The 138,553-nt window shown below is 37.5% G+C and overlaps 1 protein-coding gene across 1 annotated transcript; it reads left to right on the top strand.

The window, feature by feature from the left end:
* Positions 1-53,039: 53,039 nt before the first annotated feature.
* Positions 53,040-121,695, top strand: epha5 (EPH receptor A5). Its single transcript, XM_008423865.3, has 19 exons — positions 53,040-53,738; positions 65,141-65,205; positions 73,917-74,637; positions 87,357-87,512; positions 88,082-88,420; positions 98,780-98,904; positions 99,941-100,030; positions 100,721-100,790; positions 100,900-101,002; positions 103,913-103,980; positions 105,405-105,530; positions 106,080-106,265; positions 106,685-106,746; positions 111,103-111,170; positions 111,267-111,408; positions 114,211-114,360; positions 116,839-117,032; positions 117,880-118,044; positions 118,179-121,695. Exons 1-19 carry the CDS (start codon positions 53,639-53,641, stop codon positions 118,288-118,290), a joined length of 3,042 nt encoding a protein of 1,013 aa, XP_008422087.1. The 5' UTR covers positions 53,040-53,638; the 3' UTR covers positions 118,291-121,695.
* The last annotated feature ends 16,858 nt before the right edge of the window (positions 121,696-138,553 follow it).

Consider the following 138,553-nt stretch of genomic DNA (forward strand, 5'->3'; position numbering starts at 1 on the left):
TGCAAAGTCTGTCTTGACTCATCCCATCACTTTTGGCGTTGCACTGTCATAGTAAAAAAGCAAAAATGTTGAAAGCACAACTGTGAGTTTGCTTCTAAAGGGGAGATCAGAAAAGACCGCCCCGCCTCCGCACTCAAAGATTTTTTTCTTTACGTTTCAGCAAGCAAAAAAATATGTTACTATATCATTTTGTATTAAAAACACAAGTTGTGACTTAACTGTTTATGTCCGTTGATATAAACATACATGTTCAGCATCACATCCAGACCCAGAGATGTGTCAATGGGACAGAAGCCAGGGGAGACGGATCTGTCTCTCACTGCTGGTCCTTTCTTTTTCCCAAGGACAGACTGTTCCCACTGGATCAATGTTTTCAATCTGGTGATTTCCATTTCATCACTCGAGGCATTATAATCAATAACTGTGATTACGGCTTTAAGGCATTTACATGCATACAGGGTCAAGGATTCTAAAACACGGCATCAGATTCTTCCTGTTTGGTTTCATATAATCCTTTGATAGTCTTGTTATAATCTGCTTACGTTTGATAGAACCATTATGAGTCTTTGTTACAGACTCAAATTTATTGTCAGTCATGTTGGAATATCATCTTAAACTCAGTTGATTGCCATAGATATTAGTCTGTATTGCCACTGACTTCATTAAGCTGTCAAAACATATTCCATGTCTTTGATTGCTGTTATGGTTTAGGAAGTAATGGTAAATAAATAATGGATTTCACAATCCAAAAGATTTGAAGAGTTCCTTTTCCCAGCACTGTGTTAAAAATGTTGCTCAGGTATGAAGATAGATTTACAGTCTGAGGTATTTATTTTTTTCTGCTACCACAACACCTCCTAAATCTTTACTTATTGTGTTAGCATGTACTTCCTGCTCCCAGAGGCACAGCAGGTGCATCTGTTCAATTACTTTAAAGACAAACATCAGGAAACAAAAGAAGCCTATGTTACATCGTGTCATAAGGACTGACCACAGGTGGTCGGAATAACTGTAAGCAATGATGCCTGACAAAGAAGCAAGGTGCAAATTTGCCAATGTTGCTCTTTGAAATTATTCAATTGATTGAGCTCAGAACATGTTTGGACGTTGAACAATGTTTTGCGCTGTAGCTTCAGTTATGCAGGCACAGCTACATCCACTGTTACATTCACTTAGCGTAGTGAATTTCTATAAGAAATGAGTTATTATGCAAAATCCTCCCAAATTAAAAAAATATATATACATTTTACAATTATATGTGTATACAGTGATGTAGAGTTTGCTTTGTACCTTTTAATGCCCAGGCTGCTGAGCTCTGAATTAATTCCTCAGAGCTAAGGAATTGCAAATTGCAAATTCAGGACTAAAGAATGTGGGAATTTATCTGTTGACCGCATAAATTTGATCCAGTTAAATCTCAGTTTTCAATCTTAGTTTAAGTTGTCATACACATAGAACATATACTAAAACACTGCAAGTGGCAAAATACATAAAACAAACCATTAATCAGGCTTTTCTTAAACATAACTTCCTCAGTGAATAGAACAATTTGTGTGTCCCTTATTTTAAAGACTGAGGAATATTATTCAGTACCCTCAAATTTCCATTCTTAACTGAATTTAAATTATTTTGCAACATGAGTGTGCTGAAACAATCTGTTCTACAAAAAATTAATAGATGTCTCAAACACTTATCTTTTTGTATAAACAGTTGGTTTGGTACAGATAACATGTGCATGGATGATCCATTAGACATTAAACACCCAGAGGCCCATTAAGGTTTAATCCTGTCATAGTGTTTGGTCAATAATCCCAAAGTTGGCTCAAAGGAAGGAAGGGGCTAATTAAAGGAAGTAAAAGAGATTATACATAAAATGATCAAATGCAATGATGCTACTGTACAGGAAAACATTTTAAGCAAGACATATTCTGCATAAAGGGCTCTTGTGATCAAGTATGAAGCTCAAATAGGCTTGACACAAGTACAAATTGTGATGAACAATGAATACCAAGTATGTTCTGGTCAAAATCCTAAAACATCAAAATATAAACACAATATAAAGACTTTTTTTAATGTGTATATATATATATATATATATATATATATATATATATATATATATATATATATATATATATATATATATATATATATATATATATATATATATATATATATATATAAGATTATGAAATACGAGTTCATATAATTTTTAACAGATGTCATGCTTAAATCTAATTACAGGAACCGAGTGCTGATAAGACTGAGAAGGCAGAGTCCTATAAGGACCTCAGTCAAAACTCTAATAGATTTTTTTTAACTTTGAAAATTATATCCTTTTAAATAGATTTGAAAATCTGTGCTGAAAAGAAGAGTTTGAGTCTCTTAGGCAAACTAAATTTGCATGTCATCTGTATGAATAAGACAGTTGTTTAAAAGTAGCCTTGCCACCAGAATTCAATTTACTGCGAACAATTTTTTTTTTTTCAGAATTTAGTCCCACGTTTTTCTTGCTGAGATATTAGCAAGAGGTTTTTGCACCATAATCATCAGCAAGCAGAGAAAAAAAAATCAGTTAAAGTTTCATTGCTTTCAGCCAAAAGGCTTCACAGTCAACTACAGAAAAAAATGATTCATGTAACTTTCAGCAGCTGTAGATGGAGCAGAGTTTACAAATTTAGCCTAATGCATAAGAATTTGGCTTTTAAATAATTTTATTCCTTGACCAATTAGAGAAGAGCATGTAGTGAACTAATTATTCAGAATTTTTACCAGCACAGACCTCTTCATCGTGGTCTTCTTCAGTGAGATCCACAACCCCCATCCCACTCTACCTGCTCCTCTCCACTTAGGGAGACAAAGATGAAGCAGCTTTCATTGTGATGTCCAGTCCACATGAACAGAACCATGTCTGAAGCTTTAACTCTGCAGCACAGTTAGCAATCTAAACTCTCTGATACATTTTATTGTTATTGTGTTAACCAGTTAGCATGAAACAGTGCTTCAAGGATCTTTTTTCCTCAGTTATCTCCTATTTGTGGATTCATTTTATTCTGACTTTACGTGAGTTGGAAGCTAATCCTCATGAGGACCAGTGTGTGTGTCGGAGTGTAAGTCATGCATTTTAGTTTATGCATGCATAAGTATGTGTGACAGCTTGCGTTTGTTGTGCTATTAGCCTGTAGGGCTGCTTATAATGACTGACAAATAACTATATATTGACAATCCAGAGTCTAGAATAAAAAAATAAAATAAACAAAGCAAAACAAACGGTAAGAAGTTTCAGAGTTGAATTTTATACACGTAAACATTGTTGAGAGAAATGAAAACAGCATGGATGAATTTTTAATCGGGGTCACAGAGGGCACAGTAATCCACTGAATAAATTGCTAATCCAGGCACAGGAATAAGAAGATGTTTATGTATTTCCAGAGTGTGTCAAGTCTGTAGCCTCACCTCTCTGTTGATCTGAAATCCAGATTCCTTCTGGCTAGCTCATGTTGTTTTCACTCCAAAGCCGGATGGAAGAGATGAAAGAGAAGAAAGCAAAAATTGAGAGTAAATTTTTTGGGTGTTTTTTTTTTCTTCAGAAAACTCAAAACCAGGGTATGGAAAGCAAACCAGCAAAAATAACTAATTTAATTGATAAGTAAAATATTTTGCATCTTTCAAATGGCACAGACAGCAGCAGACAGAACACGCTTCCTCTGGACCACCATGCAGAATGCAGCTCATTGTGAGGTATATTGCATGTTTTGCTCCCAATGCAGCATGTCCTCGCTCATCTGACATCTGTTATCTTATTGGTTTTAGCCTTTCAGCATTAAAAATCATAATTTCCTCTGGAAAGGGGTAATATCGTCAGTTTCAATTGTTAAGAACAAGAATACAAAGTAAAGAGGGGATCTGTATTAACTCAGCAGGTTCTTTTTAATGTTTTCAGAATTGCCAGGTGAGTTGTGTAAGGTAATCCAGGGAAGATGATAGATGCTGACATAAATATTTTAATCCACTTGAGCAAATCCAAAAATGTGAAGAGTGGAATTGCCTGGAAAGTCGGTGAGATTTCGATCATGACGTGTTTGTTGGTGGACCCAAAATCCAGACAGCAGCTGGGAGCATGGATCATGTTTAATGTTTTAGCAAGAAAAAAATTACAAAAGACTTACAAAAATCACAGGGAGCCAGAGCCAAACAAAGACAGGACTCTGGAACAAAAAACCGGAAGGATAAAACAAGGAAGTGACACATTATAACAGGGTTTAACAGGAGAAACGAGCAAAGAGTTTGAGCAGGAGAAAGGTTTAAATCCCCTAGGGACTAGGACAATTAATCTAAGAGTAACTTAGACAGACACAATGAATAACTAAATAACCAAGAATAACCAAGAAAGGACAGAACTAAAGTAAAATAGAAACGAGGCTGATGCCATCAAAATGAGAAACAAAGGAACACAATAATAATGGAACTAGAAAATGATCAAAACAATAAAACAACCCAAGATCCTAACAATTTCATTAACATTATATGTGTGTGTTGCAATAAAATGACCATAAGGCCGTGATGCACGGAGACCAAGTTAAACAGAGCTGAGTATACATGCAGTGCCTTTACAAAGGTGTTCCTACTCATTGAATTTCTTTACTTTCTGTTGCATGTACACAAACATCAATTTATATTAACTCAAGTTAAATAAGACAGTCCAACACGAAGAACTATGAAGTGGTATATAAAGCACTTTTCCAGGAAATCTAGAAATATTTTGCAGATAAAAAACTGTTTTCTGGAACTACTGTACTTCGTCAAGTCTTCTGGTGTCTTTGTTCTTTGCAATCAGACCAAGTATGAATTATTTTCAGAGTGTCTGTGAACATCAAGTGTCCAGTCTTGCCAAAAAATTCTGTTTTTGATTATAGACTTTAACAAGGCAATTCAAACATATAAAAAAGGTTTGATCTAAACCAGTGGTAGACGACTATAACAATAAAGAGTCAGTGCCCTGCTTGTTTTAGATGTTCCCCTGATCCAAGACATCTTAATCAAATGAATTGTGGGCTAGCACGCTCCTGCAGAACATGACATGTCGAGCAAATAATTCACTAGTGTGATTCAAATGGCTGGTTATTTGTTTGGGGGTCATTTGCTGCCATGTGAACCTCCAGCCCCAGAATCGAGGCTTTTTACTGCTTCTGACAGGTTTTCTTCCTGGAATTATCTGTATTTTGCTCCATAAATCTTCCCATCAGCTCTGATCATCTTCGCTGTCCTTGCTGTAGCAAAGCATCCCCACAGCATGTTGCTGTCACCACTACTCAGGATGGTGTGCTCAACGTTTACTTAAATAGTTTCCAGCTATTTTTGCCATGCATGAAGGATATTGAAATTCATTTTGATCTGATCTAACCACGTCGCCTTCCTTTACGTTTGCTCTGTCAGTAAAATGGTCTTTGGCAAACTAAAATTTTTCTCTGTCACTCTTTCAGGCCAGATTTGTGAAGTGCATGACAAAAGGTTTTCAAGTGAACAGATTCTCCCACCTGAGCTGCAGTTCTCAGCAGTTTTTCTGGTATTAACATGGGCCTATTTGCTGCATCTCTGATTAATGCTCTCGTTGCCTATAAGTGGACAGCCAAGGCTGGTGATGTTCCAAGGTGTTAACTGTTTCATTTCTCAGATTGAACAGTGCTCCATGAGATTTCCAAAGCTTGAGATTTTGTTAACTGAGCCATCTTTTAAGCTATTCCACAATCTCACCTTGTTCGTTGCGATTTAGTTTGTTCACTAATGTTCTCCATAAATTCTCTGGAAAGCTTCACAGAATAGCTGTATTTCTACTAAGAATGAATTTAAATTTAGGGGTGTTTGTGAAAAGGAGACTGAATATACGTACATGCAATAAGTTAAGATTTCTATTTTAAAATGCTTTAAATAAGACGTCTATTATCTTGCTTTGGCTTGTCACATAAAACCCAAGCAAAGTACACTTAAATTTATTGTTGTAATGTGACAGAATTGTTCAGGAAGTCTGAAATATTTATGGTACAAATTAGAACTGGTTAAAAGTACTGACATTATATACGTAAAAGGGGGAGTCACAAGTGAAGAGAGACATTTGGACCAACTGTACACGATACATGATAAATAGGGAAATGTGTGTTGGTCCATGGGCTCTAAAATAGTTTTCTTTTGAAAATTGATTTTACTAAAAAGTAGTCATACACCTTCATATTATTTTTGATATTAGTGAACATTAATAATCCAATCACCTACTGAAAACTCCTACTAAATATTTACTGTAAAGGTCTTTCCAATATTTTTTGCAGCGTTTTATTCTGATCTTCACTAGAAGAGCGTTGAGTTTGAACATCTTTTTTTCTAGTACCTTCTCGTTCATTTTCATTACATTACTTGCACCAAACACGCTCTTTAAGAACAGATTTTACTGGATCTTCAGGAATGGCTGCAGCCCACAAAAAGAGAGAAGTGCTTTCTGTTGCACTGCATGAGCTACTTAGCTGACCTTGTATTCCTTCATGGAAGGATCCAGAACTAACTGGTCCGATAAATGGCGAAAAGAAAAAAAAAAACTAAATTATAAACCAATATGTCAAAAGAAGCAAAGGTTTTTCTATACAAGTAACATAAAACCTGCCAGAAAAACAAATGGCTGACCTGGAGCCAGTCTAAAAAGCAAACTGGAGCAGATGTCTGCCTGTAGCTACAGAGGTAAATTAAACATATGACATATTTTGTGTTTTTTGTCTTCGGTCTCTCTTGCTGCTTGATTCATACCTGCAATGATTTACAAAAATTTGCTCATTTTCAACAACTTCTGTTATAAGTAAATCCTTATAACAGAAGTTTAACTGGGACACTTTAGTTGATTTAAGAAAAAAAATCTTGATTTCTCAATTGTAATATATGTAAAGTCACATAAAAAAAACAACAACATTGTAATTAATCAAAACAGGCAGGCTAAATTAAACACCGTTGTTATGCTGGGCTGTAATAATTTCTGATGTGTGCTCCAGGCTTTCTCGCTTATTCAGCATGTCTTTTGTACGCGCTTCACTCTGTCATAAACATCTTTAACATCTTTAACATCGGCTTCACTAGTTCAGCATCGTCTGCTCTCAGCTCTCTTTTTTCTTCCCACTTGAATGTAAACGTAGCACACAATCAGGTTTTTATGTATTCAACCACAGCACAACTGATGAGCTATAATCTGTTTTTATCAAATGGAGCAGAGTGCAAAATTTTATTTTATTTTTTTACATAAAACGGCTTAAGTGGCTGAGACAAGAAAATATTGTGTAATATTTGTAAATTCTGTTAGAGATCAGTTTTATTTTTCCTTCTGCTTTCTATCTTTGTGCTTTGGGTAAAGTTCCATGTTGTATGTTGGGTAACCTTGGACCTTGGACTTCAACAGTACAAGTGACTGCATTCAACCTTTTTTTTTTTAAATGTCAGTCATTAGGAAGCAGCAAAGTCCTTTAATAATTTATCAAGTTATTATAAAAAAACAACTTTACTTATAAAAGACATCAGTTTGCATCATATTGCATCAAACACACCAATTCTGTTGACTTCCATCCAAATGAGTGTATCTGCTTCCCATCCACAGAGGCTGCACCTGTCTGAGGTGTGACACAAAATTATGTTCGACATAATAAAAAACAAATAGGTGCAAAAAACCCCCCAAAATATTCTTCTGCTTCTTAATTAAAATATTTATCTTGCATCTATTTTGTGTTTTTCCATACATCCTTCATGTTTTTTGTAATTTCCACATTTTGGATTTGCTGATTGTAACAGCTTTTCAACCCATTGAACCCGCCATTTACTGTAGTACTCTCGGGGAGTGGAGAAAAAACAACAACCCCCTCCTCCCCCCCCAAAAAAAACCCCAAAACTTGTCTGTGATTGGCTAATCATATGATTAATTTGTGTACACTAACTCAAGTGTGATGCATATACCACAAATTATTGTTTGCTCAGATTGCTAGGTGCTTGCACATCCGTCTTTCTGCATGCAAAATAAGGCGGCACAAAGATGAAAAATGACACTTTACTAATCAATCCTGCTTTATAAGCAGGTTAGCAGGAGTCCCTGTCTTTGTCCATCTATGTAAGAGTAGCTGATATGAACTCAAAACTTTATCAGAATACTTTGTATTATGTGAGGATGAGAAAAGTGATAACACTAAATATTTTCTTTGTGGCAATTAATTGTACAGCAGTTAGGTAACAGAACTGCTAAACCCCCCTCCCCAGGATAATCAAATGTCTTTTTTTAAATGTATATATTTTTAAAATTTACAGTAAATCAGAATATGGGTTCTGATGAAAGTTTTTTTTCTTTTCTCAGATTAAAAGTACATTTAAAAATAGCAACCTTTAAGCAGGTGTTAAACATATTTTTCCTTAGACCCATATTTTGGCATTTAGAATGCTGTTTTTGTTGGCTGATGTATTATTATATATGTAGTATTATATACTATATTACTCCTCTTATGTACATGGTTGGAAAAATACTCACCCAAAGTAGGTATGTCTGCCACACCAGTCCCCACATCTTTCTGGACGCAAGTCTGGACTCAGTTAACTGCTCACCAGGTCTCCGCTCAGTCAATAGTTTACTATTAACTATAACAGCCATTACCCATCAAGTAAGAAATACTTTGTCAACCATCCTTGCTTTACAGAGTATAGATGTCTGTGTAAACAAAATGTAGCCTATTTTCTTTAATTTTATTGACATTTCTCAATCAATTCATGTTTTATCAAAGGGCCTTGTTATACTAAAGGAAAAAAAAATACATTACTATGTTATAAGGTCAAATTCAGCTTTATTGATTTAGCACTGAGGAAATGTGAGGAATAGTGCGGAGGAAATGATTTCGTTTCATAAATTCTCCAGCTGAGCCAGACTTGAGGGCGATGACAGTGACTTGGATTTATGGTACAGTAGAGAGAAAAGTTTTAAAACCATAAACAATGAACATTGCACAGCTTGGTGAATTTACTCAACTTTGATAAGAAACTTTTGTGGAGAGATGCCAACACAAAGGTTAAGGGAAGCACAAGACAGGCTATAGGGGAATGAAATAGAACTCTAAACATGTGGGAGAGGCAGCAAGATGTTTTTGACATGCAGCAGTGGTTTAAAAACACTCAGAGGGTCACAAGAGAGCCAGAGACGTGAGGTGAGGCTCATGACTGGTGAGGCACCGACTCCACTGGAGTCAAATGAACAAATACATAGAACCCAAAAGTGAAGCTTATGTTTCAGTTTTGACCCTAAACAGCATTTTTTGTGTAAAATTACTTCCGCTTTAATTTATTCCATACTGTTTAAAAATGTAGCAGTGAGACTATTAAAATATCACAACAGGCTAAATTAGATTTTTTTTAATTTAACTATTTACTTTGTTTAGATTTTTGTCTGTTTTTTTGTTGTTATAAATAAATATTGTTGTCTCACCTGTTTTTGTATTTGACGTCCATACACCCATCTTTCTCCTCAAACATCTCAGACACTGATGTTAAAGTTGCCCTTGTGTGCGTGTGTGTGTGTGTGTGTGTGTGTTTTTTTGCTTAGCTGTCCTATTTAAAACCATTTCTGGTCTGAAGACTGATGAGGACCAAAGCTTGGCCTTAATTTGATGGACTACTTGCTTAGGGTTATGGGTGTGGTTTAGAGGTAAAGGTACAAATTAGGTTTTTTGTTGAGGTTAAGTACATAGCAGTCATGGTTAGGGTTATGAAAAATGTCTGGGTTAAATGTGAGTCCTAATATGAGTAGAAATACAAACTTGGGTGTGTGTTTGTGTGTCGTGTCGTGACAGACTGACGACCTGCCCGTAGTGAGCTCTGATTCTCACCCAAAGACTGCTGGAGAAAGGCAGCAGCCTTTGGCAACCCTGTAAGAATAAGTGGGCAAGGACAATGAATAGGTGAAAAAAGTACCTGTGGCAGTGACAGAGATGTTACTAGTGTGAGCAGGTATGCGAATGATTATAACAATGTCATCCAACTACTGAGGATGGCACACGGCCTCAGTCCCCGCTGCAAAGGTTCACATATCCTGGCTCATCTGCTGTTGTATCAACAAAAATATGAAAAATAAATATAAATTCTGCTATAGTAACCAAGATTACTACAAATGATACAGCCATTCCGGTACTTTGGGTCGTGGCTCATATGCACTGCCACAGCCCGGTGTGTCCAGACAAGAGTATTAGCATCCTTTTAAGTGCTCCTTGTCTCTCTCAGAAGAAAATCCTTGTGGTATGCTGACTATTACTCTCCTTGTTGCTATCTTTTTAGCAAAACCCTGTTATCTTGTTTAAAGCAGGGCAGCAAGTGTTGTAACATTTGTTTCCCTGTTGCGTTTTTTTCCAAAACAAGTGTACTGTTTATTTCTTTTTCTCAAGTCAAAAGTACACAAAATGTTAGAAGGAGGTTCATAGTGGTAACGAAAGACCTTTAAGGTTAAGCCGCCATTTATCCACCCACTGAGTTACAACTTGATGCAGCCAAATTTATTCGCTCTTTTGGCTTCAGAAAGTTAACAATTTTTGTCAGTCTTAATTTTTAGAAATGCGTATAAGAGTTCAATACATTATATTTCTCACAGCTAAGCAATGTGAATATGGGAAACCTTTAGTGCAACTTGTACAAGTGTAAGAAGACAATTGCAGTCTTTCAAAAGATACTTGGCAAATATTGTATGAAAATTGATTAATCTTGTAAATATGTCTACTGATTTGTGCTGTAGTATAGCTGTTCTGTTTTTGAAAACAGAACTCTCACATGACTCTTGAAAAACATAAACATTTCTGTGATGCAAAGGTCTAATGAGGTTTATGTACCACAGAGGATCTTCTTGACCTAAAAGACCCGAAACGGATTAAAAACTCAGAAAAGAAGCAAGAAGAATATGACTGACGAGGAATTTGGTTTTCTTTATTAAGATACATAATGTTTTATGTGTTTGTTTATTTTGATGCTTCTCCAACATTACCACTGTGAATGCTATAAATAACAGGACTAGTGTTCTTGTCTCTGAACTATAATCTTCAGATAACAAAGAATGTTCCATTAGAAATGTGCAACATTGTGTCCAGATTTAGAGCGTTGCTCCGTGCGTTGACTTGTGAAGCGTATGCTCTGGTTGGCTGATTTGCAGTTTTGTGTCTCTCAGGTGTCGTAAAGACAAAAGCATTTTAAAGTAATGGGCAGTATATTTTCTATTAGGCTTAGAAAAGCATCTGGGAAAAGTAATTTAATTTTGCAGGCAACAATACTATAGTAGTGGACATGATAAACTCAATCTGGTAAAAAAAAAAACAAAAAAAAACCATCCTGATTAGTTCTGTCTTTCTTTCCAAACAGTGATCAAGAACCTGTTGAAACACACCTGTTAAAAAAAACATTTATTTTACCTGATTTTCACAAAAGTTCAAAATACCATTTTGCTTCTACAAAAATAATTTTTTTCTATTTGCTTATCACATGCTCTTCTTTCACGTTTTGTTCCTACCCTATCCTGCGTTGTCCTGCCGGTGACTCTGTTCAGCTTTGACATTCTCTCCTCACTGCTATATGACTGATCAGCATAATCCCTTACATGCGTTCTCACCCAGATTTAATCCCAGCAGGACCTCACTCTTCATTGCATGCAAATTTCCTGTTTGCTTTTGATGGGTTGTGTTGTGATAAGCCAAATTGTGTACTTTATGCCAGCCGAGCTTACTTACTCTGAGAAATTAACATAAACAGATTCCCAAAATGGAAGTCGTGAAATGATTTCTTAAAGGCAACTTGGTGTCATAAATAAATATGTGAACTAGAGGATGGAGTCCCCTCCAGGAAATGGGGCCAGTGTTTGTTCACCCATCTACTGTATGTATAGGCTGTATGTTTCTGACACCTAGTGGTCAAAATTTGGAAATGCATTCAAGGTGATTAGGAAAGCAGGTGGAAATCTCCTGGATCCCAGGGAAATTAAAAAATAAAATAAAATCAGTTTGGAAAATAAAGATGGATGCAAACCTGACAGGATAGAGAATTTTTCTGCATAGGTCATAAATCAAAGCTTTGTTTGTGTGTATATATAAATAAATAAAGCCAATTCATTTTTAACTTTGGAGTAGCCTTTCATGTTTTGTATCTTGGGTTGTCTTTACAGTGAATTATTTAAGCCTTTATGGCCTTTATTGAACTGTAATTGGACAGGAAAGAAGGAGGAGACAAAAGGGGAGACATGCTGAAAATTACCTGAGGCCAAAACTAACACAAATCAAGAGGAACTACAGTCTCTGCACATGTTACATGCACTCTATCAACTGAGCCACCCAAAGCCTCTTTTACTGAAGGAATATAGTTGTAATAGTGGTAAAAAAAATACTGTTAACTAATCAAAGATTGCCTGGTTTGTGCGAATCCCAAATATTTTTTTTCCTCTTTATTTGTTTGTACAAATGCTTTTACACACATCAAATATACCAGTACTTGATTCGGTTGATGGAAATAGACGATGTTTACTAAAAGGATGTGCAACTGCGACACACATAAACTGAGCAGTCACATTTGTTTATTTTGTATTGACAATAGTTTATTATTAGGAGTATTTCAGTCATAAGAGAACAATCATTCTAACAAGAACTTAACTATTTGATTGATCCTGAGGTGAATGCAGTTGTGGAGTGTGCCACACGAGGGCAGTGTAGTGTCGAGGCAGTAGGTCCGCCCAGCGGAGGGAACCTTCGAGATGTGTTTCAGCTTCCGCTCACACTGCGAAGCGAGGTTGCGTTAAACCAGAACACGGTGCTTCCGTCTCAACATTTCTCCTGTTTGATCAGGTAATCTTTCATAAAATGCATGCACAATTATATCAGGACTGTATATGATTTACTTTATAGCAAACTTATGTGTGGTTTTATTAAAGTTAAATCATGTTAACAGTACGCCTAGGCTGTGCTTATTCCTAAACAGAGTCAACGCTGCGTAATGAACTTTAACTCTGATATCAGCAGATTATAATCAGGACGCTGTTATAAAGTTATTAATAGGAAAATGGTTTTAGTAGCGTCCTCCGAATGCCGAGCGCTGGTGGACATTTTTACAAAGATGCCTTTGGGGGGCGTTTGGTCGAAGGTAAGCTTTACACCTTAAATACCCAACAATGCCAGTTTAGTCTTTGAGCAACTTGGTAAAACTGTATTGTGTAACATTAAAACATGCTTGGCTGCAACTGTATCGATGGCAGCTCTTCTTCTATTCAGTGTTTGTTAGCTTCTGTTAGCTTCTTGACGCAGCTCCGTTCTCCTGCTACTGGTAACTAAAATCACGACACCCTCACTGTGTATCCCTCTGAAAAATGAACCCATTTAAATAAAGAAATAAAGAAATCCCTCCATGAGTGATGCCAAGATAGAGAGCGTTCATTTTATAGCGTTAACACCGGTGCTGTAAGTGGTCCGGTATGAAACGGGGATGATTGAACAACACAGCACTTTTAAATTTCAATAATCAGAATGCAGAAATTGTTTCCGTTGTTTTATAAAGTTTTTGTCAGTCTGCCTTTTCCCCATCGATACGCTTCCCGACCGACCTGCACCTTAGGGGGTTAAAAAAAAAAGACGCGCACTTTGCGCAAAACTCTGAGAAGCGGGACATAAAACGGAGCGACGAACTAGATGTGAATTATGGCATAAAAACAGAGAATCCGACGCTGAACAGTGAAAAAAAATCAACGCATGATGTGAAACACATGACGATTAGGCGGCGCAGCAGGTGATGAGTGAAGATTACTGATGGTGAGCGTCAATAAACGATAAAATAAATGTAGCAACAGGAAAGAAACTAAAGTGGACATAGCAATAAACCAAGAGAGGATAAAACTAATCAAATGAAACTAAATGAAAATGAATGAAGAACAAAATGCAAGAATAAACTAAGAAACTAAAGTAAATACAGAAGAATAAACTGATATGGCAAGACCTTTCGAGCAATAATTAATACAGAGGACAGTATGGCAAGAATAAACAGACACTATTTCCAGATAAAAGGTAAAATAATACTGAGAATAAATATATCTTACAGACCATAACAGTAAAGAACTGATCACTTTTATGTTTATAATTAGATTTGATATATTTATTTCTTCAATATTATTTTTCATGTCAGTGTTAATATCATGAGGCTGATGACTCCATGACACTTTCAATTTGACTCATTAGGATTTGATTAAGAACCAGATTTGTTCTTTGTAATTTCTGTCCAGTAAAATTATTAATCTATAAATCAATAGACAGGTTGATACAAAGATATAATCCATGTTTCTGTCTCATGGCATTAAAAGGATCTGGAACTTTAGTTTTTCCACTGAAAGCTCTGGTTTGCACAATAAATGCCATGTGGGTGAAATTTTATGGATGATACTCTGATGTCCCATTCTCCTGAAGGCAGCACAGAGATGCACCACCAGAAACTGACAAACACTGAAGAGAAGAAGAGCTATGATTAATGTAGTTACAGTTCTATCCATGTTTTAATGTTGCAGAGCTCAGTCATTTTGCAAATAGTTCAAAGTTTAAACTGGCATGTTGTTCATCTTTTATCTGGTCATTTTGTGGAATATTTAACAACTAGAAAATGGCACAAAATAAGAATATTTTTCCACTCTGATTGGCTGCTGTTAGGCCTACCAATTTTAACTTGAATGTTTTTTGCATTTTTGTCGACACCTGTGAAAATAATTTCTATTCCCACGACGTTTTTGTTCTCTGGGAAATTATTTTTGATGATAAATACAGAAACAAGCATAAAAATCAAAACATCTACAATAGTGATAGTAATATTAATGATAAAATAATGGTCAGTGCAAAGTAGCCTGCAAATTCTTTGGTGGGGGGCGGTGAGGGACCTGGATAAAAGCTGGGGGGGGCACTGGCCCAAAAAATGTTGAGAAACATTGAGTTCGAGAAATCAGTTAACCTAACAGCCATGTTTTTAGACTGTGGGAGGGTGCTGGAGTACCAAGACAGAATGCATGCATGCATAGGGAGAATATGTTGACTGAATTCAGAAATACCCCAGGCCAAAATTATTTAATGCCACATAAAAATACATTTAATTATTTGCTTAATAATGAAACTGGGAAAATGCTATTGCTTAGAAAAAGTAAGTCCTATATCATAATGCAATTTTACAAGGGATCTCTTATCAGTGGGTCCTTGTTGATATGTTTTCTTTAACTTTTCATTACTAAATGAACTCTGTGAAGAAAATGTCTGATTTATTATTTATAAACAATTGACACCAGATTTAGGTTAGCCCATTCAATCTGTAAAATGAGCAGTTTGTGCATGAACTACTAATATTTTTGTTATAGTGAACAAACTTTTATAGTACATAGAACAAGGTAACATGACCAATTTTGCCAGAAGGAGGCGCTAGTTAATCAATTTTCACTCTTTCTGCTGAAGCATTGAAAAAGGTGCTGTGATGAGATGAGATAATGTTGACTGCAAAGATGTATTTCTGTGAAGCACAAATAAATGTTAAAAATGGTTGATTTTTAGTTACAAGTAATGCAATTTTTAAATGATTTTTTTTCTGCTATGTCATGATAATAAATCTTATTCTCAATACCGATTACAGTAATTTTAAGAATAATGTTTTAAGACATTAAGTGTTAATTGTGCAAAATAAATAGAAACATTTAATCTGTGTTACAAGGATGAGATTTGTATTAATTTTGTCCCATTTAACATTCTCACTGATGCTGTTCAGGATGCTGTTGTCTCTTTTATTTGTTGTTTCTCTTAACAACAACAAATATCTATTCCTAACCGTAATTTCAACAAATCAAATTCAATATGTAGTCTTAACGCTGGGCTAAGAAAACTGCTAATGTCACAAGTCCAAATCGAGATGAAATAAAATCTGCCTTCGTGTTAATATTCAGAAGGTCACAAACAAACCTGGAACAACATCTGAAGCACTGCAGGACATTTGTCCCAGTTACGGACAGGATTCAAGATTCAACAACAAAAAAAGCGGCTGAGTCGGAATTACATCTGGTGAAGAGTTCTGAGGCAAAAACACTGCTGCCCCAAAAACGCTTCTAGTAATTTACCTTGCAGACAGAAATGAACCTTTTTTATATATTGGTTGGAATTTAACCTCCTAAGACATATATCCAACACTCTAGATAGATCATTTCGGTGTCATAAATCTCACTGGATAGGACTAATTAATGGATCTAATTAGCAGCAGGCCATTAGCTGATCTTCAGCACCAACGGACACTGATCGGTATTACGTTGATAATCCCAAGAGATTCTTTTCTGAGAATACTTTTTCTCTCGTTAAATGATTTCATAGTAGCTATAAAATGATTTCATTGCTTTTACAGGATATATGACTGACCCAAGACCTCAAAGTTGTGCATAAAACCTAATTAAAAAGTCATTAGGTATCTCTATCCGACTTTAGCTATCAATTTTATTCTCTTACTTGTGCTCCGTCTTAAATAAAGTTCCCCAAAGAGACCCCAAAAAGGAAATGTTTAATTTCTAGAAAAGTAAAACCATTCACTGCTCATTTTAGACATACTTTGCATTTTTCAGACGGTATTAGGTGCTTTTTATTTAACTCGACCAGTTGGATCCTCTTAGGATAGGTTAGTTAGTACTTTATTAACCCAGAGGAAATTGAGGTAGTGTGTTGTTCATATACATACACAACCATCCATAAAAATACTACATTTAAAAACATTAAGGCACAACAAAATAAAAAAAATGGTCACAAGGATAAATTATTAAGACATTAATTTTCCCATTTCCCGCCATCCCCCTCTCCCACCCGTAGCAGCATTATAGAGTCTAATGGCCCGTGGTACAACAGCCTTACTGAGCCTCTCGGTTGAACAGAATCTGTCCCTGAGCGTGCGCTATTCTTCTGGGAGAAAACGGTGCACAAGGGGTGGCTGGTATGGTCCATAGCTGTCCTCTGCTTGGACAGCGTCCTCTTTTCCATCACTGTTTCACCAGACTCCAGGCTCATCCCAACAATCTTTAATCGGTAGAACTTTTAATATGTCATTCATCTGTCTGGGAAGTGTAACAGTTCTTTTTTTTTTTGCATTCTTTGCAATGGTTTAACATGAGTGGAAATTGTTTGATTCCTTGCAAGACCTTTAGTCAGTTTAAGCTTATTTGTAATGTGCTGCAGCGTGCAGATCCTTGTGAAAAGCAGAGGAAACAAATTTATCTTTGTAGGGTAGCAGCTCAATGGTAGAAATCCTTTCTTGGCAACAGTTTCCAGCGTGACAGCTAAGTAAATTAATAACTTTACTCACTTGCATATAGTGGCAAGACAATTTAAAGCAAGTTATAAAGGAATGTGGTTAGCTTGCTTTGACTGCATAAAGTTGATTAATGATGCAGAAAGAAAATATTGTATTATATTTCTCTCTAATGTGGCTGCGTGATTCACGTACTATTACTAGAAATTAAAGGAGCACGTTTATGTATTTGCTTCTTTAATCCACTTATAACCGAAAGAAAAAAAAATGCAATTTATCATAAGCCTGCAGACATGAAAATGTGGGGCTAAGACCTAAGTGAGCTCTTGAGACAATAATGCATGTTGAATGAAGAAAGCCTGTTATAATGTATCTAACTATGAATTCCTACCTGTTCATCTGGCCAACAGTCCTGAGGGGTAGGAAGATAATTATACCTTGCTCATGGACAAAATGAAAGAGAGCTGGAGATCACACTGGGGCAGAAAAAAAAATTAGAGAAAGGCATAGAAGGAGAAATCTAACCCTTTGGGTATCAGGACAATAATGACTACTGTGGTCATCCTGTGCTAGATATCGGTGATACAATGTATTCTACCTGGGCATGAACACACTAATCAGACAGCTGTCTCATTATCAGTTGATGAGCCTGTCAGTCTTAACTCTAGAGCTGACCTAGAAAAGAAAGTTATGTAGGATGCCTTTATGACAGAATAAACGATGTTTAGATTTTGTTCGAATTCATTTGCTGCTGCCCTTTTCCTGCAGCTAATTGCAATTGGCTTTTTCTGCTCAAATTGAAATATTAATGTGAACTGGTTTCCATTATGTTTGAATGTGATTTGTGGTGCACTTAATACTCAGAAGGCTTTTAAAAAGCAACTTGAGGTGATTCTCAAATATCTTTCTTAATGAAGTCATAGATTTACTTATTTTTAAGGCTCCAGAAAGCTGTTCACGTTTTAGATAAAAAAAAATTTCATTTAATTCGATTTGTAATCAAAGGAAAATTTAGAAATCTACTCAGACTTGCAAAATGAATTATTACTTTTTGCAGTTTCTAGAATAATCATTACAAATATTGACAAAACCAACACAAAGTAGCACATAATTCTGAAGTGGGAACAGAGATGCATGAGTTTTAAATTTCTTTATTAATAAAAATCAAACATCAATCAACCCAACTCTAAATCTAAAGGAGCTGCAAACTCTGGAGGGAGAATCTGAGGACAACTGTTCACTCTACAAATCTGGCCTGGATATGGATGAGAGGCAACAAGAAAACCATTATTGAAAGGAACCCCAAAGAAGTCATCAATTAAACAGAAGTTATATGTCGGACACAGCAAACACATGGAAGACGATGCTCTACTCAAATGAGACCAAATTTTAGAATTTAGCCCTATTAGCCAAATGCTTTGAGTTGCAGAAAACATGCATTGCACATCACCCAGAAAGCAATATGGTGGTGGCCACCCAGTGTTGTAGGAATCTTATCAGAAGAGTTGTGTTGTGGTAAATACATGCAAGGGCCTGCAAAAATGTATATTAAAAAATCCCCCAAAATTTGTTGGATATTCACCTGTCAGGATGACTGCAACCCTAAATATAAATTCAAAGTTATAATGGAATGGGAGAAACATATCTATGTATTAGAATTGCCCAGTCAAAGACAACAGTCACAAGGCTGAAAATAGGTGGCACAGTTGCTAGTCTATCATATAAAATCTCAAGAAAACTATGAAATATAATAACTGTGAATGCAACATGAGAAAAAAATGTGAAAAGGTTCAAGAGGTAGGTTCTGTGTTTTTATGCATAGATGGCAGAAACATGAATCAATTGTTTTATCTAAGAGGAAATGGTAACCAAACATTTTTATTTTCCATTGACCATTGAAAATAGTTGATAGATTTTTCATTGTTTAATTTGACAATTCTGTACTTTGTAATAATGACATGAAAAAACTTGATCTCTTAAAAATAATAAAGAGAATAAAACAAACAGCAGATGACAATTAACTACATATGTGACTTAATCAGCCTCCAGACAGTTTCCTCAACAAAAAATACAACAAAAAACATGGATTGCTATACAATGAATGAGCATCTGCCATGTTGGATATGGGCTTGTTTAATGAACACTGATTGGTGTCCAAAAGCAATTAACATGCTCCCTGAGAGAGAAGAGAGTGTTAACAAAGGACAGGAAAGGAAGAGCTCATTGGCTATTGCCAAGTACACTGACAGAGCCAGCTCTCACCTGAGACCCAGCACAACACCAAGAACAGAAAACTCACAGTTCACACACTTCAGAGATACAGACAGAGACAGAGAAGAAAAGGATGAAACAAAGGGAGCCAAACGCATCCCCAGATGGTAGGGCATACGGTGAGATGTGCGCAAGACAACTCTGGCAAGCTGATGTGACTTGGAGAGAAATGAGGAGACGGGGGAATTTATGTGGAGGTCTTTGATCACACCACACTCCTCTGTCTTTAATGAAGACATCCTCTGGAAAACAAAAGGTTATGCAAGACACGAACGAGTGCATATAAACTTGCATGACATGCATCACATTTATCTTGGAAATGAACAGTAAAGGTTACGGCACTGCGTTGTTTACGTTGACCTGCAGGGGGCAACGGAAGCAAACACTTCAAGCTCAGTGATTTTTGCTCATTGATATGCAATTACATTTCTACGCAAGCATACATGTCTTAAAGACATATACTTTTATCTTGTAAACCTTGATAATATGTCTCCCCCTTTGGAAAGTGGCTCAATAAATATTTTTTTCGGCATTTCTTTGAAGCATCACACCTGTTCCCTAATCTCTCTCGGGGGTATTTTTGCCAGTCTGTTTGGCCTGCTGCTGTGTAAATACAGAAAGTGTATCGATCTGGCTCTGATTGAGACACTGTCTAATGAATAATGCATGGGGTATGCTCATCTGCTGTGCTTGTAGTTTGCCCCTGTATGTCTGATTAGGAACAGATCTCAAGACATGAGGAGAGAAGGGTATTTAATCACCTTATCTCTTGTTTTAATCTTACTCTCCTGCCAGATTTTTACAACAGAGGTCAGGTGTGGGAGGACGGCATACATAAGTCATCAATCTAAATTGATCATGTGGGTCAAAAGCAATTTATAATATGCTTAAATACTGCTTGACAAAGACGAGCGCAACATAGGCGCAATCAAAACGTCTTTATAGAGAATAGTGACCGTGTCACCATTGTTTTGCTATTAATTGTGAAGAAGGATGAGTTAACTGAGTGATGCATTTCTAATTTGTCTTAAACTCAAGGCTTTTAACAGTGATGATTTCAAGAATCATTGCAACCTCACTTTTCTCTCTCCGTTTTACATCATTCTTCCCTCATGCCAACAAAACCTATGAATATTAATGTAAAAGTAGGAGGAAGCTCAGACAAAAGGTCAAGTGGTGTCATGGAGGTTGGGAGGTGGTGTAACCTAAGTCAATTATTGATTAGCTTTGGGTAATGATATGAATACAGGCATTCCCAGACTGTCTAATTACTTAACTCATGAATAAAATGTAGGGAAGAACTTGCAATTTTGTTTTCTTTATATATACAGAGAGAGAGAGAGAGAGAGAGAGAGAGAGAGAGAGAGAGAGAGATTAGAAGGACTGTCATTCTTCACAGACAACAACTGGAAAACAACTATCATTATCTGTGGGGTACAAGATGTTACTGGTTTTAGTAATTTGTTGTTATGCACTAATTGACATGACCAAAATATTTCCATATCCACTGCAAACCACACTGCAGAATGCTTAAATTCTTCAGCTATGCAACCCTCATGTCATTTTACAGTTCAAACAGAGTTAACGCAGACAGAACACACTGCAGATTAAAAACCTGTCAAACTCACAACTGCTGTCATACTGACAAAGGATCACTGTGACCTGTCTTTGTGCTGGATACAATCACTTCCAAAACATCCAAAGTCACCAAGTTATGTGTATGCTGCAGCACATCAGACATCAGAGTTGGTCTAACGTTAAACCGGGAAAGAGAGGTGTCAGAAAGATCTTAGTCTTGACAACTGGTCTGGTGAAGAGGAGTTGATGCACTTTTTGCAAACATCCTTGGTGTTGCAGCTACAATTGTAGGTACAAATGATTCTTTAATCATCGAGGTCTCGGCTGCTTCCGAGCAGACAATCAGGCACAAGCGTTAATGGGACTTTTAAAGAGAAAGACTTCCAAAGAGTGCAGCACACACCAGAGCAGGCAGAACAGACGGAATTGGTTGAAAATGTAACACTAAACACATCACCACCTATAGAAGCTGTTGGCTGAATCAGAGTCTCCGATCACATAATCACTCTGGAAGTAAAACCGGTGGTCTGTAACAGTAAGAAAAAATGCAGCAGATACAACTCTGCACCGATCTCGTTGTTGGCTACGGGGTCATCAGTCCTCTTATCAACTCCAGCTGAAATTGAAACGATCCATGAATTGTCTGTTCCGTTTGTGGGCAAAAGCTGTATTCAAAGAAAAGTTGTGCTAAACAGAACAATGCATTGATTGAAGAGGTTGTTGACTCACGTCACTTCACTCTATCAGCCATTATCATTCTGAAAGGATGTGTTGATTTTTCTATTAAGATGCAGAGACGTCTTTGTGTAATGTGGCTATTAGATTCTTATTTCTTAAAATTTTGCTTTGTTCTTGCTAACTTTTCTTTCTAAATCAAATGCTAAAAGATGTGTGTGCCTGAGCCCCGTCTGCCAGAAGAACATCAAGGTGCAAGATGCCAAACTGGGCCGTTGGGAACATCTTGGAAACCACGCAAAAACATTTAGGAGTCGCATAGAAGAACAGTATGTGGACAAACACGTTGGGTAGAGTCCTTGAGGGTGGGCTTGTGTGTTTCTGATGAATTCATAAGACATCTGGCATCCCTGAGCCCACCCTTGTCCTATTTTCCAACACACACCAATGCGCTCACACACATGCACCAAGACCTGAATAATGAGGTGTCATGTCTCTCCCACACCCTGGGACCTCCATTCATGCCTCATCTATTCACGTCAGCATTCAAATCCATCTCTTGTGCTTCGGTTCTCCTGCGTTGCGCACTCTTTCTCTTCCCTTCATACACACGTGCACACACACACACACATGCCGACACACACATCATCAGGAAGGTCAGGTCATAGTGATGAGGGATGTGACTTCTATATTGAGAATAATTACAGTTGAGGATTTGCTGCTTGCCGGTTTCTTTAGTATAACCAATTCTTATTGGTCGGGCTGACTTGTGTCTGGCCTACCAGCTGCCCTGTTTGTCTCAGGTGGTAAAGTGATTATTATGTCTAATGAAGACATTATTTATCATTGGAGATAATTTGACAGCAGAGCCGGCTCTCGCTGCTTTACCACAATGGCTTCCATTATCAAGATGGCAGAATTTCATTTTCCTTTCTCTCTACACTTTCCCACTCTTCTCAAGCTAATTGTTTTCCTCCGATATAGCACTGAGCCCCAGAGCATCATTTAAGCAGTTTTTTTGCAAGAAGAATCAACTAAGCTATTTGAATCATGCTGCCAGAAAATGTTTGTACCTTTAAACAGTTATAAATATGCACCTGTGTGTGCCTCATCAAAATAATAAATTGTCTTGAAAACCAAGCTATGATTCTTTTTTGACGGCTGCTGCTGTTTAAAATTTCAGGCTTTTCCACATCAAAAATTTAAGGAGATCTGAATTGTCTTCTGAAAAAAGACGGATTTTTTATTTTATTTTTTTGCTTTCTTGTGGTACATCAAAGCCACCATGCTTGTTTATAAAACTAGCCAGCGCTGCTGCAATGTGTGTATTATGTATATTTGTAAAATGTTTTGTTTTATTCTATAATTCAGATCAGAAGTTTGTATGCACTTATCAGCCACATGTCATTTATTGCAGTAAATGAAATGAATTACATTTAATGAATTACATTACATCTGGGTGCATTACAACAATAAATACATCTGCACAAACTATACTGGGTGCAAACATTTTTAATTTACTGTGGACTTTGTCAAATGTACACAAAGTGAAAATTCTGTGTGCAATCTTAAGTAGACACACACGTCCCCACAGATATTTGGACAAAGTAAAGTCACATAAGTTAAACCACACACACACATATTTATGTAGCCTTCAACAGGTTTCTAGAATAACTTCATAGTTTTGTTTATGGTAGATTTGCTAAAGTCGCATTTGTATTGTTTGGTTTCACGTTATGAACTCAGCTTTTAAGCAAATCTCAATTCCAAATTTCAATACAAATGATACTCTGCATTAGTCCAGACATTTCATACAATGCTTTTCCGCACTCTCAAATCATAATGCTACCACCACCATGATTTACAGCTGGCACAAGTTTATTAGATTTGAAAGTGTTACACTTTCATGGTAAGTGTCTTACCATGACACTTTGTCATGGTAAGACTTTTGACTTTTCCGTGAGAGCGCCTGGAAATTTTGCTCAAGCTCTAAAGTGTCAGTTTTAAGCAGGGACTTCTTTCTTTTGGTCAGCACACGCTCAGTCCATTGAGATTTGAAACTTACTGCACACTGGACAGTGACACTGATGTTCCCGCAAATTTCATTTCATGGTGGGCTTGATCTTTGCTAACTCCCTTTTCTTCATGTGACAGTGAAAGTGTTGATCAAATAGTTGAAACCTGAATAGAATTTAGTGCGTTTACAAAAAACCCCAATCAAACCTGGGTTTGGATTATGTAGAACTGAGTAACGTCAAGGTATTAAATATACAGAAAATGTATTAACTATAACTGAGTCAATACAGCAAAACCAGCCTCCACAAAGAGTTCTCGAATATCTAGAAAGGATTAAGTGAAAGGCATGCTGATGGTTATTTAAGCATGTAATTGAATATTCAATATTAATCAGGGTGCATTATAATTCTGAGTGTTTATGTGAGTTAAAGAAAATACATAAATAAAAACTCGTACATCTAATTCTTGTTCTTAAAATTATTTGAAGAGGTGATTTAATCATTCCACTCCTAAAACATTAAGTTAATAGGAGCCCAGAATCTATACAAGACTTTTGTCCATTGTATGTAGTGACATTTAGCCTATTTTGCTTGCCAACTCTGAAATACGGCTACACAGTGGTGCAGTTTGTTTTTTTGCAGTGAGAACATCATGGGTTGTAATTCTGGAGTGTGCATGTTCTCCCTGTGCATACATGGGTTTTCTGCAGGTACTCCTAAATTCTCCCAAAAATATGCAAGTTTGGAGTGTTTGTGTGCAATATTACCCGTTTTGTTTGCCACTGTGTTGCCCTGTTGTGGACTTTGGACTTGTGCAGGTTCTAGCCTTGCTCACACCAAATGACCACTGCAGACAGGCACCTTCCAGGTCAGTACAGACAATGGACAGATGGATCATTTAGAACAAGAATTACTTCTGGTCATGCTCTGACTCTTCTTTGTTTGTGACAGTTTTACAGAACTGTAAGCAGAAGCAAATCTATTATGGTTTATTTGTATGTATCCATGCCTCACGGGCAAACAGAAGCATGGCAGCGAACGCAAAACGACTGATTTGATCCACCTCATGTATGTTTTCATCCATATTTTTTGGTTTAGCTGCGGCAATATTAGGGCCCAGGCTAAATGAGAAGCTAGTGATAAAGAAAGAAAGAAAGGAGGCGGGATGTGCAAAAGCAGAGATGAGGTTCAAATAAAGGGAAGCAGTGAGCAATTGCAGCTGTAGGAGGGTTAGTAGATTGGATTGGAGCAGGATAATTTATTCTGCCTACATGTAAATAGTGTGAAGTATAATGCCATTAGCTGTGATTATATTAGGCAGCTATTTCAGAGAGACTCTGCACCCAGCTGCTATCACAGATGTTACAATAGAGGCGAGGAAAGGAGAGGTTTGTGCAACTTCCCAACTGTGAAATCTAGGATTTATCAAAGGCAAATAAACCTCCCTCTGTATGTAAGAGCATGAAAGTTTTTTTTTGTTTGTTTGTTTTTCGTCTCCATGCTCATGCATCTCGATACCAGTATTATTTTCTCCCCAATGGGAACAAGTATGCGTATTCTTGATTGCATTGTTCTATTTCTTTGTGGGAATTTCTTTTATTTCTTCAAACACTGTTTTAGCTCCATATTCATTTCATTTTAGTGATATGTATATAAAAAATGTCAAATATGTAAAAGACTTCCTTAAGGAAAACTTGGAATCATGTTTGAACTTACTGTGGGACTAATCTGTTATCGAAAATAGACATATTTTCGATAGCAATATTGAAAATATGCATAGACATGATTACATGTCTATGTGGAAATAGACATGTAATCAGTTATTAGACATGTAATAACTGATTACATGTCTATTTCCACATTGCACTTTCATCAAACAATTTTTGTATCTCTTGACAAGTCTCTTGATATTTCACTTGATAAGTCTTGATAAGTCTCTTGGCAGCTAGTAAAAAGCTACGAGGTGTGTGGAATCATTCTCCTTTGGAAATCCAAATAATCCTTAATAATCCTTAAGTATTAATTGTTTTACCATTGGCTTGAGGTAAATTTGCAGAATGTTGAGATAGACTGACTTTATCACTCTATCCACTTTGTACAGACCCCAAATAGCACTGGCAGTAAAACAATTTCACTATAGGATGTTGCCACCACTTGCTAAATAATTGGTACAGTGTTTTTCAATATTATGTGAGTTCACCAAAGAGGATTTCAAATGTGGACAGTGGAATTAGACTGTTTAAATTACAACAATTAACATTAAATTTATATGTAGTAATATGTAATCATAACTGTCCAATCACAAAGACTGATTTAAATTCAATCACGCACATAATATATTGTAACCAAATTAGTTTGGTTTTAAGTTGGGTCGCAAAAAAATTCAAACGTCTGCTCCCAAACCATGTTTTCATTAAATCGTTAAAAAAATAAAAATAAGAAAATGGTGTCGAACAAAACATGATTTTAAAACATTACAGGCAAACATAGCCAGCAAGCCTTTCAGAACTCCTCCGTCTGTGTGTTCATCCTTCACCACATGTTCCAAGTTCTTCCACCACCAGCCCCCACCTGACTGGTCCACGTGTTGACGTATCCTTCTTCTCTGTATTGTGATGTTTTTATCTGTGTGTGATTGCTACAGTTCCCCTCAGCCAAAACACGCAGCTCTCTGAAGGCACACACGGCGCCAGCTTCAGCTGCCCTCCGAGGACTTTGCGTCCATAAAACATGAGCCTCGGCATGCACACGGTCTAATAAACGCTCACGCCAGCCTCCGCATCAGCACACACCGAGGCCGGCCTCGGCCTCTGCATTTAAACCGCCGCGAACATCAACACTAAGTGGAAGTTTGCACGCAAACATGGCGGCAAACAGGAGTCGCCTCAGGCCAGCTGCTTTGTCATCCGTCAAAGTGCATACCTGTGTTTCTCTGTACGTCTTCGCTGAATCTGATTCGCCTATAGACGATGTTTAAATCATGGGTGCTGTTTGTCCTTTCATATCTCAGGCTGACATTTCCCGGCATTCCCATTACTTTCAAGTTCCAGCAATGAGAGGTTCAAGCAAGAGTGACGTAAGTAGGGAGGAGAGGGAGCTTTGTCCTTGTGGGAATGTGGATTCAAGTGTAAACTGTTGGTGGAGCTTGCTTGTTTGTCGGGGCTTCCACTGATGGCAACAAACTTCATGTGAAAGCTGTGCAGGCAGATATGTTTCACATGGGAATTTCAGGGAAAGAACCAGAGCACAAGGCGCTCATGCGTATCTGGAGATATTTGACAAAAACGTACAATTCACTATGAGGAGAATTTGCACATAACCGTTCTGAACAACAATTGCAAGTAATTAGTCTGAATTTAGAACTAGTTACAAAATTGTCGGAAATGTTTAAAAAAAAACATGTATAAATTCTTGATTTTTTTGTGTGTGTGGCTTTTTAAGCACTTTGAAAGTGAATTATTCAGTAAGTCATGTTATTAAAAGAGAAAAATTTACATATTGAGTTTTAAATTTGTAATGTAAAAATGTCTGGTATTACAAAAATATGTCACTTGATGAGCAAAATTATTTACACAAAAACTGGTAAGATATGTAGTGCCTTTGTTGACACATTTGATGAGAAAATTTTACATTTATTTTTGTCTTTATTCTAGAGATCTCCTAAAAAAATCTATCACAATTCCAAAGTTTTAACTGAAAACATGACATAAAAATAAAAGCTCCTTTTATTACGTACCCAAAACTAGAAAGAAAAGTGAATGCTTGGAAAAAAAGAAAAGAATATTGGTAAAAAATGTTAAATAAGCACCTTCATTTTTGTCACCTGCTAACTTTTCAGCGCTTTACAGTTTTTAAATCTTTTATAGCTTGTTTAATTGTTGAAAATCTGTCAGTTCTTTATGGAAATACACACTTACTTTCTTAATAATCCTGAGTAAAAAGTCAATGCAGTGACAAGAATTTTGGTACTTTAACAGTTTTACAGACGGATAAAGTAATATCCCAAATATATATATATATATATATATATATATATATATATATATATATATATATATATATATATATATATATGTGTATATATATATATATATATATATATATATATATATATATATATATATATATATAGGTAGGTAGGGAATCTCCTGCCAATTGTCATATATCAGACAGGCTAATCAGAACAAAATAAATCACAATAAGAATATATTTGGTCAGATATAAAGAAAATCTATTTATGTCACCTTAAGTGTGCATTAGATCTGTTAACTGCATGTTATTATGCACAAAGAAACTGACGTTGAATTATTGAAAGCCCAGAAATGTTTTTACTCTTTCAACTTTAACAATCTGGGGACTGCTACCTGTTCTCTCAAACTTTGCCAATTAGTGTTGACAAAGAGAATTGGATTTATAATAATGAAGAGTGCTATCACTTTAGATCCAGACTATTGCAGTATTTCATGGTCTGGCTGCCGGGACACCATGCATGGATTGAGTTTTATAAGCAGTAATAGTGATGTTGTTTTGCGGCCATTTGCTACATTTAGTAACATGGTGATCTTATTATCTCCTATAGTTGAATATAGTTAAAGTCTTCACTCATTGACTATTCTCTGCTGCTTCTCCCCTTTCCTTTCATCCTTTTTTTTTCTTTTTATTGCTCTCTTTCTTTCTTCTTTTACTGGTGCCCCTCTGTGAATGGGCAGGGGTGCTCATTAATGCCATTCTTTATCATTTAATGAAGCCATCGGATTAAAAATGACGCTTTGACCAGCTGGAGGGAAGAAAAAAGGGCTGCAAATACCAACGTGAGGGGGAATAAACTCATCTACCGATGACTGTAATGAGTAAACAAAATAGTTTGACAATACAGCTTATTTTGTGAAATTACATCATGACATCAAATTTGCAATATAGATTTTGTCAAGTTTATGTGACGGGAACAAAACGGTATTTAATATAAAATGTGTAATGCTTCAATTATCTACACTGTTAAACATTTGTTTTTATTACAATCTGTTTTGTTTCCTCTCGGCCTCAATGGGTAAAATAAAGCTTTTGGTAATGATTTTGTAAATGTATTTATTAGGAACTAAACAGGAGTAAGATTCCATTGCAACACATTTCAGTTTAATGATGTAGTTCACAGCAAACAGGTCTTTATATCCATGTATATTGAATGGAGTTTATTTCAAATAACTCTGATTCATTCAGATTAAAATCCAAATAAACTACATTACATTGGAACACATTCAATATGATTTTTTTATTTTATAGTAAAAAGCTTAATCTCTAAGGAAGCCCAGTCAATAACATGGAGTCGTTGACTCTGTCTACCTGTAAGTAATTAATCTATATCATGTGTTTCACTTTGTGAATTACGTTACTGAAGTAAAATAACTTTTTAATAATGTTCTAATGTACTGATTATGACTGTAAGCTGTCATTTTGGAAAGCAGGACTGGGTCAGAGCTATTTTTTTCATGGTCAGAAGACAGATAGCATGAGTAACTCTGTGAATGTCAGTCGTATGGCTTAAACACTGAAACAAAGAGTATTTTCTGCTGTGAAGAAAAATGAGAGAGAACCTGAGTTTGAAAGCAGCTGAATCGCCATCAACAATTTTAACCACAGCTGAACATCAAATCACTGAACCAGGCATACCTTCTAATAACAGAATAAACACAACGCAAATGGTTGCAGTATCTGTAAATAATGCATAAAGACAGTACAGGACACAATGCCACTTTCCACCATTTGGTAGAAAGCGTGTGTTCCTTTTCTACGGACATTGGTGTTGGTTCGAAAAGCAACTCATATTTCAGCAAGTAAAACGTAAGCTTTAAAAAAAATGACACTCGTTCCTTCCCCCTCTGTTTGATCTAACATTAGCATTCAGGCCATGCGAGAAAGAGTTCAAAGAGAAGAGAAATTTCAGGCTTTGTCCTGATGTCGGTTCTCGAGGGGATATAAACATCAGATGAGGAGGTGAAGCTTTTAAGTGTGGATGCAGGCTGTGCTATATCTTCCCGGCTCCTGCCAAGGAGCCTGTACTGTGTGCAGTGTCAACACTGTGATATCTCAGCTCATGGAAAAAAATAAATAAATAAAATAGAGCATCAGCTCTCTCACTGCTCTGCTTCTCTGGGCTCTTGATTGCGTCTGCTGTGGCTTTATTTATTTTTTTTCCTATTTGATTTCATGCTTAGCACTTTCTCTCATTCACTTCTTGCTCTCTTGTTGAACTTTCCATCTATCTCATCTGTTTCTGTCTCTATTATTTAGCTTTTTTCTCTGCAACCCCTTCAAATGTCTTGTCGGTGTCTGACTCATTTGACTTTATCGCGATGGAGGCGCTGCTGGGAGTTTCTTCGTGGCTGGCATTTTTCTTTTTTCTCTCCATTCTGTGTGAGGAGATGCAAAAGTTGAACACTTGTGCAACACAAATGTTTGTCAGCTAGAAAGAGTGTTGTTGAGACCTTTTGAGGATGATAGTCTGAGCAAGGCAGTCAGCTGACAACAGCAGGTGTTGCTACCAAACCAGTGAGTAGCTGAAGGCACTGAAGAAGGGAATGTGTTTCAAAGGAAATTATTATCCCTGATTACAGTCATTTTATAAAAAAAAGAAAACATGCTTTGTGTAAATTATGAAAAAAAATTAAAAAAAAGAAGTTATATGCAGTTATATGCATATATATATTATATATGATTATATATGAGTGTGATTTTATATATATATAAAATTAATTAAAACATAAAATGGGGTAGTAGCCTGAGCTCTGATTAACTTCTCATGTGGCGCTGATGTAATATGCCAGCTACATATCATAACTTTGAAAACAGTGTGATCTAATAGATTTCATCTGTCAGCAACGAGAGCTGAACATGTCAACTTTTTTCTGATCTTTTTGTCCTCCATAGTGTGGCACAGCTACTGAGTCACACATCAAAGGGCCGTGACAGAAAGAAGCCATGAAAGACTTCATCAACTTTTTGTTTTTTAACCTACTGACGAGGATATGATGTTTCTTTTTTGGAAATCCGTGGCTCCCGTGACCTACTGACCTTTAGAATGCAGATCTAAACATTTATGTGGAAGATTAAACATTACAACTGATTTTGCAACCCCATCCATCCATCCATCCATCCATCCATCCATCCATCCATCCATCCATCCATCCATCCATCCATCCATCCATCCATCCATCCATCCATCCATCCATCCATCCATCCATCCCAGCTAACGTTCCAGGCAAGAGGCGGGGTCACCCTGGACAGGTCGCCAGTCTGTCACAGGGCAACACAGGGACACACAGGACAAACAATCATGCACACACACACTCACACCTAGGGACAATTTGGAGAGGCCAATTAACCTGACAGTCTTGTTTTTGGACTGTGGGAGGAAACCGGAGTACGCGGAGAAAACCCACGCATGCACAGGGAGAACATACAAACTCAAAGCAGAAAGACCGGGGCCGGGAATCAAACCCAGAACCTTCTTGCTGCAAGGCAACAGCTCTACCAACTGTTGCTGCAAGGCAACAGTTGCAGCCCCGACTTTGCAACCTTAGACTGAAAAGTATGTTTGATGGGATTCAATGTGATACAACAAACACATGAAAGTACAGATGCATGGTTTTCAGTATTTTGTAGAATATTTATTGTTGCAGCTATCGCTGTATCTCTTCTGTTGTAAGTGATTTTCAGCCATACGTGGCTCTATTTCTATACGTGGGGACATTTCCTGCAGGGAAGTGAAGTTTCACACCAGCGTTTCACGGCTTCTAACATGTTTTCTTTCAGAATTTATCCAGTTCACTACCAAAACATCACTCCAGCATCATACTTCCACTGTGTTTCAAGTTTTCTGATGACACCAAAGCTTTTGGTGCCAATTAACCAAAGCCCATTCTTTTCTCCTTGCCTGCCCTATTAGTTTTGGTGGACAACTATGTCATGGTGGTTCAATAGCCTGAAAAACACTCTCTCTTGCTGTCCTTAATTTCCATTTTAGGACAAGTTATTGAACAGTACTACAATGAGATGTTCAATCGTTGGGATATTGATTTATTATTCAACCTGCTCTAAACTTATGCTTGTCAATGTTCCTGAATTTTCTGGTGTGTTTTTGCTCTTCATGAAGCTGTTTTACTTGCTAATGTTCAACTAGGAACACTTGAGGCCTTTCTCCACATAAAAAGATTATGCCACACTTTTCAAAGTTAAAAGAAATTTTTTCATATCTGCCATGATTAGCATGGCAGATATTTCCATCTACTTTTGTATTTATGTGCTTCATTTTGTCGGTCTGACTCCATCACATAAAATCCAAATGAAAAAATAATAAAGTTTGTAGTTTTACCACAACAAAATGCAAATAAATACAAAAATAATGCAAAAGTCTGCACATTTTTTTGTATTTATTTAGAAATATTAGAACTTTAGCAAACAGATTACAAAGCAATTGTCATTCCTAAGTCTAATTAAGTGATATGGTCTTTTAACAAGCAATTTGGTTAAGTGCCTGAACCTAACCAAAGTACTGAGAGAAAATCAAGTTAAAAACTAGGTAATCTGTTGCTGTGTAATTATTTCTTATTATGAACGGGAAAATATCCTTAAGTCAAATACCAGTAACTCTTGCTTTGCTGTAAAGAAACGGTACTTTCAGACTTGCACTGCCTTCTAGTGGCAACCTAAAACAGTGCTATGATGTCACAAATTATGACCTACCTCAGAATTTGTACCTAAAGCAGTGTAACGCATTGCATACTGACTAGATTTTGTTGTAAGCCTCTCTGCATCACCCTTCTATTACATCTGGTCCATGTTTAAATCTTGCTTTTTATGTTTCTCTCCCCAAATCTGCCATCTCTCACTCGTTTCTGCAGTCTCTTCCCGTTTTACCCCCGCCCCCATCCTATAGGGATAGAAACCCAGTAGAATTACCATCTTCTTGATCTATAATTACCACATAACTCTCTCTACCCTTGGCTCTCTTTTTCCTTGCTTACTTGCCAGTTAGTCTTAGATTGTGTGAAAAATGGATACATCCTTATTTAAACTTCTTTTAAACTAATGCAACCTCGAGTCTGCGCAAATATGTATGAAAATCACAGCAAATTAAACGGTGTTTGGCATGTGGGTTTCAAGCTCTTAATTTGACCTATATATTTGAAGTGCCGTCAAGAAGCCATTAAAATTTGCAGCGTAATTTTTTTTTGTACCTTATTAAATGACTGCAGAAAGAAAAAGAAAAAAAAAAAAAAACGAAAACTGAGCATGAACCTCAAACAAATGGCGCTCATAAACGGAATACTAATTGCAAATGCAAATGTGCAAATTTAGCTGTCTCAAATGCATTTCCAGTCAGTCGTCTCAGTTTTTGGTTATTAAGCTCTTTTATGTATGCTTATTTAATGCTACAGTCATCTAATGCATTTACATAAACTGAAATATTCCTCAGTGAAAGCCATAATGATTTGGAATGAGTATGCTTTTTTTAGCCGTAAGGGTGAGATGCTAATTTTCATCACCAAAATGTGATATTTAAACTGAAGAGTAACTCACACAGCTGTTAGGTCATCGATAATAGGCCTGTGGCATTTAGGCAGTCTGAAATAAAACGACAGATTGAAATGCTTTTAGTGCTAGGCTGCTTTATAATGTGTTAATTAACAAAGATTTTAAACGGGTGAAAAATGAAAAATAACATCCTATTTCTGTCATTAGTGCCTGAATCTGTCTATTTTAATCATGTGTATGTTTACAAATTTGGATCTGTGGTCTTTGAGGTATGAAAATATTAACTCTGGAAAAATAAGTCTTATTTCTTGATATAAAATAATAACTCTCGAGTTATAAAAGACAGTTTCATAAGAAACATAAATAAAAAAACAAATCATGTGTAGGATGTACTTTACACAATAAGTTCAGGTAAAAGATATTTTTATCACCACCTGTAAACATATAAAACTGGAGACTCATAAGTAAATAGATGCTAAAACCAAGACGTTGTTGAGACTTGTGTGTTGTGCTGTTATTTTTGCAATGAATCTTCTTTAATACATTTACTACATCTTTTCTATCAGTGGAAGTTAAAAAGAAGGAGCTGCTCGGGTTGAGTAAGTTTAACCAAACATATCAATTATTACAGGAGAAACCACTAGAGGAAGTGACATTGTTCTTCAACATTTGAAATGTTCTTACTGCCTAATCAAACTTCACTGAAGCTTTTTCTTAAAATGAAATAGTTGGGTGATAAAATTAGCATGTACAATGCTAATCATATTGTACAATTTTCAGCTAGTAAGTGGCAACTCACTCTTCTATTTATCCAATGATTGTCCTCCTGAGATCCAGAAATTGCTTAGGTGTAGCTACTAAACGTCGCATAGCCTGCAATATTGTTTACATTTTCCAACTTTAATCTTGATTATAAATTAGTTAGCAGTTAGACATCTCGGTTATCTTCAAGTTGTTGCCTTTATTGCAATGAGTAATCAAGACTAAAAAAAAATTAAAAAAAAAAGAAAAAGAAAAAAAACAGCATTTTCTATTATTGATAATTCATGTAATTCAAACATCTCAGGTGAGCGGACACAGATTTGTCTGCCACAACATTTGACTTTGCAGCTAAAACAGGAAAGCTGAGCATGGCAGCTTTAATGGGGAACGTAACAAAATCAGACATTTGTGTGATGAAATCAATAGAGCAGTATGAAGCGGTGACCCAGAATCTTTGTTCTTCCCATCCGCAGCAGATTTGTGACCGCAGCGAAAGACCGTCTTTGATAAAAACGACTGGGTCAGACGCTTAACTACGATGAAATTAATAAGACGAGTAGATGAGGCAGCGAGGGTAAACATAGTTTGTAACCTACACTTCTGTTCTCCTCAGCATCCATTATTTATTGGCCAAGATTATTCTTTCATGAGGCAAGCTAGTTGCACATAATTCATAATGCAGTCTGTGGAAACTAGGACAGAGTGAGATACAAGTGGTGAGGGGGGCAGGGAAAGAGAGGAGGGGGATAGGGATGAGAGGGCTGAGTGAGAAAGAGGGTGACGAACAGGATGAAGACGTAGAGGGTGTCTGGATAAGGAGGTGAGAGCAAAAAGAAAAAAAAAGGAGAGGAGAGGGAACAGGATTTGGGTGCACAGAAATAAAACTACACAAAGCTTTGCAGTTAACTGCATAGATGAAACTCAGAAGATAAAATTGTGGATAAAAAAAGAGCAAAACAGTTGGTGAGAAAAGAGAGAGCTTAAGACGAGGCAGGGGGTTGCATCTAGCTGATTTGACAGACATCTTTATCAGGCGCGGGGGGGGGTGGAGCCTGAAGTAAAGTGTGAAGTTTATCGTTGGTGCTTCGTATTTTACCAAGCAAGTAAAACAAAATTAAAAATAATAAAATTAGCCTGGCTGCTTGATGGGGAGAAAATTGATTTTCCTGCTTCTTATTAAAGCAGCAGACGCTTCATCTCTCCAAATTTCACTTGAGATTGCAGTGAACGTTTTACTTATTGCTTAAAAAAAATTCCTTTGACATTTCTGCTTAGCATTTTAAACAATTTCCAACCTTGAACTTGTTTCAATAGCCACTTAAACCAGATAAAAAAACCAAAATTAATTGAACAAGAGATGAGTGCAGCACTCATGTTTTAGCTTAGTTCATCTTTTTTATTTTTTAAGTGGTGATGAGAGCAGCTCTGTGTTTAAAGGAGAGATGGAAGACAGACGGGAAGAAAGAGAAAGAAAGAACGAAAGAGAGAGAGAGAGATCATACAGAGTATGCACTTTCTCCCCTGCTTTCTAGCTCTGGGCCATGTACACAGCAGAAAGTCACGACCCCAAAGTTCACTACATGATCTGAATTCCAATGAATTTTTGACTGAGATGGAGCATTCGCGACTGCGCAAGCATGTATGTGTGTGTGCGTGTGTGTATGTGTGTGTGTATGTGTGTGTGCGTGTGTGTCTTTTGAAGATGGGCAGGATTGCATGTGGTACAGAATTCTTGCGGGAGCTGAGAGCAGAAAAACAGAATGCTGAACGGTGACAATGACACACTGCCCACTCAGACGCACAAACGCATATATGCTGCATGCACATACAGAGGCAAACAAAGGAAGGGGGTGAAGGTGTAGGTCGACACAAGGTGACCACAAACAAAGAACATGACTAACCACCTGGACACCTGCTCTCATATATTCACATCAGAATATTAAAAAAACTAAAGGCATCTGAAGAGGTTTAAAAGCAGAAGACGGTGGACCCCCAGGTGGCTCGGGAACAAAGTCGCAAATGAATAACTAAGATCTGAAAATAACCGAGGCTCCCTCTAAAAATGCTTCTATGTGTGTCTGTCTATAAAAGCCAAACAACAAATTTACCTTGATGTGCATCAACATGGACATTGGGACCCGTCTTGGCGCTACCACGGAAACAAACTTTTACAGTCTTTCTTACCTGTGCTTTCGGGAGTATAGCCAATCAACGCCTTAGAAAATGAATAAATCTAAATAATTTTGGTACTAATAACTGACGTAAAGATGAAAAATCCAATCTATCTAACTTAACCTTGAAAATACAAAATTCTAAACTCGACTTACAAAATGCTTCACTATTTTAGGATATTGTGTTTCGCTGTGTTTAGATTTCTGTTGTAGTGTTTATACTGATTCATTAGTTATTATTTTCTATGTTCCTTAATGGTTCCTTCCCTCTATGTCCCAGTTCCCTGCACTCCCTCAGCTTTTCCTCATCTCCTCATTAACTCACCCAGGTAACGTTCCAGTTAAGATGCAAAGTGTAAATAGTTTTTAGCGTTCTCAGTCGGTGACAGATTCTGTGTTGTTGTCTCCAGCGTGTTGCCTTTGTTCCTGAGTTGCGTCTGTCGTTAAATCCACGTCATCCACGCACCTCCCATCCTGATCATTTGGTTTTTGCCCATTACCACCAGAAATCATGACTGTACATAAATATCTGGCATTCCCAGCTTTGTTCTTTACTCCATTCATATACAGTGTTCATTAGCCACAAATCTGCTCGTACGGGGAAAAATGGAGTGTGGATTTGCACTGCTACCTCACCTTATAGGATAGAGGGAATTCTTCCAGAAAATCATTTATTCAAGCACTTTACCAAAACCCAGCACAGACACAACACTGAAATGAAAAATAATTCTAATCAGCAAGTCTACTTGACAACTGAATAATTTTAAAAAAGAGTCGTCTAAGCACATTTTTCATATTGTTAAAACCATTACATAAGAAACGACAATATTTGGCTTAATATTATAAATATTTGGTGTGATGGCTACATCACTTTGAATCATTTTGAGTGTAATGATACTGATTATTCTTAAAATTCCAACAAAGATGTATTTTCCACCAAAAGCTTAAAAGAATCTTGTTCAGGCAAGTAAAAACTCACAGATAATGTATGCTGTGAGATGTACACAATCATTGTCTAGTTGACAGAACTAGAATGCTGAACATGTAACCTCTAAATTTATATCTGATCTTCAGCTGAAAAACCTGACAAGGTGACTCATATAGTTAGTGTATTGTATTAAGTAAATCAAAAAACAAGAACTTTCCCTTAGATTTTGGATAATTTGCAGACAATGTAACCCAAGGTCATGAGAAAAACTCTGTGTCAGTCTATTCATCTAGTGAAACTTTAGAACAGTGTTTCCTTCCATCCTTTACTTAAAACCCTCAGATTAGCACTTAGCTGAAACTTTAGTAGACCCTTTTGCTACCAACCCCATTTAGAATCAATACCAGTGCACCCTGTCCCCTTAAGAGATCAATAGTGGCATTCAATGGGCACTAAGACATTGGAAAATACATTTTTATTCATTTTGTTTTTAATTGAATCAAAAACTACATAGTAATATAAAAAAAACTTGACTTACTATCCAAAAAGATCCAAACAAACAGAAAACCACATTTATAATTTTCTTATACTTTATCACAAGTTTGACTTGCATGATGATTCTGAATATGACAGTTCATGTCATCCAGCTAGTTCATCAGATTTCAGTCAGTGTTTTTTTGCTCACCTCTTGGGACCAGTGGGGCCGTCCAAAGTACCGTATTTTCCGCAATATAAGGCGCACCTAAAAACCTACAATTTCCTCAAAAGCCGACAGTGCGCCTTATAATCCGGTGCGCCTTATACATATATGGACCAATATTGAGCCACAACAGGTCTAGCAATTACGGTAAGCAGCCGCCGACTTCATTTTCGCCCGTAGAAGAAGAAGCGTGCGGTGCATGCTGGGATAGTTGTCAGAACGCTGGTTTGTTAATAAAGTTTGACTGACCTACCTACCTACCAATCAGGTCGTCTGCAGGTACTTTAGCACCACATTTTCCACAAACATGCTGTGCGCGAACGGAGAAGGGTGACCATCGTCCGATCACGCCCCGACCCAGTCATGGAAGGCTCTCCTCTCCGACCGGAGTCGGACTGTTTTGTTGATATTCCCTGTAGTGCAGCTCCATCTAGTGGAGGCATAATGTAACTTCAGCCTCTACTGTAGCATCTATTCTATGCGCCTTATAATGCGGTGTGCCTTATATATGAAAAACGTTTTAAAATAGGCCATTCATTGAAGGTGCGCCTTATAATCCAGTGCGCCTTATAGTGCGGAACATACGGTTTTTGTAATGCGAGAGAGGCACATTGGCTAGAGCAGGAGTGGATAAGAAAGAAGCTAAGCTAACTAACTATCACCTGGTCATAAGTTGCCTTGAGCAACCAGGGGTAAAAGCTGGGCATGGGGTTCTGAAGAGCACAAAAAGTACATGCATGGAACATATTGCTTAGATCCCATCCCAGGAGATTTTTTAACTGTTAGACCTAAACAAAAGTTTTTCAAGCACCTGTAAGGTGCTGATGTAAAAGAAATTGTCTGAGAGTTGCAATGAGATACAGTTGACGCAAGTTATATATTGCATTCTTAATGCAGAATCTGAAAGGGGCCTGTGTCGCCGTCATTATATCCCTTGAATTGTGGTCCATTATTAGCTGTATGTCACTTATTTCCGGTGGGTGCCTGATCGTGTTGTGACTGACATCACTGCAGGTATTTTCTAGGTGCAGCCTGCTTTGATTTGCTCTGGTGGATAATGTGGTCCTCTGAGCCTCAGCAAGCAGACACCCCACAAGTCAATGTCAGTTTTCAAGTGTCAACCTACGGTCATTAGTTAAATAAGGATGGTTTGTAAACACCATTATGGCAGTGACCTCAATGGAGCAAGTGAAACTTTTTAGGTCTTTAAAACTACAAAATATGAAAAAAGAGGAGAGGAGTTCCTGTTCCACATCATTGTTTTGTTTGGACATGATAAAGGGAAATCATCTGGACAGACGTCTAAGAAATGACTCACTGAGAGGAAGACTTAGGATTGGAAACAACTTATTTACTAGTGAGTAAAGAACAGCTTTAAATAAAACTTTCAATGTAATATTTTTGATGCTAAATTTTCACACAATTTGCACCCAACAGATCAAGCGGTTGACAAGCTTGAGTTTTTTTTTTTTTTTGATTCCTGTGCAGAAGTAGGTTGACTCCCTCTCTCAGGACACTTTATTTAAGATCTCGAAAGATGTCTTCAGGAATGCCTCTCTGTGTGTGTGTGTTTGAAGTCATGTACACCGGGGCTTCACATGTGTACTGAGCATGTGTTAACTTAATGAATGTATGTGTCAAGGCAAAGTAATCACTAAGCGTAATTAGCTGTTTCCTGTCAAGCTGTTTACAATTTGAATCATTGACTCTGGAGTGGCCTTAGGGTTTTTGTATAGACACGTTTATTTGTGTATGGCTTTGCAGCTCCTGGGGGTAAAGTGATATTACACATTTTTGTCTGCCTAAGCCCCCTATCGTGCAGGGCGAATCTGCATAAATATTTATGCCTGTAAATATTCTTTTGTTCACATTACCACTGTCAGAGTCTCACAAGAGTTTGATAAAAGTTGTCACCTGTCTACTGGCTGCAAGATTCTTGGTGTATTTCATTCCCTTGACCCGCATCACAAAAACGGCACGTATTCCTTCCACTCTTAAGCTTTTGTGCTCACCCATGTTGTTAAACACGTTTTTTCTAAATTGACATTTTCTTCCTTTTTTCCTTTTCCTCCCTGTCAGGATAGAGGGATTACGCAGATGAGAGTTGTTGGAGATATACGGGTCTGTGATCCTCTAGTAATAAGTCAATGAACTCAGCTGGATAGAGCTGCGTCACTGGGATAAACAGCAGGCGGCTATCAAATACATGTAAACAAACATTACTGCTGTTGCTCTGTGAATCGTATGCATATACGATTTAAGTGCAGCAATACCCGCACGTGTTAGAATAAACATCGTGCAATCGATGATGATCCTAATAAACGTGGAGAAACATAATCAACATGCATGCTGTGAAAAAAAAACACTGAAATCGTTTAAAAAAAGTACCTACAAAAAACCAACAAAGCTGTCATAGCAGCAAAACTAACTCACTGAGACAACCACCGGGGGGGTTGACTCTGCAGATGGGGGTCTGTGCTCTAAATCTTTTCTTCTTTATCTCGACCAGTTCTTTTTCCTTTGAAGTATTAATTTCTGTCTCTGCATGTTTCCCACTTGGGCACGTCGTATGTTGAAAGAGAGGGATGCATTCACACCATGAGGGCTGCACAACTCATGCTGTTTCGTATAAAAGCACGGCAATGTTTCCAAATCCAGTTAAAGCTGATTAAGGGTATGGGCTACATTTTACAGGTTAATTAACATTAAATGACACATGTGGTTCTTATGTGATTACAAAGTGAGCAGTCCTCAAAAATGTATCTTTTGTGTTGTTTATCTGTTTATTTGCCAACCTATAAGTATTATTATATTTTAAAAAATCCAACCAAGACTGAATTTATTGTTTTCAGTCAAATAGCAATAAGTTTATTGCAATTGGACAGAAATAAAATCTGATCTTGAGAAGAATGGCATGGTAACTCTCCACAGGTTCAGGCTTCCTTTCATGTCCTGCTATCTCTTTGGAGATATTTTGAATATTGTTTTAAAAACTCATGCTTATGGTGTATCTTCCACGTTCTTGTGCATTAGTGCCAATAAAAGCTAACTTTTCTTCCTTGTTTTTTTTTTTTTCAACATTTCACACTGAAGAGAAAAACTATCTTGCTGCTTGTTGTCCTTGATCTATTTCTTGTCCTCTCTCTCCCATCCATTTTAATTGTCAAGTTATGCTGCCGATTCCCTTACAAAAGACCTCAGATGTAGGTGAATGAGGGTTTCTAAATGTGCGTCTCTGAATGAAATTATCAGTTTCAGCATTTTTGGCTGCAGCTTCTCCCAGCGCCATGAACCGTAAAAGCCATCAAGTCTTTTTAATGTCTCTTTTTACTGCTGTCCTATGTGTCTGGCAGCAAGCTGCTCTCCCTGTACGGCTGCAGTGCCACCAGCTGTGCCACTGCTCCCCTGGCACGAAAATGATGAGGCTTGATGAAGTGAGATGGCGTTGCAATGTCAATTTTTTTGAGTAAAAAATTACTTTGCATCCCAAGTAGCTGCATTTAACATAAAATACGAGTAATTTAATATATTATGGCATATGGCACATAGACAACATCTGAAACATGAAGATAACAGCCATGCTGACTTTTAGAAATCCTTGGCCTGGAGAGTGACACTATTTATGGTTGTGGGCGACACTGAATGTGGATTAATTATGCCTTTATAAAAAGAAGGACAAAATTTTGTTGCTACTTTTTAATCAGTTAGACATTTTTATTCCCTCTAAAAAAATAAAAAATAAACTCTTGAGTACCCGGGTGTTAAATGATGCGTAATGAACAATCCATTGGGCACAACAAGGATATTTCTTCCAGTGATCAATTTTCAGCGAGCCCATCTACAAGCTGTTTTTAGAACGCCTCTACAGTGTCGACCAGCTGGGCCGGCTCCCTGTCCTGGCAGTCGGTATTGTCCTAAACCATCTGTGTCTGAAAGCATCAGGAACTACGGCAGTACTTTATCTCGCTCTAGTTAAGCTTTATTTTTTTCCCTCAAAAGTAAAGAATTTATAGATGAAAAAATAGAGGATGGAATCTGTAAGGTTTCTCACTATTTTTCCAAAACTGATGATCAATTTAATATTTTCAGCATTATTTTGTGCAAATTAAAAAAAAAAACTGCAATACTTACCTGTGAATGGGGGGGCGGAGAGGGAGACTTAATGTGTTATGATAGGCACAGGAAAATATCTCAACAGCAAGGGAAGAGGAGAATGCTGCTGAGCCAGATGACCCCTGACCCTTTAATTATTGGCTACTATTTTGCTGAACAGTACAACAATTCAGTTTTACAAAGCATGGAAAAATGAAAGACCCTTTTAAAATTAAACAAATTCCCAGAATTAGCAGCACAATGAATTCCAAGACTGTTTTAAAAATGTCGACAAGATGCTTTTTTTTCTGTAACCTCGCTGCAAAGATTGCAGTTTCTATGAATAAACTTATAAACGTGTATCTTCTTTTTTTAAATATATTTATTGTGTGTGTTTATCTTTAAGGAGACAATCTTTTCACCTGGTTTATGGGCTTAAAATTTTGATAAACCCATGGTAAACATGATTTGTTTGACCTATGTTATAATTTGAGAGGAATTAAATGCAGATTAGATAAAATTAATGAATATTGGACTTTGGTAAATTGATCAGAGAAGTGGTTTGGCCTAAAATCTTCATCAAGACATTTCCGTTAAAATAATGAGCAGAACTGTACAATTGGTCCCCTAAAGGCTGTCATTAAAAGCCCAAATAAGTTCAGTTTCCCACTGAAAACAAAATCCAGCTTCCAACTACATTTATTTAGAAAGTAACTAGCAGCATTTTGTAATCATTTTAATTCAGATCACCTGTGCACCATTTTGACCGTTGCACTCTGCACAATCTCTCAAGATTTGTCTAGATATTCCTCTCTTAGAAATGAGATTCTATCCTTGATATTCATCCTCTAAATTATTAAAGAAAAGCAAAGGATGTTTGTTGCAAAAAAAGCTCAATCGGATTCACATTTAACAAAGTGTTGGTTTTTTTTAATTTTTTTAGATAATTTCCTATTAGTTTCAGAAGCTTTGAAATTTGATATTTTTCCAAGAATGAAGTAAAATAAACACAAAATATGTTTTACTTGTGCTTTATTAAAAATAATAATATTGGAGTTGCCAACAAAAGTGACTTTTGTGACTTTCTTACAAAAATGTTATTTTCAAGGTGGGAGGCGCTTCCTTACTAAATAATAAATATGGAATGTTTTTGTTTGTTTGTTTTCTTTAGTATGAGGTCATGCTGCAGCCGCAAAATATGAATTTATTTGAAGACTTTTTACACATCTGTGTGAGGGGGGCTAATTAGTTTGGATGGCTATGTAAGAGCGTTACAGCAAGGGACTCTTGGCATCCAATTATTTCAGAAGATTTCATCAGATTCTTACATCTTTTCATGATTTTCTTTTTGTTTCAAGACATATCTTAATGACACGTCACTTTGTATTGTTTGTAAAATATCATTTCACATATACACCTCTGGCATGTTTGTAATATTACTTTCTTCAGTGTAATGTGAACCATCCAAATATATGAACAGAAAGACCTACCTGGAAAACTCCACAATCTAAATGTCAAGACATTTCCAACATGTGTGAGTTAAAACAGGGGGACATGGCAGCTCCAGAGTCTTAAAATTCACTACTTAAGATATAAAAAAAAGTACATTTTTATTTTAATCTTTTTAGTGCTTTTAATGTAGGTTTACATTTTTTTCTATTTTGCATTAGTATCACTATATATGATCAATTTTATACCCATCCATATGCCACTTATTTTAAAATTGCTCTACTGGGACTCATTCATTTCTATGTGCCCTTTTCAATTATATGGGAGAAGAGTTGCCCGTTTTAGAGAGATGCAGAGAAGCTATAAGTAGGTTAAAGCTGTCTAGGTAACACATTTTACATGTAAGGACACTAGCCACAAACCAAATTGAACTTTCCAACATTTGGGATTCTGTTTCGTTTTTTTTAACAGGAAATCAAATACTTACATTCACAATTTAAGATTCCACTACGAGGCAGGTTTCCAGACCAACTTCACAGCTTTTCTAAGAAGGGCTAATGCATTTTTCTACATCTGCTTTTCTCTCATCACCTTTAAAATAAAAATTGCTATTTGTGTTTGTGTAATCTGTACTAGATTATTCACAAAAACTTTAAAGACTGAACATGTCTTTTCATTTTAAAACAATACGTCACGAATTCCACTACAATATTTCATATTAAACAAAGATGAAAAATGTAATTTGAAAGAAAAAATCCATCCATCCATCCATCCATCCATCCATCCATCCATCCATCCATCCATCCATCCATCCATCCATCCATCCATCCATTTTCTGACAACCTTGCCCCTCAGTGGGGTCGGGAGGGGTGCTGGTGCCTGTCTCCAGCTAGCGTACCGGGCGAGAGGCGGGGTCACCCTGGACAGGTCGCCAGTCTGTCACAGGGCAATTTGAAAAAATAATTTAATAATTCAAATCAATCTCAGATACAGAAAACGTCTCGAACTGAATATTTACCAGTTTAAAAATATTTTTTCTTCCCTCCTAAACCTTCTCTAGATACTTTTTTTTATTAATTTGTTTTTTTAAACTGTTTGGATTTTGTTATTTTTTACCCACCCGTGTTCATGCTACACAGATGAGCGACATGTATGTACTAAAGGTCTCACGTTTTGAAAATTATGATCTTTATTATTTCCATTATGATCTGATAACTATGCTTGCTGTGACCATTAGGACAGATGATTGGGGCTGTTTTGTCTGCTGTCTTTTCATTGGGTCACACAGTTCACTGGTTCAATCAATGCTATTGATAACGTAATGGTGTCATGTAAATCATCCCTCCTGCAGTGGTGTCGGCACACGGAATTGCAGCTAGTTATTACAGGGCTCTGTAATTTATTTCCCCTCATGCTTTGAGATCCCTAGAGTTGGTTGTCCTTTATGAAAATATAAAGAGCGAAGATGGGAGACAACAAAATCAGCATCTTCTTTGTTATCTCTGAATGTGTCAATCACAATGTTCCATGCATTCAGACCAACGAGCGTTTTCTATCCTCCGTTTCTTTTTTCTGCGAGGAGATGGTGCTCACCATCCGGTGGGGGAGACGGAAAAATTTTTTTCTATAATTAACTAAAAAAAAATTGGTAGTGCCAGAAGCACAGTGTAGAAGGCCCCAGAGAGAGCAGTTAACAAAAATAAACTCACTCAACGAGCAAAGCATTATTTATTTAAGCTTGCGTTTATTAATCAAAGCATTCAAAATAATCACTGAAAAATTGCAGAGACTGATTGCAGAGAAAACAATTTAGTGCTCAGACTATTTTAGGCTATTGTGACTTAGTCACCGAAACTACACTCTTCCATGAACCAAGACCTGCTGATATACATTCAGCCTGGAGATGAAATAATTGTGTTAGCAGCAAAGCAAAAACCAAAAGGTGTTGGCCTTGTTGTAGTTGTCTGTTGCGCATGTAATTTGCACAAATTACCTAAAACATGCAAACAAATTAAGTTAAGATGTAAAAACAACTTAATTAAAAAAAGGAGCACAAACTCGGAATGCATTGCATTTATTATGGGTGTAATCAGGTTATGTCCATGATGTGGAAAAACACGGCCTTCAATTGTTTTCTGCCCCTGGACACTTCTGGGCTCTGTGATACATCAAGGAAAAAACACACAGTTTATTTCAGGACTCAGTCCAAAAGAGAGAAAATAAAGCTGAGTGAAACACAAAGAAGCTGATGAAAAAGTGCAGGATCTAGTGTGGAAGACTGGCAGAGAGAAAAAGAAAGAAAAACAGGGCAGATTGGAACAACAAAAAGGGATGAGGCTGATTAAAAGGATAGGGGAGTGGGTCATGTTTGGGGAAAAAATGGAGCCCATCAATGGGGGAAAAAAATGCCAATTTGTTGCAAAAGACCGTTATTTAACTCCAAGACAGCAGCCTTGGTTTTTCAGAATAATCAGAATTCTGGAGTGTTCCTCTTCTCCCAGCCTCCCGGGAAGATTTCTGTGTAATCAAATCACAAACACTGTTGCCTGTGAATGTGCATGAATCTCAAAATAAGCTGAGGCATTGTCTGTGCATCCCTAAAATGCCAAAAGTCTGTAAGTTAAAATTTTAACACTGAGGGGAATTCTTCATTGTTCAAACAGTAACGAGTCTGAAACATCTCTAATAGGATATAGCATGAAAGCATTTGTCCATCCGTTAGTCCAGGGGATTGAATGAGAAGTTCTTGTTCTTGTTGGGTTTTAATGCTGGAGAATCGTATCAGTGTTGTGCAATTTCACCAATTAAAAGAACTTGTTCAAAGTTTTGCTCACAGAGATTTATGGCTACAGCACATTTTTATGAGTTCTCTATTTTTTTTTTCATTTGATTGACTATTTTTGTTTAGTTTTTTGTTTAAAATTGTTTAAAATACAATAAAGAGAACTGTAATGTATTAATTGCTTTTGTTTACATTGCAACCTTTGTAAGTCTGTGGCACCAGCCACCCGAACATGGATGATGATAATGTACAGTGTTTTATTTATTTATTTATTTGTTTTTTATTTATTTATTTATTTATTTTTTTGCAATGTTGGCAAAGTTGTCAAATTTTAGTCTAAGCTGATCAGATCACACGTTGTTGACCTGTCCAGGATGCACCTCACCTCTTGCCCAATTACTACAACAGATAGTCAGTTTCCCACACTTAACCTGTTGACCTCATCAGTTTCTCCAGCTGTACCAAAGACTTGTTTGCTGTTTTGACCCATGCCACCCTTGTCCAGCCCGTCAGTTTTGGTAAAAATCCACGTTTTAAAGGTTTGAAGTTGTATCGTACTTTTTTGTTTTTCAAATGGTGGAATTAAACATGTAAAGGAAGATTTCTAAAGCTCTCGTATTATTTAACATTTATGAATATTAAAAGTTCTCCACAGCTTTTATCCTGAACTTGCTTGGTTTTCATGATGATTATTGTTCTCTAATAAGCCTCAATACCAACAAAGGTATAAATACATTGTGTTGGACCCAGATGTGGTTTACTAAAGTAACTTCTAATCTCAGACTGGGTTTTATGCAGAGGAGTTAGAGTAAATGGGGAATATTTCAAATTTTTCAAATTGTCTTTTTTTTTCCAACTGTGTGCTTCTCTCTCAGTTGCTTTTAATTTAAATAAAAATGGGATATGAATACGTCTCCTAGGTATTTTGAGGACACTCAAATTTCAAAAATTTCCCTTCCCAGATATTTGCTCTTTTCTAAGCAAATGCATTACATTGTGAAGAACACATAAAAGCTATGCTTGCACATTTTGTATCTGTGATCTTCTACTTTTCTTCCCCGCAGTTAGCACTTAGAATCTATCTTTTACCCCTTACATTTATTTTTTTTTTGTTTTGTGTGGAGTATTTTTTTATATATCCTGGGTTAGGAGATAAAATGTGTGAATCGAGAGCAGCAGGATTTGGAGCAGTATGCAGAGAGGAGCAGCCAAAATAAAGAGAGAATATAAGCGCCACTGCCTGCCAGGCTCACTGAGCTGCTAAGCAGGGCTTAACGATGCCCAAGGGGTTGTGTGTGTGTGTGTGCGCGCGCCTGCGTGTGTGTGTGTGTGTGTGCGTGCATATCAGTGCCACAACGGGTGCTTGTGTGGTTTTTGTGCTTTCTTGCTTGATAAGCCCAAAACAAGGGCTCCATGTTTTAGGGGTCAAAGAGAGGCCAGCGAATTTGAAAAGCAGAACTTTTTTTGGGAGCTGGTAACTTGCAAAGAGGTTAGTAAGCTGTCGAAGTGAACACAACTTGGTTTCAATTAAGCAGGAAAAAGTAAGGAGGCATTGAATTGTTAACTCTTGCCTTTGTATCAAAATCCCTGTTTTTTTTGGAACTTGAGAATTGTATTGAAATGAAATTTAAAAGCAACCAGCTCTTGAGTTTTTCGCTCCTGACTGGAACCGTTTCACCATGCGACTTTGAGCAGTCATTCAGATTCGTTGTCATCCACACCACACGCATTCATCTGGTAAGAGGTGCCTTTGCATGAGCCTGGACCAGTTTCTCACCCACTGTGAGTGCTGCAGTAGGCCAGCAGTAGACCTGTCAACGAAAGCAGAGGCGTAGCTGATAAAATTGATGATGGCTTTTCTATATTTAAGTGCTCCAGTAAGCTATGACAGGGAGCCAGCAGGCACAAAAGCTGGGTCCTGGAACTGGAACATCTAAAAAGAACGCTGTCATGATTCATGTCGGCAATTAGAAACACTTTTTCTGGTGTCAAAAGCAACAAGTCTAAGTGTCCATTACTGTCTTTGTTCCAACAATGCTAATAAAGACACAAAAAGCATAATGAGATGTCTGGGAAAATCCTCCAGTTCTTACATTAGAAATGTAGTCCAGCTATTCTGCTGAATATTTGTGAGTTTGGCTGCTGGTTGTTTTTATCCTTTTTGTATGGCAAAGTGTTGAAGTTTGTTGTTTTGTTCCATTTGCTCTGTGTCATGGGAATGAAACGGAGCTGTGGGCAAGGGGACATTTTGAACTTGCCATGCATCAATTTGTACTTCCCTTTGAGGCATTACATGCCCTGATCTGCTGAAAGGGCAAAGTGGGTTTTGCCATGGGAAACTGCTCAAATGACACTTTCAATGTTCGACAGTCCGTCTGTACAATTCTTCATTCTATATCCACTTATCCATCCAGGGTGTGGGTGAGCCGGTGCCTGTCTCTACCTGTCAAAGGTCAAAAGGTCCCCAGTCTTGACAACCATGGTAAAACAAGAAACAGTACAGCCTATTAAGTTTTAACCTGCACAATACTGGCAAAACATATTTGCTTGTTTACCCATACAGACATATAAACTTGTAAGATAAGTAAGATTTTATGAATCGATTATTTGGTTTTTGATTATGTATATGTCGCTGACCATCTTCTGGTAAACCTTAAGCTTAGTGGTTTGCCATGGTATGTGCATGTTGCTAGAATTCGCCACCTGATTGTCAGTACATTAGCTTGGATACCCAGGACCGCCTGAGGGGGTTAATCCTCCTCTGTTTATATTGACTTTGACAGCTCATGACTAAAAGTCATTTTCTAAAATCTGTTGATGGTCCACCACAAGGAAACAGCAAATAATATGAAGAGCAGGAGCTCCGTCAGTTAATTTCCCTTGGTTAGGGATCAGATTCTTTTAATCAACTGACCCAAATCAAAACTTATTCTCATTTAAGGTCAGGATTATTCATATTCTTGACAGATTTAGGTTTAGTTTAATTAATTTTTTTTTTTTTTACCAACATGTGTCTTCTGACTGAAAGTAATATTAAAATTAAAAACAAATCTTTAAAAAATCTAAATTATTTGTTTTACATTGTTTTATATATATTTTTAGAGATGCCTGCTTTGTTTTCTACTAGAAACAATCTTCTTTGTTGAATTAAACTGCTTTTAAAATTAAATCTGCTGGAGGATTAAAAAATGTTTAACTGTAAGTGGAAATTGGGTGCTATATAAACTGTTCAGGAAATATAGCACAATTAAATCACGTTATATGTGAGATTTGAGCCTTTGACTAGTTTTTATCTTCATAATTCATAAAAAATACTTTAACTACAAAGAAAAATAATACAGGTACAAAATACATTGTGCATTGTGATAAAATGGTTTGTAGAATTCACTGTAGAGATGGACTAGCAGTGCATTATGTATGGAATAAAAGTAGAAATTGGCGAAAGGGTGAACAGATCCAAAATCCTTTCAATTGTGCGTGCGTGCGTGCGTGTGTACGTGCGTGTTTGAATGTGTGTGTGTGGGTGGGACAGCATATTTTCCATAAAACTGACAAGCATAGCAAAACATTTTTGCAATAAATCCATCAAAAGATTCTTCAAATCTCTTCAACTATATTGTAGATTTTGTGTTTAAAGCTTTGTTCTTGATTCAAATTATTTAAACCATTAAGTCATATTTGAATACACATGTTTTTTAAATAAAATACATTGTAATGAAACAGGCCTTTGTTTTGTGAGAGTCTCTGCATATGTGAAACAAGATCTCTTTCAGTTCAAAGACTGACTCAGCCTTGACTTTATACTCCTACAACAGATGAAGAAATCCTTCCTGTGCCAACAAGGTTCACCCTGAAAACCGTTCTAGATTTTTGGCATGTGTGAAAGATAAGAGGCAGTGGGAGAGAAATGCAAACATGTATGTGTGTGGTGTGCGCTAAACTGACCCCAAACAACCTTGCTTTTCCATTTCCCTCCCCTACTGGTATGAGTGGGCAGACAGAAAATCACAGCTGACTGTTACGCCCCCAAGGAAGCGCCACATCAGATTTCATCAAAATGTTGGTTTTTGTAAAATACTTTAAATGGGCTGGAACGAAAGAGGGAAAAAATGGCAAAAGACATTTTGTCTGATTGCTACCCCGCATTTATGTTTTATTGCCATTTAATGTATATAAACAAATAATTAATGAAGTGAAAGAAAAGCAATTTAACAAAAAAAGGTCTGAAAACTGGGGTGTACATTTGTGTGCATTCTCCTTTACTTCAATATTAATAAATAAAATTCAGTACAGCATCAGCATGTTCTCAAGCTTACCAAGGCATCATTGGCATGATTAGCGAACCACGTGGGTTATAAAGTTGTGCATACAACTAAAGGGCGGCAAGGATCAGACACGTTTGAGTCATCGAAGAGCACTGCTCAATCCATCAGGTAAAAATAGAGTATATGGCACAACTGAAAGAGTACATGGCCATCTATCTAAACCAGCAGGCGAAGCAAGCAAAGAAGCACATTAATCGGAGAAGTAGCTAAGAAATCCACGATAACAATGGCAGAGCTGCAGAGATCCATAAGAGGACCTGTCAGAAGGACAGATATTACTCCACCACAGATCTGCCTTAATGGAAGAAAGGCAAGACAGAAGCCATTCTTAAAATACAGCTATGAAAAGTCCCACAGCTTGCTACAAATCATGTAGCGGACACAACAAACATGTCAAAAAGGTCACTTTGTTCAGATGAGACCAGAGTAATCTGCAAAAAAGGAGGCAAAAGAAAATATAATGTGAACACACATGATCTGAACGCACCTGAACATGGTGGTGGCAGGATCATGCTGTGGTGGAGTAACACAATCCCTTGTGTTTTAGTGTTCATTAACCACTTCAGTCAAATGTTTTTCGTTAAAACTGGATATGATTACAGTGATGCTCTTTTTACTGGGAAATTTTGACGTGTCACAAAAAGTCGGTTTACATTTAATCTGCATCAACTTTTGGAATCATTTCATAGTGGAACCTCAGTGACTCCTGGTGTAAATAAGAATGCGCTGTCATTTACAGCTGTGATTAAAGGATTCTGATTTCATATTTTTTTTCAGTACATGTACTTACTACACTAACAAATGATAACATGTAATATTCCATCCAATATCCTTTATGTCTGAAAAGAACAGATAGTAGAAGAGACATTATGTGTTGTCCTGAAAAAAAAGTTAACTACTTAACTGTTCATATTCAGATGACAATATTTTTGTAGATGACTTCAAACAAATAAAGTAGTTTGAGAATTGTGAACGCTCCCAAAATGTTTTTGCAAAACTAACTTCTACTTTTCTGGTCATAATTCTGCTTGGCGACATCAGTTTGTGTGACTCTACAAGGCCCAGTCAGGATATTAATGTTTTGATATAATATTATGTGTTTCTAATTAGTTTCCCAATTTTCTATTTTGACATTCAACATGTTTTTTGGTGTTTCCAATTTCCTGCCTTCTCTTGCACATAATGACAACCTAATACAATCAAATCTCATAATTACTCATCAGATAATATTTCAAATAAATCTCACCTCATTTTATCATTTACCAACACCTCCAAGGACAAGAAGAATTAATTCCCCACACAACAAAAGGAGAAAATGTATCACTGCAATCTGATGGTAACAGTGATTTGGAGGCGTGTTTTTTTCTTGCGCTTTTTTCTTTTATAGAATTAAACTCACACCTCACGAAGACAACCTTTCCTGGCATATCAGAACCACCTCCACACCTGCTGTCTACGCTGATCAGACCCCTACTCATCTACAATATACCACTGCCCTGGTATGACATGTAAGGTTATGCAGGGGCGCTGCTACTTTGAGGCAAAATACAAAAGGGGGAGTTGTACTTCTGTTGAGGACTCACAAGGGCGACAAAAAAGGGGATATCAGGGATACAGATATATTCCTCTTACATTTTAAGCGTGGTACAAATCAATACATGTAAGGCTGCGCCTGTGGGAATACACAAGGAGTGTGAGAGGGATTGATGGGGTAAGCTTAGGAGGATAGCCAAAACATATTCAGAAATATTATCTATGCTGTGAAAACTGAAGCAAAACAACAGCAGACAATAGGGAGATGAGGAAACATGACAAAAATGTTACATTTTGAAGTTTTGCGTCCGTCACATAAAGTTACACTAAAATGAGATTTGTGATTGAAATGTGAAAAACACAAGTTCAATTCTATGAATAGTTTTGCAAGGCAGTTTAACTTAGTTTCTGTATTTATAAAAAATTCCCTTCTCACCCTCCGCGGGTGGTCTGTTTCATCCTCTGAGCTCGGGTCCTCTACCAGAGGCCTGGGAGCTTGAGGGTTCTGCGCAGTATCTTGGCTGTGCCTAGAACTGCACATTTCTGGACTGAGATGTCTGATGTTGTTCCTGGGATCTGTTTGAGCCACTGCTCCAGTTTGGGGGTGACTGCCCCGAGGGCCCCGATGACCACAGGCACCACTGTGGTCTTCACCTTCCAGGTCTTTTCCAGTTCCTCCCTGAGGCCCTGGTATTTCTCCAATTTCTCATGCTCCTTTTTCCTGATGTTGTAGTCACTTGGTATTGCTACATCCACCACAACGGCTTTGGGAGGAATGGTTTTATATATATATATATATATATATATATTTTTTTTTTTTTTGTACACATTTAGTTTGAGTTATTACAAGAATATAGTTCACATATTTCCACTCAGAATAATTCCTCACAGGAGGTCAGAAACATAAGCAAGGTTGTTTCGTAACTGCTTCACGTGGACTAATAAACAAAACCATAAATAGTTTATGAGACAATGTGATAACTGATTAATCAGTTTCAAACTGGTAATGCCCTTTATTCAATTCACCATGTCAGCTTTTACCGTAAGACTCAGCGAATTGTAAAGCTTTTCACCGCTGCTCTTATACACCCAGTCAGAGAGATGGAGTAACCTGAATGGAACAAGAAAGTAATGGGCTGAGAACTAAAGTGGAAAGGACTGAGAATCGATGATCATTTGGACAGCCGTCCAGCAGCGGCGGGTTTCACCTGTGGGTGGTCTGTGATTGGAGAGACCTTGCGCTTTTTCTCCGCCCCCCGGCGCGTTGCCCGCCTTCCCCAAACCAGAGCTCACTCCGCTCCTCATTACCGTCCTCTGGTCGCGGCGGAACATGAGCTCCAATCTGCGCGAGCGGACGTTGAACAATACAAATGGTTTTCTCACGGTTTCCCGTCTGATCCTGACTGAAGCTGCTCTTGTTTAGGGACCTCCTGCCACGGTTGCCGGCTTTGAATTTTTATTTTTGTTCTAATATTTTGTTGTTGTTGTTGTTGTTTTTGGACGCGCCATGCAATCTCGTTGGAGGAGTTGTGGCATTCGGCCGGTGGCATGGACGTGGACTTGGAGTCTGGCAGTTATCGGAGCGTGGTGCATCCCCGCAAATGAAGGTAAAGCGGGGCAGACACGCTCTGGGGTGACTGACACCCATCCTGAGCGCGGTGCTTAAATCAGGCTTTAATTGGCTCTGAAAAGTCGGATCGGTTAAAGGTTTGCAGTCTCTCTCAAGTGCGGTTAACCGCCATGCTCATGTGTTGATATGGCTGCTTGACAAAAGAAGGTGGCGGGGGCGCTGGAGGGGGGCGGGGGGTTATTAAAGCAGGTAAATTTATGACAGCTGTTCTTTTAGCCTCTAATGACTGTGTGTTCCGACTCGATAAAAGCAGAAATAAAAAAGGACCTTTGAACAGAACATGTCCCTGTCAGATAACCAGCGTACTTGGACGTGGTAGCAAAGAGACATAAAGCAGCGGCAGAGATGTCTGGATCAGTCCTTAACAATTTCCCAGAACATATAAACTGCTCAGTTTAATCCGTTGCAACTCTGCCAGTTCGCACATTGTCTTTCCAGACTTTACATCATCATGATATCATAAAAAAAGTTTTAAAATGACATTAATTTCCCCGTTCTTTCTCACTTCTTACGCTAATTGGGTTACGCTGTGTTACAATAACAGCTCTTGCACTGCTAAAGCAAACTGTTAGAATTTAAACCATACATTTCTCATAATAATTTGCGTGTTTTTAATTGAATTATGTTTAAGTCATTATTTGTCCACAGAAATTGTGTACAATTATCAGCTACAACAGATTTACATATTTTTAATTTCCTTATCTGCCAAATTAGTTAATTAAAAAAAAAAATTGCTAAAGCATGAAACATCTGATCAGATATATCAGATCCCCTCGAACAAAATGATGAAACTGCACAATATCATCACAATCACCAGTGCAATTTCTTTGTGCCGTAATCAAACTCAACTGCTAGACTGTCCTGATTTAGGTTGCATGCTTTCTAAATCTTCTTGCCAATATTATTTCTGGCCAGTTGGACGATTTCGCCTGCCTTTTATGCCCATTTCAGATCCAGATTCTGAACAAAGATGGTCAAGAAGAGTGGTGGGATCTTCATGATGATTTAAAAAAAAAAAAAAAAGAAATCCAATATGTCACAACAATATTCAAAAATAATGTCACCATTTCAAGTTTTCCACCTGACTAGATGGTATCTAAATTGGAGATTTACAGATCAGAATCTGCACATTTTTATGCTATCGACAAGTCTGACATTGAAGTTGAGTTTTTTTTGTCTGTTCATTAAATTCTTCAAACCAAAAACTCTCAGTGATTTTACTTATGCTCTGCATATATGCAGTTTAGTATTAATCATATTATGATTAGGAACATATGCTTCAGGGCAAAAAATAAGGATGATCTCATGCTGTCTTCATTTTTGACTGGTTTCAGAACATATCTTTTTTTTATGTCTTAAAGTCTTTTGAGAAAATAATCAAAATCAGCAGGTGACGCCTCAAAGAAAACTAGAAATCATATTGGTCAGCAGAAGCCTGATCTGCAGATCTTTAACGGAAAGCTCCTTTTCCTGACAGTGACAGTTAAAATGTGGCTTTTATTGGCAGCAGCTGCCTCAGCTTTCAGAACGTGCTGAAAGCATGTAGGTTTGGCATTAGCATTGAGCTAAAGCTGTATATAAACTTACCCCTGCTACAGAAACGCCTAAACTTTATATTAAGTTGATATATTCAGTTGTTATACCACCAATATACACAAAGGACATCTTCAGTTAATTCGTGATGGTTAGGTGGGAATTATTGTCAAAATAAATGAGTTATTATGATTTAACTGATATTCAATATTGCTTACATTTAAAAACTATTATGTCTTACAAATTTTATGCATTGTTGAATATCTTCTGAAAATACTTTTTTTTAAGTTTAGAAGTTCATCACCCTTAAAAAAATATTTTGATATTCTCTAACTGCTCCTTCCTACATAAACTGGCCTTGACATTATTTGCATTTGGTGTTACCGTCTCAGATATTAACAGACTTATGACTTATGTTTTGTATCCTTTTTAACTGTCCAAACCACAAAACGACAACTTCTTTTGATATTTTTGAAGCTTTCTTGTTATAAGGAAACTAAGCATTTTTAGTGCCTTATTGTCAAGTTTTACGTTATGCTATATATTATGAGCAGACAACATTGAAAACAAAACATAAATTCGGTCCATTTTTGAGTAAGCAGACCTACATTAACTTTTTAATAGTTATTGTTTTTTCTTTGATCAGAGCTGTTTTCATCAACCTTGTGACAAGGTAAATGCTGCTAAGCAACTACTTAACTTGCAGACTTATGAAAAGCTGATGACAAAGCTGATGTTGTGATCTGATATGGGGTGTGTCATTTTGTAGCTCAGGAAGTGACGCAGTGATTCAGCTGTTGAATTGGAAGCTACCAATCACATGCCTACTTCAGCGTCAAAGAACAACAACAGTGGTTTGCCAATTAGGGAGACACAAAATTATTCCCAAATCATGCAATGGAAACGTCGTCAGTAAATTCAATACCATTTTGTGACAACATCTTGAAACTGTGGCACTTTTTTGTCAATGTTATCGTCACCCGATAATCTCATAGCAGTACATATAGAAATATTTAGCAAAGTAGGGAAAACGGGGCTATGGTATTGTTTGGAGTCTTTTGTCTGCACAGAGAGCAGCATTTTAATGGCACCATTGTTCGGAGCTGTTGAACAGCGTTACGCTATCCGGGAAATGAGAAACATTTATCAGCCTGCGTATTCTTCCCATGATGGATTTATTTGGTCAAAAGTTTAGCTTGACAAAGGTGACTCCCAATGTGTGGTCTTTCAAACAGCTTGGATGGGGGGGTCTGCGCGGCACCTTTCAGGAGTCCTGCGACATTGTGTTGGCTTACGTCTTTGTTTCTGGATTCCAAGGGTTGAAATTATTCCACCAGGGGTTCAGGAATTACCTTTTAGTAGTTAATAGGATGAGTTTGTCTCCGTTCTGAATGGTGTAGGAATAGTCTCAAAAAAAAAAAAAAAATACATGCAGTTTATCCCGTGAGGGGTTTGTTGTTCTCAACAACTCAGAGTTATAGATTAAGCAGCATGCAACAGCATAAGGAGACAGAGAGATGCTCTGTAGCAAACTGACATTTGATCTTTTCATCTAGGAATTAGTCAGTCCCCATTTATAAACTCTTAATCAGTGTTTCTGTCATTATTTTTAAAATTGGACTCTTTTAAGTACTTTTATCCACTAAATATTCACTACATGAGTACGAATCAGATATTCAACACAAGTTAAAGATTGATTTGACTGATATTTTTACTGTGATGGATAATCATAGAATAGCATGCATAATTGAAGGGAAGAGCACAGCCCATAATTAAATCAGCCTGTTTTCTCTTTTGACTAATTCTTTGTAATTGAAGAGGGGGAAAAAACATTTGGGTAACATACAATCACAAAGTTTATCTTTGTAGAAATCTTAATTTTGGCAACTCTCAGGACTTCCTCTTTTGTCTTAATATTACCAAAATTTTATCCTGTTATGTGCTACTACTACTAAGTGAATATCCTGTGAAAGGGAGTGTGTCTCATACACAGATGTTTTTCATCGAGTTAGAATATCATTTAGAAGTTTATTTGTTTTATTAACATATAGATTCCATCAGCGTATACATCAAATCATTATTGATGATTAGGAGTTGCTTCTAAACTTTTTCCTACCACAATTTTTCCTTCCACTCAGCTTCCCATTAATATGTTTGCGAGATACTGACCTTTTGTGGTCAGGCTTCTGCATAATACCATTGACCATGATCATTAAAACCACCTGAGATGAGCACTTCAGATACCCTTCTGTGGATAATGAGTCTGTGTAACGTGTTTCACTTTTTAGTTTAGATTACCGAAATAAATTAACTTTTCAATTATATTCTGCTTTGCTGAGATGCGCCCGTGGTCTTTTTTGTGTTTGTTGGAAGCCAAAAGAACATCAAATGAGAAGAATAATCTTGATGCTTCTTTTAATGGGACCAGTTTCCTGCAGTGATGAATCCCCCGACGAATCATTACGAGGAAAACTGTACACACTTCTGTGATTAATTTCGTCTCCCGAAGCTAAACCATTCTTATTGAAATTGATTAATTTTAGAGGATGTTTGAAAATGCAGCCCATTTCCTTTCTAGTTCAGCCTGTTAATATTAGAAGCATTAAAAAATATCACTTAGTGTTGCATTAGTGAGTCAACACAATTAAGGGGGAAGGGAAAAATTCATGGCAACAGGTTTGAGGGACTTTTATATCTGCCTGTCTGCATACAGCACAGCAGATGGAGAGTAGACCATTCAGCCAAGAACAATAAAAGATAGCATGTAATTGCTACAATCAAATAGAAAGGGGTAAAGATAGGAAGAAATAGGCTTTGGAAAAAAAATATGTTGGAAACAAAACAAACACATTGTGTGCAAGAACTTGTTAAAAATCACTTGGGTAAAGTTGCAACTAATCAGAGTATCAAAATTGCTCATATGTTTTACTGTATTCTAAGTGAGAATTGTAAACATTCAGAGCAGAAAATCTCCTCACTCTTTGGCATAATTCAAATCTCAGTCTTTGAAATAATGTGGCTGACGACTTTATGTCGCTCCATTCATTCAGTACTGATGACTTTTAATAACACGTTCTGTACATGCTTGTCATTTCTGAGCTCCGACTTGTCTGGTTTTATCCTTAGAGAGCGAGAGAGTGGCAGAATGAAAGAGGTAACGCATCCCTTATGATCTAGTTCAGTATCACTTATCTGTTCTTTATGGCCTAATTAGGTGTCTAATCGCCTCCTAAGGACATTTTTTATTATTCTCAGCAGAGCTGTGGAGACAGTAAGACGCGGTGAGTGTGTGAGGGGGAAGTGTGCTTTTGTTACAGTGCTAGCTTTGTCCTTGTTTTGTTCTGCTCTCCTGTCTGCAGGTGTTTTATGTGTAGCTTTCCTTTTGTTTACTTTTGAGGGTTGGCTGTTCTTTTTGCACAGTGCTTATCACAGCATCTACAGCTAAAACAAAACTGCTGTCCAGTTATATACAGGTCCTTCTCAAAAAATTAGCATATTGTGATAAAGTTCATTATTTTCCATAATGTAATGATAAAAATTAAACGGTCATATATTTTAGATTCATTGCACACCAACTGAAATATTTCAAGTCTTTTATTGTTTTAATACTGATGATTTTGGCATACAGCTGATGAAAACCCAAATTCCTGTCTCAAAAAATTAGCATATAATGAAAAAGTTCTCTGAACGAGCAGTTAACCTGATCATCTGAATCAACGAAGTAACTCTAAACACCCGCAAAAGATTCCTGAGGCTTTTAAAAACTCCCAGCCTGGTTCATTACTCAAAACTGCAATCGTGGGTAAGACTGCTGACCTGACTGCTGTCCAGAAGGCCATCTTTGACACCCTCAAGCAAGAGGGTAAAACACAGAAAGAAATTTCTGAACGAATAGGCTGTTCCCAGAGTGCTGTATCAAGGCACCTCAGTGGGAAGGAAAAAGTGTGGCAGAAAACGCTGCACAACGAGAAGAGGTGACCGGACCCTGAGGAAGATTGTGGAGAAGGGCCGATTCCAGACCTTGGGGGAAGCAGTGGACTGAGTCTGGAGTAGAAACATCCAGAGCCACCGTGCACAGGCGTCTGCAGGAAATGGGCTACAGGTGCCGCATTCCCCAGGTCAAAGGTCAAGCCACTTTTGAACCAGAAACAGCAGCAGAAGCTCCTGACCTGGGCTACAGAGAAGCAGCACTGGACTGTTGCTCAGTGGTCAAAAGTACTTTTTTCGGATGGAAGCAAATTTTGCATGTCATTCGGAAATCAAGGTGCCAGAATCTGGAGGAAGACTGGGGAGAACGAAATGCCAAAAGGCCAGAAGTCCAGTGTCAAGTACCCACAGTCAGTGATGGTCTGGGGAGCCATTCAGCTGCTGGTGTTGGTCCACTGTGTTTTATCAAGGGCAGGGTCAATGCAGCAGCTATCAGGAGATTGGAGCACTTCATGCTTCCATCTGCTGAAAAGCTTTATGGAGATGAAGATTTAATTTTTCAGCACAACCTGGCACCTGCTCACAGTGAGAAAACCACTGGTATTACTGACCATGGTGTTACTGTGCTCAACTGGCCTGCCAACTCTCCTGACCTGAACCCCATAGAGAATCTGTGGGATATCGTGAAGAGAAAGTTGAGAGACGCAAGACCCAACACTGGATGAGCTTAAAGTCGCTATCAAAGCATCCTGGGCTCCATAACACCTCAGCAGAGCGACAGGCTGATTGCCTCCATGCCGCACCGCCTTGAAGGCTGCAAAAGGATTCCTGACCAAGTATTGAGTGCATAACTGAACATAATTATTTGAAGGTTGACTTTTTTGCTATTAAAACACATTTCTTTTATTGGTCGGATGAAATATGCTAATATTTTGAGACAGGGATTTTGAGTTTTCATGAGCTGTATGTCAAAATCATCAGTATTAAAACGAAGACGTGAAATATTTCATTTGGTGTGCAATGAATCTAAAATATGTGACAGTTTAATTTTTATCATTAAAATAATTAACTTTATCACAATATGCTAATTTTTTGAGAAGGACCTGTACACCTGATATTCGTAGGCTTTGCAAATGCGGAATTAATGTTATGAAGGTTATGCATTACTTCTACTCTTGGGGAGTTTTAATTTTGGGTTTACCTCAAATTCTAGACAAAGTTTTTTTTCTTTTCCTAGCAGGTTGGTTGCCTTTGATTTTTAATCGAGTATCTTTGGCTTATAGTTAAATGTTTCAGGCTTCAGGGCACCAGTTACTAAATACAGATTTTTACCACTAAACTGACCAAATTCACAGTGGCAGCATGATGCATTTTTATGTCAACTCATGTAAGGAAGTGGCTGTAGCTAACCATTACTTTGAACTTTGAACTAGTACATGTTCTACTGCATCATGTGAATTCACCTGTGAACTTCACCTCTATGCCTACACTTTACAATTTCCACTGTGAATTGTTTATACATTTAAAAATATGTTTTTTGTTGTTTTTTTCATTATTAGCTCAAATTCTCCATCCGGAATAATTTCCGTACTTTAGTAAACCTGAACCGTGTTACTCTAAATTTACAGATTCTTTAAAACAGTTTTGTGATTAGCCTTTACTTTAATTTCTCTGGGGGAAAAACTGAATCCATTTAATTTGGCATGTAGACCAACAAGAGGGCCAAGTAGCTTGGAGCCCATAAGAGATTCTCATGGCATCACAACCTTGAGTAAAACACCACTGTTTCTTAGCATCATTTAGAGCTGAGCAAAATATTAATCGCAAAGGTCTTCTTGAATGCAAAATTAGGAAGACTATAATATTTCATAACTTCAACTTGCGTCATTCTATTTGGATAAACTTTCACTGAGTTTTGAGACGTCTTTGAGACCAAGGTGAATTAACTACCAAAGTGTAGACTATACAGAAAAATGCAGGTTAATCATTATCAATATTGTCTATACGATATCCACAAACTTATCACAATGTCATATTTCTAATGTTATGCAGGGTTCACCTTTTGGTTTAAAAAAAAAAGTAATGCATACATGATCTAAACACTTTATATTTCTTTATGACAGTTATTAAAATGCTGCTGCTTGAGTTTTATGCTGATTATCACATATACAGGAATGTTTATAACATTTATTAGTTGAGAAAAGCTGAAAGTCGGACTGTATCTATGAAAGTTCCTTTTAAATATTTTTTTTTACTTGACATTCATATAAGTAAAACATAACATTTTATTGCAATCACAAATGTCAACTAAAACAATAGATTGTTTTAGTTGACGCTTAGCTTATGCTTTTATTCTAAAAGCACAGCTTTTAGAATAAAAGCTTTTAGAATTAAAAACGTATGCTTTTTTTATTATTATGGGCCCCAGATAGGACTTATGCTTTTAGAATAAAAAGCATAAGTTTAGAATAAAAGCATAAGTCCTAAAAGCATAAGTTAGAAATCAAACTGGCTGTTTGCACAGAGTATCATCACATTTGGCTGTTTTGTTGTTCATGGAGTTAGTCAATAGCTGGCTAATTATCTGAGCTATTGGCTCGGCATGCTTTACTTTTGGAAAAGCTAAACACTCCAACAACAATAATGGGTGGCGCTGCCTTAATTGTCACAGCATGCTTTTCCAAGCTGGAAAAGTAATCTTTTGCAGTTCAGTGACATAGTCTTGAATTCGGCTGCTGAATTGAAAACTATAAGTGTGCACTCTTTCTTACAAACAAGAAAAATAAGAGTGACGTTTAAACAGGTAATGGGAGCAATGGGAGTGTGGAGCAACTTGGTTCCAGACTGAGACCACTTTTAAATAAAAAAGGACTTTAAATTGTAGGAGCAGTAGGAGGGAAAATGTCAAGAGTTTTGAAATTTTAACATTTTTAAGACCGTGGTGTTTGTTGAGACTGATGAAACGCGAGTGCCTGGGGTCAAGCATGGAAGCTGCGGAACAAATAGCAAAATGTGTTTGCTCTATTTTTTCATTAACAAGCTTTATTTTAGCTTATATGTCTATATAGCCCATTGCTATGCTTAACTCTAAGATTGTCATATTGCCAAATATGCATTTTATTTGTGTTTTTACAAATACAATATATTCAAATGTCATTCCAATTTCTTTTTTTAGTTTATTAGTCTACATCAAGGTAATTGAAAACCTTTTTTTTTTTTTTTTACATCAAAATAGTGTCCAACTTCCCTATCATATAGTCTGAAACTTGGATATCTAAATCCCAGCTTAAAGCATATGGTGTCCTATCTGGGGCCCATAATAATAATGATTGCATTTTCTTCACCAAAAATAGTTACACATTGACAATGAATAGAAAGCGTGCTCCTTTAACGAAAAAAAAAAAAATCCTGGCAATTCATACCATGGAAACTTGTGTGGTGAGATCTCATTACATCCCTTTAGTTTATTTTAGAAAAATTCAGTCAAGGTTTAACCAGTCTGAGTATTTCAGATTTTAAACAAGAGCAGAGCAGAGATAAACCAGATTCCTTAGAAGAAGTTAAAGGAACAAAAACCCTCAAGCAGATTGAGTGGCAACTTCCATGTTATTTGTTTACTTGCCACTGCTGCTAACATTGTAACAAGCATAAGATGGTATTTGTTGCCTTTGTTGTATAAAAATGACAAATTTAGGGTGTTTAAACACCTCAACCTCTTGCTCTGTGGAAGGACCATTGTGCTTTGCACACAGTTTGTATACAACCTGCTGGCAGACAATAGTAATTCCTGACCCCACCACTTCCTGTTTATTGCATTTGAATATATTTATTGCCACCATGTCAACAATAAAGTTTCATGTAGTTATTCATTTTTTGCAATAAGTGCTGCTTTTTACATTAATAGTTGCAGCCCCACTCTTTAAAGTTTTACAATCACACTAATGCATATTTAAGTTTCAAACATGACAAAGGGATTTAGGGGGGAAAAAAGTCTTTAAACCACTTAAGAGAGAGAACCTGGTACATTTCAGCACATGTCGGTTTTAAGCTGCTTCAATTCATCACATATCTGAGTGTAGATGACAGAACTTTTATGGCTGGATAGCACAAACATTATCATAGAACAGATAAAGCACAGCAAACTTCAGAACATGGGTTGGTTTTATGACCCTACAATCTGCGGTGAACAGAGACAAAGTCTGGAGCCGCCAGAAAAGCCATTCATCATCTGTCTGTAATTTATGAGGGACTCGTTAAACTGCTGCTGAGAGTTTGTCCTGACCCAGTCATCTGGAAAAAAAGGCTCCAGCTCTTGTCAAAGTCACTTAAGGCTTTACACCTGCCTGTTTCTCCCACAGCCAGTGTGTTTACAGCGAGACCTGTCTGTTCGTTAATGTGCGCTGAGCCATACCCACCAGCCAGCAAAGACAAGTTACAGCTGGATGACATACTCACTTTGACTTTCGAAGTCTAGCAAAGTGCATTTAAAACCTCCCACTATGAGGTCATGGTCACCACAGTCAGATGCTATTTTTGCCAAGACCTTGAGTAAGTTTGCTGCAGAAGATGCATTCAGGCTGTGCAGGTAGTGGAGATAAGAGGCTGTACAGCTGCTACCGGTCAAGTAGTCGCACTCGACAACTCTCATCTGAGTGACTGAGCTAAGAAGGTTTGATGATAGACATGTTTGAATAACTGTATTTGAATTAAAATTTGGAGTTTTGAATCAAAACTGTTGGTCTGCTTGAAAGAATAGCTGCATATTTCTTTTTATTTGCATGTTTTTGCTAAAGCATTGCTTTTCAATCAAAGTTTAATCTATTAGAAAACTTGCATGTTAAACTACCAATGCTTAATAATATTAGAAAAACATGCGGTTACAATACTGTTGATGACAGAATAAGTTGCAGAAATCTATAAGGTCTCAATACTTATTTCTATTTCTGCGTATGATTTCTCAACCTCTCTCTGAGAGATTACGTTTTGAAAAAACTTGTTGCCTTCAGATAGACAAGGATAAGACAAGACAAGGATAAGGATAAGGATCCCCCTTTTCATTTAAAAAAGGCCAAAGCAAACTCTTAAAAGGAATTTATAGAAGCTAGAAAACAATTCTGCCTATGTTTGACCACTCTGGATATTGCAGATTGTATGCCTGTGCAATTGTGAGGTGGTCACAATGCCAAAAAAAAAAAAGAAAAGAAAAAAAACCTTATTTTATGTGTGCTTTAACAAATAGAATCACAGTTTGATTAATCTAAACTTGTTGCCTTCAGATAGACTGAACTTAAAGAGCATGTTCCCAGTCATCCTGTCCACTTAATTTTTTTTACATTAAGCGTATTCATCTAATTACACTCACACAAACTCATAGATGAAGATACAACTTGGGGTTAAGAGTCAAAGGGACATTGGCATGTGAAAGGAGGATACTGGGATTGAACTACAACCAGCTAAATATATGATCAACATCCAGAAAATTAATGCAGAACTCAAATATGACAGTCTAACAAGTATGTAAATTATTTGCAGTTGGAGCATCACAAACACTGATATTGTGAATATAGTTTGATATGGTGTGTAGCTTTCAAATCTGCCCAGTACTCGGCATCTGATTCAGCAGCAGCAGACCTCAACCTTCATCAACTGAGTTTTTGAAACAAGTTTCCTCCTTGTGGAAAATGTATGTATTTTTTTTAAAAGACATGCCAACAAAACATTTTATCCTATTAGAACTGATTATAAGTGCATGTCTGCATTGGATAACATGCGAGTGTCTCATTTAATGCCAGAATGTTTAAATATAATAACAAAAAATATATATATTTGCAGTTCTTGAAGTTTTTGTTGTTTTTTCCCCCCCACATACATTTAAGACTTATGTTTGGGTTATTTTTTTCTCTCTCTTCTTGAACAAAGTGAACCTGCTGGATTCTCGCTCCGTGATGGGAGACCTTGGTTGGGTGGCTTATCCAAAGAATGGGGTGAGTAAAATTATTCCAGAGGCATAAAATACATTTTTCATAAGTCCAATTTTACTCAACTTAATATTTACTGTTCTATCTTGAAATGAAGTGCAGAAGACATAATTATTTCTGGTTTTCACAAAGCATGCTATTATTTCTAAAGAAGCTCATGGGTCTGCATGAAGCCAAAATTTTGTTATGTATTATTTCGGGATATTTATTTGGTAGGTCACTGCTGATTTTCTTCAGCAGTGACCTTCAAGTCATGAGCTAAAAGTAGTTTCTCAGTTTCATGGTATTCCAAAGCATACCTAGAACTACTTCCCATTTCATTATAAATTTTAAGTGCTTCATTTGCTTTGTCGAGGTTAAAGGTCATTAAATTTCTGGAAACCCTTACTTCATTATTAGGCTAAATTGAATTCATGAATAAGATATTGAAAGTCACCGTGGAATAGATTATTCTCAAGCCAGAAGTTGAATATCCATCTCCAAGTATTCCCAAAGTGAAGACCAATTAGAGAATGAGTTACTAGAGTGGTAAAAAAAATGTGATTTCACATTACATTATAATATAGTGTTTTTAAATGAAGAAGTGGTGCTTGGAGAAATATTACCTTCAAAATTGACAGGTTGCTTGGAACAGAATTACCCAACCAGAAAAAGAAAATTGTATTTGGTTTAGAGCGATTATGTAGCATTTCCATTTGAAACATGTGAAAAATTAGCCACAGTCGTAGCTTTTGCTTGTTTAAAGCAGGAGCGGACCAATAGTGCTGACCGAGCTGTTTTATCTCCCCTCTTGATATTCAAATCACGGCTCACTTTGAGGCTGTACACTATGTAGATGGGAAAGATAATGCTGAAAAAGCAGACATAGGTGCAATCATAATAAGGAAGTGATTATGTTAAGTGTGTGCGTGCGTGCGTGTGTGTGTGTGTGTGTTTCTAACATTGAAAGCTACATAAATAACTTGAGGGCAGACGGAGAGGAAATGAGACCTAAGACGTATTGAAATCTCCTAATGAAATTCACATTATCTCGTCGCGTTTATCTATGTCTTAAGATGTATATTAGGTTGTCGTCTATTTAATTTGTGTTATAAAAAGGGGGTGCAAACAAAGTAAAAAAAAAAAAGTTCTTTCTGTAAATGTATAAACAATGTGACTTTTATCACCTTCTAAAAATATAAAACATGTTTAAATATGCCTCAAATAACCCAAGACAAATACAAAACATGTAAACCCTAACAATTTCAAGGGGTTATATTTTCCAACACGTCTCGCCAACAGAGTAATAATCCCTCTTTGGTGTGTTACGGCACATAGTTGGAGTTGGCCATTGCAGTTTATCTTTCGTGTTCGTATCCCATCTGTAGCCCACTCCCCCTCCACAAACAAATGTCCGTGTTCACACTTCCAGTCTTGGCTGAAATAGTTGTCAAAGTGGCACCAAAACTTTTTTATCACTTCAATTCTACTTTACAGAGTCTGGCAGCTTTAAACTCATCCCCTGCTTTGGTATGATCTTATCACCAATGTTATAAAAATACATCTCCATCTGAGCTCTGCACATAGATTGTCATGCAAGGGAATTGCTTGGTTGTCTAACAGATGAGGCTTGCCAAGACCAAAGCAACAACAATAAAAAAATGAATAGACAAAAGGAATTATAATTAGAGTGGACAAACAAGATTATGAAAGCACCTTTTATTGAAGAGTCACATTGGTGATGATAATAGATTAGATTTTTAGCTATGTACTGCTTTAACTGATGAACTTTCTCTGATTTATAACCCAGTTGGACTATAGGATCAAGTTTGTCATCAATTGCCCGAATGTTAATAATAAAAAAAAAATGGAAATGATCTTTTCATGATTGCGTTCCTTCAGATACCTGTCTACTAAGGTTAAATTAAAACCAGAAAGGTTTTAATTCTTTGTTTGAGGCAGCATACAAATTTTTATCTCGCAATATAGATTATATTTGTGGTCAGTTTGATTCCCATGTAACCCATCAGTCCAGTGAATCCCCAAACCATTTCACTCTATATCTAAACATCAATAGGTGATGGCTGATGGGTTTGTAAAAGGCCCTGCAACAAGGCAGACTCTGAATGTAGCTGTGACAAAAGGAGGCTGATGAAATGTGCTTTGTAGGCTTAGTTCACATCAGGTTTGACATTAAACCTTCACCAGAAGAATGGAAAAACATGACGGTTGGCTGACAGATGATGGGAGAGGCATAGATTGTCTTTTAATACAAGCTTCAAAAACTAAAGCTGACCACTAATATTGAGATTAATGCTTGGAAAAACAAATCTCTAAAAATGTTCTCTTATGCCACAATGTCACCTAATGAGGCAATCTTTGCACAGATTTGCTTCAGCTAATGTTTAATCTTACTATCACAGAATGAAGAGGCAGTGTTTCACAACTCTGACTGCTGGAAGGCAAGGTTCACAGCCTTTTACTTAACAAGCTTGACAAATGGTTAGTCACATTTAATGCACACATTCCACACTATTCATGAAGTATCTAAGCAAGCTAGTCTATTTCCTTCTGTGTATTCCTTTAGAGTGTCTCCATGTTCCTTAAGCAGCATCTATGCTATCCATCTGATGTCATTGTGAGATAATCGGTGAATCATTTCGCCCTCCTTTGCCCGTCAGTTTAGCCGTGCAAGACAGGCAAAAGAGGCAAAATTCACTCTAAATTGATGTAATCTGTGCTTTCCTTGACTGAACATCTAGTCATAAAGGTCTGTTTCATCCAGCGCCTCCACTGATTCAGTGTGCTTAATTGAGCAGAGATGAGGACAGGCAAGCATAAAATATGCTGAGCACACGGTACAAACCAGGCAGACGCCGGGAACATGTGCAAAACGTTGGCGAATGTCACAACCACCAGCTGTGTGTCACTGTTGAGAAAGCGACCATCTTTTCGACCATCTTAAAAAGGGTGAATATTTTTTATTTTATTTTTTATTTTTTTTCCAGATTTATCTTCCCGGTTATTGTTTTCACTTTCAAGAGATGCTCGCAAAAGATGGAAAAACACCATATGCAGTATTTTAAGCTAAGGATTCCCCTTTTTGTTTAAAAAACGACAAAGCAAACTCTTAGAAGGAATCTATAGAAGCTAGAAAACAATTGTGCCTATGTTTGATGACTCTGGATATTGCAGATTGTATGCACAGGCATACAATCTGCACAGGAATTGAGGTGGTCACAATGCCAAAAAAAACCCAACAAAAATACTTATGTGTGCTTTAACAAATAGAATCACAGTTTGATTAATCTAAACTGTTTTAAAAATCTCTGGGTCTGATCAAGCTATGTGTTTGGAACAGCACTGTGATGCAGGTTACCACCAACATGGCAATTAGCCTGCATTTTATACAGTTTTGGTGTAGCCATTTAAAATTTGTGGGTTTTTATTTTGAAGCCATTTTTTCACAGCAGCCATTCCTTATTGTATATTTGAATGAAATAGCCTCTTACAGTCAATATAAAGCTCCACAGTAGTGCTTGTTGTGTTGGCAGACAGTTTGTTGTAATATTTACAAATTCCTGTAAAAAGTTTCTGTCTCATCTGGAACAATTAATTTTTTTCCCCTAGTACCAAAAATGGTCTTTAAATTCTTCGGCAGCAGCTTGTTGTCATCCTTATCAGCTGTATCATCTATAAATATAAAAAATAAACAGTACTGGTCACCCTTGACCTATATGAGAGAGGCTGCATTTTAGTGAGAAATGTCATTCTGTTTTTAATTTAAGTTGATCTCCCGCCATGAGATCTCATTAGGTTCTTGTATGTTTTTGTCTTGGGGTATTTCAGTAGGTCTGAGGATACGGTTTAGAGCTACAGGAAATAAAAAAACAACACACAATGATGTAGAAATGGCAGAGATTGGCATGGTATATAACACAAAGTATTTAAGGGAAATGTAAAAAAAAAAAAAAAAAAATGTAAGGACTGAAAAAAATGTTGGACGACAAGTCTTAAAAGGGTGGAGGTGAAGAAAACCTTTTGAATAGTGTTTCTAGGTTAGACTTAAGATCTGATAATTAAAACAGAGAATGCAGGGGGGCACAAAAGGGAACTGATGACAGACATGACTCAAATTAAAAAAGCAGTGAAATGACACGAGACGAGGGATGAATGGAACGCGGACGGAAATAGAAAAAGGCGAGGTGAGGTGTTGTTTGCGTAAGGAGCCAAAGGAACAGTTCTATTACAGTGTCACGATGGTCAACGGTAATGGGTGGTAATAATAAGTTGCAGGCGGCTTTATAGAATTAAAGCTGGGAGAGCACTCAGCGCAGCCACAGGGGGTCTTCTGATGGAAGTGTTGCACAGCCACACATCTTAAAGTAAGAAAAACTCAACACACACACTAATGAGGCTCTGCAGGGATGCCTATAGGGACTGTTGTGTTCGCAGTGTGGAGGGATCGTGGTGGGGGGGGAATAAGTACGAAGTACAAAAGGAGGCAATACGGAAGGTTATTGTTATATATTTAGACCCTTTATCACCACTGGCAGTTATACTATTGGCTTTTAGAACTTGGTTAAATTAAAGCATAATTTTACCTTTATGACATACTATAGCAATACTGTGCTATTCCTTCAGATGTAATTAGGTGTAATTAGGAATGAAAAAAAAGACAAATGCCCACATCAAATCCCATAGTTTCTGAGTAACCAAGCTTTTATTGACAGCTGCAAATGAAAAACTTTTTGCCAAGCAAGCCTTCAAAATGTGATGGACTTTTATCAAATGAACTGCTTTGTAAAGGCTTTTTCTTCATCAGCACAAAGTTAACTCCATTGGTGGTCCTGACATGCTATATTAGCTGGTCGTGTCGTGCTGTGTGCAAGTCTTTGTGTGTGTGACATCTGATGACCCTAGCCCCCATGCAGACTGCTTCTAATGGAGAGCAAGAAAGAGGTGCATTGTTGTGTTTGGCTACAAGAAAATGAAGTCGGTTTGACCATATTTAATACATTTTGTCTTGAATTTAATAAGAATCTAAATGTTATGGCTTCCAGTTTTTGCAAAGCACGTATGTTGCTCATTAGGTTTTGTTTCATTGTTTCATGCAGAGTTTTTAGTTATTAAATACGCCCATTGATTGCGTAATCAAATATACGTCTGCCACAGCAGGCTTTCCCAAAATGTTTTTTTTTTTAATCAAAACCTTCTTCCTACAAGTCTACATGTGGATCATGGCCTCAGCTTTCAAACCTTTAGAATCCCATTTATGCAAAAAGTAGCAAAATTAATGGGATTATTGCAGTGATAACAAACTGCAAATTAACCTTAACATGGTCTTTAATCAGAGACTGAGTTTCTCTTGTAAAACTAGAAATGATAATATATTTTGATCTGTTTTCTATAAACATTATTTATATTTACTATGCTTATCTGAATTTGAATAGTCACTATCATGCCTGTTGAACTGACCAATGATAGGCATTTTACTTAGTCTCATTCTGCTTTGACAAAAAAGCAACTTTTTTATTTTAAAAGTTAGTTGTGGAAAAGTTTTTGAATAAGATATATCACACATATTTAATCACATGTTCTTGTGTGGGATATTTAAAATTATTTGATTTAATTTTTTATTTATTTGTTTTATAGCACTATCTTACGTAAGCTGCACTGTCCTTTGAACCATGTCCCCGTGATAAAAGGATTGTTGCTGATGCAGCATAGAATCCAAGCTGCTATTACTACCATTGCTGCTTAAATTTACAATAAGGACTGTGCCTTCCCTTTCCCCCTCAGAACTGTAAACTCTTACACGGATGCATGTAGTCAGTTCAGTAATTTATTATTCCCATAAATAATAACCATGTAAAAATATTCCCAGGACATTTCCTTTAATAAATGAGCAACAAGACCCTTTCTCTGCAAGGCACCCCCCCCCCTTTTCTTTTTTTTTTTACAATGTTTTCCTGGTGTCTCCAACTAGTATGGGAGGGGAAAAAAAGAGACTTATCTAAAAATCTTTTTGTCATTTCTGAGTTCAACTGCATCTTTTCCTTCTGTTCATTCAACTTTTCCCTTCAGGGGTTTCCACAGCGAATCATCTGTCTCCATTTAATCCTACCCTCTGTATCCTCTACCCTCACACTAACTAACTTCATGTTCTCTTTCACCACATCCATAAATCTGCTTTTTGATCTTTCTTTCGGACTGAGTTCAACTTTTTTTTTTTTCTGTGTTCATTTAGTATATATATATATATATATATATATATATATATATATATCTGCCCTCAGTTTGATTTGAAGGCAGACAAGCTCCTCATAAACATTCTAAGCTGAAAATCTTAAAGTCCATCAAGTCAAATTCCCATCATAAAAACTCTGTCAGGATAACTAAAAAAGGGATTTAAGTTAATCTCAGAGACAGGTGGAAATGTGTGTAATGCTCAGAGCTCTTGCATTATTAACTGTGAGATGCAATATTGCATCCACATATTTACGTAGGACTCTGGATCTGCTTGTTTCTCCATTAGCCATTTCTTGATGATCAGAAATTCATCCATCCACAAAATTGTGCTAACCTAATTTTGTTTACTGTATTTTTAAGCTTTTTTGTGTAACACCATGTTTTTGTTTCTTTCTTTTCAATCTTTTCTTCCTCTACTAAATTAAGCATAAAGTTGTGAGGCCACAATAATTCTCCTCATACTTTACAATTATCTCTGAAACATGTGCAGTCATAGGAATACATTCAAAGTCAAACTTTTTAGAGTATTAAAATATAGTCATTTAAGTGACTCAATAAATTTTGTCTATTTTAAAGCAAATATTTGCACTTTAGTTTATACTTAGTTTTATAACCAGAATCTACACTGAAGATTCTGAAGACTTTCTGTAATGACATTCATGGATATTCATAGATACTGAACCCCTTTGGCTATAGGCAAAAAAATGATAGAAGGTCATCTGTTCAATACCCTGCTGAGATGCCAATAATAACGGGTAGCCCGCTAACTGTGTGTAAGTGTGTGTGGATTGTGTTTTAAGCTGTGCAAAGCTCAAGGCTGGCTGGTGGATCTGTGTGATCTAACCAGTAAGAGGCTTATGTCTGCAGTGGGACTAACTGGGCTAAAGTCAGGAAGAAACGGGGGGTCTCACACCCGTGCATACAATTTTCTTTTTGCCATCATACTTAAGTAGACCCCCCCACCAATGTAATAAATTAATGCTCGTCCAGTCTTGTATTCTAAAGTGGTCCAGATTTGTCTGCTAAACTGTCAAATTTATCGGCCTCTCAATGATGGAAAAAGTTATTTTTCAAGACAGAAATGCTTATGCAGACATTATGAATGCCTTCTTGAAAGCGTGTGAATTTAGCAACACAGAAATGCCTAAGTGAATCAATTACCCGGAGAAATGCTTGAGCAGCTGATTAATGGTAGCCAGAAAACAAAAGACTCAACCGGTGCAGTGCGAGCTGGAAATCAGACAGATGGCGAACAAGACGGAGAGGAAAGATACAGACAGAAGGTTTCAGATCGGCTACAGCAAGGATTGATTAATATAGGCTATTAAACTATAACACCAGATCATAGTTTCGTCCCTCTGGCCATATTACAGAGACATGATGAAGCGCCTGTATTAGCCATGGGAGAGTGCTAGTGACGCAGATAATAGCCACATCCCGGGAGACCCTCAGAGGAAATTAATGCTGCTGTCTGAGGCACGCTAGTAGTGATGCAGATATACAAGCACACATGAATACTTGCAGAATAATTTGCATATATGCACACACAGGCAGGAATTGACTCACACTCACTTTTGGAGCAATAATAAATTAAATTACAAGGGCACCTTTTTATATGTTAAAGTGCCTTTTCTCCCTCACTGTAAATTCATATATATCTTTGAACACAATCCTCTTTTTATTTGAACAGTAAGTGATGGACGGAAAGATATAAAAGGAAAATTGCTGTTGCTGCTTCATATGGAGTACCATCAAATACCATGTTTCCATTATAGTACATCATCGGGATTGATATTAAAACTATTTTACCATTAAGGCTCTATGTAGGAATATAGGCAAATATACTCTGAAATGGAGTTATATACACTTCTAGTGCTTATAACTGTACATATAGATTAGATGTGAAGTTCCAACAATCATCAATTATAGTTTATTTAAAAAGTGTAAAATGTCCACATTATACAAGCAAATACCTCACAATACTTTGAAATAATGTATTTGATGTATAAGTGGGCACAGTATCAATATAACACTCATCAATATAGCACTTGTTTGACTGCAACATATGGTAGCTCCTTTTTACCCTGAAGTATTCCAAAACTATTAGCTGAAAAATAAATCCAGCTTATGTCAGCGTCTTCAAGCATTTGCCATCCTGAGGTGAGGGAATCTTGATCCGTGCAGGTGAAGGGTCTGCATTGCATGAGATTATGTAACATTTATTGTTACAAATGTATTCACAGACAATTGAAACAAAACATGTTACATCTATGACTGTGTAATGTTTTTATTTGTTCTTTGTGCTGACAGTACTAGGACTGGGTGTATTTAAAAGTCACAAGTGTACATTTACTTTCAAAATACCTATAAATTCTGACCATGAAATGTCAGGAAATCTTGGGGCGGCTTGGCAAAATTTGGTTGACTTCAAGGAGTTTTCATTTGTTTCCTTAATATTCTGCTTTGTTTTGCTTTTTATACTTCAGTGGGAAGAGATCGGGGAAGTAGACGAAGACTATGCCCCCATCCACACCTACCAAGTCTGCCGAGTGATGGAGCAGAACCAGAACAACTGGCTCCACACCAACTGGATCCTGACTGAGGGTGCCCAGCGAGTGTACATCGAACTCAAGTTTACGCTTAGAGACTGCAACAGCCTGCCTGGTGGGGTCGGGACCTGCAAGGAGACTTTTAACATGTACTACTATGAAACGGATGGCGATGAGGATGACATGGAGGATGGCAGGATGAGGGACGGTGTTGGCATAACTGAAGAGGAAGACAGGGTGTTGAAGGAGAGCAGATACATCAAAATTGACACCATAGCAGCCGACGAGAGCTTTACCGAACTGGACCTGGGGGACCGCGTCATGAAGCTCAACACTGAAGTCCGGGATTTAGGTCCTTTGTCCCGGAAAGGTTTCTATTTGGCCTTTCAGGATTTGGGGGCCTGCATTGCATTGGTATCTGTGCGGGTTTTCTACAAACGCTGCCCGTTCTTGGTGAAAAGCCTGGCAGAATTTTCGGACACCATCCCGGCATCGGAGGCGTCGCAGTTGGTTGAGGTGGTGGGCCGCTGCGTCAATAACTCGGTGCCCTTATATGAGCCGCCACGGATGCACTGCAGCACAGAAGGCGAATGGCTGGTGCCCATTGGGAAGTGTGTCTGCAAACCAGGGTTTGAGGAAAACAGCGGTTCTTGTCAAGGTAAAATGCGTCAGTTAATTGCTAAAATTGTCATTTTGCTCATTAAGGGAATCCTAAAAAAAATAAAAAATTTTTGAGTCATTTTTGAAGATTTTCATAAAATTTTAGTCCCACCCCCCCCCATCACTGTTCTACCTTCCAGTGTTTGTTTTCATGGCTGTCTCCATCCTGTTTTATTTTCATATCCACTGTCATGTTTATTTTTAGTGCTATGTGCTCAAGCGTGTGCACAGATCAGCTTGTTCTTTTAGTAAGTGTGTTCTTACTTTATGTATGCGGGGGTGTGTGTGTGTGTGTGTGTGCGCGTGCGTGTGTGTGTGTGAGTGTCAGTGTTTCTCCTTCGCTTAGTGCAGGGCATTCCCTTGAGCCCTGCAGCACTTTGCTGCTCTCTTAAAGCCACTGTTCTGCCTTGACTTGTGCCCAAGCATTCCCTGCTCCATCCTTAACTGCCATTTCCATGGGTTTCCCTGGCTGCTGTTATTTGTTTTCTCTATCTGTAGTTGTCTTCTTCTCTTTCTTTGAATTACTCAGTGTTATGATTTGCAGTCACTATTCTCATGCAACCCGTGGAAGGTCTGAATGCCATGGAGAAATTTATATTCCAGAGAAATCTTTTTGCACCAACTAAAAACTGTGTGAAACATAAATTGCAGTGAGCTTTTGAAGAATCAGTTTTATGTGATGGCCTAAATTATTGCTTTTGGATCCCTAGCTGCAAAATGCAACTTTTAAAAAAGAGGAATATTTTGATTAATACCTCATCAATTGCCCCCTTAGCCCTCCCAAGTTATCTGATCTCTACTTTCATTTAGAAATTGCCATGAAAGTGGTGTTTGCCATTATGGGTAGCAGAATTTTCTTCATATTCCATCAGGCAACATTTTCCATGTTGCTTTTCATGGGAAATGAAGATCAGGATGATTTTATATTTCATTGGTGTTTAACATATGTTTCTTTGAGGAGAAATCTGAACTAACCCAAGCATTGACTGTCATGCTGTAGGGGTTCTCCAAAGCTGGTCAATCCAAGGTCGAAACTGTGCATAATGTGCATTAAAATAAATCAGAATGAAAAAAGACTGAGACGTGTACAAATAAATACACTTATTCTGGCCAGCTGACAGACTTGCCTAGACACACAATTCTAAGTCATCACATTCTCTAACTAGTAGAAAGTGAAGCACCAATTACCATTTTCAAGACATTATTGATGATGTATTCTATCTCCTTTTTTCTTACATGTTCTCCTCCCCTCTTCCTTTATTTTCCTTCCTATCTGGTCTGTAATTTAGTTTATTATTATTTTTTAGTTTTTGTACTTGGAACAGTTTATAGATAATAATAATTGTGTAGGCCAAACTACCACCATTCCACTAGATTAGTTTGTGTGGACTTAAGTCCGCTTGAAGAGATTTAGAATAAGGCTTTACTATACAGTAGTACTTTAGGGCTTTTTATTGAACCCCACAAGCATGCACAACTCTTTTTGCTTTATATTTACTAGAGTTGGTAGTTACTTACATGCTTGTAGTTTAATGAAAATGGGTCACTGCAGCTTTAGGAATGCAAATCTCCCTTTTCTTCCAGGAAGACGTTTTAAGTTTTCTGTAGATTAAGGGGCACAGATGAGTTAAAGAAGAAAATAATAAATCCTAACATTTTTGTTTTCATGTCTCTGTAGAATGTGGGGATCCTGTTAATAAAAAAAAAAAAAAAAGAAGATTGTTGGGTTTGTGTAGAAACACGTTGAATTTGGTGGTACATGTGGTGATGGCAGCAAGAAAGTGGTGTAGACCATTAGGGTAAATGAGATTTCAATTATATTTAAGCTATCACGCTCCATTTAATTAACAAGTTGCTATGGCAACTCAAAGCCTCTATCACATATGGTGTCCTATCTGCAGCATGCCTCAGTAATGTTTATTTTAAACATTTACATTGGATAAAACTGACTGTGTGCAACACCTGTCATTCTTGCTAGCGGCAACATATCCAATATGTTGTATGTTGTCACTCCACGCAACTTTCAGACAGCTTCAGCATTATGCCATTGTGCAGAAAGTGGCATTAATATTCAAAGCTGCAGTATAAAATTCCTTCATACTGATTTTACCACGATAACTTCTAAATTTTATAAAGTGGCACAAGAAACTATTAAACATCAGTGTGTGTCACACCACCCTTATTAAATGAATGTGAATATTGACAATTTTTTTGAAAACGGGGAAACGTGTTGAACTTTTCAAGAATTCAACAATAAGAAACTGACTGGAAAAAATGGCCTCTGAAGTCTTGACTCAGCTTTTGAGTTACTGAAATGATATATAAACTCCACAGTATGCATACATTTTACTCTGTGTTAACAGGGATATGAGTTAAGTTCTAAAGATCTGTTGCATGTTTAATGGATGTTTTCAAGTATTGAAGAGAGAAAAAGGGGAAGTGTGTTTCCAGATAGTTATTGGAGTCATCTTCATGTTTTCAAGTGAACAATTAGTCCAGTCATTCAAATTCTCTCTAGCAGCACCCATCTGCTGCTGCTCACAGCATGAAAGAGGATACGAATGTTAGATTTAGACAGCTCTATCTGAAACTTTCATCAGAAGAATTGACTTCCAGTAAATATTAAGTGTTGACCATTGACTTTATTTCAAAATTAATTATAGTTGTGCATGTGCCAGATGTGACATTCTTTTGAGCACTTGTGTTATACTCTATTGTGTTGGACAGAATTTTCTGTAAATTTCTGATACTTGGTATTTTTTTTCTTTCTGTCTTGGTGGTTCTTAATGTCCTTTTTTAAAATTCCTTTCACTTTTTGGCCATTTTGTAATTTTTCTAACACTTATCCATTAGTGGTCTTTCTTGCTCTTTTGTTTCATTGCTGCTTTGTATGCTTGTCTTTGTCTCACTTTCTTGGCCACTGACGGTCTATCATCCATTATTTTCTCACTTTCTCTGTTTCTGCCATCTACATGTCTGTCATTCGGTCTTTCACACTTGCCACAGCCTCTCACTTCACTCGTCTTTTCATCCCTCCTTTCAAGATCTGTCTCTTTTTCTCCTTTAACAAAGCCATTATCCTACTCTAATCCAAATGCAGAAATACAGTGGTCTGTAAAAGAATCAGTATATTTTTATGGTGTATATTTTATGCTCTGTAAAAGTGAGTTTTTGCAGTTGGCATTTTAGTTTTCTTTATTAAGCACATTTTAATAACATTATAATAAATAATGTACATTGATTATGCAATCAACTTATGAAAACAATTAATTATTTTGATTATTTCCTAAGTGCTGTATAGATCTATAGATCTTTTGCAATTTTCATGCAAAATTGTCAATTAAAACAATAAGTTTAAAAATAATTTCAACACCACCGGATGGAGGGCGAAAGATTAAAATTCAGAAGACAATTGCAATAGTAGCAAACTGGCTTAAATTATCTATGCAGTCTGCTTACAATGTCACACCTCTGGAGGTTTTTTTCTAATAGGCGGAAACGTCAAAATGGAGGCAAATGTTTTTAAAAATAAAAGCAGTATATTTAACCACGAGCACACAATGAACACTTCATGCACGTTAGAGTATTCAAAAAGTTACATTCTGCTGCGGTTTTTGTCCTGTTGGTTGTAAAATGGCCGTACAATACCACCTTTATTCAAACTGCCACCATGACTGACACAAAGTGCTGCATATAACTGCATACCACTGAGGCTGAAAACGACGAATAAAACACACAGCAAACCCTAAAATAAATGTTTAGAATGAAGTCACATTTCTGTCATAACAAATGCTGAATAAAACCGTCCCCCCAGTTATTCGCTGAATGATGGAATAACGGCACATTAGCTAAGTGAAACGGTGTAAAAAGAGATAAATGACACAATGGATGAATGGAATAGGGCTTTTAAGGAGTGTGCAGGGATGGCAAAACGGCTGGGTTCAGGTTATAAACATTAAATAAAGACTGACCAAATTGTTGGAATGACAGAATATGGGCTGAATGCTTTACTTTGAAGACAAAAAAGTGACAGAAAGGAATCCGGGGATTGGCAGCTTTCTGGTGTTGAAATTCAAGCTGCACTGAATTTCTGCGACAAAAGAGGGGGAAAAAAAGACTTTGACAATGTGGGCAGTAATGTCTGGGCTAGACAGTACATCATGGTGGGGGAGGGTAAGAAAATCTATAGGTTTACTGCTGAAACTGTGGACAACAGTTGGCATCATCAGTAAGCATAATTATTCAGACTAAAATATAAAATATCTCACTAATAAAATAATAGCCATAGGCAGTTTGTTCAGAGGTGGTCATGAAATGCCTCATGGATGGAGCTGGGCGACCCTCAACGACACTTTGTTTCACTGCCGGGGACTCCCATGGTGTTCAGCTGTTTGCCTGCCTGTCAGATGTCACTGCGACATATGTCAAACTCTATCTGGTCACGTCGGTGGGGCTGCCATCAGTAACTGTCTCAGCGAAGTGGTAACCCGAGGAAGCCTTCTTGCTTCTGTCCATGGGGAATCATAGGGGAGCTAAGAAGCAATTCACACCAGCAGTGTGAGTTTTATAGTTGTTGTGGTAACACTGGTGTTACAGTCACTTGCATAACATAAAGACACATTTGTTATATTGACATCTGTCATTTCCAAAAGGACGTTTGATGCTTTAGGAATCATTAGTACTCCCCCACCCACAACACACAATTTATTAAACTCCCAAACAATTTAATGGCATTTCATGAAATTGAAACTGAGTAACTTATTTTGTAAATCAACATTTTTCTGCTTTGCTCCTGCATTCTGGTCGGTCTTTTCTCAACCCCCACTTCATCATCCCATCATCTGAACCCGGTAATGCTGCCATGACAACTAAAGTGCTTCCTGAGTGCTTGTTGGTTAAACTGACTTCTCCCATTTTGCCCCCTACCCCCAACCTTCAGATCTGCAACCCCCCCTGTAGGCTACTACTGATGACCTTATGTGAAGTAACCCTATTAGGCCTTAATAAACATGAGAACATATGTCAAACTATCTGGTCACCTTGGTTACCCTGTTACAAATCTCAAATACGACACCTTCAATAGGAGCTTACAACATTGTCAAACTGCTCAAAAAAACATGAATCTGAAGTTTGTAAATTATTAATAAAATACTTCGGCACAGCCAGTTATTTCTATGAAAGCTTGTTTCTCCCCAGAGTCCCACTCAGTAGCTATGACTGGGTGAACTGGGAAATAGAACTTCATCTTGTGCTTTAAGATCACATATAGGCTTAATAAAATCCAAAAATATCTAATCACATATTTGTTTTGGTCAAATTGCTGATATAAAATGCTCTATAAAACTATCCTTGCATTTTTTAATGGCATGTTATAGATTTGACCAAACAAATGGCATGTAATTTTAAAAGTGTTCATTGAATTATATATATTTTTTCCTTTTGTTTGCTCATTTCAGAACAATGCACCTAGTGTTTTGTATTGAGGTTGATGCCTGCAACAATAATTTGCTGCAAATATAACTCCAAATCTGAGGGTGACTGTCTACCTGTTACATATCTTCAAATTGAAAGTTTTGTCAATTTTTCTCTACTGAATGAAGACATATTGATCAATAGTGTTAATGTCTTGATACAAAAACCTGTAGCAAAAACATAACCCGACTGAAGAAATGCATCACCATCACAAAATGCTGCCACTATTAAGTTTGATTATCGAGATTGTGTGACGGTTGATGTCTGACCTCAGTTTCCTGCTACAACCTATTGCAACGTAGCCTAAAGCTACATTTTATTGAGAACACCTTCTTGTCGCCTATTGTCGCCTACATGACTCTGACTTCAGTTGGAACTACTTATTCCTTTGCCGCTATTCTATAAATTTTAGATGTTTGAAATGTGTATGACTAATAGTTATCCTGCTGACAATCTCTCACTTAAACAGTGGGTCTCTACAGGTGCTCCAGGGTTACCACGGACACCTTTATTTCTTCTCTGATTCATGCGCTCCTTTCCTGACCTGTGTCGTTAGCTGAACAGGCAGTGTAAGAACTGGTGGCAATAATGCTGCAGATAAAATCAAAGAGCTTAGAGGAAGCAGAGTAAGCGTTAGAAACAGTCTTCAGATCTACAACATACTGCTTAGATGATCCGTCTGAGAATTAAAAGATGTCACAGCTGGATTACCAACGACAAATCGAATATTTCTAACTGCCTGGTGTGTGAGACATGGTAGCCTCTGCTGAGGGATTTCAATTAGACTTGCACTGTATTGTGGGAACAAAAAATTGCTATGGTAGCATTAAACATTGTGATGAGAGTTTTGGTAATCTACCACTAGTGCATAGGGTGTTCATTCACCTAATCAAATTTATTAACCCCAGCACTTTAGTGTGATTGCTATTTTCACACTATGAATTCTGCAGAACTAACAGTAGTGAACAGTCCAGATGAAGCTGCAGGAATAACATCAAAACCTGAGTGACCGTTTGATGTTGCATCTTCCTCCTCGGGGCTTACGAGTCTCCCATTCAGCTTCTCATATTCACCAACACAAACTGTGACCAGCTGTTGGTGAAGTTGCCCATCTGCCATTAGAAGCAACTTTAGACTTATTGCTTTTATCAGGGGAGACTTGGGCTGCTGGAGAGGCCAGGCCTTCAGCTGCATTAAGTGTGATCTAAGGGAATGGAGATTCCTGATTTGGCATAATCATTTATTGATGATAATTAATCTTTCAGCCTAGACCTTAATAAAGCTACTAAATTGTTTTAAATTCAAAAACTATTAGGAACTTGACCTCCTTGTTTGTGCGTAATGTCTGATTGTGAGAATAAATGAGTGCTGAACAATGTCCCGCTGTGTTATTCCACGGGCAGGAAATCCCCATTGACTTGATTGTGTATTATTATTGTATTATCATCCGTCTTTGTTAGCGTTCACACAGTGACATGCACAAATATGTGCATGCATTGGCAAAAACATACGGACACATGCAGGGGCCTGCACCTAAACAGAGAATGACAACAATGATACATAAAGGTATGAAACCCTCATGCATGCACAACCTCAAAAAAGCCCAGCACAAACTTTGCTTATGTTTCTTAGACCAGTAGTTTACTGTTGAACAAACACAGGAAGAGGATATTTACCGTTTCTTCTGCTGGTTTATTATTTCACAATCCTATCGGCTAACAATATAAGCATCACAGTGAAACACAGCCGTGCTATTTTTTGTTTCTTTTTTTGAATTTTTACTTTCACATCAATCTTTATGATCATAAATGAGGGTTGTGATTAGTTGTAATGTGCAGTGAATGCAATTTAAGCCATTTCATTTTATCCTCATTTATGTCGATCACTTTTACTTGACTTTAGGACTGGTACATACCCAAAATATAAAGTGCTTTGCAAACGTATTCATGAGCAGTTTTTAGCATTTGTCATGGTATAAACAAACTCTAGATTATTGGGATTTTAGATGAGCACACACAAAGTATTGAAAAATTAAGCAACGCAATATGTTATACCCATAAAATCTTAAAATAAATTGAAGTTTGCATTTGTATGGTGACAAAAAGTGATAACATATTTTGAAATTGCTGCACTTTCACAACTTATGCTTTGGATATTAACGCACTAGATAAATATTGCAAGGTAAAAATGTCTAGATGTCCTCTGAAGTTGAATTATTAACTTGCTATGCTTCGAACTTCTTATGGCTTAATGCCAGAGTCACATCCTTGAGATAAGTTGTATAGAGTTTAAGTGGCTCCACTTACACCAGCTTTGCTGCATTCATATTGCAATGCGCAGAGTACTAAGCCAATATTTGCATCCTCAGCTTGCCAATGCTGAGACAAATAATTTTAAATCCAATGTTGATGCGCGGTAGGTGGTCTTTACATCTACCTTTTAATTTCCACACCCCACTGCTCAGCCTTAATACGTCTTTCTGACTCAGCCCTAATAGCTTCCTTCCTAATCCCTTCAAATGACAGCCGGGCAAATAAATCAACATGTTTAGTGTGAAATGTTTCCAATTAAACAGGACGTTTGTTAAGAAGCATTCACGGACACCGCTGGATCCCTAATTGTCTGGGATGCCAGTGTGTGATGCATATTAATTACGTATTAACCTCTCATTCTCAAATGGTACACATACACACGCATGCATACTCAAATCCATACAGACGCATTAGTGTGTATTGCATATTAATTACCCATTAGCCTTTGCACTGTGCATTAAGAGCTGCGTGGCATTAGAAAGACAGCCTGCCCAAGGGCAACATGCAGACACACACACACACACACACACACACACACACACACACACACACACACACACACACACACGCGTTACTACTATGAACTGTCTTCACAGGTTGCATTCACAATGAGGAGTGAGCCATTTCAGGAATCCATCCATGACCATAACAAACTACACCACAGGAAGTGTGTCTGTGTTTTCAGGTATAAATATAAATCCATTTATGTGATTTTAAAGTAATCAAATGATTTAAGATGCCCATTCTAATCCAACAATCTGTTTAATACAATTTATTTTAACATGAAATAGTCTTAGATAAATAAATTGCATCGCCAAATTAGTAAGTATTCTTAGCGAAAGAGGTGGCGTCGATGCTTGAAGTTATGCCTTTCATGTATCTTTTGTGGTAGCTGCACCCTCTGATGGGCTCAGTGGTTCGAGTCATAAATGTAGTGACTGTAGATGGACTGTGCACAAGACTAAGCTGATCTCAGACGTTATGTTTGGAACTTCAGTGACTTGTAAAGGATTCATTTCTTCTGAGATAAACTTGTGTTTACTCATGTTCCTTATGCTTTTCTGTCATATTAATTGTTCTGACAAATTCAGGGTCTGAAGTCGACTCATCAATATTAATATTGGTCCCAATCTTGAGTTGTTGTGTCCAGTACAACTGAGAAAAAGACGAGCATTAGTAAAAATATAGTTGATTCTGTGTAAAACTGAGGTTTAAAATATGAATTTGACATAAAAACCTGCCTCAAGAACTACAATACTACTGTAAACCTTTCAAAATAAAATAAAAATATATTGCTCACTAAATTACACCTCATATAGCCATTTTTAAAGTACCTATTTTCTGAGTAGACATTAATATTATGGACAATTTTTCAACTGAAAATAAGAATAGACTTTGGACTCTGAGTATTGCACTACACAGTTCAGTTGTTGAATTCAATTAAAGAAAGTGGTTGATAGGTTTCCACCCAGTCATTGATTCAAAGACATTTCTGGTTTTCCAAAAAACAAAAAAAAAAAATTCTTTATATATATGTTTTTTTTGCCGAATTTAATGCTAAATTCAGCAGTATAAAATTAACAGTGGTAAGGTATTTGCACATTTTTCTTTGAACATCACCTTTAAGCTTTATTAATTTAATAAATAATTAAGTCTTGTGTGGTGAATGAGTTTTTTTCTGAAAGAGAAAATTATTTAAATATATTAAGTACAAAACAGATAATTATTGTAATTTATAGCCTACAACAATCCAATCTCATACAGATGGCATGCATTAGATGAGAACATGTTAATTTAAGTTGGACATGAAAAAAAAATGCTTTTAAACTTCTTCACCCACTAGGTTATTTTATGGATTACCCCCAAAATGTTTCAGAGCATAATTAAAAGACAGCCAAATTACTGCATGACACCTTGCAAATGTAGTCATTTCATCTCATGTCAGTATGACATGCCATATCACGTCGTCACAAATGTTGTGTTGTTGAGCATGAAGAGTCTATTTATCCTGCATAAAAATTAACCTCAGTGATGTGAAATACCTTAAAAATTGTGAGATTAGCGGCATGTAATTGATTTTTCTTAACACTATGTTGCACATTGTAATTAGATTTTTTTTTTTTCTTCATTCTTATAATTATATACTGCTTCTAGAAGGAAAGCATTTCAATGCAGTAGTTAAATCAAACTAGAAGTATATTACGTTTTTCTGTTTCTTTCAGTCGATCTTGTTAGAAATATAGATCTTAGTTTTTGGGTAAAGTAGAATGAAGTAAATGTCAACACAATAAAAAAAAATTTTTGCTCTTCTGCTGCTTATAAAGGCGGACACTAGTATGTCGTATATTTCCAATGTGAACAATAATCACCGCTGTTACAAGAGACAGCTGAATGTAATCTTTACCGGTGTGAATAATTATAGCAAGCCAGACGATAGTAGGTGTGCATTAGAAATGAGTGAAAAAAGATTTTTTCATATATATCTTGAAATGACACTGCATTGTATAGAATCTGATTTGTTTGTGTATGTGGAAGGACCTCACAACCCATTTTTATTGACTGGCCTCTGGGGATTTTAAAATGGTCGAAGTGAGTTTTACAATAGTAATAAATGTCCCCATTCTTTGAAGCCATAAATGGCCGTGTTTTTTATTTGCTTCAGACTGTGGATGGTATGAAGCTGGACCTTACTGGCACATACATTTATTTTCATGAATCGAGGCAGCTTTCAATGAGGAATACAATGGGTGTTTGTAGGAGGTCTGGGGGGGTCAATATGCAGATAAGTTATACATAAGTGTGTGTTTATGTGTGTGTATTATACACATTGTGGGATGTATGTAATGTTGGGCGAAAATCAGGTTTTCCAGAATGAACAAAAAATATTTTTCTGTCCTGAAAAAGGCAGAGGTACCAACTTCGTTATGGTAATTGACATTGGAGTCCAACTACTCTAAAATGGACATGAACATCTTAAAGTGCTATTGAAATACATATGACTTTATGAAATACCAAGTTCAAATTGAATTTAACCATCACTATAACATTCATTCAGTTGTTCTAGTTTCATCATCAATGTCCATCAGGGTTTGATGGCTTTGCCAAATATCAAACAATTTTTCTTATGAAAGCCTTGTTCTCCAGTGTGTGTGCGCGCGTGCAGGGGTGTGCGTGCGTGTGTGTGTGTGTGCTGGAGAGAGATTTCGAGGTGAGACTCGGAGTGATCCAGGGCAGAGGGAGAATTTTTCAAGAGTAATGTTCCATGACAACAGACCAAGGTTCCGTCAAGGTGAATCAGAGGCACTGCTGCCTAACGACTTACACACACACATGCACACCCACAATCCCACCAATCCTCCATTGTCTTCTTTTTTTCCCCTTCTTTTGTGTCCCTCATGTCTCATTCTTATAAACCTGGCCTCTATCTCTTCCTGTCCCATTTCACTTTCAACATTGTGTTTTTCCTCTCCTTGTCTTTATTTTGCTGTCTTCAAACCAGACATTATATTATGTAGGTGCTGACTGCTTCATAACAGCTACACAAAAACAACACTGGTCAAACAAGTCTTTAATTCTGTGGACAAAGAAAGAAAACGCATAGCTCACCACTTACTTCACCTCTGTGATAATTACTACAATGCTATGTGAAAAATATGTCCCCTGGTACAGATTTCTTCAACTTTTAGCTTTTGTGTCTAACTCAAATGTCTCTAAGTAATGGTGAATTTCAGACAAAAATAAGCAGACTAAATGCCAAATGTATATATTTTTAATAACTTCAATTGCTAAGGGTAAAAAAAGCTGCCCAAGCCAGCCTCAACAATGACTCAATAATGGTTAACACCACTAGCCAAATCAATTTCACTTAAATTTAATTTCAGTTAGACCTGTAAAACGATGTGAAAATACGAAAATGTATCAAAAGCAAAATGTTAAGGCCTGATCTGAAGTTTAAGATTAGGATTAGCAGCAAAGTCATTGGCATCGTTCAGCACGGAAACAGTTAGTCATTTAAAACATTTTAGATTCCAGTGAACTACAGTGAGAGCCATTTTAAGTCACAGTTTATGAATGGTTAAAAAAAAAGATTTTGAAGTTAATAATCTATTGCCCTCTAATATGAATAAATTCAATTAGCATATTATGCAACACTTTGTCTTGCAAAATATCTGTGGACAACCTTTTCCTGTCTAGTTGTTTTTGTTTTTTGTACGTCTGTCTGGGTAAGCCTCCAATATCAGGAAGAAGCTAAAAAGTCAGTGATTGATGGACCTGAGGTTGAAGCCATGGCAACAGATTGTTGATGTATTCCTGGGTGTTGTAATTCTAACTGCATAGTCCCCCTGTCTATCTGCCCCACTTAGATCAACCATTGGGTGTGTGATTTTTTTTTTAAGGCGAGCAGTATGCTGTTTCTTTGCTTGGTGTTTGTTTGTTCTGTGTGTGCTTCACACAGGGACCCATAATTGTGCAGCAGATGTAAGTGCAAACAATTTGACAGGTGCAACTTGTATATCGCTGAACTGAAGCCTTTGAAATAGGGTGGGGAAAAAAACAACTGTAAGGGAAATGCCTTACTTTTTTGATGAAGACAATATAACAGGAATAGTGTGACAAGGCTGTGTGGGTTCACTAAAACAATAATCCCAAGAGTAACATGAGAAGAAATCTGACTTCAAAAGAAACAGAGGTAGAAGTGAGACAAATCCTTGTTTCCTTTTCATACTCTACCCTTTTTATCTCTAATGAAAGAAAACCTTAAAATTCCAACTAAAAAACTTAAGGGGTAAAAACAGACTGTTTTACATTTATACTCTTCTTTTAATCTGGCGTCTCTACCTGGGTCTGCCTACTCTTTACTGTTTTGAAGTCTCCTCCTCGTCTCATTTTTCCTTCACCGAACTTCCCATGCTAAACCTTTTCTGTCTTTCAGTGTGCAAAATGGGGTTTTACCGCTCACAGCTGGAGTCTTCAGCCTGCAGTAAATGTCCACCCCACAGTGTGGCCAGACAGATGGGGGCCACGGCCTGTAGCTGTGAAGATGGATATTATAAGATCGACTCTGACCCTCCTAGTATGGCCTGCACACGTAAGGATTTAACACCTATTTTGTTTCCACAAATTTACTTGTAATGTGGGACACCATGTGTGGACTGATATCTGATGTTCTACTACGGTTCCACACTATTTAACTTAGACAAACAGTTTTTGACAAATACTCCATCTGATGGTGTATTTTGAAATTTTGACACTTATGAGACGTGTCAAAATTTTGACAAGTTTTGACACAATTTTGAGAATGTTATCTACACCAGCTGACCAGCAGTGATCTGCACCGGGTTAGAGTAACTTCAGATGGAGAAAACATTGATCATTCAATGTTTTAAAATATCTGTATAAAATGCAATCGTGCATCTTGCTTTTGGTGCACCTGACAGATTCAAATAGACTATATGTATTGGGAGTTCGGTTTCATTTGTAAAAGTCTCGTCAGTTTTAAATAACTATCCTCTTTAATCCTTAGCATATTGATACTCTATATTTGATACTCTTTCCTGCAGTTTTTAATTAATCAGATGGCTAACTCATGATAGCCATCTGATAGATAACCAATTGTTTTTTTGTGATGTATTTAAATTGTTTTTTTGTTTTTTTTAGGCCCTCCCTCTGCACCACGGAATGCAATTTCCAACGTCAATGAAACCAGTGTCTTTTTGGAGTGGTCCATTCCAGTGGAGACAGGTGGCAGGAAGGACATCCGCTACAACATCCTGTGCAGACGTGTTTTACCAGACGGCAGAGGACTGGAGGAGTGTGGCCCCAACGTGCGGTTTCTGCCACGCAGGCTTGGTCTCTCGAACACCTCGGTGATGGTGGCTGACCTCCAGTCGCACACCAACTACAGCTTCCTGTTGGAGGCCATCAATGGGGTGTCTGAGCTTGCCAAAGACCATGCAAAGCAGTATGTGACACTTAATGTGACAACCAATCAGGCAGGTATGTTGCACCTCATTTCTGTCGTGATTACTGAGCATTGTCAGACTGTACATGTGCAGTTTACGTTCCAGTTCGTCTGGTACAATCGGCTTTTTCATACAAGTACAGTTATTGAAAGAACATTAGCCGTGATGATACTTTTTCCTGTAGAACAGAACATTATTACTTGTTGCCAAGCATTTTTTTAATCTTCTGTCTAATCAGCCAACGCAGATCAGCATGTCTGCTTCCAGGAACAAATAGCCGAGTGTGAAAACAAAGACTCCAGATGATCAAATTATCACAGTATTTGTCCAACAGATCTGTCGCTGTATTAATTTTCGCTTATGTACTGTCCCTGTTATCAACAGCAACAACAACAAAAAAATCCCTTGCTGTCCGATATGTCATCAAAAAAACAGCTTGGTCCCTTCATTTGGGGGAGAAACATTCCATAAACAAGATTCACAGAAGTCTGTGGCATAATGAATGTTCCTGATTTGCAAGCTGTCGTGTGTATGGGTTCTGTGTGCGGTAGCAGGTGTTATGCTGCTTTCATGCCAGCAGTGATAAATCATTGTGATAAAGCAGTTTGTTAACCGTAGGAAGCTAAATACTTTATGTACACACTCCTGACCAAATGTCTAGTAAAGTGGCTAAACCCAATAGACCACCCTGATGTCGGACAATGGAAAGAAGCATTGCATTGATGTGACATTTGCTTACCCACTTACCCAGGCTGCACTTTTTTTGCTTGGTGTCAGCATTGCCAAAAGGATTTATGTTTAAGTGCAAGAATAATGAGACAGAATTTTATTTTATTTTTTAATTTTTGCTATTTTTTATGCCTTTGAACAATCTAGATAATCTTAGAAAATGATTTCATGGATTTTGTATGCTTCTAATTTAAAGTTAATTCAAAACTTTACACTTTTAGGTGTATTTAGGTGAAAACCATAGACATGTTTCCTTGTGACACCAAGACATCAGGAGAATGAATGGCTAAGAGGGTCAAATAGTGTAAAAGCAATTTCTCCAAAAACAAATAATAAAAAAAAAGTCTGAATATAGTTTTCAGTGGTCTGATAAAAGTCTAGTCAGACTTGGTTAGGACCAAATATTTGTTTGGCCACAATCACTGTTTTTGTATTTAAATGAGAAAGGAGGAGGCTTCCAACCCTTTCAACACTACCCCACCTTTAAAGTACAGTGGTGGCAGTATCATATACTTCCCAATGGCATTAAGAGGAAAGAACCAAAAGCTTTACCCAAGCCATAACTTTAAATAAAATAAAAATAAATAAATGAGGAAATGTTATTAACGACTGAAAGGTTGCAAAATCTTTATCGCATTGCAGCTCTCATTGCTTTGGCATTTAGCAAATATAAGTTATTTTTGGTAATGCTAGCAGGCCCCAGGAAGTTTAGTGTGATTTAATGTCAGACTCGGCAAAAACAGGTCGAGGTTTTTTCCAGTGCATATAAATGTATGTTTATATTGTGTCATAGCTGCTTTAGGGCTCCTTTCTTTTTAAATGAAAAGCAGAGCTCATATTTGCTTTGGTAACACATTATCATATTTATAGGAGGTATGCACTTGTGTAGCTTTTATTTGCTTATAATGATCTGGTTAGCTCACATCGTAATGAAACGAGAGAGACATGAGATTACAGTTCTCCTCCCCTAGGCTTCCATCTGGAGGAAAAGCGAAAGAAAAAAAAAAAAAACAAACTGCGTTGAAGGATAGGGTCTGCTGCGTTTTGCTGAACAGATGGCATGCTGGGATTCAAAGAACAGTAGGTAGTATTACTAGCAGCCTCAGTAGGAGTCGTAGTGGTTGTAAAAGGGCAGATAACAGATATGGTATGTGTTGAAGGCGGATGCCTACAGATAGAGACGGAGGCAGATGGCTGTCTAACAGTCAAGGCTGCTGACAGTCCTCTAAATGTCTCGTCACTACGGCTGTCAGCGAACTGAGTGGATTACACCGGGCTATAAAACTCAATTTCAGGTTATTGAAGTTGTAGCTGGATTAGCCAATCACACGACCAAATGGAGATTTGGGATTAAGTTAGATTACACTCAGGAGCCGCAGGCAGATAAATTGCGCTGCTCTTTGGCAATGGGTGGGTTAGGCTAGAGCTGCGGTTGGTAACCTGATATGGCGCTGAATTGTTTTAAAATCACGAGCTTTTAAAGTCAGAACAATTGTGTTTAAGACATTCAGATTTCTTAAGTGAACTTGAGATAAACCCTAGATATGCATCAAAGCACATGAATCAAACTTTTTATCTTTTTATCAGTTTTTTCCTCAAAATAGTGCAACATCATTCACAGTTTTATGGTCAGTTTTGATCCAGATAGGAGAATTTAACGGATGGAAGAAAAAAAGCACATGTTTTTGTTTAGGACTTGTTTAGGACTGATCAAAGCTGACTGAGTGAAAATTGCCCAACGCTGATCACTGACTACTTTAAATTAAAAGGTATCTTCCTTGAAGATTAGCCTGTTTAGTCAGTCTTATTTAATGGAAAAATAGTATTCAGTCATTTATGTTTTGTTTTTGTTGGGGGGTTTTTCAGCAATACGACAGTTCAAAGTGCTTTACACCATAAAAACATCACAGAGGCACCAATTGTGAAACAAGCCACAATCATTACATTTCATCAAACGCCACCTTCAAAATCAACAGACCAAATTTGTCGATGCTGCAGGTTTGTTAGTAGTTGTACAGAAAATGAAAAAGGTTACAACGTTGCCAAAATACATACCTTAATTTTCATTGAATACATGTATACTTATTAACCATGTGCATTACTCATGTGTTCAATATTGCAAGTAAGTTTTGAAGTTGCACCAAATATTTTTTGCAACAAATTTGCAAAAAATAAAATATTTTTGTTGCAAAAATATATACATATGAGGGCAGGGCGGCAGTGTGCAAACTACAACAAAGGGAAATGAGAGCAGAGGAAATAAAATATTGAGATGGTATGACTCCTCTTTCTAAACTGGACTTTAATATTTTTGTTGAAGGGCAAAAACCAATCAGGATCAGTAAAGTGAACAGATTCTCACTTTGGGATCAATAACACAAGGTAAGCCCCTCAAGTCAGTTTTAATCAAAACAAACTATGCTGTGTGAGCTGGAAAATAAAATTGTCTGCACAGCCAGCTGTGAGGCAAGTGCTTGTAGAAAAAAAGTGCAACAATCAGCTATATTCACTAATGCTACGACCGCTTCCTGCTATCTTTTTCCCCCCTCATTACATTACTTTATAAGGACTGTATTGGAAGCGTGCATTATTTTCTTTGTGTAAAATGCGTCACCTTGCTGAAGTGTTGACACTACTTGAACTTGACGAGCATTTTGGCATGCTTACAGAGGAAAATAAAACGTAGCACACAACCTTCAACTCATCCTAATTGTACAACATGGTGGGAGTGGCTTTATGCTGTGGGAAGGTTTTTTTATTGGTATAAAAAAATCAATCTGATCAGAATGATGGGAAGATGGACGAATTCAAAGGACTACAAAAAGTGAGAGTTTACTGGAGGTTCACCAAACAGCAGGACAAGAACGATTTATGTTGTCAGCATTTCAATGAAATGTCTTAGTTCGGAATATTTATGAAATTTTTTTTTTTATTTGCAAGTAATAGTTGCCACAAATTTCAGTTCTAAATATCCAAAAGTGGTAGAAACACACTTCTGAAGACTGGGAAGACGGAGGAGGAGAACAGTAATCATTTTTCAGAATTTTATTTGTAAAAAATTATGTAGCAAATATTTGTAATTGTTATTTTCCGTTTCGAAATTCTGCCCTTCTTTAAGTGTGTGATCCGTATAAAAATCCCCCAAAAACGGGGTTCAGTTGGTGATTGTAGTTTGTCTGTATCTCTGCATCTTTGAAACTATAAAAGCATTGCAGCACCATCAGATGGAGAAACATCAATTACTGCTGTCACTTTGATGCCACTAAAACCCGTCCTATTAAATATAACATCACACCTGTAGCGACGTTCGTAATGAGAGGTTTAACTGCCTCTGATCTACCAGCCTTTGACTCGAGAGTAATTACCTTGTGAGCACCTTGATCACTGCACGGAGCACACGGCAACATTTTTGCGTTCAGTCTGTGTGCTTGTTGTGTTTTTGGTGGTGGTAGAAAGCATCGAGACAGAACTCCTGAGGGACATAGGAGCGAGAAACACTCCGACTGCTGGGAAGACTTGGAGGACCTGCTGTTTGATGTGTGCACAGTGTCGCATGTGATAAGAAAACCATGAAATAGCCGATTTCACAGCATCTCTGAAGTCTTGCTGCATAATAAAGTGTTGTCGCGAGGAGGTGATTGAGGAATGTGAAAAGTTGGGGAGGGAAGAGAGAGACATGACGAGGTAGAGGCCAAGGGGACAAATTGGAGAATTGATGTGGAGGACTTTGATAGAAGGAAAGGTCACAAAACAAAGAACAAATGAGAAAAAAGCGTCTTGTTGCTTTTGGAATCTGTTTTAGAAACATCTTGCTCTTTAGTATTGAACTTGGATTTATTTTGTATCCAGTTTTTAATAAATAAAACAAACGTTACTCGGTTGAGGAAGTTCCCACAGTTTTAGTAATTTCACACCTTGTATTTTTTGTTTAAAAAAATGTATGAAAACCTACATATTTTGGTACTATGCTATTTTCCTGTGAGAGTCTCATACCAGCCCATGTGTATTTGGCACTCTGGTAACAATGTGCCAAAGTGACTAGATCCCTGCTGGACATTTTAAAAAAAAATCTCCATGTGAGCAAAACCTGCTTGTTTAATCCAAATGTATGGCCCAAAACTGGCTTTGGAATGCAAGTAAAATTATTTGAAATTGTTATTTATCTCTCACAACCCACAGTTGTAATTATTCTAAATTATGTGAGATAATCACGCAAAAAATCCTTCTAATTTACCATCTTTATTTTGGGTTATTTGTGTAATGTTCATAAAATGTAGGGCCATTGTGTAAAAATGTACTGGTACATGAGTTAAGCTGTTGCTGGCTATTCATCACATAAATTGTGATGCATTGCCTCTGCTTGTTGACAGTGCATTTCCTCCTGCTGTAGCTGCGTGTTTGTTGTTGGCTTCCATACAGAATGCGAAGAGGGATTGTATTGGATGGGAGACTGTACAAAATCAAAACATATGTAAGGGAGCAAATTTTTGTTAGTAGATAAAGTTGCTGCTGCCTGTGTGAGTCTTTTTTTTTTTTTTTTTTTTTTTTTACTTGGCGTTTCTGGAAGCAAAGGAAAAGTTGACAACCCAGTTAAGCCTTAAGCCTTTTAGATGAGCAATCATCTTATTTTGGCCTTGGTTGCAGTTTCAGTGCTGCCTCGTTTCTTCAACTTTAGTGAGCTGGCAGAGAAAAATAAACGATTGAAGCCAGATATATGCATACACTGTTTAAAGAGACGAAACCTTTCTTTTGCCACTGACGTTGCAATGCAACTGTACCTTCAAATTCACATTCATTTCACATTACTGTCTTTAAGCAATTTAGAAAGGCAGAATCTGAGTTAAATTTTGGCTGATCTGAAACGTATAAATATGTACAGATCTTAATACATTTCTTTTTAAATGCAAATGGGGCAAGACAGCCAATATTAGGATTTTGTGTAGGATGTCATTAGCAACTGCAAAATGCAGTGCGTGAGCCAGACTGCTGGGAGCCTCTTGCGGTACACTGTGTGCCACATGTGTTGTTTCCTCTGTTTCTCCTGTGTCTGCTACCCAAATCACCTGATGGCAGCAGTGTGTGTAATGTTTTGTGCACTGCTGCAAACCGTCTCACACAGCATTGCTCTGTGCGATAACAATGTTAAGGGGGTTTTCCTATCATTTTGGAACGCAGGTACAGGTGAATGTTGAAGAAATAATTAGATTTTCAGTTGCGAGGCTGAAGTTGGTGACACAATGTCTACCACTGCTTTATTTAGTTTGTATGCAAAGCCAGAGCCAGAGATGCAGGGATTTCAGAATCCCTCTCCAGTTCTGAAGTATGTGGGTGGCGGCAGCATGTTTTTTTTTTTGTTTTTGTTTTTTTTTTTACTTCACAAACTAAGTGGCATCTTGAGAAAAGATGGAAGCCACATCTAAATTGAAGCTTGAGAACAAATGGGTGACTTTAAGAACACTAATTTTAAGAAGGCCAAATTGTTTACAAAATGGTTCAAAAGGGAGATATCTTCTAAGAATGACCAATACAAAGCCCTGATCTTAATCCTTTACACTTGTTTGTGGACTGTAAATGTGTGTGCAAGCATCATTCCTTACCAATCTAACCCTGTTACACACTAATTCTATCTGATGGGACGACCCAAAAATCTACTAATGATTGAGAAGCTTGTGGAAAAATACCCGAAATGTTTGGTCAAAGTTATCAAGTTTAAAATGCATTTCTACTACAAAGACAATTCTACCAAACCAAAGAAAATCTGGGTAAACTTATCAATTTGAAGAATGTTTGAACATATTTTTGTCATTATTTTAGAATAAATTGACAAGACTAACTGGTCTTAAAATGGGAAATGTGGTCATATTTGATCTTACTGCGGTAAAAAAACTCTTTTATAGTTTAAGTATATCATGTTTCATCTGTATATAACTACAGATATAAAAACATGATGTCTTCACTGTTGAGATAGCATTGCAGACAAAACATACAACAGTAGCTGGAGGATATACACGAGTATGTTATTGGTACTTTTTCATGTTTAATTTGAAGAAGAAAAAAAAATTTCTTCCATGTAAACCTTCCCTTAACAACTCCAACACGCATTTAATTGACAAACGCATTAAATGGTGGCCATGTAGCTGCTATACACTCCTAGTTTGAGATTATCACCACGGAGCAGGCAGGGATAAGGTTAAATCATGATTTCTAATAAAGGCTTCCCCCACCCTCCTCTCTGATTTATTGTCCCCCTATCTTTCTGACATTCTCCAAGAATCATTAAAAAATAATAAACCAGTTAGTCTAAGGCCCGCATTGATTTTTGCGATGGTGCAGACAGATACAAGTCTGACAGGGTTACGTTCGGCCATGTAATAATGTGCTTATCCGGAGAAGGGCATGTACTCATCCTCTGAAGTGGTTTCTCACTCGCTTCCAACATCTCTCTTTAAGACAAAAATATTATCGCCACGAGGCTTAGGACAAAGAGAAAACTAGTATTATGGCTGCCATTATGACATCACGGCAGTCGCTGAAGCACATTCGTGCTCTGCGTTACTGTTCTGAAGTTGCTCATTAGCAGGTTGAACGGGGAGTGGAAGTGTTTAAGCAAAGATGCTTCTTCACGCTGTCTTCTCTGCTGCTAAAATAAATGTGTTGCTTGGGCCCTGCCAACACTTTTTTAGCAGGTCTCCTACTCATCTTCTCACTAATATTTCGTTTCTCAGTCATTTTTTTTTTCACTTCCCTCAATATAATTTTCAAACCTGTCCAAATCTTCTCTCGCCTGTTACTCTTCTGCATTTCCCACTAAAAACCCATATTAAAATTACTGCAACGATCAGAGGTTTGGTGAGCGTGATTTCTGACAAGCATATTTGTAAAACTCTGACCTGCCAAGACTGATTTTAGCTGTTTTTAATTTTTAAACTTTATGGATATATTACAAATTAATTTCTCCTAGTAATAAAAAGAGTTGAGTAACGACTTCCACAACCAGTTTTCTTGTCCTGCAGCCTGTAAATAAGAGGTGATGACTCGGTGGAAAAGATTGTATTCAGCTTAAAATCAATTTATTCTGATTTTGGGTCTATTTCTGTATGCATCTCTAATTAAAGTACTTTACAGTTTATGCAAATTAATTTAGCTAATGTTTAAATTATGAAAGTCTGGGCCAATTTTAGATATCAGTTTTGCTGTTTTGGCCAAAAAAACTATATTTACCTGTATTATATATTTTTCCTTCCCCTTGTGACACTATGAAATAATCACTACATTACTTTCCTGCTTACTCACTGCCACATGGCCTAACAAAATACTCGTTGCCCAACCTCCTTTCCACTCTCGCTCTTTCGAAACACACACTGCAACAAGATAGAGGTAAACATCATATTTTTGTTGCTAAAACCAGAGCTGCTAAATCTGAAGTATAAATTGCTGACGCATATAAAGAGGGCACATCAACCTTCAGAACGTGACGGTTGATGTTCACAAAAACAGACTGAATCCACTTTGATGTCTTCTGGTGTCAAACAAACATTTTTTATACAGTTGAAATGTGTGTGTACATGAAAGACTAAGAGAAATAACAAAAGAGGAGTTAAGGAATATACTTAGTCGATAACATTTGATGGTTGAATCCTTTTTAAGTACCAAAGATTGGTGAACAATTAACTCCCTGCTATTATGGATGCAGTGCATCATAAAGATAATTGCTCTAAATGTATGCATGTTTTCTATTTTCCTGTATTTGGCTCTAGAATATCGCCACAGAGTCAGTACACTGCTCACTTGCCACTGCAGACAACAATGGCAGCAGGTTTCCAAAACAAGCTTTAGCCAAATGTATAAACTTGAGTTGATCTGGTAAATTTGATGATTACATCTGTTTATATGCAATTTGAGATTCCCTGGTATAATGTTTTGTCTTGGTGTGAAATATTTCTTTATAAAGCAAACACGAAGTCCCCAGCATAAAAGCAACCAAAAGTATGACTTAAAGTTGCAAACGTCTGGCGTCTGCTTCAAGCATTATGCCATTGTTTGATCAAATACTCCAATATTTGATCTATTCTGCAATAAATGCAGTAATAGATATGCACCTTGGAGCAATTAATGTGGCATTTTTTTAAAAATCTGTCCGTACTGCAGCATGACGTGGCTCACCAGTAGAGGGGCAAACCGTATGCTCAGGCTACACTCCTCGGCGTAGATGTTGCATGTTCAGTTCCCAGCCCCGGGTATCTTACTGCACGTCTTCCCCTTTTCTCTTTGCACTGCTTCCTGTCCAGCTACTCTTGACTAGAGGCTACCACTGCCAAAACCTAAGAAAATACATCTTTAATCCTTTATTCAGTCCTGAATAAAGGATTTTACATTTGATTATTGACTATAATCAACTGTAATCACTTATGACAGCACTGAACACTGCATCCATTTTTGCAGGAGTTAAACTTTTTTGGTGTAGCGTTGATCATGATGCTTCTGGGAAAATAGTCATTACTGAACCCCTGCCTTTATTCCATTTAAGCAGTGAAAGTGTGTGTGTGCGTGTGGGTGTGTGTGGGTGTGTGTGTGTGTGTGTGCGTGTGTGATGTGGTCTCTAGTTTCAGGCTTTTAAGATGTTGCAGATAACACTTCTGTGCAACCATCCACTCAGGATTTAGTTACTGTGTTTGTAGCAATGATTTATTCCCTGTGGAGTTCTGCTGAGGCTATTGAAATCCAAACGCTGTTTAGCATTTGTGCAGGAGACAGGCACTGCACGCGCACGGGAGCATGCACGTATGCTCACACTCGGACGCCACCAAGATGTTGCCTGAGGGAGCATTTTGCCTGGTTAAAAGCTCTTTATGTGTCAGAAACTCTCCAACTGTCCCTCTGAGAGACGGCCGAACAGCTCGGGTTACAACCGGATGGCTCCAAGATTGATGGAAACTCGCACAACTTGGCTGCTGACTTCGCCTCAAAATAGAAACAATACCTGTTCTCAAAAGCAATAATCGAAAGTGAAATCATAAAGGAATCGTTTTTGGGTTTATTTTATTTTTATTTTTTTGTTTAAGTTTCCGTCTTGAAAGTTTGACGGCATCCAATAAATTCTAGGGGTTGCCAGGTTTTGTAGCTTCAGGAGACGGTCTCACCTAGACGTGAGCAGGAGCTGAATTGACTTTCTGGTCTCATCAAAATGCACCTGCTCCATTTCAAGATATAAAGGGAGTATATAATTAGATACAGGTGTACTCAGCTTGTAAACATCCTTAAGCAGTAAATCTGCTTTCAGAACCAATATCTCTGGTTAAATTAGAACTCAGTGGACCGAGGAGGAAAACCTCAAACAATTCTGGATTCCAGGAGGCTTTTTGGTAAGAAACCTGCAGGAACAACATAAAGCAGAATCCTCCTGTTTTAAGAAGTAATGAAATTTAGAATTCTGTAAAATGTTTTAGTTTTTTCTACTTAATGTCTTGGCAACTTTGCTCAGTTCTTGTTTGAAATTTATGGAGGCTTGAATTGTTTTCAGTTATGTCAAAGCCAGGCCACGAAACGATCATTTTTTTGCATTGACTGTCATCAATCTGCTATAGTGGGTTACAAATAATGAAAGGCAATATAATATTTGTGAACTGTTGTAATATAACGTAACAGTATATGTCTGTGTTTGCAGCACCGTCCCCGGTAAGTGTAGTGAGAAAAGGCCACACAGGAAAGAGCAGCATCGCCCTTTCATGGGCAGAACCCGACCGGCCCAACGGCATCATCCTCGAGTACGAGATCAAGTATTTTGAAAAGGTAAGGGTGAACAATTTATTTATTCCTTGGCTTCTCTTTTCTGAGATTGAAAACTTTTTTAGAGTGGAAGACTTTTGGGTTGGTGTTTAGTTTAATGATGTAAGTTGCATGAATGTCAATCATGTCACTGAAATCATTGCAAAGTACAAATTTAAGTTTTCTGGTGTTGTGAAATGTTTTATTCTTGGAAATAGCTGCATTTTTTCTATTTCATGCCTTTCTCTTATGATTTAAAAGCACAAAAGGGGGGCTGCACATTGCTGCGGGCAAATTGAAAACATTTGATTCCCGTTTTGCTTTTGCTTTTTCAGTTGAAGATTTCTGACTGAATGTGAATTCCTTGTTTAAAAAACTGAATTTTTAAGCATGTCCACAAAAATGGACTTCAGAAACTGGCTTTTGGAACGGCAAAACATCTTTGCTAAAATAGCAGTTTATATCAGAATCGCCGTGTGTTAACCAACACAGTAGCTTAGTATATATAAAGGTTTTCTTGACCAGTTTGACTTTTTTGATGATGCATATGTTTTTGTTTTTTTTCCACTGGATTAAGGTCAGCACAGCAATACGATGCTTTCATCCGTATCACTGTTTCTCTTGTGCCCTTCCTCTTTTCCTTCTGCTTGGCTCTAATGTCTTCTTTTATGGAAGGTCAGACTAAAGGTTCACATGAGAACACAGTGCAGTTTGTGGTCAGTGGTCGGCTAATGGCCTCAGGCTTAATGGAAGGAGCATTTAGTTGTGTTTAAACCTGATGTGGTTTCAGCTTGGAAACCGATGCTTGCACACAGGGATTAAAACACATTTACCACACACACACACACACACACACACACACACACACACACACACACACACACACACACACACACACACACACACACACACACACGTCACAGGTGTCCTAAGCACATAAATGATCAAAAATCTGGATGGAAAAACAAATGCTTGTAGATGAATGTCATACTGCCCACCATGCTGAGAGATTAAAAGCTAATGAGGTGGATTTAATTTCTTTTCTCTGCCGCTGCTACAGGAGCAGGACTCCAGTTATACCATAATAAAATCAAAAGAAACAGAAATGGTGGTGGAAGGCCTGAAACCTTCGTCAGTCTACATCTTTCAGGTAATACCTTCAAATGATAATAAAAAAAAGATAATTAGACTTTTTTTTGGGTACTATTACCTCTTGACCTTCTCTGCATTTTGTCATGTTAGAACCACATTGTTAAATGTACTTTATGCACATAAAGAAGTTCAAATTTTATCCCATTTCCTCCTGAGAAAAGTAGCTCAATATCAGTCATATTGGACGTCTTGCTTTGGTTCTCAATTTGATTTAGGTCTGGACTTAAACAGGACCATTCTCTGCTTGGAATTTTGCCTGCAGATTGTAAAATTGTTTTTGGGCTAATTTGATAAGAACTTTTTGCTGTGCATCTTGTCTGAATTACACAATAGAAGTGACTAAATGCACTGTGTTCATTTCTTAAAGGCCAGATTTTTAGATATGCCTATGAAGAGTTAAGTTGTCCATTCAACTGATGTTTGCACCTGAGCTATAAATATCTTAAAATCCAGATAAAATACATAAAAGTTTGTGGTTGTAATTTTAGAGTTTTTAAAGTAAAAGTTATATGAATAGTTTCGCAAAGCAATGCAATGAAAACAAAACAGATGTTGTTATAGGGATAGATTGCAAAAAATAGCACCTGATTTAAATCGCTTACACAGGGTCAAATTCAAAATGAGTAAAGCAAACATGAATATGGAAATGTTTACAATGATGCAAATGATTCTTGATGATGCGTCGCAGGTACGAGCCAGGACCTCAGCAGGCTACGGCGCATTTAGCCGACGTTTTGAATTCCAGACGAGCCCTTACTGTGAGTACATCAGAGATGGGAGCGCGACAATGCAATCAACAATAGGTGCCAGGTGCAGCTTTGTGTGCTTACCGCGTGTGTCTAATCTCACATCTTTTTCTTTTGGCAGTAACTGCCACCAGTGAGCGTGCTCAGGCTTCCATAATAGCGGTGGCCATCACGTTGGCGCTGGTTCTGCTGGCGGTTGTTGCTGGATTCCTTCTCAGTGGACGGTGAGGCATAAATGGATATGAAGGAAAAGAAATGAAGGATTAAAAGTTTGAAGGGTGGGGGTGAGGGGGTTAGACATTAATTAGCATTTGCAAAAGTATATAATAAATGTGCCCAACAATGCTATTTTAACTTGCAGCATTACTGGCATTGTTTGATTACAGTTTTATTTTGTGTGTTCCTAGCTGTTTAGAAAAACCTCTCTATGTTGGTTCATGTTGTGTGGTCTTTATAGCATTTGTCTAGGGACAACAGTTCAACAATGTCTTTATAACTGGGTGTTTTTTTTTACTTTCCTGAGGCAGTCAGGTGGGCAAAGGCCAGCCACTGGTCTTTTTTTGCAGATGCAATGTCGCTGTTTGCTTTATTTTGACGGTGCAACTCCTTCACCGAAATATGTGCAGACACAAACAGCTTCGCTGAGTGCTTCAGTATCAAACGGAAAGATTCTTTGGTAGAGTTTTACTTTTAATGGTTAAATTGATTACTGCTGGCAGTTATGAGGACAGAGCTTATAGAGGACTGTAAATCTAACTTTTGGGACTGGAGTTGATTGAAGGAGTCTTCTAAAAAAAGGGCTACTTAAAAAAAATGGAGATGAGAGATGAATCAATGTTGCCTGATTCTATAAATATGTAAAGTCTATGAAAATCTGGGGAAACTACAATTTTAAAGCTGTTCAGCATTTTCAGCAATAATCTAAAGCTATGATGTTTTTAAAAGTTAAAAAAAAAGACCAGATTGCACAATGATTGGTACCTTTGTGCGTAAAACTCCCTTTTTAACTTAAAAACACCTTTAATTGAGCATTTGTCTGTTTGCACAATCTCATCCTGTGTGAATCCTGTGTCCTTTCTTGCATTTCATTTTCTTTAGCTCAACAGCCCAACAGCTTATCTGTGGACCACGATGGTCAAAGTTTGATTTTGTGCCTCCTGGACTATTTGTTTTAATTTGGTCATGTATTTTGGTTACTTGTTCTACATACATTTTTTTAATAGAAATAAGTTCACCATATTTTTGTTTAAAATGTCTTTGTATTTCTAATGGCTCCTTAACCTCCTGTCAAGATTCCCTGAGCATTTGTAAGAAAGTTAAGCTCACAGCATCAACGACCCTAAACCACACAGAGAAGTGGGAGTGAGTTTCTTTTACACATGTTATTTCTATGTTTTATGCCAAATGCCCCTGGAGCATTTGCTGCAATTTAGTCTCATCTAACCAAAGCTCACAGTTCTAGTTTAAGTCCCAGTAGAGATTCACAAACTGAACACATTTGCCTCGGTGATGGTTGGACAGAAAAAAGCCGTTTTCTCGCATCAGCATATAGATAACATCAAATGAGGTTTGTGAAGAAATTAGCTTTAGAGATGTTTTTTTTTTTTTTTAACCCGCCTTGCTATCCTGCTCATTGTCTGTGATGGGAACATAAATATGGATCCCCATTTACTCTGATTGCTTTTGGCTAAGAGAAATCGGCATTTTTGTCGGATCATTTTTGTTTACCCAAATGAAACAGAATCCATTAGTAAAAAAATATCCCTAGAAACTCTGATCAACTAAAAATCATCAAATGTAAATTAAAGAAATGCTTTAGTTGTATTTATCTTAAATAATGATTTAAGATGCAAATAATTATTCCACCTGATTTAATCAAGACAATTTTTTTTCCTGCACTAAATAAAGGTACACAAATTACCAGATGTATCTTTCAGCATTGTTTGCTGCTAGAATATGGTTCTGTCATAAAATATGAACTTAATGTAGAGGGTTTATTTTTTTTACATCTTCTTTTTACAAATCTTAATAAAAGAGTGGAGAGCACTATATGTATGTACTTGGAAGGCTGCCCAGGCACTAAAGGTGCTCACACCTCTTTACTCAACCACCTAACAGAGCACTCTCCACCAGACACCGCAGACAGCCCTTCTTCACTAAACCCAGCTGTCTTTTCTTGCCTGGCTGACCAACACATTTGGACATTATTCCAATGTGTGTGTGTGCTTGTGTGTCATTGTGCTCCATTGTATTTAAGTACCAAAAAAATAGTTAATCACCTTCATCCAAAACAGTTGGTTGACTTTTTTTTTAACGCATATATGAGGCTGTTATTCAATCAACTCTGCAAATACACAAGAGACATGCCTGTTTATTTAACTTATTTATCTCTATTGACACGTGCAGTGTTTGTGTTTGCTTGTAGGATCACATTAAAAACCCATCAACCCGTTTAATCTGGGATATCGGCGATTATCTCTGATGCCATTTGTCTAAATATCAACATACGGTAGTCTTCTGAGCACAAACACGCGCGGATATAAACATGGAGGCAGCATACAAATTAATTCAGGCTTTGACAGTTAAGGTTGCGCAGACGACCCTTCTCACATGAACACTACAGGAGAAGAGTAAGTGGTTACAAAAAATGTACTGCTGGTCCACTTGATCGTTTTTTTTTTTTGTTTGTTTTTTTAACATATGACCTTTTGTTGGAAAGTAATGGGCCTTTTCTAGTGCACAAAAAAGTCAGTGCTGGTTTTGTTGAGGGAAGCTTTTTTTGGACAGCTGTATTATAGGAAAACTGCACGTTTGTGTTCAAAGCGTTGTGCTTTTCAGCATTTTCAGCAATAATCTTGAGCAGCTTGAAATGTGGGTTAGATTTGTAACTGAAAATATAGAAAGGATTTTCTGCTTTTCTGTGTTCACCTGGGATTCAGTCATTGGCTATAATATCTGAGTTCAACTCCTGCATTTTATACTTTATTTCTTTTATATCTCTGTGTACTTTCTGGTTTCTACAATGGGAAAAAGATCAATCAATCAATTAATTACTGCCTTTATAAATAACAAAAGTATTTATTTAAAAAAAATTTCCTGACAAGTTTGTCTCCATGTTGTCTTTCGTTCATTAGGCGATGTGGCTACAGCAAAGCAAAGCAGGATCCTGAAGAGGAAAAGATGCATTTTCACAATGGTCACAGTAAGTCTAAATCAGCCTAAAATGTAGGGTACACCAATAATATCAGTGCATGCACAAATCCAAGTTCATCTGAGGTTTGTGCCGCTAAACATGTTTAGCGGCGGGGTCAGACAGTGGTCATGTCGTCATGTCTCTGTTTATCTCTGTAAGCCCGAATGTCTGCAAGCAGTGCACATGTCACTGCTGTGTGCCAAGAGCTATTTTCTGAATGACATCCATGTTAGTAGAGGACACATAATGCTCTGATGCATTATAGGTTGTGACAGCTTAATATATTTGTCCATATTTTTGGCGTTGCTCCCTGCTATCCATCTGTCAATTCCTGAACCAGCTGTAATGGATATAACAGCTACAACAGAGAACATCAAGGAACCAGTAAAGGATGCAGTCAAACCAGTTCTCAGCATAGCTTGGCTTATATCTGTCTGCAGTTTGACAAATGCTTATAATAGGATTAGAATTATATATATTTATTTTTGCTTTGATGAGCTTCTCCAATTGGGGAAAGGTAATGAAGAACTGTTGGTGAATATGCATAGGGTACTAAGTTTTTACATTCGAAGAAATAAACATCAAATCTGCAAAAGAGTAAAATTATGAAATTGAGTCGTCTCTTAAGTTATTAATGACTTAATCAGTATGCATTGTCCCTCTTTATAAAATTGGAATTACCAGTCATATTCAAGTGGACTTTTGTTGACATTAGTTGCAAGAAAGTAAAGAGAAATCTAAATACTCAGATTTTTTTAGCTGTAGTCCTTTTCAAAGGTTCAGAGTGATTAATTCCTTAACATATAAAGCTCTAAGTTTGTAAATCATTTCCAATAATAGCAACTGCTTGAGGCAAAATAAAAGTGGTTTTAAAAAGACAGAAGTAATATGGCGAGCACCATTTTTATTGCTTTTTGTTTACACGGCCTTACTTTCGGCTTGCATGTTTTGTTCACAGTACGTGTTTTATACAGAAAGTTCATTGGGGGCGCACCGCTTCAAAGCTCCATTTCCCATTTAAATATTCATCAGCTTCCTGGTACACAACTGCCCAATATAAACATAGCTGTAGTTTCAAGGTTCCTAAAGTAACATTTACATAAAATTCTGTGATGTTTTTGAGACTGGAGTTGTTTCAAGGCGGCCCCTTTTGGTCTTGGCCCCACTCAGGCAAGATTTTAGCTTCAGCACCCAACACTCCAAATTTACTGTATGAGAGATTTCTACTGCTCAAAATCTAGTCAACGATTTTGAGGTTTTAGCAGAACTTTACTATGAAAGCCCTGAGTACTTTGTGAACAGATGTAAATGGTAATTGTCTAAATAACTATTAAAAAAAAGAGAAGGTGGCCTCATTTTGTAAAATGTCAGATGCATTTTCATTGGATGACCCAGAGTGCTAAACAGAAATTGTGCTGTTTTTTTTTCTGCAGTAAAATTCCCTGGTGTCCGTACTTACATTGACCCCCTCACTTATGAGGACCCCAACCAGGCAGTGCATGAGTTTGCACAGGAGATTGACGTCTCATGCATCTCTATTGAAAGGATCATCGGTGCTGGTGAGTGAAATCAGCATGCCTGTCTCAGTCTGTTCATACCTTGCAGATAAATGGATTCTTATTCAGAGAAGGAAGCTGATCTAGGTATAAAAATGAATAGATTGCTTTATTTATATATTCAGAGTCACTAAATTCACTAGAGTGCTTAAAGTTGCAAGGAATGAAAACAGCCAGCCTTATTTCCCTTGATGGATTGACCTAAACTTTTATACACCATGTTTTCCCCTGTCTCGTAAATCTGTACGTTGCATTTGCAGTCAGATTTACCCAACATATTGATGGATCTTTTAACACAAAAAAGCAGCTCCTTTGGATGACTGCAACCTATTTCAGAAACTAAAAGAATTGAATCTGAATTGCTGTTACTTTTAAAATAAGAACAATAGATTGGCACTACTAATTAGCTTTAATATGTTAATATATCAGTTTCAAACATAGGCCAAATATTGCATTTATTTAGGGATTTATTTCACCTTTCTTTTCTTATTTTTCCATTTCCAAACAAGACCATTTTTGAGGCCAACAAGGATGTCTCTTCTTTCGCTGCAGGGGAGTTTGGTGAGGTGTGCAGCGGACCCCTGAGGCTGCCCGGCAAAAGAGAGATCCAGGTTGCCATTAAGACCTTGAAAGCAGGCTACACAGAGCAGCAGAGGCGGGACTTCCTGTGGGAGGCATCGATCATGGGCCAGTTTAACCATCCAAACATCATCCGCCTGGAGGGAGTCGTCACCAAGAGTAAGTCCACCTGAATGATTTCCAAAGCTGATTTTTTTTTTTTCAATCCCACCCTCAACCTGTGTAATTCAGTGCCAAAAAGACAAACAGAAGAAAAGATATTATTGAAGACTAGAAGTTTTGCATTACTCCTGAGACTTTCTTGTTGGTTATGAAGCCTCCACTCTTGTTTGGAGTTTGTCAGCCATCAGAGTGAACTTTTTTTTTTGTAATTGATTAGCTGCTGCGGCTTTATGATGTGTATCATTAACGTTTAGAGTAATTGTGATAAGAGTTGCTTTTATTGAAAGTAATTCCTGTTAAACATGTTTTTTGTCAGTATGTTATTTTATTTTATGTTAGAGCATCTACATTTTGTCCTCACACCTTTATATCTTGCATAATATTTCTTAGTAAAATGTGTTTTTCATACCTCTCAGGCAAGCCTGTGATGATCATCACTGAGTACATGGAGAACGGCTCACTGGATACCTTTCTAAAGGTAGGTGTGGGAAAAGATCAGAATTAACAAAAGGTAGGTTCATGGGGAACTGATGATGGATAAAAAAAAAGTGTGAAGAGAGCTGATTCGGATAATAATTGGAGTCATAAGTACCTTGTCATTTGTGTTGCTCACCGTAGGACAATGTGTACACACACTAGTCTTTCGTGTGTTAAGAAACCTATTTTTATGGTTCAGTGATTCATAGGTGAGAGTAAAGTGGTTCAACAAAAAAGCAATATTTTTTCAAAACTACTTTAGAGATTGGACTGAGAATGAGTGGGGAATAACAGTTAAATTGAACAAAAGAAAACAAAAGAAAAATGAACTACCTCCAGTAAGCCTAACAAAAAACTGATCAAGAACATGACATGACAAACTCGTTATTTGTGTAGGTGTCTATATGTTTTTTAAGAATCTGGCAGTGGAATGACAGTCAAGCTCTAAAATAGTGTTTCTCAACCCTGGTCCTCAGCGCCCCCCTGCTCTGCATGTTTTAGATGTGCCTCTATTCCAGAACAGCTGATTCAAATGATTGTATGACCATCAAGTACTGCAAAAGCCTGTTAATCACCCAGAGATACAAGTCAGGTGTGTGGCGGAAGGGAAATACCTAAAACAGGCAGGACAGGGGGGTGGTGAGGACCAGGGTTGAGAAACACTGCTCTAAAACATAATGAACTGTAATTTTGAACAGCATGTCGTTTTGAAAAAGAATTGAAGCATCAGATTTAGATCATGGATTAATAGGGAAAACATTTGTGGGAGATCTGCTACTCTTGCTATTTTTTCAGCTTGTAGTGTTTAGAGTTTGGATTTGTAAAATCAGCCTTCCACAACAATCGTAATCAAACTTGTGAACTGACAATAAAAAAAACAATCACAGAAGATCATCTAATTTTGATATACCAAGCCAGTTTGTCACCAACTGAAGCTAAATCCATTATGCTTCACATTTTAACAGAAGTGAATAGGTGGTTCATAGAATTGTTTATATAGATTGTTTTTGCATAAAACAAGTCATTCAAATGTACAGCAATAATGGACTTCATAAAGAAAATGCATTCACATCGTGTTTGTTTAAGAGATTAACTCTCTGCCAAGCAGTTATTTACCAGTTATTGAGAAAATGATCCACACACTCTTATTTTGATATATTCTAAGCATAATCGATATTGATGTGTTTGTCTTTGTGCGTTTTTCAATAGCAGTCCCATTTCTCTGCTGGTGGAACAGTTGAGAAATCTTGATATAACATCCAGTTATATTAAATATTCCAAGAAGGTGCGGAGGGAATGTGATTTGAATACATTTTCAACACAGTCTACTTATTTTAGCATCATATCTCACCTTAAATGTGTCACAGATCACTTTACCAGAAAATTTGAAAGTCATCTGAGCACTCAACTCCAGAATAGTATCTGGGCTGTGAAGACTAGACTTTACTGAGAGCAGAAAATGAACTGTAATTAAGAAGGAGGCTGGCAAAGCTCTGAATGCAATGAGCCGTCTCCAGTCTATTCAGTGAGTACAATACAAAAAATTCTCAGGTGGCACAGAGGACTAAATTCTTCCATGAAAAGGGTATATTTCTAAAGTGGGTGGCTAAATAGAGCAGTGTGCAAAATGAGGTCATGTGATTTGGGTGATATTAGTGCCATGAAGTGTAGTTGTGCTGCAACGGCAAAGCAGATCAGAGCCAAACATGATGTTCTTGGTGTGACTGTATGGAAAAGGGGGATGCTGTGAGGCGATATTCAGAGACAGAGCTGTGGTCAGTGGAAACTGCTGACAGGACTGTATGGTGTGCCTTTGGCTATAAACTTTTATGGTAAAAGAAAAGCCTGGGATATTGGGAACCAGCAGTTGAAGGGCCACAGAAAACCCTGTGAAGTAATTACATGGATGGCTGGTGTACTGAAGCTGGTGTAAATGACACAGTCAGGAGAAAACCAGTGACTCGGCCCAGTCCTGGATTAGCTGTCAGAGCTTTGGACAATACATTGTACCCCTGATAACTCACATCTTTGGCTTAACCTCTCATTTCACATGTAAGTGGGATGTTATGCTGTGGATGGATGGGAAAAGTTGTAAAGGAAAACTAAAGTTGGAAACCATCTTGGGGGGGAAAGGAGTGTTGTGGTTCAGCTGCAAGCCTGCTGTGGAAACACGGAGATTGGATGAGAGGAATGTTGGAGAGTTTACATTTGGATTGGAAGGAGCTGAAGCTTAAACTAACAGTGAAAGCTGTCATTGGGTTGAGTAAACCAAAGCTCCTTTTCAGGCACTTGCTGCTTTCCATTAATCTGGCAGGAACTCAAAGTGTCAGCTTTGTCTGAATGAGCGTCCCAGTGCTTTTCCGAAGCAATTGGCAATGACAGTCCTGGGTCAGATCTAGTTTAACACATTATCAACCTCTGAGTACCCACATGACACCTTGCAAACTTCCCAACTTCATAGTTTTCACTATGACAAAAGTAGAGCCACCGCTTTAGTTCCTGACAGCATTCTGCATTATTGATAGTGCAATAAAGCCCTAATGAGTTGGAAACCACGAGGAGTCCCATATCACACCACCTGCTTGAGCGGTATAAACATGTTAAAGGTGCTATTTTTACCCTGCTTCTCTCTCTTTTATTTGTCTAACGCCACAACTGTTTGCTTGTTTGGCTGGCATACAGAGTTTTTGTGATGTGGCTTACTGCTGTGAGAAAACTGTGATGCCCAAAGGGCTTAATAGAGTCGTAGACTCTGCTGCGGCTCAACCTCACACACATTCATGACGGTTTTGACAGTCTTCCCGGGTGAAGTGAAAATAAGTTATTTCTTCTTGGGCTAAATACAAATACAATGCAATAAATCCTTTTTTTACTGAACAACTAAAGTAAGTCATACTTATGGGGGACAACTTGGGTAAAAAGACATTGTGGGATCTCAGTGTTGCACTGATGAGCTAAACTATATTCTTTTGCTTGAATACATAAGTCTCAAACTAGTGTGAAAGATAACTTCGTTACCTCTCGGCTGACTTAACACGGCAGTTAAAAGAAGTTGAGAAAATGACTATTTTCCCAGAATTAATATGTATGTTAGAAAAAGGTTAATCAAAAACAAACCATTTAACTTACGGCTGTAATTAATTATTTAACTTCTAGACGACTCATCAATGCATTGGTTATGATATCTAACATAGTAATTAAGCTTAAACCGTTGAAGCTGATTAGGAAACTAAAAGCTGCCAAAAAGCTGTCAGTTTCACGGCATTGTAAAGGAAAGTTGTTTTCAGGCACATATCTGAGTTTTGGTCCAATTTTTTTAATATCAAATAAGCAAGAGCCAAACTGAGGGCAGGAGGAACGCAATAAAAAAAATAATGAAAGATAATCGGCCAGTTTTTGGTAACAGACTACCAACAATAGTGTCTAGTAAAGGAAATTGTTATTTTGCTCCAAAAAGTGCTGCTGTTCATCTCTGTCTGTGGAAGTTGAATTCATCCTGGAACAGGAAGCTGCTTGGTCTGTTGGTCACATTTAGGACAGACGAGGTCTTCTCAGACCTAGGCTATCATATACTGAGATTCCTTATTTTGGATTTGGAACCAGCATACTGTCCTGTATGATAATGTTAGGAATTAGAAAACCCATGTCAGTAGGGCAGCACATGTAGCACTTAAATCTATTTTTAGTTGGTGTGTCTCTAAAGAAGGGCACATTTTATTTAAGATACCATGATGGATGTGCATTTGTGCATTTCCATTGATTTCGCAATTTTCTGAAGCCTTTATGTTGTACATCTCATAAATTTTATTCTCTTAAGGATGGAAAACGCTGCCACATGCACATGTACAGAGGTCAATGTGCATTTCAGTAGTAGTCCTCAATGCTTCCTTACCAAAGTTGAGTTGTATAGGTTAAAGCTGGGTATGCAGAGAAGTGTTTGTTATTGATTCTACACTATAGGTTAATTAACTTTGTGGTTAGGGCAGCCTGGAAAAAAACGGCGTATCTTTCAGTAACATTGCCATGTCATGTCTGCCAGTCTTTCTTTGTGTTTTTGTTTTACGGATTCACTTCTACAAACTGCTGACCTTTGGACTTACAGAACAAAAGACATGTAATTAGATTCAACCAGATTTCTTTAAGAGTTTCATCATAAAGCCACGAAGATGAGCCAAACTAAGAATTCTTTGATTGAAAAACAAGGACATCACAGAAACCTTTTTATTTCTTCTCCTTTATCCTCTGTATTTCAACATTATATGAAATCAGTTTGATGTATTCAATAGTTTTATTAGTGTGGGATCTGGATTTCATCAAGTTTATACCTTCCTGTGTCCTGAATTTTTGTTCGCTCTAGAAAAACGACGGTCAGTTCACGGTTATCCAGCTGGTTGGTATGCTGCGGGGCATCGCATCTGGCATGAGGTAAACATTGTTTTGACACAAACACATCTTGAGGGAACTTGCTAACCATGGACAATGCTTATTTTTTATTCTAACCATTGTGTCGAATCATTTCAGATACCTGTCAGACATGGGTTATGTCCATCGGGATCTGGCAGCTCGTAACATCCTTGTCAATAGCAACCTTGTGTGCAAAGTGTCTGATTTTGGTCTTTCCCGAGTCCTGGAAGATGATGCAGAGGCAGCATACACTACACGGGTAAGGCTTAACACTCTGTTTTGTGTTTCTAAGTTTTTAATGTTTTATATTATGACTTTATGTAATATGACTTGCAGTAAGTTATCTGCAAATTCCAGTTTTGATTAAATATGTCGGTATTGGAGCAAATGCCTTCTTTGGTCTGCACCTTCTCTCACACTTTTTAAGTTGGTGATAAACTTGGTGGTTCTTGAGTTATTTTTGAATAATTTTACTTCTTTTTTTTATCTGGAAATCAAGAAGGTTGAATCCTTGCATAATGTGGTATCTGAAAAAACTAATGTCCAAAAATCAATAAGCACACTTTGGAGCTAGTTTTGTAGCAAAGCAAGCAGGAATAAACCTTCTACAATCATTTCAACCATGTTTTAAAAATCTGTCCACAATGTTTTAAAGCCAACTGTGTGCCAATAACATGTATGTCTAATTTAGTAAATGTGTGGATTTGTGAAAAATTCACAGTAAACTCAAACTTGTGCAGGCAGTTGTTTCTTGAAATCACTGAAGATTTATGTCATAACTTCCCCCTACCGTGGAAAGAGAAAAGTCCAAATGAATCATACATTTTGTGTGCATCTCTAGGGTGTGAAACTTTGGAATAAATAAAGAAACTCAGACACAACACAGCTAAAATATGCATGTGTATATTCACGCACTCACACAGCTGACAGCAGCCGGCTTTAAATTGAGCCGTACATCCTCGGCTGAATGTCGTCTTGCTAGCCAGAGACAGGCGGCTCCCTGCAAGTGGAGGACCAATTAGTGCTCGACTCGGGCTCCACAACACTCAATTAGCACCAAGTCTTTCTGCCTTGGCGCCAAATATCCTGTCACTCACTTCTCACTGCCAGGCCGCATCCCTTCTCGGTCTCTTTCTCTCTATCGCTATCAAGCTCCTCGTTCCCCGACAAGTGAGAATAACATGATTCATATCCTTGAAATAATCAGACCCCGAGATATCCTGCTGCTGTATTCATCAATACTGCATCAAGTTAATTTCATTACTCATCAGCTGAAAACACATTTTTCCTGTGGAACTCAGCAGTGTTCCTGTGAACCCTTTTTTTATCTTTACTAGGGAAGCATTATAATGAAGATGAGGGAACATGAGTAGAGCAATCTCAGGCCCCCGACAGTTTGGATCGGGATTTTATGCAAGTAGGGGAAAGTTGTCCCTGCAATGGCGTTCCTAGATCTGTATTCATTAGCATAGGAAGTGTCTCAATTACAGTTTGTTCTTGGTTGCCGTCTGAATGCAACAAAAATATTTTCTTTTTCTCAGTCTGCAGCTGTACTTATCAAATGATTATTTGGAACCACGGGGTGTGAAATGGATTTATCTAACATTAAGGAATTATTCAAACAACTATAAAGCAATAGATGATAGAATGAGATTACATGGTCTAATCTGTGCTACTGTCAAGCAGAGCTTGTACTCTGTACCGTGTATTGACAACACCAGCTTCTTCCGCTGTAAATGGTAATCACAGGATTAAAATGTACAATTTATGCAGTGTCTTAAACTGCATAACAATGCACATTCCTGGAAATGTTTGCCTTTTGTTTTTATTAGAGCTAGGAAACTCAAAATAAAAAAGTAAAAATCTGAAAAGTATACTTTTTTATTACAATTAAGAAACAAAAGGCAGTTCAGGTTGGCCATAAAGTTAAAAGTACCAACATGGCTGCACAAGATGAGGAAAACATAGTGATACTATTGCAAAAAAATAAAAATAAAAAATAGTGGTGATGAATGAACGATTGGCTAACATTTTTATGGCTATTTTGTGTTTTTGTAATACCAATGTACAATATGTTCACTACTTGGCATGAGCTGCAGCATTTCAACCAATAAAAATATATCAAGTGTGGTAACTGTGAATCACCGACGTTTGAAATATAATGGCGTATGTTGGGTCCAAGCAGACCTTTGCAAATGTGTTAGAGGTGGGTGGGTCAATCCAAAATATCGATAATATCGATACCAAGTCAGTATCGGTATCGGATTGATGTTAACATGGTGAGATTGATACTTTGTGGGTTTAGAGTCCTGAAATTTTGTTTCATTTTTGTAACGTGGTTTTGTCCCCGCTTCCAAGATAAATTTCTCCTATGGGACACTAATAAAATTATCTCATCTCATCTCAATAAAATGTAAGCCATGTAGGCGACGGAGCATTTTTAACAAGTTGCTTTGGTCAGATGAGATTAAAATTAAACTTTTTATGTATCTTCATACAAAACACAACACCCTGAACACATTTTCCCCAAAGTGATGCCCGGGGTGGTGGTTCACCTGCCAGGAGGAAGGCTACAGAAGCGGAATTCCCGACTGTCTCTCTTCTTACTGCTGTTTACTCCAGTAGCACCCGTGGTGTTAAGTAGGTCAGTGTGCCGCATAGAGCTGCACTTACAGCCACTATTTTCAGCTGAATCTGCTTGCGACATTTCCTACTCAGTTCTTTAGCAGAGTTTTTTTTTTTTTTACATTGGCAGGTGGTATTAATAAATGCTGCACCTAGGATAGTGATGAGAAATCAGCCAGTTGGGACAGTAGGGCATTTACAAACACCTCATGTTTCTTAACTGGCTAATTACTGGGACTGATTTGGTGATGAGCCCTACTTTGCATTCACATTTTTCCTGTTCTGCTCTAGTCTGTTTTTTTCTTTTTTGTCCTTTATTGCATCATGTTCATAAATTCTTGTTAGGGCATATGGTTGCTTCAGTGTAAAACAATTGGGTCTTCAAATAGACAGAGATATCTAAATCATTGCTGAATATCATCTCCTTTTGTTGCAGGGAGGGAAGATTCCTATTCGCTGGACAGCTCCTGAGGCGATTGCATACAGGAAGTTCACCTCTGCTAGCGACGTGTGGAGTTACGGGATTGTCATGTGGGAGGTTATGTCATATGGAGAGAGGCCATACTGGGATATGTCCAATCAAGATGTAAGTTTTGTGAAAAATAATCGTCTTACGGATGCATGTTTTAGGCTTGTAACAACAACAACAAAAACAGAGTATATGCTTGGATACGTAGCGTTTCCTCTAAGACGCCACATATGTTCTCACTACCCAGCCACCCACTCATTTACACGGGCAACATATGTGCACACAGCCCCTTAGTGACCTTTCTAGACTCCTCCCTCCTTTTGGGTATTAGGCTGTCTATCTCAAATACTAGAGAAGGGTAGGAGAGGAGGGAAGATGAGGATGAGTGGGAAGGAGAGGAGAAGACGTTTGATGTTTAATTGAAAGCGTTATGCGGGATTTTCTCTGATCTGCACAAGAAAGTGTAGGCTCGAATGTTCGTTCTCTAAGCTGTCTCCTTCTGTTTCCCATTCTCTCCCTTTCAGTTTCTCGTCCTCTCTTGTCTCTCTAAAATGCAGTTTTTGTCTGTTCTTTTTCTTTTGCCTTTCGTCCACCCTCTACTTCTTCCTCCCTCCTCGGTCTCTGATCTTTGCACCCTGCTAGTGTGAAGTGCAGTCGTTCTCCCTCTCAGCCAGCAGTGATGTCTGATGCTGTGCTTTTCTTTTTTTCCCTTGCACTTTAGCTGAAGTGTATGCATGCACTTCAACGCATCTGTGTGTATTGGAGTGTTATCGTACGAGTCTTTTGTGGGAATTTAACCAAAGTAAAGGCTGTCATGAACTCAACAAATCAATTCCCTGCAGCGTCTTGCACTGGTGGATCTCAGCTGAAAACTCCTGCCTGCTCTCCACTGCAGGCTCCAACGGAAGGAGATGGAGTTTATTTATTATTCATTCAACTCTGTTTCCCTTTATATAAAAATATGATTTAGTACTGCATCTTCTTAGTTGCAAAAATGAGTAACTGGGCTATGCGGCACTTGGAATAAACAAGTAATTCAATGACCTGTTACTCTATGCTCAACGGGGGTCCGGCTGCTGCTTCATGGAGTTTAAAGTAAGGTCAGATAAAGAGCACAGGGACATCCTTGGAGCGAGTATTAAGATATAAGATGTTGCGGAGTGGAAATCTATTTCAAAATAACATTGCCTTGATGAAGTGTGCCACAGTCTTACTGTGGAAAGGTTAGTACTTGTTGAGTGCTACGTCATGCTTTGCTCTTGATATTTATGCCTCAAAATAAAGAGGTGTGGACAATTTTGAATGCAAATCCCTTGCTAGTACAAATGCCCACATGCCAAGATAAGATGCATCTGCCATAATCTCATTAACTGTAATAGATGTATACTGACCTGAGCTGTATATTGTAATTATAAATAAATTCATCAGTAAAAATTCAGGAAAGTCCTTATGATTGTCGTAAGGTACTGCACATCTTCTAAGCATGTAAGATGTTTTAAATGGACCGCTATCAGTGTCTTGGATGAAAGACGCTAAAAAAGAGAAACTGTATTGACCTCTGCAGCTCTCGGTCTGTCTGTTGACCTGCCCTATCCACTCTTCTCAAAGATGCCAAATCATGGACTGCCTGTAGTTAGAATTTTGGTCAGGTGAAATAAAGCATTTTTCTTACTCTTAATGAGGAGCAAATGTGGATATGATCCACTTGTGCTATCTACAGCACTCATAGATAACCCACTCCGTGTAGTAGTTTGTCCCAGATGCAGTTGGTGGAGGAGATGTTCATGCATGTATCTCAGCAGCAAATGAATCATGCAAAACATATAAAACCAGTGTTATTTTCTTTGACTATAACAACTAACAGAAATTATGTAAATCATTCCATTTGACCCCTTCAACCACACTCACTCACCCACTTCAGGTGCAATGTGTGCACTTCTTTGTGGACAAATTTATTGCATTTTAATATTTTACTATCTTGTAATCTTCTAAGTCAATCACAAGTTTAAAAACCACATCAGACAATAAAAAATATAAAAGAACAAATACAACATGCAAACAATGTCAACTTGTCTTTTTTGAAGAAGAATCTTTTGATGTCCCAAAAAGTGCATGAAACCATTTTTGCAAGTTTTGTTTGGCCATCAATACCTGGAGCCAGACGAAACATGATACAGACAGAATCATAGACGAGGATTACCGAAACAGAATCAGCGTGCTAGCATTAGCGAAGCTCTTCAGCTAAATGTGGTGCATGAACAGATCGTCAGCTGGAGGCACGTGTTTGAGATTGTTGCTGTTTATGTAGAGTCCGTTGTAACCCAGCCTGTGTTATAGCTATCACTGTGTTAAAAAAGTAGATGAGGGAAACCGAGGCATTGCAATACTGATGAAATGTAGTGCGATATTTCACTGAACTTCAAAGCAAACATATTTTCAAGCATTTGAATGCCATTGATTGTGTTCATTTTAAGTATGTAACTTAAAATACTTGATGCTAGAACACAACCAATCTTTTGTGGCTTGGATTGATATGAAATCTTCCAATGTAGCAAGTCGCCCTCATGTGTCTCTGTCTCTTTGATTTGCCGGCAGGTTATAAAAGCAGTAGAGGAGAGCTACAGGTTGCCTGGCCCGATGGACTGCCCCGAGGCCCTGTACCACCTGATGATGGACTGCTGGCAGCGGGAGCGCAGCAGTCGGCCTAAGTTTGATGAAATAGTTTGTCTACTTGACAAGTTTATTCGCAACCCATGTTCATTAAAAAAGTTGGTCAATTCCTCACACAGGTATGGGAGGACGATCCACAACCACAAATTATTTACACCAAAACTGCTAATTAAATCAGCTTTTAACATTTTGTACACTTCAGTAAAAAATATTAGAAAAGTCAATTAAAAAGCATTGATTCAGTTTAATGTTTAGAATTCCCCAGTATGCATGTATAATTCATCTCTGTCCAATTGCATAAAGTTGCTTATGAATGTCATACAGACACCAAATGGCCTTATTTTCTTCTTTGTAAAGCTTTAAAGTGAACTTCTACATGCATACAGATTGAAGCATGCTTAATAAATTAAATTAGTGCCGTGTCTAATATACAATGACATGTGACAGCTGTCAAGATTAAAGGCCTGCCTATAAGCCCAGACCTTTTTCCACAGCAGCCTCCCGTTCCTGCTGTAGCATGGAAAATGTTGTTACCTACTGTGAATGTTTCATTTGATAGCATGGGGAGCTCTATTTGTCAGCACCAAGAGTGAGCTGAATGATAAAGACTTTTGAGGGAGGAAAGCATTTGCAGTTTTGTGTGGTGGTGCATAGCTTGCATTATCTGTGAAGCCTCACAGGTAACTCTTGGGACTGATGGGTTGAGCTATGGGCTATAAAATCAGTGTGTGTGTGTGTGTGTAACTCTGCGCACATCTAGGTCTTACGATTTATAATAATGTTATGAAACGCATCCTTTTGTCTACTTGGACCACATGTGCTTAAAATTATTTGAAGAATTCCTCTGTTTGACAGTAATCTGTTTAGAGGAGGCCGTGCACTGATTCTCTGCAGAAATGTCGTTTGTAGTGGATAAATTATGTTTCTGGAATAGTTTTTTTCTCATAATCTTCATCCATGTGCCAGGGTCTCCAACCTGTTAGTGGAGCATGCCAGTGTAGAGGGAGACTGCGGCACTCGAAGCAAGACTATAGGAGAGTGGCTCGACTCCATCAAGATGGGCCGGTACACAGAGCTCTTCATGGAGGGAGGCTACTCTTCGCTCGAAACAGTTGCTCAAATGACATCAGAGTAAGACCACTTTCTTTTGGGATGATATAAATAAGATATATGTTAATTAAAAAATAGATGACTCATGTTTTAAAGTTTTATGTCGTCAGATCGCATTGCAAATACCATTCCAACGTTTGCTCACTGTGTTGCAGAGATCTCCGGAGAGTAGGAGTCAACCTGGCCGGACACCAGAAAAAAATTATCACAAGTATTCAGGAGATGAGAGTCCATATGAACAGCACCAACTCTACCGTAAACATCTGATGCATATGTACAGGCATGCACACAAATCAGACATCCATATGTGCACACGAGTTAAAACCGATATTTTGGACCTAGCATGAAATCAAAGAACTGTTGGACCTAGAACGGCTTAGCACTTTGTGGAGATAAGGAAACTCTATGTTCTATGGATCTACACTTGATGATCTGCGAATCTGGTGAGTTTTGTGTGTGGAGCTCGTGGAGATAATAAGAGCTAAAACCAAACTGAAGTGGACTGAACGGTGCTATGCGAAAAACTAAGGAAGGCAAACAAAGCTGGGTCTATAGGATGTTTTTCTTTTGACTTTTCCCAATTTTCTGGAATTTCCGGATTCTTACGTGATTTGCACTGTTTGGATTCTCTCAGATCAAACTAGAAACAAAGATTTGGCCCCTTTTTGGCTGTATCGCATTGGAGTTTTCATAAAGTGGGCTCAAAATGGAACTTTTCTAATCCGTCTCAGGTGAGACGAGCCCACCTGATCGGAACAGAACTTATCCACTAGCCATAGCTTTGGACGTACACTACCTTTTACAAGTCACCGAGTTGAAAAGAAAATCTCCGGCAGGGCAAAAATGATGGACCAAGAGCATAATTATTACAAGTGTGAGTTACTGGTTTAGCATATTGATCTATTTTTGTTTTTGTTTTTGTTGTTTTTCTGTCTCTGGGAGGTTGTAATGCCACAAAACTGCACCAACAGTCTTGCTGCATAATTCATTTACTTTTAAATGTGATTCTCCAGCATAAAACAAGTCGTGAAAGAAATGTGTCATGGAATAAAGATGATAGACTTTAGGATAAGGTTGATGAAAGGCAACAAATGAGCCGTCTTTGGTTGATTTGGGAATGTCCCTTTGTCTGAATGTGAACATTGGTAGAATATGGCAATAATCTATCTAGTCTTTAAACCCAGCTTCTGAATAATGCCAGAGATTGTAAAACATTTAGTTGACAAGCCTGAAAGTCTTTAAAGACTTAAAATGTCCTTTTAAAATTCTCTATTTATTCGAATCCAGAAAATTACTCTTAACTCCAGTTGGTTTATTTCGAAATTGATAGATGCATGTTTTAATAAAATATTACAGATTTTGCAAGCCCTTGCCGTAACTGCATACAAAATTTGCATATTTTCAACCCATGCTGTGGAACATTTCACACATAAGCAAGAACCTTTGCTTATTCTTTCATTGTTTGCTCAGAAGTACTCAAAATTAACAGACAAATCTCTCCGCCAGTGAAACTTGACTGGAGTGATTTATCAATCCTTTTAGGAGTTTCATGGAAAGTTGAGAAAATCTTCATGGAAATATTGAATATTTTGTGTTGGCCCTGCCTGTCATGATCTTGTGTGACTTTTTTCCCCCCAAGGGAGCCTGATGAATCTAATGGGATCGTTTAACGGTGTTCTGGTTTGAGACCTTTTACGGGATCCCAAAGCAGCTTTCTCTGGTCAGGAGTGCATTCAGCGGTCTTTACCAAGCCTTCACTTAGAAACCGTAACTTTCAGGTACCACAGAAAACCCTCGGTAATCTGTTTAGTTCACCGCGCTGCAGAGTATCTCATCCACGCTTGTGTGCCACACCGCGATAAACCTCACTCTGACAGAAATGCTGTAAAAAAAAAAAAATTTTTAAATGAAGGGAAAAGAAAAAAAATCGACAAAAAGAACGCAATATTGATAAACTTGATAATCATTTATTTATTTGTACTTGTTTAAAAAAAAAAAATTTGTGTGGACAGTTTTATTATTGTGCTTTCTCATGGACTACTGAGCAGCTCCCTACATGTCTTTTCATGTAAATAATGTACTATACATTTAAAGCAGGGAGCATTGTTCCTTTGTTTACCGTCATGTGGACAACTTGACATTGATTATACATCTCAGAGTAGGTCAGTGGTGACTGACGCTATGAAGCTGCATTTCTGCTTGAATGTCCTGGTGGGGGCTAACGGCACATTTATCTCCTACCGACCGTTTTAAAAAGGATGTGCAGAAAGAGCAGATTTATCCTTTTTTGTTTGTTTTGTTTTTGGTGGTTGCATTTTATTTAAAGTTCCAGTGAAAAGCAGAGGAATATATTACAGGAACCATATTTTTGCTTGAACTGATATTCCCCCCGCCCCCTATTTTATGGTTTAAAAGTAAATGATGTCAGTAATTAGTCAAGTCTGTGCTTTACTTAAACTTCAGTATAGAATAATTTCATTGTGAATTATTACTAAATCTTGACCCCTTTGACTGCAGTGTCCACGACAATGAGAAGTATTCACACTAGATCTACGTTTGCAGATGACTTGCTTCTATATGTCTTTGTCCATTTAATGTAAAGCTTTGGCATAAAGTTGGGAATGAATATGTCTTTCTGTTTAGAGATGGTTTTACTTGACCATATGAAAGCACACTACAAGAATGTACGGTTGTAAAGGGTTGTTCCACTTTTTTGAAGAGCATGTTTAGCTTTTGAATGCATAAATTCGTGCTTACAGATCAACAGTTCAAGTGTTGATTGTGGAAAATGGATAACTTCCTGCTGTAAAAGTCTCAGTTCATTGAATGTAAAATTGTTTTTTTTATTTTCCACATTTGAAGTTCTCCAAGGGTTGATAGTGTTTCTAAGAGTTAAAATGGTCCAAGTGAACGTTTTCTTCCAGGAAGCATAGCATCTGCATAGTCTCTTTAGTCTTCTCATTAGTTGTGTAGCTTTGGTCTTGTAGATTCAAAGTCTTTTAATTTTACTATAATTTTTCAAGCTACTATTTTGTAACATTTTTAAACTTTTTTTTTTTTTTTTTTTTTTTTTTTTTAAAGGCAGTTAAAAATTATTTTAAGAGAACACAAGAAATGCAGTAAACACTTGTAGACTACTGTGGCTATGCAGATCTGTTTGTTATAATGCACCAATAGTATATACAGGAGTGTTGAATAACTTAAATCAAAATGTAACGTTTTCAGCTGTTGTACAACCACTTTTTTCTGGCTTAATGTTAAATTCCACGCGTGGTGCATGAACAACTGGTGAATAATGCAGCCATATAAGTGCCTCGCATCTTCAAAGCACTCTTGTTTCCTCTCCTGTCAAAAATATTTTGTCCTAACTGTGCCCCAACTTTGTACAATATTCATTCTTTGCCAACAATGTCTACAGGCAATAAGAAGAATGTCAGACAACGTGTATGTTGGAACTAATTTAATTTGCACTTTATGGGAAATTATTTTTTTCTTTGACTGTAATGTCTATATAGGACTTAACTTTTAGTTCTTAATTATTTACTTTGTAATCCATTTCCTGATGATAATATCACTTCATACTGTCAATGCTTCCCTGGACATAAAAGTTGACAGCTAAGCACAAAGAGTTGGTAATATTTTTCAAAGAAATTAAAGCTATGGAACTGTTGACATGTAGAGCACCGTTTTCTTGTGTATGACACGTCACACCTTCAAGGTACAAGCACAAGGTTTTACAAAAACCTGTTTGGACAGTATGTGGATCATGACTTTTTATAAAAGATCATTACCACAAGTTCTTGATGTCAACAAACTTCTTCCAGACATTGAATCTGACCTTTGTAGAATTATATTAGAATTATATCACCCACGTAAAGTGAAGAAAGTGTGAAATTGGGCATAACTACACTGTTGAGATGATGGTCTGCAAGTTTTTTGTTTGTATTTTTTTCTCTGCAGTATTCTGCTGTAGTTCTACATTTGCTGGGAGCCAAAAAAAAAAATCCACGAATTGCGGAAGAATCAGGCAATAGTCAGTTATTTAACATCAAATTATGAAGCCTAAATTTGGAGCCAAACATAAATTTTAGTCAAAATAACAGATTATTTTTAATCTGGAGTGCTCTTTTTCTTCAAATAAAACCCCTGGGTGCAAATGTAAGGTGTGAAAAAATTGTGGTGGTAGTGCAGACGAAGCAATAATAATGACCAATTTCAGGAAAAATGTTGTGTATACAGAGACACATGGGGAACAACAAGATCGCACTTGCATCTGAAAAGTTTGAATCTGTAAACATCCTGAACAAAACATCTGAAAACCTGTAAAATAAACAAAAAGTTTACTCCAGGGAACAGGGTTGTTATAGTAGTGCACACATTTTTTTGTTTCGGACCTCCAATATATAACATTTCTTTGAACAAGATATTTACATTAAGATAATGAATCATAAAGGCTGAAACCTGCTTCCATTTGCAAGGAAGTTTTTAATAAACTGGAACTTGATTGATCTTTCCAGTGACCAACTTCATCACGCTAAATGCTAATGAGGAGGGTGGCTCTTATAGTAGTTTGTGCCATGTAAAGACATAATATGGATGAACAAAAAAAAAACTTTTGTGGGCTGAAAGGCCAGCAGCTTTTCTTTTTTTTTTTTTTTTGGAAAGATAACATTTACGTTCTAAGTCTGCAAGTAAAAGATTTTGTGCTAGAAGCACTTTGCTTATTGCTCTCAGGAAGTGGAAAGTGGGAATGTTCTGTGTGGTCAATGGGGAGTAACGTGCAGCTTTCTATCAAAGTGTACAAAAAAACAGGTTTGCGCTGATGTTATTGCAGATCATCAGTTATTATCAGTAACTCACGCATTATGGTTTTGAACAACTGAATAACTGTTGTGTTTCATTGAAAGCACAGTAAAAAAAAATCTTGGCTATTGATGTGCTATTGGTTTGTCTTGGAAATTGTATTGTGTATTATGTTTGTGTTGATGTTTTTGTAGTGTCCTATCAAATTCTATATTTTTGCAATAAAACTTGGAAAAAAATAAACCTTATGTAATGTAACCATATGCCTAAACCCGCACTACCTTTGTTTGTCAGTTGGTGTTTTATTGTTTCTTAGGATAAGTGTCTTCATCAATCTCAGTAATTGATGTCATTGTATTTGACAATTTTTCAATTGTCTTTGAAAGCATAATCTCTGTTGACTAACTTAGCCAGGAAAATAACAAAAGCCTTTTTAAGGACAACTCAGTTGAAACCTTTTACTTAAACTTACTGCTCCACTTCCACTGTATTCTATTATTTAGTAAATGAGTTGGTAGGTATTGTAAAATTTCAGTTATCATTGATGTCATTGTTCCCACTAAGGTTAAGGTTATCTCTGGAGGGAAGAGATGCTCCACTGATGAGAAGGGGAAAAAAATGGCAAGAAATTAGACGCCAGGTTCTCTGTAATATCCATAAAGAGACTTCACAGATATAATTTGCAACTAAATCATGCAAATGGTGTGTAGGTTCCTGTACTTCCTGGAAAATTATTCATATTTCACTGATGGAGGTATAATCAATCAACATCACTCCGCATAGAAACAAAGATATTTGCCTAAACAGAATAACAGAAGACGGGAAGCTAATATCTACTAAGATGGTGTTCTGTCTCTGGTTTGACCTTTTTCGATTAGTCATTTTTTTCAGAGTTGTAATCAATTAAAATTAAATAGAAATTATTTACATAGCACCAGTTCACAACAAATGTAATTTTGAGACACTTTACAGAAAAACAAATCTATATACATTTCAGTTGATCCTAACTATCAAATTAAATTGATGACATCAGAATAATTGTTGGCATCCACCATTCCTCCTATTGCTGGTGAAGAAACTATTGTCGATTATTATTTTGTACAACACTTTTAAAATTCTAAGTAAACCCTTTAACTCAGATTATCAAAAGGCTGCCAACATTTCTGAATCCAATAAATGCCAAGACACATGTTGTAAAAAAAAAAAAAAAAGATGGAGCAAATTTAAGGAAATTTCTCTGTGCATTTCTAGTATTTACACGGCTTCATACATAGACCACCAAAAGTTACCCGTTCATTTTCTGAGTTGGCTGAAGATCTTTACCGTCTTTACAATTTTAAATGAATGTAACTAGTTGCAATAGCTCTTAAGTATTTACTGAACATCACTCTTATTGAAATTATCCCACTGTAGTCGAGATTGACACAGAAAAATTGGTGTAAGATAGATTACAGAACCCAAAGTGCTTGGAAAAAAGGCAACTTAAAATGTTTCCAAGCAATGCAATTAGACATGGTTTGTTGATTATTTAGACACCATCTGTCAGGATAACAAGGGAGCCACTTCCAATGTTTCCGCCCCCCTTTTCCGTTTATTGGAAGGTTTGGTAACAAAGGGATGGAGGATGAATAAATGAATCTAAAATTTCTCATTTACAGAGATGAAATAAACACTCCCCGATATATTGTATCATAGTTGATGTTCTTTATCTTTTTTTTGTTTTTGTCTTTAATGTAGCCTGCACATCGGTAGCGGTGCAGGATACAGGGAGCAGGGAATAGATGGTTCATTGTTGAGTCACAGTGATGATGACTTGAGTTCTATGAAATGCAGTATGTTTTCAAATCTGATGATGCAAGTCTTGGTAATCTCTGATGGATGCAGTGAAAATAACTGCTGATGTCGGCACCAATAAAGAGGCGATGCTATCTCTTTCTCATGTAACGGCCGACAACGTGACAGCTTCGGCAACAATAAACATTTAACAATGGCTGATTTTTGTGAGCTTTGACATTTAATAAACTCATTTTAGTTGCAATGTTTTTTTAAAGATTTATCTACAAAACTGCAATGAAGATGGTTATCCCTGTATTAACTGTTTGTTGTAATCTCTGGTAGCACGTTTAATTTAATTTCAGTCATTTAACACTGGCTTTATAAATGTACCTTTGATGTCGCCTTGAAATACGTGTGAAGGTGACATTCAAGCCCAGCCAGTGCCACAGCAGTTAATATGCAAATATCAGCCCCACATTGTTGTGTACGTGTGCAAATCTACGTATGTGCGATACGTCAAATCAAACCACGCTGATCTCTGGGGGGAATCCACTGCCTGCCTGGCTTAAGGTTATTATTACACCCAGACACAAAAAGTGTCAGAAAGTGTGAAATTAGCCATCGCACAATCAGCATGGCTATTACCAAAACCTCTGTATCAGCGGCTCGAGGAGAGACCTGTGAAGGTTGGGATTGCATTGGGGCCAAATTCCCACTGGTGCTGACTTGGATTGTTTTCAGATGGACAGAGAGGTTTGAGACTGCACTGGCCTCAGTCTCTAAGCTTCTCTAAGCTTACATGTCTTTGCTAGCCTTCCTGTTTGTTCTCCCGACTCTGTTCCAACCAGCTAACCGGTCTGGTGTTTTATGCATTTCTGCATGACATTTAGTGTGACTTTATTAGGACCTACTGGCTTTCTCTCTGTTTGCCTTTACATTTTGCTGAAGGCTGTCATAGTGTCTGACTAAAGTCAGGTGTCCCAGGGCACAGTAAAGTAATTTTCTCTTGAAAAGGTGTCAGTGGTCGAAGTGTCCCCTGGGTCATTTGGAAATCATTGCAGAGGTGCCTCTTTAATCATCATGAATGACCTTCAGCAGAACCTTAACTGTCACTTTAGGTGGGATTGTCTGGGTGTCTGTGAATATATGAGATAAAATGGCCGCCTTCCCTTCAGGTTAATTCGCACAACTCGTACATAATTATGCTGGATGTACTTCTATGTCCCTGATTGTTCCTGCTTGATTTATTGCTGCTAATTATAACTTAACTGCCCTTTTTATTGTGCGATTATAGAAGTTGGAGACAGAAAAGAAAAGTCTATTACATAAAGGCTTGCTAGAATGTTTTGTTTTTTTTTGACTGAAATCAAATGTTCTTTGACTAAAACAAAATATAAAGTAAGCATGTTAGTCATTAGTTCAAAGGTTCTGGTTTTCTGCTGAAACAAAACAAAACAAAAAAACTCATCTGATCTTCAGAATTTTTAAATAAATCACTTTACAAGAAATTGAGCCAAAAAAAATAAATTCTAAAAGATTTTTGGCTGCAGCTTCATGCTTTTTTTTTTTCTTTTGCACATTTTGTATATCTCTTGCTGCTCTGTAAACTGACATTTGTGTGATCACTGTCCAGATGTATTACCTGACTTCAGGCACACTTCAGTTTTGGTATATTTGCCTAAGGTGATAGTTAATAAATCGAGCCATTCTGGCATTGCTTGTTGATCTCCAGATTATGTTGAAGTAGTTTTAACGTGTGTGTTGTGGCAGCAGCACAAACTAAGATGTAACTGGTGGATAGGGAAGCTGAACAACTAGGTAAACTCCAAGTATGTGATTCACAGACATTGGTGAACAATCTGGCAATCCTTCAGAGACCTGCTGGACCTCCTGTGTAGTGTTGTGGTGTGCTAATGAGATTTAGGTCAAGAATTGCATGAACTGCCCCACAGCACAGTATTCACTGCACATCATTCTCACCACTAAACAATAGACTCCAAATTATTGGCACAGTGGTCTTGTTTCTATTTTCACACCAGTAGGCAACAATAAAAGCTTTTCTATAGTAACATGGAAAGCAAACTGCCAAAATGTCTGCTTTTATAAAGGAAATCTTTATGATGATCAGTTGGAGCAATTACTTCCAACACTTGTTTTTGATATACAGCTGAATTAGAAGCAATAATGTTGCTCCTAGTAGTTGATGAAACGTTCACAGTTTATTATTTTTCTAACGTATTTAGCAAAGCATTTAATTGTTTAAGGTCATGAAAACTGTCCAAAAAGAAATCAGATCCAGAATCCTCTCATTAAGAAGGTGAAGACGTCTTGGAATTACCAACAGCGATGCCTGTATACGTATGTGTAGGAAGACTTTTCTACCCCTCTCCTAAATGATGTTTTTGTTACATCTGCTTCCTTGCCGCTGGGTTGTCAAAATGTCATTTTTTCCAAATCACTCTCCATGCAGATGGGAGCCCAAGGTGTATAGACGGATAAAGCTGCTCCCCTCTGCATCGTAACCACACTCAACAGCTATTAAGCTGTTACTGGAGGTCTGACCTGGACCAAATAAGCTGCTGGTAAATAGCCTTATCCATTCAGCTGCTGATCCGAGAAGGCTGCCATGAGAGGGCTGTGTGATGTCAAGTGGCTGGCAAGGACTCGCATTTTAGATGCGCGCAGACACACGCACACACACAAAACCTCACCAGGGTAGCCGTCTGGCAGGTCTTTGTGTAGCACCGGCGATAACTCCACACACACACATGCAGACACACAGTTTTTTTTTTCTCTCTTGCCCTAGGTATCTGTCTCCTTCATACAAAGGCGTCCAAGGGGACATATTTGTCACCTACCCAGATGTTTTTTCCAAGGTTCTTTATTCCAGGCAGTCAATCATATGAGCAGAAATGCTCCTTAATGTGAAATCCCTTTGGTGTAATGTCTGTGTGTGTGTGTGTGTGTGTGTGGGGGGTGTAAGTGTTCCATCATGTGTGTGGGCATCCATGCGTGTGGAAGGTCATTCAAGGTGATATGAAACCACTGTCAACCTAAGACACAGGAAGGTAATACTAATAGCCGTTATAATATTTTTGCACACACTGCACTCACACTACAATTGCTGTTCTAATAACATCTGTCACTTTGACACAAATTGATTTGAAGACACCGCCCTCCTCCCCAACACCCCATGGGTCATTTGTTCATGTAGGAAATTTTGACCTATAATTATACTGAAGGAGTATTTGACTTCCAAGCTTGACAAAGCAACTTTATTGGAAATGTCAACATTTTATTTATTAAGAAAGGAGTTCCGCTGGGTAAATATTGCATTTTAAGCCGTATTGTTGTCTTTTTCAACAAAAAAAATATATATATATTTGGTGTCCGAATTCTAAAACGAAATTTAAAAAAACATGCTATGATGGTTTGTGATGACTGCTGACAAGCTTTTTACCAGCCTGACTATTGCCTTCCTACGCAATTCCTTTAAATTCTCATCTCCATCTGGAATTTCTTTCATTGAGTTTGATTCCTCTGGTAGAATTTCAACTGGACCAATCAGCAAGCAGAGAAGTCGTGAACAATGATGATTATTTTCTGTGCTATTTTAGCGTTGTAGCCTGCTTGTAGTTTGGCAACAGCAGCGGAGAAAGTAAATGAAGTTACTCGCTCTGTGTTGGCCACGCTTCCAAAGTTTTCATTAAACATCAACAGCCATCTGGTTTGACTTGGCATTTCTCTCTTCACAGTGGGGGATGGGTGTTTACAGTGGAAGCTTCATGGCATCGAACTGGCCAAACATTAGCAATTTAGTAAAAGAAATGTAAAACTTAAACAGAATCCATTGTTTTTCAATAGCCAAGGGTCCAGACCCTCTGTACAAAACACAGTGTGTAACAAGGGGCTTCAAGTTTGGAGGGCCCGTTTGTTTCCCTCACAGATTTGGTAAATACAGCATCACTGATTTACAGCACCTGACGCCATAGAATTTTTCTACATGTCCAAAGACATTTGTGGCAGCCTGATTTACCCGGGGGTATTATGTATTAAAAGCTTTGGAAACCATTAAAATACAGCTCAATTCAATTTATTTATGTAACTAATTCACAACAAATGTTGCCTCAAGGCACTTCAAAAATAAAATTAATTCAATTCAATCACATATTTTCCAATTGATCATAGCTATCATAGTACAGTAAGCCTAGTTAAATTATTCAAAGTAGGTTACTTTAATACCTTATCTAAAAATTCTAAAAAGATATTATTGTGTTAGTCTCAAACTGAAATGATAATCCCACTGCTCAAATTGAAGGCTACAGTAGCACTCCTTCCTCCTTTTGTGTAAATTTGAAAATGTTTCATTACTAAAAGTACATCTTGAAATATTTGCATTCAAAATGGCATGAAAAAGATTATGCATTATTGCTTTGAATAATCCAAGAAGAAAATAAGACCAAGAGAAGTCATTACATAAATCTGATTTCAAATGTCTAGTTAGAAAAGTGCAGAAATAAAAATAAGTTGCGAAAAGCCAAGCTTAAAAGGGGTTTTGAAGATTTTTCTGAGAAGCTTCACTTTGACTAAGTACCCATTCATCTGGAGCTTTGTTGCCCCTTCAACCTTGCTGTGATGAAGAGGTGCTGCCTGCCCAATGAACTGTCTTGTCTGATAATTATTTTGACATTACCTGCTGTGAGCTAGAAGGGAATTATCCTCCACAGCGTCTGCTTGCAATGTATTCTCCATAATCAGTCTTGCCATGCATGGATACATTTGTGGATGCCCAGAGTTTGAGTACAATGTGTGACTATTTTCACTGGAAAAGTGAAAACTACACCTGCTGATTTTACTTTCAGTTGTCATCAAAGTGTAACGTATTAAATCTGACTAAATTCAAACTGACATCAGGGTATTAGTTTCTGCTGCTTTACATGGTAAACTGACATGATCACATCTTAAGTTGTAAGTGTGGAATTAGATTAGTTTTTTCATGTTGCTGTTTTCTCTCCTCTTACCATTTGCCATACATTAATGTACACATTCACGTTTGTCATACAGTAGCCTTAAACTTTACTATGTTTTTATTGGGATTTTATGCGACAAAACAGTTCAATAATGTCAAGAGGAAAGCGTTATATTTATATCCATCCGTCCATCATCCATCCACCGGTTCAGTTATCTTTTGCTAAATCAGGGTCGAGTCGTTGAGGCAGCAGCCTAAGCAGAGGTGCCATTGTTTACCTGCTTGGTGAACAATCATGAAGTAACATGGAGAAGCTTCAGAAATCCACAGCATGAGTAGATCTATGGGAAGATCTATTCAGGGAACAAATTCCCTGAAAAGTCACAAGCCATGTACTGTAAATGCCCCTTTCCACTAGTAACTACTTAGCTTGGCTCGACTCATATCTACAAACTAAACCTGCTGATTTTACTTTCAGGGGAAAGTTATAGGGAATTTTCACTATAAATTGTTATGTACTACCAGCCCCTTTTTCAGTATCTACTTTGCTGAAGTTCTGAGCGTGCTGAGATCGGAGTCAGTTGTGTCACAAAAACCACTCCCCCACAAGAATCAGTTCCGCTTTTTTGATTTTTTTTTTTTACTTACTACTGAGAGTACATGGCATTTTAAGAAACATGTTAATACTGAAAGCCTTGTGGCCTATTTATGAAGTGCAGATATGGTAACACCTTATTTGAAGAATTCATTACTGATAAAAATTTGTTATAAAAGTATTACTGATTGCACTTTTAAAAATTAGGTAACTTCATGTTATTAAAGGTAAAGTTTAAACAGTAATGATTTCTTGGCTAATGTCAAGTTGTCACAACAAAGACATTTTGAATAATGTCAACTTTGTATTAAAAGTGTCATAATTTACCGAATGACGCTTTATGACAAGTCATAAATATTCATGAAGGCTTATTCATGTTTATGACAGGTGTTGTGTCATATTTATGAAAGTGTCATGATGGTCTTATTCACACCCCTTCAAATAAAGTGTTACCGCAGATATTTTTGTTCTTGTGCTTGTCTCTTACAGATCATTTTTATTTTGTATTTTTATCATTCTTTGTTTGACGAAATATAAACGAAGGTGGTTATGTAGTTGAAAAAATTGTTTTTTCTCAAGAATTTAATTAGATTAGTGGTTTAGGCTGCATTCACACAGCAGCCTGAAGTGACCCAATTCCGATTTTATTTTTTTTATAATGCCACCTGGTCTGTATCTGATCTTTTCATGACAGTCTGAAAAACACAGGTCGGATTATTTTTGAATGCGCCCCATATCCGATACGTGTCCGATTCAAATGCGACCTAACGTCCACGTCGCATTCATCTGACCTCAACGTGACTGATACTCGACAAATCTCATTATTCTGCGTCCTGATACGTGCAAGTGGAAAGGAAAACAACAACAATAACGGACTATATGAGTATTAAGTTGCTGGATCCGGTCGAAAAACGACTTCAAAAGTGTAAACTATGCCCCACCGTTAGCATCCATGTTTACTTTTGCAAACATTGAGCACTTCTTCTTTCTGTGGTGGTTGGCAAAGCAGTGAGAACGCTAACGCTATTGCGCCCTCTAATGCGACACTTTCAGGTCGTTGCCCGATCACACTGCAGAACACATACAGGTCGCATTTATTTGGAAGTGTGAACGGTCAGAAAAGGGTAGAGTGCCTTCTCCCGGTCAGGAGGGGTCGTCCTGCCTCAAGTGGAGGAGTTTAAGTATCTGGGGATCTTGTTCACGAATGAGGGAAGAAGGGAGCGGGAGATCGTCAGGCGGATTGGGGCAGCGTCTGCCGTGAAGTGGGTGCTGTACCGATCCGTCATGGTGAAGAGAGAGCTGAGTCAAAAAGCAAAGCTCTCAATTTACCGGTCGATCTACGTTCCCACCCTCATCTATGGTCATGAGCTTTGGGTCATGACCGAAAGAACAAGATCACGGGTACAAGCAACCGAAATGGGTTTCCTCCGCAGGGTGGCTGGGCTCTCCCTTAGAGATAGGGTGAGAAGCTCGGTCATCCGGGAGGGACTCAGAGTAGAGCCGCTGCTCCTCCACGTCGAGAGGAGCCAGTTGAGGTGGCTCGGGCATCTGGTAAGGATGCCTCCTGGACGCCTCCCTGGTGAGGTGTTCCGGGCACGTCCCACCGGGAGGAGGCCTCGGGGAAGACCCAGGACACGCTGGAGGGATTACGTCTCTCGGCTGGCCTGAGAACGCCTTGGGGTTCCCCAGGAGGAGCAGGAAGAAGTGGCTGGGGAGAGGGAAGTCTGGGCCTCCCTTCTGAAGCTGCTGCCCCCGCAACCCAACCCTGGATAAGTGGAAGAAAATCGATGGATGGATGGATGGATGGATGGATGGATGGATGGATGAACGGCCACGGCAAAAAAAAAAAAGATAAAAAATCGGAATTGGGTCACTTCAAGCTGCAGTGTGAACGCAGCCTTAGTTTCCTAACTGCTTTCTACACCAGGTGCATCTGGAGACGGATAAAGCTGCAGTGACTGCTTGAAGGAAAGATTACAACGGGGGAGGTTCCAATGGGACTGCCTAACAGTACCCTAAGCCATCCTTTCATCTCCAAGAGCTACCTCAGCAACAGCTTCAGCTTCCACCACAGCTCCTGGTGTGTATGAGTGCTCCTGTCCACGGTTTGCACAGCGGGTAATGATGTTTCACTTTAACGTATCTGTTTTGAACATTTAAGCGCTCTGTTAAATTTAAACTTCAAATGAATCTCTATCTTGCTATCTGAACCCTGAACCAACCGGTTTCATCAGGAGTTCAAGAAAAACAAGACAATAAAACATGTTGAAGTGTTTACTCATCCACCGTCAAAGAGGGTTGGGGAGGAATGATCTATTGCAATGGTTTCACTATAATGTGATGTAAGGTTTGGAGGAACAAACCTTACTGCACTACTGCTTGGTTACATAAAGGAATTGAGCCTTTTCTTCAAAAATTTGTTTACAATTTAATTAGTTAATCTATTGATGTGGAGACTGATAAGTTCACAAATTTGCTGAGTTAATTCAGTTGCTTTTACCCTAAAGTAGCACAATTTCATTTAGTGAAGACTAATTAGGCTTATTACTGCTCAATAACAGCTGATCGTAATTTAGTTAGATTGAAATCCAATCGAAGGGTAACTGAATGTTTCCAGCAGTAGGGAGGAGAAGTGCAGTTCTTCAATCAGAACAGAACATTAAGCTACTTTATTTCAATAATGTTGTGAAGGTGCAGTTTTCTGTGGACTGACTATGAGAATATCCTGAAGTCTGTAAAAAAAAAAGAAAAGAAAAAACAACCCATCTGTCTTAATATTCTCCATGCTCAGCATAGACAGAGTAATGACTGCAATGCATCATCTGGATAATTCATTTCAATGGAAGCATGCAGTTGAATGTGAACGACTTAGGTTTGACTTGTACTCTCATTTTGATCCCATATACATTTGAGCAAAGTTGAGAATTCAACTAAATTTAAATGCAATGTGAAATGTGTACTCATAGAAATGTTCACATTTATTTGCAGGAGTGCAATGTGAGATTGAAAATTTTTGATAAATCCAATGTCTATTTTAATTCAGTTGTGCTAAAAGTTTTGTTATAGATATATGTTAAAAATGTCTTCAGTGACACAACAAATCTCTAGGAATTATGAAATTCTGAAGCAGTTCCTAAAATTAAATGAAACATGCCTGTAAGTTGTACTTCACCTATTTCCAACATGTTCATGTTCTTTCTTAGATCAATGCATTATCGTTTGCCCTTTTGAAAGTTTTTACACTGCTACTACAGTTATAACATTGCCCATTTTATAACGCAACACTTTTACATACATCTATCTGCTTTGGATATTTTTTTTCCCTTAAACAAATTTGTCTGATAAAACTTGTTTTAAGGTCATCTTTGTCTGATTAAAAAAATAGTTTGATGCTCTGAAACATTTGTGAAGGCAAAAAGCAAAAACAGTAAAACTGGTGGACTAGATTTTATTTTTTTTTTTCCAATACTGTATGTTGCTTGTATCTAATAACACCTACACCGAATATGATTATAAATTTCAGACAATAGATATTGGTCTGACCTTCATTTCAGCATTCTGGTGCTGTCTAATAACTCATTATTAAGTCATGTTTCTAAAATGGTTATTGATTTTTCTTTTTCCCCTACAGAGACAGCTAGGTGCCAAGAGCCATGTGAAAATACAAATTATGAGTGAAGTTTCAATAAGGACCCCCCCTTTAGACAATTACAATCCTCAACTGATGAGGACTCGCTTTGATCATCACGTACGTTTCTGTTTGTGATCACACAAAACAGCCCCACAGGTGTTTGCTTCATATTTTGTTCTCACTGGTGGCAGAATAATTGGCTGTTTAAATTAATTTGAGTGGGCATATTTATGGGGCTGGAAAAAGAAAAGGTGATGCATTTATATCTTTAAAGCTTTTTCAGAAGATTATGATTCAGCAGAAACTGCGTTTTAAATTGCTTGACCTCATTTGGTGCAAGGACTGCTCCTATTTAATGTTGTTAGATTTTACTGCACTGAAAATTCAAATGCAGTTTAGGAAAACACCTGTCTGTCAGGATGTGTATTTGAACTCATTAAGCTTTGTGTCAGACATTCTTAAAATGTATGTCAGAACACATTCAGGTTCAACGCTGCATCTAAATGAAACAGAATCAGAAAGAGAACAGAGTCTTTTACGTGCACACACACACACACACACACGCATACACACACACCCAGAGAGCACGGTACGTCTGTGATAGCTTCTATTATCTGGGTCTCCCTCCTGGCTGCACATCAAACATGGATGAGCTCCAACCATAAAAGGCTGCATTTTCCTTTGATTTAAACAAGGAATAAAAATCGGAAAGGTGAAAAGTCCAAACCATGCATATTTTATCGGCTCGCTGACACCAAAGGCAAGACAGAACAAATTTTAACATTCGAACCCAACCCAAAATAGGCCGATGTGGAACCGAACGGAGGAGACGCTGCACCAAATTCCCTTATCTTGTTTGTCGAAGACTTCTTAATTGCCATCTGTGTTGATAAAAATCAGTCTGTAATTATGAATAGAATAACTAGAAGATACTAGTTCTAGTATAGAAGATACTTAGAAAAATTGAGCAGTGTACTTTTTATGTTTTTGGTATGTACTTGTTTTTAACTAAACAAATACCTAAAAATCAAACAACTTCTACTGCAACTAATCCGTCGTATGTTGGACGTTTCTGCACACCAAAGTGACGGAGTGAACAGATACAGCCTTAAGATCAATAAGTCAGGCCCCTAGGCCCTGTTTGTCTTATTTCTTGATAAAAGGTAGCAGTGATTGCATCTGGATTCTGGCAAAGCGAGGCTTTGTCTCAGTGCCTCCGTAGTCAGCTCATATTGTGCCGAAGGCAGGGGGGCTGTGTAGCAGCTGTGTGTGTTCATAGTGGTATCATTTTTGCCCAATTTATTGGCACTGGGATCTTGTGCAAAGAACAGTAAGTACGGCCGAGTAAGTTGAAATTCCTCATCTTTTGAGTGGCTGGATTTATGGATAAGTACATAATGTATTGCCTGTTTCCAAGTTTGAATTTGTAAAAGTACATTTTTTGGTCCTTGGCTCATTAACTGTGGCAGCATTAGCTCTAAGTTCTTTTCGTAGTTTGCCACAATGGAAACACATCAAAGTTGTGGAGGAATGTCAAAAGGCATGATGGTGGCTGCATCATGCCATGGGAATGCTTTTCTTCATCCAGGCATGGAAGTAGTGAGGGAACCATCAATATCATAGGTAGGTGCAATTATGCATCATCTACATCGATATCTTCCTTTTTGCATTGAGGATCCAAGAAGGGTTTCTTTTAACGATGACTTTCTTTTTCCCACTCTTGCATAAATGCAAGATGTGTAGAGTGCACAGTTAATTCTTGTTGTGTTAATAGATTCTCCCTACCAGGTTTTGGATCAATGCAGCTTCTCCACACATATCATGTCTAGCAGTTTTGACATACACATATCGCCTTGCACTGGATGTTATTTAAGAGTGTCAGAGGGAAGGGCGGTAAATGCATGCCGTCATTGTTTTATCTTTTTCTTTTTCCTTTACAATTAACGCCCACTCTGAATTGGACTGACATCAAATCCTATTAAAAGTTCTTGCAGTTTGTGGTTGCATTGTGATACCATGTGAAAAAGCTGTAAGGGTGTACTTTTGCAAGTACACAAATTATTATAACCATTATCCTTTAAAAACATTAGGTGAGCTCTTCTAAACCCAAAACCAGAATAAGTTTGTTGCCACACCTCACCTTGAATATTATTAGTTTATCTTTAGTCTCTCATCATCACTACATAAAAATCCCTGTTTTCTGTAAATCAATCTTTTCCCCTAACCTCAACCAGTTCCTTTTTATAAATGACTTCATATGTAAACCCAACCCATTCCCACTTTCAGTTCCTCCCCCTCATGCTTCCTTCCTGTCCCCTCTTGTTCCCACTCCCCTTTTTCTCCATCAGCCATCCGGTCTGAATAATGCAGTGGCTGTCTAGTGGCACAACCATTGTCCCTACTTCACTGTTAATGTTGTGTCCTTGTCACAGTTATTGGGTCACTATCATCCATCAGAGCTAATCATTGTCATACAGACGTGGAAAAACAAAACATAACCCAGAGAACAAAGGAACTTGCATGGACAGAACAAAGGAGACCAGGGACCAAAGAGCCATGATGTGGTTTATGACAGTCCTGTTAAATCAAATAAAGAACTTTGAACAGGCAAACACAAAAGGAACCTCATTTCATTACTGAAACAGGCACTGCATGCATAAAGTAAAATGCAAGTTATAATATGGTTATGATCACTGGTTTTTGACCACTTAACCTAATCAGAAACAAGGAATCTAATCTATTTAAAGCAAAAGTACTCTTACTTTATGCAAATGATTGCCTCAAAGAATATCTGTACTTTGATCCCTATTTTTCCCATAGGTGTTACAAGAATTTGCATGGAACTAAGTCAGTGTCTCTACAGCGTTAAGGTGCACAGTAACTCAATCTACACTGAACCTAATACTCACCTGAAACAACTTAAAGCTAAATGGAAGCATCACAGATGCTGAAGAAAACTCTGCTAGCCTTTAGCAAACTGTGAGCCCAAACACCATACAACTGGCAATGCATCAATGATGCCAGTTGGAGGAATCTCTGTTGCTGAAAATTGACTTTTCCTTCAGGTTCAGCTGTTGCATTAGGTTGTCTAAAATATCAAAACAACTCTAAAGTGATTTAAACAGGTTTTACTCTCGAATGTGAGCACAGTCTTATTATAAAACATTGACCGTTTTCCAGTGGTTATACTATCATTGTATTGGATTGAATCTATCTATTCAGTTATTCCCAGTTTTTTATTTACTGGGAGAAAATACAGCAAAACCTCCAGCTGTTCTTTCCACTTTAGAAGTTCTAAAACATCATTAACTCAAAATAATTTCAGAATTGATTTTTTTTTTTTCATTTAACTCCACATAATCTGATTTTAGGCTTTCAGTTTTACCTTATTAAAGAGCTTACTCTGATGAGGATCTGTTAGTTCTCCTATTTGTCTCTTAAACCTCCAAATTGACACTCTCCAGTAAAAGGGTTGAGAAGAATTCCTGACTTGCACTGGAGCTAAAGAGTCAAGGCTTCTATGGATTAGTTTAAAGAAGCCCATTGAGACATGAAAGCTAGTTGATAGCTGATGTGGGAGTATCAGGCACGTCCTCTTAGAGACCCGGGGCTTTGGAGTGTTGGCCTTGTGCTTGTGTTATCCAACACGCAACATGAGTGAGTGTCTGAGTGCTTCAAATTAATCAATAGAGATAAGAGCTGACTGGATTTTTTTGTTGCCTATTCAATTATACTCCATTAAACAAACATGATCGCGCCATGATCTCAGTTAGACTGTTTGTCCATCAGAGATACGCACATACTTATGCAGAGAATGAGCACAGAGCTATTTTTATGTAAAAGAAAAAACAAAAATAAACACTGGAGGTCAACTAAGAAGAGCAAACACAAATGGATTAGTAAAAGGACTAGAGATCTTTAATTGACCCTTTTTAACAATGTTTGAATAGCAGGTACAATGAAGGGCAGAAAGCATTTAGAGCCAATTAAAGAAGATGGACCTAATAGATTTTTTTTCTTTTTTTTTTTTTGTAAGTCCCTGCAAATAATCAATTATATTGTCATCATTTTGAAAAAAGAAAGCTTGACAACCACTGACCTCAACACCTTCAGCAGTTTGTCAGTTTCAGCCCCAAAAAGTGTGATCAGCTCTTTGTTACACTGCAATAAACATGTTGTTGTTTTTTTTTTTCTGGCAGCTTATTTATGATCATGTTTGTCTGAAACAAAAATGTTTGCCATTTTTAAAACTTTATCTCTCTTAATAATGGGGATTTTCTGCATTTAGCTATTCTGTAAAAGAATAAGATCACACCAAAAAAAGAAAAGATAGTGCTTTGAGTTTATCTTAACACCTAAAGCTTAAAGAGAGCATCTTAAGGTCACCAAGTCTCTTTAACATCCACTTATCTTAAGAGTGTTAAACTTGTCCGGGATGGATAATAATAGTGGAGAGATAGTGTAACACCAGTAGTAGTATTGTTCCTATAGGAACTGTTAAAAAAAAAACCATGGAATCATAATTATTTTCCTGTCTTAAACAAATATATGTGAAAAGTATGAATCCGCCAGCCGAACTCTTCTATGTGTTATTACCTGCCACATTATGCCGTGTTCACTCATATACAAAAACACACACAGACAAACTCATGGAGTGAAAACAAAAGCAGTCACACTGTTTGGTGCTGGTGAGAAGCCATTTGGAGACTGCAGCTTGGAAAGAGCAGAGTTGCTGCTGTCAGCGTCTGACAGACAG

This window comes from Poecilia reticulata, chromosome 12, assembly GCF_904066995.2.
Source record: "Poecilia reticulata chromosome 12, P_reticulata-male-v2, whole genome shotgun sequence".
Lineage (NCBI taxonomy): Eukaryota > Metazoa > Chordata > Actinopteri > Cyprinodontiformes > Poeciliidae > Poecilia > Poecilia reticulata.

Excerpts from the sequence above, each read along its gene's own strand:
- epha5 (XM_008423865.3), top strand. The coding sequence starts at position 53,639 with ATGCAATCTCGTTGGAGGAGTTGTGGCATTCGGCCGGTGGCATGGACG. Across the intron at positions 87,513-88,081 it reads TCCTAGTATGGCCTGCACAC|GCCCTCCCTCTGCACCACGG; the intron begins GTAAGGATTTAA and ends TGTTTTTTTTAG. Across the intron at positions 105,531-106,079 it reads TGAAAGGATCATCGGTGCTG|GGGAGTTTGGTGAGGTGTGC; the intron begins GTGAGTGAAATC and ends CTTTCGCTGCAG.